The sequence below is a fragment of the Prionailurus viverrinus genome, chromosome D4 (genome assembly GCF_022837055.1).
Source record: "Prionailurus viverrinus isolate Anna chromosome D4, UM_Priviv_1.0, whole genome shotgun sequence".
Taxonomy (NCBI): Eukaryota; Metazoa; Chordata; class Mammalia; order Carnivora; family Felidae; genus Prionailurus; species Prionailurus viverrinus.
The window spans coordinates 87,864,364-88,008,542 of NC_062573.1; the positions used below are offsets into that span (position 1 = coordinate 87,864,364).

The 144,179-nt window shown below is 40.6% G+C and overlaps 1 protein-coding gene and 1 non-coding gene across 4 annotated transcripts; one reads left to right on the plus strand and one right to left on the minus strand.

The window, feature by feature from the left end:
• Positions 1-15,484: 15,484 nt before the first annotated feature.
• MFSD14B (major facilitator superfamily domain containing 14B) lies at positions 15,485-94,524 on the minus strand. Of its 3 annotated transcripts, XR_007146480.1 has the most exons (13): positions 94,092-94,522; positions 65,847-65,942; positions 52,177-52,239; positions 39,545-39,672; positions 37,871-37,985; positions 32,341-32,559; positions 30,662-30,775; positions 28,008-28,079; positions 26,546-26,658; positions 24,915-25,012; positions 22,783-22,925; positions 20,881-22,095; positions 15,485-15,497 (listed from the first exon to the last, which is right to left on the minus strand). XR_007146480.1 is itself a non-coding variant. In XM_047831131.1 (12 exons), the coding sequence occupies exons 1-12, from the start codon at positions 94,197-94,199 to the stop codon at positions 21,844-21,846; spliced, it is 1,521 nt and encodes a 506-aa protein (XP_047687087.1). In that variant the 5' UTR covers positions 94,200-94,522; the 3' UTR covers positions 20,350-21,843. The 3 variants fall into 3 exon arrangements, 2 of the variants coding, with proteins under 2 accessions (XP_047687087.1, XP_047687088.1); XM_047831131.1 differs by lacking the exon at positions 15,485-15,497 and having other exon boundaries at positions 20,350-22,095; XM_047831132.1 differs by lacking the exons at positions 15,485-15,497; positions 52,177-52,239 and having other exon boundaries at positions 20,350-22,095; positions 94,092-94,524.
• LOC125151046 (small nucleolar RNA SNORA64/SNORA10 family) lies at positions 56,245-56,373 on the plus strand. The gene has a single exon (XR_007146605.1). It is a non-coding gene; the product is annotated as a small nucleolar RNA SNORA64/SNORA10 family (small nucleolar RNA).
• Positions 94,525-144,179: the final 49,655 nt, after the last annotated feature.

Below are 144,179 nucleotides of genomic sequence, written 5' to 3' on the forward strand. Positions count from 1 at the left end.
AGTCATGAACTGTGAGATCATGACCTGAGCCAAAGTCAGAGTCTCAACCAACTGAGCCACCCATGTGCACCCCCAGATTTTCTGTTTCTTCCTGATTCATCTTGGTAGGTTGTATTTTTCTGAGGATTTTTCTGTTTTTGCGTGGTTGTTCAGTTTGTTGGCATACAGTTCATAGTAGCCTCTTATGATCCTTTGTACTTCCATGGTATCAGTTGTAATATCTTCTTTTTCATTTATAATTTTGTTGACTTGGGTCCTCTCTCTTTTCTGTGTCTAGTCTAGCTAAGGCTTTGTCAGTTTTATCTTTTCAAAGAACCAACTCTTAGAGTTTGGTTAATCTTTTCAATTTTTCTATTTCCTATTTCTGTTCTACTCTTTACTTCTTTCTGCTAAACTTAGGGCTTAAGTTATTCTTTTCTTTTTAGGTCTTTTGAATTACGTTAATTTTTTTTGAGATTTTTTTTCCCCCTTAATATATGCATCTATAGCTATAAATTTTCTATCTAGCAGTGCTTTGCTGCACCTTTTAAGTTTTTGTATGTGTGTTTATATTTTGTGTGTCTCAAGACATTTTTTGATTTCTTTTTTGATTTCTTCTTTAATCCATTGGTTGTTCAGGAGTGTGTTGAATCAAATATCCTTCAGCTTTGTTTGCCCTAGTAGTACTTCATAGAACTTTTGTGTTGATAAGTGGAATGACTAAATATAAAAAATGCAAATGGAAGCTGTTTTCATAATCGTCAACATCATCATCTCATTATATCCATCAAAATTAAACTGTCTTTGGGTCAGCTTACTGAGAGGCACTTCAGAAAATGCTGAGAAATAGTCAGGAGTGAGGCACAAAGATCACCAGGAGTTGTTTTTCTTAGCAGGGACCATGTCTTAGACATCTTGTGCCTGTATTGCCTATGGTAATGCCTAATACGCACTGAACCCTCAATAATGGAGAGTTAAATGATTAACTGAATGAGTTCCTTGGTATGGACCGAGTCTCTCTAGCATTATGGATAGTTTCTTGGGAGCCTATTTATTATGATAAAAGCTTAGCAGTCTGGGGGACATTTATGTTTTTAGCGCTACTCAGTTGGTCTTGCAACCTGTTGCCTCCATGGAACATGGTTATGAAAGTCTTTGTTTCCCTGGGATTGGGAAATTAACCCCCACCCAAAGTTATTTTTGGTGTGTGAACATCATCAGCCCCATCTTCTGCTCTAACTTTTGCTCTGCATCTTTAGGTACACTGGTAGGATGTGCAAGGATTACTCTTTTCTGGGGCAGTGTAGTGGACTGACTAGGAAGCTCCATCTTTCCCTGTTTGTCTTGTTCATTATGGGGGGAATATAGTTTCTTCTTTAAATTGCTGTAGTTGAATTCATTTCCCTCACAAAATTTTTAGGGCTTCTTAGTGCTATGCCAAAACTAAGGATCACAGCAACGTTCTTAGTGCCGACCTGCATTCAACTGACAGTTGAAATATATTCACTCACTCATTCATTCTTGAAGGAAATAGCATGAACATGTAATTGAAAGCAATTTCTTTTAAAAAAGATTATAATAAGTTAATGGTTGCAGTCAGTTGAAAACTTTGCTGCTAAGGATGTTTCTTTTTAACTAATAATGGAGAAAAACATATTCTGAACATATTCAGAAAAACAGGTTTTTTGATTCTTATATAATTGTAGGGCAATAGCCTTAAACAGGAGATTCACAAGCAGTTTGGGTATGTAATTATCTTTCCTAATATCACTTTTATATCCAGCAATTGGCCAGATTCAGAACTCCCCTAAGTGGACTTTTGGGAGCTCGCCATGCTGGTAGAAAAGATAAGGACAAGGAAGTTTCAAGTACTCTTTCATAACAGAAGAGGACAGTGCTTTCGTCTAGAATTACTATGGTTAGAAGAGGAAGTAGGTTAGTGTACTTTCATATGAGGTAGTATCACTTTTCTCTCTTACTCCTCTCTTTATGTGTTATATACATTTAATGTGAAATCATTACTGTCGTTAAACAGGAAAGAACAAAAAAACTCAGAAGTGTAGCTGTGACTTATACTGTCTTGATATTACTGCTCAAGAGTGTTTGGTAATAGGAATAAATTGTGAGATAGATTGCTGGGCGCAACATCAAGGAAGGTCAGGCAAACATAGAAAATAAAAAGAAAGGAAAGAAAAAAAACTTTCAAGCACAGCAAAGCTTGGGCACCTATGTGGCTCAGTCAGCTAAGCGTCCAACTCTTGGTTTTGGCCCAGGTCATGATCTCAGTTTTGTGAGTTCGAGCCCCGCTTTGGGCTCTGTGCTGGCAACTTGGAGCCTGCGTGGGATTCTCCCTCTTTGCCTGCCCCTCCGCCACTCTCCCTGTCTCTGTCTCTCTCAAACTTAAAAACAAACAAACTAAATAAATACAAGAAATCTAGAAAGTGAGACAGGGGAACCTAGTCCAGATGCTCACTCCATCTATCTTAATCACAGAACTGAAAATGAAAAAGGAAAAACGTAAAAAGAATAAAATCCAAACTCCATTGCCCAAGATTGCCATCTCCCTGGACAAGGGATAGAACGGAAACAGAAACTGTTTGAAGAGCCTGAACAGTGCTGTATATCTGAGAAGGGGCAGCACCAGGCACCTGCTCTGGGGAGCCTGGGACTCAGGGTGGGTTCTCCCCATGTGCAGCTGCCTGCTGGGGCTTCTGGCTCAGGAACACCAATGAGCTCTGTGCCTGGACCCACAGTGGGACCAGGGGGCTAAAGGCAGCAGACATATTGTCTCCACTAGACAGGGACACAGACAAAAATCAGAAAATACATGAGAAAATTCAATGGTAAATACAGCGGCCATGAATTCAGTCTAGATGGTATGAGGAAATATGTGGCAAGAGATAGAAGGCATATGTCTCATTAGAAAAGAACCAGAAGCCCAGAGTTCCAGTTGGCAGAGGATGGTGATCTATAGCTGTTTTGTTGGACATTCAGTCAGGTACAAAGAGCATCCAAGGCTGTCCCAGAACAGAAGCTCTACCCAGTGCTCCTCTGTGTTCCTTGCCCAAACTGTTTCTCTTTCCTGAGAAGGTCAGGGAAGGTGCCCAGACAACAATTTCTAGCTGCTCCTGGCTCTCAGACCAGTGCTTAGCCCATGAGTGAGTGCACTTCCAAGTCCTTCCCAGCAGCTAGCCCCTCCAGGGTAGATCCCAAGGGAGTAGAGTGGGTGCAGAGATCAAAATGTGAGATGTACTCTGAACTTAACAGAGTGAGATTGAAAACAGACTGCCCTTCATAGGATGAATTTTCAGATAGTTTAGTTTCTGCTTTGCAACTAAGAGAAGGAAAAAATTAACCAACTTCTGGCAGAACAGAGTGCATTTCCACAGCAAACCAGTCTTCTTCAGAATAGTACAGTCCTATGTTCAGAAAGGCAACTCTGAAGGTCAGAATGGTAGAGGCTGTTCTGGGGACTGGATGGTGATTTTCAATAGGACAGTCAGGAAAGGCATCAGGGGGACAGCGTGAGGATGCCCAGAGGCAGAAGCGACTTTAGGGGTCTGGGGGTGGCCGGTGTGCAGGGGGCAACAGAATTGGGGGAGGGTATGTGGAGTCTCTGGACCAGTGTGAGGGGGCCAGAGGTGTTGGGCAATTGAGGGACAAGATGTGACAGATTTTTATCATGATCACTCTGGTTACTGTGTGGAAAATATATTGAAAAGATGTGGAAGAACAGTTAGAAGTCATAAAGCAGCCTCAATGCTACAAAGATATATCGTAGAGCAATTGTAAAGAATTAGATCTACATGGACCACTTTTTTGCTTTTGCACCTTTGTCGGACATCATTTGGCCGTTCTTACGTGGGGCTGTTTCTGGGTTCTTTGCTCTGCTATGTGTCTGTCTCTCTTCCAACACCACATGGTCTTGATTACTGTAATTATAAAGTACTTATTAAAATCAGGTAGCACGATGCCCCCAACTTGTTCTTTTTCAAAATTATCATAGCTACTACTACACTCTTACCATACAAATTTTAGTATCTTCTTGTGTTATTCTACAAAGATCCTTCTGGGATCTTAAGAATTACATTAAATCTGTAGATCAGTTTGGGGGAATTGACATCTTTGCCATGCTGCCTCTCCATTTAAGTAGGTCTTGTTTGAGTTCCTTCATTAGTGTTTCGTAGTCTGCATACAGATCCTTCACATATTTTGTTAGATTTACTCCTAATTTTGGGGGGAGCTATTGTAAATGAATTTTTTTAAACAAGATTTTTTTTTGTGGCTGAGTAATATTTTGTCTGTGTGTGTGTGTGTGTGTGTGTGTATGTATGTATATATTGCATTACTTTGTCCGTTAATGCATTGCGAGACCCTTAGATTGTTCCTATATCTTGGAACTTGTAAATAATGCTGCAAAGAAAAGGAAGATGCATATCTTTTCAAGTTAGTTTTTGTTTTCTTCAATAAATACACAGAAGTGGAGTTGCTAGATTAACGTGGTAATTCCTGTCTTTTACTTAAGAAAACTACATCTGTTTTCCATAGTGGCCGCATCAATTTATATTTCCAACAGTGAACAAGTGTTCCCTTTTCTCTGCATTCTTGCTAATGTTATTTCTATATTTTAAAATTTATTTTGAGAGAGAGAGAGAGAAAGTGTGTGTGTGTGGGGGGGGGGGGGAGGCACAGAGAGAGGGAGAGAGAGAATCCTAAGCAGTGGGGCTCGATCTCACAAACTGTGAGATCATGACCAGGGTTGAAATCAAGAGTTGGACACTTAACCGATTGAGCCACCCAGGTGCCCCTATTTTTATTTTTTAATAGCCATTCTGACAGGTGTGAGGTGATAGCTCATTGTGCATTGCATTGCATAGCATAGCAAATGCATTGATTTGCATTTTCCTGATGATTAGTGACATTGAGAATCATGTACTGTTGCCCATCTATAAGACTTTGAAAAAATGTCTCTTCAGGTCTACCACCCTCCTCCCCCCCCCCTTTTTTTTAAATCAGACTTTGTGTTTGTTTTCTCTTGAGTTGTATAAGTTCATAATCTATTTTGGATATTAACCCATTATCAGATATATGATATGCAAAATTTCAAAATTTTTCTCCCATTCTGGTGGTTTGCATTTCCATTTTGTTAATGGTTTCCTTTGCTGGGCAGAAGCTTTTCAGTTAGATGTAGTTCCACTTGCTGACTTTTGCTTTTATTGCCTTTGCTTTTAGAGTGAGATCCAAAAATTTATTACCAAGACCGACATTGACATTACTGCTTTTAGGTTTGTTATGATTTCAAGTTCTACATTCAAGTCTTTAATCTATTTTGAGTTAATTTTTGTGAATGGTGTGATTCAGTTGTCCAGTTTCATTCTTCTGCATGTTGCTGTTCTTTTTTCCAGTAACGTTGATTTAACAATTCATCTTTCCCCCCAGTTGTATTTTCCTGGCTCCTCTGTCATAAATGAATTGGCTATATATGTGTGGGTTAATTTCTGGGCTCTGTTGTTTCTATATGTGTTCGTTTTTATGCCAACACCATACTGATTACTAAACTTTTACAATATTATTTGAAATAAGGGAGTGTGATACTCCAGATTTGTTGTTCTTTCTCAAGATTCCTTTGAATATTTGGGGTCTTTTGTGGTTCCATGAACATTTTAGGATTGCTTGTTTTATATCTATGAAAAAATACAGTTGGGAGTTTTAATAGGGATTGCATTGAATTTGAAGGTTGCTTTGGATAATATGCATATTTAACAGTATTAATTCTTCCAACCTATGAACATTGAATATCTTTCCATTTTTTGGGGGGTTCTCTTCAATTTATTTCATCTGTCATACAGTTTTAAGTATATAGGTCTTTCACCTCCTAAATTTATTTCTAGGTATTATATTCATTTTGGTGCAATTATAAATGGAATTGTTTTCTTAATTTCTTCAATAGTTCATATTTAGGGTGAAGGGAGGGAGAGAATCCTAAACAGGCTGCATGCTCAGTGCAGAGTCTGACATGGGGCTTGGTCCCACAAACCTGGGATCATGACCTGAGCCAAAATCAAGAGTTGGATGCTCGGGGCGCCTGGGTGGTTCAGTTGGTTAAGTGTCTGACTTGGGCTCAGGTCATGATCTCACAGTTTGTGGGTTTGAGCCCAGCATCAGGCTCTGTGCTGACAGCTCAGAGCCTAGAGCCTGCTTCCAATTCCGTGTCTCCCTCTGCCCCTCCCCCACTTGCAGTCTGCATCTCTCTCAAAAATAAACATTAAAAAAAAAAGCTGGATGCTCAAACAGCAGCCACCTAGACGCCCATGGAGTCTTTCATTTATTTTGTTTAGAGTCTTTATGGTTTTCTACATGTAATATTATGTCATCTGCAAACAGTGAGTTTTACTTCTTCCCTCCCAATTTGGATGCCTATTATTTCTTTTTCTTGCCTAATTGCTCTAAGACTTTCAATACAATGTTAAATAAAAGTGGTAAGAGTGGGCATTTTTATATTGTTCCTTATTTTAAAGAAAAGCTCCGACCTTTTCACTATTGAGTAGTGTGTTATTTGTGGGCTTGTCATGTTTTATTTTGCTGAGATTCATTTCCTCTATACCTACTTTTTGAAGCGTTGTTATCATAAAAGTTGAATTTTTCAAAATTTTTTTTCAAATGTTTTCAAATTCACAGAAATTTATCCTGTGAATAAAATTATTTAATTTTCTAATTGTTTATTGCTAGTATATAGAAATATACTTTTCTCCACTTAAATCCAAGTATCCATGAAACTTAAAAATTTTATTAAATTTTTATTTTAATCTAATATTGGTAACATATAGGGTTATATTTGTTTCAGGTGTACAATACAGTGATTCAGCTATTCTGTACTTATTCTGTAATAAGTGTGTTCTTTAATCCTTATCACCTATTTTACCCATCCTGCCTCTGGTAACTATCAGTTCTCTATAGTTATGAGTCTGTTTCTTGATTTATCTCTTTTTCTCCTTTGCTCATTTCTTAAATTCCACATGAGTGAAATCACATGGTATTTGTCTTTCTCTGAGTTACTCACTTCACTTAGCATTATACTATCTAGTTCCATCTATATTATGACAAATGGCAAGATATCATTCTTTTTTTGTGGCTGAATAATGCTCCACTGTATATATACACCACATGTTTAACCCTTAATCTATGGATGGACACTTGGACTGCTTCTATCATTTGGCTATTGTAAATAATGCTGCAGTAAACATAGGGGTACCTGTATTGTATCCCTTTGAATTAGTGTTTTTGTATCTCTTAGGCAAATACCCAGTAGTGCATTTATTGGATTGTATGATAATGCCATTTTTTTTAACTTTTTGAGGAAGTTCCATACTGTTTTCCACAGTGGCTGTACAAGTTTACATTCCCACAAACAGTGCACAAAGGTTCTTTTTTCTCTACATCCTTGCCAACACTGTGGTTTGTTGTGTTTTTGATTTTAGCTATTATGACAAGTGTGATGTGATATCTCATTTTGGTTGAGATTTGCATTTTTTTGATGGTAAATGATGTTGAGTGTCTTTTCATGTGTCTGTTGGCCACCTCTATGCCTTCTTTGGAGAGATGTCTATTCATGTCTTCTTGTTTTTTAATTGGATTGTTTTGGGTGTTGAGTTTTAGGAATCCTGTATATATTTTGGATGCTAATCCTTTATCAGGTATGTCATTTTATAGATACCATCTAACATTCATTAGGTTGCCTTTTAGTTTTGTAGATGGTTTCCTTGCTGTGCAGCTTTTTATTTTGATGTAGTCCCAATAGTTTATTTTTGCTTTTGTTTCCATTGCCTTAGCAGACATAACTAGAAAAATGTTGCTATGGTTGATGTAAGAGAAATTACTGTCTGAGCTCTCTTCTAGGATTTTTATGGTTTTTGGTCCCACATTCAAGTCCTTGATCCATTTTATTTTTGTGTGTGGTATAAGAATGTGGTCCAGTTATATTCTTTTACATGTAGCTGCCCAGTTTTCCCAACACCATTCGTTGAAGAGAGAGTTTTTTCCTCATTGTGTATTTTTCCTGCTTTGGTGAAGATTGGTTGACTTAAAGTGGTGGTTTTTTTTTTCTGGACTTTCTATTCTGTTCCATTGATCTATGTGTCTGTTTTTGTGCCAGTACCATACTGTTTTGATTACTGCAGCTTTGTATTATATCTTGAAATCTAGGATTGTGATACCTCCAGTTTTATTCTTTCTCAAGATTGCTTTGGCTATTTGTGGTCTTTTGTGCTTCCATGCAAATTTTAGGGTTGTTCTACTTTTGTGAAAAATACTGTTGGTATTTTGATTGGATTGAATTAAATCTGTAAATTGCTTTGGGTAGTACATTTCAACCTTGTTTGTTTTTCCAATTCGTGAGCATGTCTTTCCATTTCTTTGTGTCATCTTCAATTTCTTTCATCATTGTTTTATACTTTTCAGACTACAGATCTTTACCTTTTTGGTTAAGTTCATTCCTAGTTTGTTTCTTCTTTGGTACAATTTTAAATGGGATTATTTTAATGTCTTTTTCTCCTGCTTCATTGTTGGTGTATAGAAATGCAACAGATTTCTGTATGTTGATTTTGTATCTTGCAATCTTACTGAATCCATTGATTAATTTTAGTAGTTTTTTGGTGGGGTCTTTCAGGTTTCCTATATATAGTATCATGTTATTTGCAAATAGTGAACATTTTACTTCTTACCTATTTGGATAATAGATTTCATTTCTTTTTGTTGTCTGATTATTGTGGCTAAGACTTCAGTACTATATTGAATAAAAGAGGTGAGAGTGGACATCCTTGTATTGTTCCTGACCTTAGGGGAAAAGCTCTGTTTTTCTCCATTGTATATGATGTTTGCTGTGAGTTTTTCATGTAGGACCTTTATTATGTGGAGGTATGTTGGCTAATTTTTTTTTTTTTTATCACGAATGGACATTGTACTTTCTCAAATGTGTTTTGTATTTATTGTAATGATATGGTTTTTATCCTTTATTTTATTGATGTGATGTATCACATTGATTGATTTACAAATATTGAACTATCCTTGCATCCTGGGAATAAATCCCACATGATTGTGGTGAATTGAGTTTTTAAATGTATTGTTGGAATTGGTTTGCTAGTATTTGGTGAGGATTTTTACATAGTCATCAGAAATATTGACCTGTAGTTCTCTTTTTTTGCAGTGTATTTATCTGATTTTGGTACCAGGGTAATGCTGGCCTCCTAGAATAATTTTGGAAGTTTTCCTTCCTCTTTTATTTTTTGGAATAGTTCGAGAAGAATAGATGTTAACTCTTTTTTAAAGGCAGAATTTGCCTGTGAAGTAGTCTGTAAGGCCTTTTGTTTGTTGGGAATTTCTGATTACTGATTCAGTTTACTTGCTGGTAATTGGTCTGTTCAAATTTTCTATTTCTTCCTGCTTCAGTTTTGGTTAAGTTATATGTTTCTAGGAATTTATCCATTTCTTCTAGGTTGTCCAATTTGTTGGCACGCAATTTTTCATAATCATCTCTTAAAGTTGTTTATATGTTTGTGGTGTTAGTTGGTATTTCTCGTCTCTCATTTTTGATTTTGAGACCTTTCTCTTTTCCAGAAGTCTGGCTAGAGGTTTATCAATTTTAGCGATTTCCAGCTCCTGGTTTCCTTGATCTGTTCCACTGGTTTGTTTGTTTTTGTTTGTTTATTTTTAGTTTCTATATCTTTTTTTTTATTTTTTTATTTTTTATTTTTTTTATTTTTTAAAATTTTTTTTTTTCCAACGTTTTTATTTTATTTTTGGGACAGAGAGAGACAGAGCATGAACGGGGGAGGGGCAGAGAGAGAGGGAGACACAGAATTGGAAACAGGCTCCAGGCTCCGAGCCATCAGCCCAGAGCCTGACGCGGGGCTCGAACTCACGGACCGCAAGATCGTGACCTGGCTGAAGTCGGACGCTTAACCGACTGCGCCACCCAGGCGCCCCTATATCTTTTTTTTTAGAGTTTACTTACTTATTTTGAGAGAGAGTGGGAGTGGGAAGAGAGAGAAGTAGAAAGACAGAGAATACCAAGCAGACTCTGTACTGCCAATGGGGAACCCAACCTGGGGCTCAAACTCATGAAACATGAGGTCATGGCCTGAGCCAAAAGCAAGTCAGACACTTAACTGATTGAGCCGTCCAGGTGTCTTCCCACCCCCTTTTATTTATTTATTTATTTTTCAACGTTTTTTTTAAAATTTATTTTTGGGACAGAGAGAGACAGAGCATGAACGGGGGAGGGGCAGAGAGAGAGGGAGACAGAGTCGGAAGCAGGCTCCGGGCTCCGAGCCATCAGCCCAGAGCCCCACGCGGGGCTCGAACTCCCGGACCGCGAGATCATGACCTGGCTGAAGTCGGACGCTTAACCGACTGCGCCACCCAGGCGCCCCCTTCCCACCCCCTTTTAAAGGCTTTGCCTGTTCTTTTTCTAGATCCTTTAGGTTTAAAGTTAGGTTGTTTGAGATTTTTCTAAGTTCTTGAGGTAGGCCTGTATTGCTGTATACTTACTTCTTAGGACCGCTTTTGCTATATCACAAAGGTTTTGGACCATCGTGTTTTCATTTTCTTTTGTTTCCATGTTTATATTTTATTTTATTAATTTTTTTGATTTCCTGGTTGACCCATTCATTGTTTAGTAGCATGTTGTTTAACCTCCATGTATTTGCGGTCTTTCCAGGAACTTCTGGTTTCATAGAATTGTGGTCAGGAAAGGTGCATGGTATGACTTCAACCTTTTTGTATTTGTTGAAGCTTGCTTGTGACTAATATGTGATCTATTTTGTAGAATGTCCCATATGCACTTGAAAAGAATGTGTATTCTGCTGCTTTAGGATGGAATGTTCTGAATATATCTGTTAAGTCCATGCCATCTAGTGTGTCATTCACATCCATTGTTTCCTTGTTGATTTTTTGCTTAGATGATCTGTCCATTGATGTAAGTGGAATGTTAAAGTTCCCTACTTTTACTGTATTGCTATCAATTCTTTTATGTTTGTTATTAGCTACTTTATGTAGCTGCTTTTTGGGTGCTTCCATGTTGAGCTCACGAATGTTTACAATTGTATCTTCTTGTTGGATTGTCCCCTTATGATTAATGCTCTTCTTCTCTTTTTACAGTCTTTGTTTCAAGTCTAATTTGTCTGGGGTGCCTGGGTGGCTCAGTGGGTTAAGCGACCGACTTCGTCTCAGGTCATGATCTTGCAGTTTTTGAGTTTGAGCCCCGCGTTGGGCTCTGTGCTGACAACTCAGAGCCTGAAGCCTGCTTCAGATTCTGTGTCTCCCCCTTTCTCTTTACCCCTCCCCTGCTAACCCTCTGTGTGTGTCTCTCTCTCAATATTAAATAAATGTTTAAAAAAAAATGGAGTCACTTAACTTCTTGAGGCTTCCTGTAGAAAAAGGGATGAATTCCAATTCTTTAAAAAAAAAAACACAAAGTCTAATTTGTCTGATATAAGTATTCCTACTGCAGCTTTCTTTTGACATCCATTTGCATGATAAAGTTTTCTCCATCCCCTCATTTCCAATCTTCAGGTATGGTCTAAAATGAGTCTCTTGTCAAGTAGCATAGAGAATAGAGATGGGTCTTTTTTTTTTTTTTTAATCCATTCTGACACCCTATGTCTTAATTAGATCATTTACTCCATTTCCTTTCAAAGTAATTATTGATAGGTATGTATTTATTACCATTTTATTACCTGTTTGTCATTGTTTCTGGAGATTTTCTCTTCCTTTCTTGTCTCTGTCACTTTTGATCTCTCCTTTGCACTCAATCTCCTTTAATATTTCTTTCAGGGCTGGCTTAGTGGTCACAAACTCCTTCACTTTTTGTTTGATAAACTCTTTATCTCTCCTTCTAATCTGAATAACAGCCTTGCTGGATAGAGTATTATTGGCTGCATATTTTTCCCATTCAGCACCTGGTATATATCATGCCACTCCCTTCTGGCTTGACAGATTTCTTTTTGAGAAAGCTCTAGCTAGTCTTTTGGGTCTATGTTAAGGACTTCTTTTGTTACTTTTAAGATTTTTTTCTTTGTCACTGTATTTTGCAAGTTTAAGTACAAGATGTCTAGGTGTTGGCTGCTTTTGTTGATTTTGATGGGAGTTCTCTGTGCTTCCTGGATCTTCCCCAGATTAGGGAAGTTTTCAGCTATTATTTCCTCATAAATTTTGTCCCCCTTTGATCTCTCTTCTTCTGAGACTTGCAATATGTATTTTATTATGTTTGAGGAGTCACTGAGTTCCCTAAGTTTATTCTTGTGTTGCCTAATTCTTCTTTCTCTTTTTTCAGCTTCATTGCTTTCCATTACTTTGTCTTCTAGGTCATTAATTCATTCCTGTGCTCCATCCATTCCTGCTGCTCATTGCATCCAGTGTGTTTCTAATCCAATTTATTGCTTTCTTCATCTCCAGTTTTTTTTTGTCTTTTATCTCTGTGGTAAGGGTCTCACTGATGTCTTCTTTTCTCAGGCCTAGTGAGTATCCTTATGGTAGTGGGTACTTTTGGCTGCAGATTTTTCCCTTTTGCACTTTGAAACAATTATGCCACTCCTCCTGGCCTACAAAGTTTCTGATGAAAAATCCTGATAGTCTTGTGGGGTTTCCCTTGTATGTAACTCTTTTCTCTTGTTTATTTAAAAAAATTATCATTATTTTCTGTTGCTTTAATTACTATATAGACATCTTGGTGTGGACCTCATGTGGTTAATTTTGTTGGGGGATATCTGTTTTCTTCCTCTTCTTCCTTCTACCTCTTTCTTCTTCCTTTTTCTATCCTTGTAATGTGAATGTTACTATACTTGGTAGACTCACTGAGTTCCCTAAGTCTATTCTCAATTTGTATAACTTTTGTCTCTCACTTGCTCAGCTTTAATTACTTTCTATTAGTGTCTTCTGGGTCATTAATGTGGTCCCTGCTTTCTCTAGCCTGCCATTTATTCTATCAAGTGTGTTTTTAATTTCATTTATTGTCTTCTTTTTTATTTCTTTAAGGGTCTCACTGAAGTCTTCCACTCTTTTCTCAAGTCCAGTGAATATCTTCATCATCATTACTTTAAATTCTCTATCAGGCATATTACTTATCCCTGTTTTGCTTAGGTCTCTTGCTGTGGTTTGTCCTGTTCTTTGATTTGGGACATACTCCTCTGTCTCATTTTGTTCCCTTCTCTGTTTTTGTGTGTTAGGAAAGTCAGCTATGTGTCCTTGAAGTAATAGCCCTATAAAGAGGTCCTATAGTGCCTGGCAGTACAGTGTTCTGTGTTCCCGTGTTCGCTTCAGGAAATTTGGGTTGCATGTGCTCTGTTATGTGGTTGCTTTTTACTTCAGTTGTTTGCAGAGAGAAGCTCTGTTTGCCTATTGTGGGTAGTGTTTGGACCCAGCTGGGGTCTGGCACATTGTAACAAGGTATGTGCTGGTCTCCTTGTGTAATGAGACCTTCCACTGCTGGACCTGAGGCATATATTGCTAGAAAAGTGGTAGTAGGGTTTGTTCCAGTCTTCTCGAGGAAGGGACTCATAAGCACCTGGACTGAGGCAAATGTGACTGGAAAGGGTAGATCTGCTGTAGAGTGAGTGGCTGGGGCTTGGCGTAAGCAAGTTAGGTAGTGAGTGTGGGTGCTGCACTGCTTCCCACTGGTGGCCATGTGTTTATGGTGGGGAACAAGTGAAGGAAATAGCGCCTGCCAGCCCCTTTGTTCCTGGAGGGTCTCCTCGCCTCTCCTGGCCATTCTCTGAGATGAGTAAATCATTCTCCCTCATGTCTGCCCCCATGCTGTATCTCTGCTGGCTGTTGATGGTGCTTTGGCTTTAAGGGTGGGGATCGAGCTTCCTAATCACATCCAGGCTCTCCCATAGCCAAGCCTGCTGATTTTTAAAGTTCCTGACTTTAAGTCCAACTGTATGTAAGAACTCACAAAATTTGGCCCATCTCACTTTCAAAGCCAAATACCATAGGGTTCCCTGTGTAAGGATTGCTGGGGTGATGGTCTGTTTTTTGCCCTTTACACCACTGTGTAAGGCTCCCTCTGACCATAGATGGCTATAGTCTCTTTTCACCCCAAACCTACGTCTCTGCCCTTCCTACCTTATTCAGTGTGGTCTTCTCTACCTTTAGCTGTGGTGTTTGCTCTGCCAATCTTCAGATCATTTTCTGGGGTATTTATGCTGATATGTTATCTAGCTGTATCCCTGGGACAAGGTGAACTTTGGGTCCTCTGACTCCACCATCTTCCTGGCTTCCCCCGTCCATGAGACTTTTTATTGTCGTTGACATAAAAATTGTGTTTAAGGTGTACAACTTGATGTTCATGATATGTATCTTAATCTAACCATTATCTCATTGCTTTGAATTCTGTAAGCTTGCAAACTTTATTTTGTACAAAAATATATGATTGTGTACAATTTTAATCAGAAGAGTAATAATAATAAAAACCCAAACCTTAAAGGATGGAGTTCTGACAGGGCAGTCGCGAGAGACAGTATTTGGTGCTCTCAAGAGCCAGAATACAGGGGTTTTGGGCCCAAGGAAGTGGAGGGATTCCTACCATCACATCTACTAACTAACCCATCTGTGCAATTCTGAGAGCTGCTAATGGGAGGGATGTGGGTAACACTGCCACAAGGTGACACAGCTATGGTTCCACTGCACTGGAGGAAGCAGCTGTCCTTGGCCGCCTCAGGCAAATGGGTCACTGACATCAGTGGGCAAAAGGAGGGCTCTGCCTGGAACTCAGGAGATTCTCTGGCCCTTGAACAAAAAGGATTTGAATTGCACGGGTCCACTCTACATGGACTTCTTATGAAACAATACTGTAAATGTGTGTTCTCAAGATTTTCTTAACATTTTCTTTCCTCTAGCTTACTTTTTTGTAACAATGCAGTATAAGATACATGTAACATACAAAATATATGTCCATGTCAAGAAGCGCCTATTAGTAGTTCAGTTTTTGGTGAGTCAAGTTATGTGTAGCTTTAACTGCACAGGTGTTGGGCACCCTTGCCCCCCCCACATTGTTCAACTGTACTTCATGCCCAGTAGAAAAGTTAGGAGAAAACTATAGCTACCCAAAAAATGGCAGGACTGTGGAAGATCCAGATACTTTAGAAACGCAGATCTGTGTCACAGGGGAGTTTGTGGCAAGGACCAGAAGCTCACTGTCTCTTAGTTCTGCCCTGCCAAAAAGGATGCTGGAGGGACACTGCAAACTGAAGAAGAGGCGTGACTGACTCCTTCCTGTCTTCTCACTTCTTCATTCTGGTGATGCTTCTGCATGCTGGCAGTGCAGTTCTTTCTGAGAGTGACAGCCAAACCCAGTTTGCTGGCAGAACCAGGTACACTGTGTCAGCCCCCAGCCATCATCCCACAGAACTTACTTCCAAGGCTAGAAATTCCACCACCTGGCAGCCCCTCTTCAGATGTCTGAAACCCAATCACGTGGGGACCCCCTTTCCTAAGACTCTAGTTTAATAATTCAGATGTGTATTCTTCCCTTCTCAGCCCAGGGAAACTGCAGTTGTCACCCTCATGATCCTTTGGAACAGTAGTTGTTAAACTGTGGTCCCATGATCAGCAGTCATTTTCTCCTGGGAACTTGTTAGAAGCGCAGATATTCTCAAGCACCACATGGGTCTACTAAGTTAACTCTCATGGTGTGACAAGGGCTCTCTGCTTCACAAGCCCTCCAGCTGACCCTAATGCATGCAGAAGTTTGAAAACAACTGCCTTAGAGTTCTCTGCTCACTCTTTTAGTTGCCGATTTAATAATTCTTTCCATTAAATTGTTTGAATAACTGGTGTGGGACACCCTAATAGAGTGGCATTCTACCAAAATGTTTAAAGAACTATCAACACCAATCTTTCTTAAACCCTCTGAGAAAACAGAAGAGGGAACTTTTCCCAACTCATTCTACATGGCCAGAATTACCACATATATCACTACAAAAGACTAATATCCCTTAAGACAATAGATACAGAAATCCTAAAAACATCAAAAATAATTAGTGCACTGCATCCCATAGCATATTAAACTGATTATGCACCATGACCAAGTGGGATCTAGCTCAGTAATTAATGCAAGGGTGGATCAACATATGAAGATCAACCAGTGTGATCCATCACATTAAGAGAATGAAGAATAAAACAGTCATCTTGATGCAGAAAAAGTATTTGACAGAATATCCTTTCATAATTAAAAAAAGAAAACAAGACACCCAGCAAACTAGGAATAGAGGGGAACTTCCCACAACACGACAAAGGGAATCTATGAAAAACCTCCAACTAATATCATACTTAGGAAGTATGCCTGCTTCTGACACTGCTCTTCAACACTAAAAATTCTAGCCAGAAAATTAGGCAAAAAGCTAAAAGACATCTAAACTGGAAAGGAAGAAACAGATCTCTGGAGATGACATGATCTAATATACAAAAAACCCTAACGAATCCACAAAAAAAGAACTCTTAGCACTAATAAATTCAACAAAGTTGTGGGATACACAATCAACACACAAAAATTAGTTGTATTTCTATACACTGGCAGTGAACGATCTAAACATAAAATTAAACAAAAACATCCCTTGGTCATATGGGTAGAAAGACTTAAATATTGCTAAGATGGCAATACTACCCAAGGTGATCTACAGGTTCAATGCAATCCCTATCAAAATACCAGCTGCCTTTTTTCCCCCCACAGAAGTGGAAAAGCTCATTTTAAATTTTGTATGAAATCGCAGGAGTCACTGAATAGTCAACTTTAAATAATAAAGATGGAGGATTTACACTTTTTTATTTCAGAACTTACTGTTGTAAACCTAGCTATCAAAACCGTGTGGTACTTGTATAAGAACAGGCATAGAGACCAATGGGATAGAATTAGAAGTCCAGAAATATGTACTGGCACAAAAAGACACATAGATCAATGGAATAGAATAGAGAACCCAGGAATGGACCCACAAATGTATGGCCAACAAATCTTTGGCAAAGCAGAGAAGAGTGTATCCAATGGAAAAAAGTTTCTTTAGCAAACGGTGCTCGGAGAACTGGACAGCAACATGCAGAACAATGAAACTGGACCACTTTCTTACACCATACACAAACATAAACTCAAAATGGATGAAAGACCTAAATGTAAGACAGGAAACCATCAAAATCCTAGAGGAGAAAACAGACAGCAACCTCTTTGACCTCAGCTACAACAATTTCTTACTCAACACATCTCCAGAGGCAAGGGAAACAAAAGCAAAAATAAACTATTGGGGCCTCATCAAGATAAAAAGCTTCTGCAACAGCAAAGGAAACAATCAGCAAACTAAAAGGCAACTGACAGCATGGAGGAAGATATCTGCAAATGACATATTGGATAAAAGGTCAGTATCCAAAATCTATAAAGAACTTATCAAACTTAACACACAAAAAACAAATAATTCAGTGAAAAAAATGGGCAGAAGACATGAATAGACACTTTTCCGAAGAAGACACCAGATGGCCAAAAGACACACGAAAAGACGCTCAACACTGCTCATCATCAGGGAAATACAAATCAAAACCACACTAAGATACCACCTCACACCAGTCAGAATGGCTAAAATTAACAACTCAGACAACAACAGATGATGGTGAGGATGCAGAGAAAGAGGAACCCTTTTGCACTGCTGGTGGGAATGCAAACTGGTGCAGCCACTCTAGAAGGCGGTTCTTCAAAAAATTAAAAATAGAACTACCCTATGACCCAGCAAGGCACTACTAGGAATTCATCCAGAGGATACAGGAGTGCTGATCCAAAGGGGCACATGCACCCCAATGTTTACAGCAGCACTATCGACAATAGCCAAAGTATGAAAAGAGCCCAAATGTCCATTGACAGATGAATGGATAAAGAAAATGTGGTATATATCTAATGGAACCTTACTTGGCAATCAAAAAGAATGGAATCTTGCTGTTTGCAACAACATGGATGGAACTAGAGGGTATTATGCTAAGCAAAATTAGAGAAAGACAAATATCAGATGACTTCACTCATGTGTAATTTAAGTTACAAAACAGATGAACACAAGGGAAGCAAAAATAAAATAAAAACAGAAAGGGAGACAAACCATAAGAGAACAAGCACAGAACAAACTGAGGGTTATTCTCGTAAACACAGAGAACAAACTGCGGGTTGCTGGTGGGGTGTTGGATGGGAGGATGGGCTAAATGGGCGAGGGGCATTAAAGAGTACAGTTGTGATGATCACTGGGTGTTATATATAAGTGATGAATTACTAAATTCTATTCCTGAAATCATTACACTATATGTTAACTAATTTGGATTTAAATAAAACAAAGAAACCAAAAACAATAACAAAATGCTATTTTCTTGAAAAAATAAAAATTCCAGAAGTAGACCCCGCACATCATTGTCCATCAAATTTTTGACATGTGTGCTAACACCTTTCAGTGGGGAAAGAATCTCTTCAAACAAGTGGTACTTAGATCACTGAATATTCACATGAGAAAGAATGAGATTGAAATATCTCATATAACATATAAAAATTAACTCAAAATGGGTCAAAGACTAAAACTCTTAGAAAATAAGGGTAATTTTTCATAACCTTGTATTTGGTAACGAATTCTTTGATGGGACACCAAACATAATAAGCAACAAAAGAAAACACAGAGAGGCTGGATGTCATCAAAATTAAAACTTTTCAAAGTACACCATTAAGGGAAGACAACCCACAGAATGGGAGAAAACATTTGCCAGTCATTTACCTGATAAGAACCTAGTATCCAGAATATGTAAAGAACTCTTACAACTCAACAACAGAACATCCCAGTTCAAAAGGCCATGAACTTAGACATTTCTCCAGAGAAAATACACAAATGGCAAACAACTCATGAAAAGAGACTCAATATCATCAGTCATTAGGAAAACTGCAAGTGAAAACCACATTGAAGTACCATTTTAAACCAACCATAATTATCTATAAATGATGACAAAACAGAAAACAAGTGCTAGACAAGGATATGGAGAAATTCGCACCTTCTACATTACTGATGGGAACGTAACATGTGCAGCTGCTGTGAAAAAGACGGTGGTGGTTCCTCAAATAAACAGTTGCCATATAAACCAGCAATTCCAATCCCAGGTATATTCCAAAGAAGAATTGAAAGCATGTTTACCTAAAACCTGGATAAGATTGTTCATAGCAGCATTATTCATAATAACCTAAAAGTGGAAACCCAAATGTCCATTTACATTTGACTGATAAATGAATAAAGGGAATGTGGTATGTTCATATGATGGAATGTATTTCAGCCTTTAAAAAGGAATAAAATCTGACACATGGATGAACCTTGGAAACATGCTGTATGGAAAGAACTGGACACAAAATGTCACATATTGTAGGACTGTGTTTATAGTAAATGTCCAAAGTAGGCAAATCTCTATAAAGAGAAAGCAGATTACCAGTTGCCAGGTAATGGGGATAAGGAGAACTGGTAGTGATTGGTAAGGGATATGGTGTTTCTTTACTGGGAAGATGGAAACGTTCTAGAGACAGTGCTAACAGCTGTACAACCATGTGAATAAGTTAAAAACCACTGTACTGCACACTTTGGAATGGTTAAAATGGTGAATTTTATCTCAATTTTGACATTTGTTATGCTGGGTAAGAAACTACAATTTTGATAAGCAGTGGTAAAAATGTCATGGGGGCATTTAAAAATGTGGCAGAATTGTGGTACATAGAATTTACCATTTTAGCCATTTTAAATAGTTCCGAGGCATTGAGTACATTCACTTTTATGCAACATCTCCAGAACTTTTCTCATCCTGCAAAACTGAAACTCTACCCATTAACCAAGAAGCTCCTGCTTGCCCTTTCCTCTAATTCTGGCAACCCCCATTGCACTTTCTGTCTGAATTTGACTAGCTACTTCACAGAAGTGGATAATAGTCCTTTTGTGCCTGGCTTACTTCACTTAGCAGGTCTTGAGTATTCATCCATGTTGTGGCGTGTGTCAGAACTTCCTATCTTAGGCTGAGTATTTCATGGTATGTGTGTGCCACAGTACTTTCATCCATGCATCCAACACTGGACGTGCAGGCTGCTTCCACTGTTTGGCCATTGTGAATAATGCTAATAAAACAGGCATACAAATACGTTTGTGTCCCTGGGTTATTTTTTTAATAAAAAAAAAGTTCTGGTTTGTTTTTGAAGGGAGTCTGTTACAAATCACTTTTTTTGAAAATAAACCTATCTTTTGCATTAGCTTAAGGACTAGCAATTTAGTTGATAGCCACCGAAAAGAGAACCTGAAGATTGATGGTACTATTTGCTTTAAAGAAACACCAAAGACATAAAAGTATCCATTGCAAATTTATTATGCATTAGGAAGCTTAACTTAAAAACCAACAGCATAGTAAAAAGATATGTTATCTGTTCATAGCAGAACAGGTTTCAAAATATATTTTCTTTTAAATGTATTCAGTCAGTACACAATCCTTATAAAAAATGTATATATATTTTTCTGTCAACACCTTCATTACATTTATAAATACAAGATTTACACAGCACCCCATCAAAAAAAAATTTAAAACTCCTTACAAATATCTACATATATTTCATACCTATAAAACTTTCAGAGGAGTGCTCTGTTAAAGGTGGGTGGGCCCTAGTTAATGGTCCATTTACTGGTGCAGCAAAATACATATAAATCTGTAAATTTTTCTGTCCATAAAACATCTCGAAAAATTAGCAAGACACTTATTTCTGAAACTGAGCTTCCTAAACCACCATGTTTTAGAAAAAAATTTAATGTGCATATTCCCATGAGATTCAAAAGTCAGATAAACAGATGGAAATACTGACTGGAAACAAATGCACACTACAGAGCAGTTAAGGCAGGAGTGTGATGAATGAGAAAAACTCAGAAGACAAACACAGAAGATGCAGCAAGGAGCAGATGGTAATAATACGTTCTATGGTCTGAACTTGGATATAAACTCTACCGGTATCCAGTCACTAATTCTCATCCTCACTTAGTAATATTTATATTGTCAAAAACTTTCTTTGAAGCTTCCTTCAATTTCTGTGTTGCCACCAGACTACTTGATGTGTATTTTTCTTCTGTAAAATCACCTTGGATCTGACCCAAACACTAGCAATCTGAGTTGCCAGTTCTTCATAATTTAAATTTTTAAGAAAATTTTCCTTTATCTAGTAAAGGTTATCACTGATCAGTATTAAGAATGTCCAGAGGTTTACATGCTCAATTTCATTCTAGCCAAGAATAGGAAGTAGAAGGAAAAGGAGAGTAAGACTTGGGTTTTTGTTTCACCTTTGAACAAAGGCAAGAGATCCCTGAAACTGAGTGACTCTTGGAGTGGCCACTCACGAACACCTGTGGGCTAAGCGGGCAAGGATCAGAGAAACAGGAAGGAAGAAAAGAAGAAGGGACTTTTCACCTCAACTCTTGTCCACACCACCCTGTACCTTCCACGGAAAGGGAGATGGAAAGACTATCACTCCAGAATTACTCAAGGAAAGCCAGCCTTCCTACCACAGATACGAAATCTTTCTATTTAAGTTTTGAAGGGTGGACTCCAGATGACTTTGAGAGCTGCAATACTCTTTGCAGGAAAGTACTTCAAATCTTGTTCTAATGTACAAACAAAAAGAAGAAAAGAACCAGGAGGAGGAAGGAGGCAGAAGGGTGGAGGGAGTCACTTCTCAAACCTGGCCCTGAAGGATGCCGCTAGTATCTTCCCTCCAGCACCATGAAATCTCCTATGTGGTGTGGCTCCCCATGGCTCTTAGAGACGGCATCTGCAGAATCCTCCTTTCTGCCCAGTTTACAGCTCGGTGCACTGATTCCCAGACTCCTCGAAAGAAGAGAGCTCCCAGATGCTGCTGTCTTGCAGCAGTGGCTCAATGTCCTCATCACTGCCCCGCTCTGGCATGTTGGTCAGGCTGCCGCTGATGCTGTTGCTGTGTTTTTGAATTCCACTGCCTTTACTATATTCAGGGATGAATAAGGCAACCAGGAAAGACATAAGAACTATACATGCCCCAAATAAAAACGGCGGGCCGGGGATGACAGCTCCCTGATGGGCAAGGGAAACAAATGGAGACAAAGAATTAGGTTAGTCTTCAATCCAAAATTAGTCCTAGGTGACTCCCCAAAACCATCAAAAAGTAAATCCTTTTTTCATAAGCAAATGTTGCATTAAGTATCAAGGCAAAATCTAACAGAGCTTGGTGTCCGGAATATGACAGAGGGCAACCAGTCACTGCTCTTTGCACCGCTTCTCAACTGCTTACATGGCAGTTGTGGATCTCCAGTCCTACCCTATAACCTTAGGTCAGCACTCTGTTCATGAACATGAAGAGCAGTTCCATACAGAAAATAATACTGAACACTGGTTTGAAGGAAGGACTGAAGAAATATCAAATAAATAGGAAAAGCACTCTACTCAGTTTCTAGCAGGGATTTAGGTCATCTCACTTTTTATTTGGCCTGGCTGGGCTTCACGGAAGGAAGGCATTCTGACCAGAGTGCTTGAGTAGGTAAAAACGGACTCTGAACAAGATTAAGACAGAGCTTTTGAAGAATATATTAAATCACTGAAATGATCCTTCCCTAATCCCAGGAATGCACGGAACACAGCACTTACTACTACCAAATACAATAGTAACATTCTATAAACAAGAACGTTCTCCAAATTTAAGTTCAGAATTTGCTGGAATCGGACACAGAGGTTGTTATACAACTAGACTTATCACCAGTTTACCTGCAAGGCAGTATTATCAGAATTCAGTTCCGGTTCCAACTCAGTCAGTTCCACATGGAACATGTAGAATATGAAGCCATACAGTGCTGGCCCCAGGCCATTACACAGTCCTCTTATTCCAGTTATGATCCCCTGGGCAACTCCTGTATCAGAACAAAGAGAAGGGAGCCAGTCTTCTCAGAAAAGCATCTCAAAATTAGGGACTTACATAAAGTAGATAAGGGACTTTTAGCCTACTGTAGTTTCATTTGGTGCACAAATGTTTTCTTGGTTTTACTGTGTCCTTTTAATATGGTCTTACTCTCTGCCCTAAGATCTATAAGGAGAAATGACAGAGATGTTTGTGAAATCTCTTTTGGGGCTGAACCCCCTCCCCCCCCCCCCCCCCCCAGCCCTCCAATAACAGCTAGATCCTTCCTATAAATGGGGAATAATAAAATGAAAAACTTTTATATTCCTCATTTACAGGTAATTTCCACTTTTCTATGGAATGAAATTTTCCTTCTCTACTCATCTAATGGTGCTTTAAGAATCTCCCCTTTGTCTCCCAGAGCCCTGGTGTAAGTCCACAGCAGCCCCAATGCCGTGTACTCCCATGTTCCTCATGGTGACCTGTACTGAAAAATCCCAGAAGGACCAGCTTCTAGGTATCTCTGGCTTCTAACATGACAGATAAAATATTAGCCTGAAGCATATGAAATGGATGTTTCCATAAGTTAAAAATGTTCAAAACATTAGGTTCAACTTAATACAATGTGTTCTAATAATGTTGTATGCTGACATTTAGAGAAACATCTGTACTAAAACGTATGAGCATAACAGGAGCCAAAGAAAATCCACGTCATGAAAGACCAGATGGTGCCTGTCACACTTCAGGGCAGTGCCCATCCCCACAGGCAGCTCACATCTTCAGAAACAATTCCTCCCAAGGACACATGGACCAGTGAACTCCCATAGTCACTGTGACACACAGCATTTGTGGTGTTCAAGTGACACTTTAAATTTTTGTTTTTAATGTTTAATTTTTGAGAAAGAAACAAGACACAGAGTGTGAGCGAGGAAGGGGCAGAGAGAGACACACGGAATCCGCAGTGGGCTCCAGGCTCCGAGCTGTTAGCACAGAGCCTGACACAGGGTTCAAACTTGCAAACTGTGAGATTACGACCTGAGCCAAAGTCAGACGCTTAACCAACTGAGCCACCCAGGTGCCCCTCAAGTGACACCTTAAAACTGGTGAATAAGATGGTTAATTTCTGATGTGGAAAACTAGGTGCAATGAATAAACAATATTTTCCAGCCTAGTTTTTTATTAAAACTTTTTAAAAGGCTCTAACACATTAAAAAATTTTTCTTTCTAAAATTCACTATTTTCTGACTATATAGTAAGCCATTAAGAGAGAAGAAAAGGAACTGCCTGAGAGAGAAGCCAGAAGCACAAGAAGGATGAAGTAAGAGTCTAGATGCAGGGGTGCCTAGATGGCTCAGTCGGTTAAGCATCCAACTCTTGACTTCAGCTCAGGTCATAATCTCATGGTTTGTGGGTTTGAGCCTTGCGTTGGGCTCTGTGCTGACAGTGTGGAGTCTGCTTGGGATTCTCTCTCTGCCCCTCCCCTGCTCACACTTGTGTGCACTCTCTCTCAATAAATAAAAAAGAGTCTAGATGCAGAGTGCTATTCTCCACATGGTTGTCTTCATTTTGTTTCTCACTGTGCATTTAACTACACATATTTATCTTTTATCCTCTCAAAGAATCACTTCCTAAATTAAGCTAATGGCCTTTGATTCCAAACTAAAGAAATTTAAGTGATTACAGTGATTAAATAAAGAGCTCACTGCTTTGCTAACCAGTTCATCATTCATTATTTGACATACATCTGTTAAAAGGATTATATAGTCTAGGTAATTCTTACAGTAACACAAAAAAGGAGTCAAAACTGAAAAGAGAAAATGAACAGTTCTATTTCTAACTGCTTAGTCCAGATTTAAAGACTGTAAGATCAACGCAGGAAGTAAAACAGACAGGCATGGTTGCTGAGAAAGGACCACATGGCTGTCATGTGCTCCATGAGCCTCCCCTACTCCAGGTTTATCTTAGCTGAAAGAGGAAAACAGCGAGGGGACAGTGACCTCACCTTGCTGATCTGACTCTGCGTTCCGAGAGACAAGGGCACTGACTGCAGGAAATGTGATGCTGGACATGGCGGCCACGGTCCCTGCTGCCCACATCATCCTGCAATGACAAGACAGGCTGCAGTCAGGCGGCAGGCCAGCCCCAAGCAGCTTGCTGTTCAGAGTACAATCTGGCAAGATCACAAAGTGCTTTCTGTTTTCTCCTGTTGTATTTATTTTTCCCTCTTCAAAAATGTTTATTTTATTTTACCTCTTTGGAAATCTGTACTTCCTGCTTGTTTTCCCAGTACCAACTTTAGATGTAATAAGCTTAGTGAAGTTTCAAGGATTTCTTGTTTCTATAAACACATCTTCTTCACTGATTTTCCACTTTTCTCTCTGTACTTCTCACCTTTACACTGCCCTTAAATTGCTCAGTTTGCCACCCCACAAGGAAGTGTCATGTGCCACCAGTGGAAACAACAGAGACCTGATGTTCAGGATCACCATGAAAGGAACGTAAGTGCATGTCAGTATTTAGTAGGAGTGTGAGCAACACGCAGCCCTAATGGCCGAAAATCTGCCTGGCCAGACTTCCTTGGGGCTGAACTTGCACATCCTTATTGAAAAGAAAAAAAAACCCTGCAGTTCAACAAAATCCTTTAAACATAGCACGAGTCGGACTGAATCAGCTACTGAACCAAAGTTCACAAGACTGAAATCTTAAAGAAGAAGAATCAACCACTGAACCAATGACCACATTTCTAGTTCCTCTAAGTTATGTCATCCATTTACATGCGAAAAATGAGGATCAATTCTAGTATTTAAAATGGAGCTAGGGGGCGCCTGGGTGGCGCAGTCGGTTAAGCGTCCGACTTTAGCCAGGTCACGATCTCGCGGTCCGGGAGTTCGAGCCCCGCGTCGGGCTCTGGGCTGATGGCTCAGAGCCTGGAGCCTGTTTCCGATTCTGTGTCTCCCTCTCTCTCTGCCCCTCCCCCGTTCATGCTCTGTCTCTCTCTGTCCCAAAAATAAATAAACGTTGAAAAAAAAAATTTTAAAAATAAATAAATAAATAAAATGGAGCTAGAAACTTGGGTATTTGGTGACCAGGCACATATTTCTTTTTGTTCTTCAGGGCTTATTTTGACCTTCCTGTTTGTGGGATTCTAATATGCTAGCAGTAATAACTGCCTTAGGGCACACATGATTTTGGAGGGGATCCTAGTGTTCATCTAATTCAGATACTTTCTTACAAAGGTTACATCACTACCCAAAGTCATTCAGCTAATTACGGCAGTGAACCCTGTCACAACCATTTTTTCTTGTCTTCTTGTGTTGCTCTGGACTGTGTGATATCACTAAAAATTGACAAGTGTGTATAAAAAGTAGACCTAATTGGACGGGTTGGAAGAGGAGACACACACATTGGATTAAATAAAAACTTCACCGCTGAGGTAAAGGTAATCTGAACAAACAATCTTAGATTATCCAGATCCATCATTCCCTAAATTAGATCTAAAGACAGATTTTGAAATGTTGAATATACCAAACTCCCAAGTAACCCTTGCTTCCTTCACCTCACACTCACCAACTCAAGTTCCTGTCAAGGGTGCTTTTGTCTGTTAGTTTATGAGAATCCAAAGGAGAGGCTTACCAGGCCTGAGATCCAAAACCATACCAGGCTAACTGGAACATCTGGAAGCCCAAGCCAAGGAGGACGGTATTCTTATTCCCCAATGATCTCATCAAGATGGTAAGAAAGACTGTCTATAAACAAAGGAGATAATCTTGAGAAACCATGTGGCCACATAGATTTGATGCAGGCTCTGTGAGGGAAGCCCATTAATGACGGCCAGGGACCTCTACTGGCACATAGCCTGGTCTGAGACCTGTGGGGCTCAGGGCCTTCAGCCTCCTCCCACAAAGCCTGTTCATCTAATGCTTTGCTAGCATTACCCAAAAGGTAATCAAAGCTGTTTAATTATCATGATTGAGAAGGACATGGCTCAGACTCTTAACCACCAGTGAACAGCAACCCCCTGCTGAACATTTACAGAATATGTGGGATTTTGCTGGAGGTTAACAGTGTCACAAAGTTGGATTGATATAAATTGGATTTTAACAAATCTATACTCTGCTGCTAAAAAACAAAACAAAACAAAACCCCACAAAAGTAGCTCAGATAGTCTGTAAAGAGAATAAAAGAGGAGTCTGGGTAATCAGCTAACCAGTAACTATAAAAACAAACCAAAACCACAAGCAACTTGAAAGCTCAACATAATTTACATTCACTGATACAGTTCAGTAAGGAGAAATAAAAGGCTTTTGCCTTGATGCCTTCCTTTGAGCCCTGTCAATTCTAATGTGCAGGCAAAACAGTTCCATAGTCTTCTGGTTTCCCCCTGAGAGACTTCTCCCAGAAGAGGGCTCTGCTTGGCACTCTACTATATAAAGCAGCATGAAGCCATCTTAAGGAATTGGCTTCTAGGCAGTTCCATGTGGTATCTGAATTCACCCAGGCATGTCAGTGAGTTAAAGGTCACATGACTTGCCTTTTGTGGTCCTACATTTATAATACATAGGGAATGTTTAATGCTCTTTACTCATTATATATATTCTAATGCACTGATTTACCACATCTCTTCAGTCCTGGGGATTATAGCAGGGTTTGCAACAGTTACTGATTTTCATTTCTGTTTTCCACTTCCGCTAAATTTTCAACATTAAAATACTGAAACATTCTCCTGATTATTTTGCAGTATCTGGAGTTAGACTGTTGTTAGTGGTTATAAAGCAAATTTTTATCTGCTGAATTGACCCAGTAGAGTAACAAGTATCCTAACAAGTACTGAAAAGTTGTCTTAACTTCCTAAATCACAACCTCAACATTCTATTAAAAGTAGAATGGTTCTGTAGACTATCCATGTCTGTTTACTGGGTCTGATACTGTACCATAGATATACAAGATGTTACCATGGATGGGGAGGAGGAGGTACAGACTTATTGTGCAGGGGATCTCAACGAACATTTCTTTGCAGTTTCCTGTAAATCTAGTTATTTCAGAATTAAAATGTAAAAAAAGAAAAGAAAACAAAAACGGGTAAAATGTCACTTACCTGAGCCACAATAGACAGAATTCCTACCATAGCTATGAATGCCGCAATCTTAACAGATCCAAAACCTATGACCTGTGGAAATGAAAGAAAACACTTTTGTAATAGAGAGATACTATAAAAATAATCCCCATCTCCAACCCACTAAGAGACAAACATAATATCACCAAACACTAGAGAGAATATGAGGAAAATGGTTTGACTTTGGTGCTGCCAGCAGAGAATTTGCTCATTACCAAAGTTGGCGGCTCTCAACTTTGGCTGTACACTGAAATCATCAGGGCAACAGCGAAGGGGGGAGCAATGAAATGCTGTAACCCACTGGAGACCAATTAAATCAGACTCTCTGGGCCCAGCCACAGGCATGTTTAAAAAGCTTCCATGGTGATTCCAGGAGCAGCCAAAGTGAGCTGGCAAGGATTTCTAAGCCTCTTAACCTCAACTGAAGCTCTGAAAGGCCACTTTAAGTTTTAAATATCAAGTTTTAAAAAAGTTAAATATTTTTGCCCTCTATTGAAACCCTATAAAAATCGGGAAAAGGACTTAAAAACTATTATACATTCCATTCATTTAATAAATGATTGTCTTGCTTCCAGTCACACAACTAGCTGATAAAAGAGCTAGAATCTCAGGTTCCCAAATCAGGGCTGCTGACAAACAACAGCCTATCACTTGCCAATCAAATGCAATTAAAAAAAAATTGGAACCTGAAAATAGATTTACGGACTATTTCTCAGCCTATATTTGTAAACATAAACATATCTATACTTAAAACAGCTTTATTGAGATAAAGTTGAAATATCCTATAATTCACCCATTAGATATGTAATGAGTTTAGCACATTCACAGAGTTGGGCAACCACCAACACAACCGCAGATGATGTCCTCACTCCTCAAAGAAACATGGTACCACATTAGGAGTCCCACTGCCCTGGCCCATCCCTCCATCCAGCTAGTGATAATACTTCTGTCTCTGGGTCTATTTATTCTGAGCACCTCACATAAATGCAATCAAACAATCTATGGTTGCAGTTTCTTTCACTTGGCATGATGTTCCACAGTTCATCCCCACTGAAGACTTAGCGCTTCACTGCTTTTTCTTGCCAAATGTTAACATCCCGTTGTACGGATTTGCCACATTTGTTGATTCATTTCATGAGCTGATGAACATCTGGGTTGTTTCTACTTTTTGGCTATTATCAAAAATTTCTGTAAAAGTTTCTATGTAGATGTGTGTTGTAGGAATAGATTTGCTGGGAACCCTATGCTGAACACCTTGAGAAACTGCCTATCCCATTTCACATTCCCACCAGTCATGTCAGTTTCCATTTCTTCACACCCTTGTCTTTTGGTTACAGCCATCTTAGCAGGTATGAAGTGGTATCTCATTTTGATTTGCATTTCCTTGATGGCTAATGTTCAGTATCTTCTCATGTGCTTATTGGTCATTTGTGTATCTTCCTTGGGCAAGTATCAATTCAGTCTTTTTTGAATTTTTTTCAGTTGGGTGGTCTTTTCATTTTTGAGTTAAAAACTTATACTGGATATAAATTCCTTATCAGATGTACAAACACCAAATGCAGTTTGAACGTGTGTGTGTGTGTGTGTGTGTGTGAACTGCTCTTAAAAGTGAGCACAAATACAAAATAACGTAAAATGATTCTGATTTACCGTTAAGTGTTGGTGGTAGTGACATAAGCATATGTGTGGGAAAAAAGGGTAGAAAAGAAAATATCCACAGTTCCTTATTCTGAAGGAAGATGATTTTTCACTTCCTTAAGTTTTCCCATTTTTCCTACACTGAATGTACCTTTAATTTAATTACAAAAGCACATACGATTTTCTACATTAAATATGTTACCTCATTGGTCTTCCCTCTAAATCTCCAGCATCTGCTCACAAAAAATGAATAAAACTGAAATAGAACTGTTTACAGAAACAGTTTTACTTATATACCACCATATAAAATATTAGTCTCATACTCTCAGGAAAACTAAAAGAATGGCAAGTTTAACAAGTTTCAGTTAAAAATATCTCTCGACAGAGAGGAATTTATCTTAGGAGGAGACCGGCTCTGCCATATGGAATAAGCCATAGAAGGACTTCCAGTGAAATCAGTAAACTGGGGCAGGATTGCAATGGAAGGCAACATGCGTCTCCGCAATCCCAGAGAAACAACAACAGTTGGAAAGGGAACTTGGTTTTAAATTGCCTTAAGCTAACCGCCTTTTTGGGGGGAACAAGGTAAAGTATACATTTTTAAAGAGAAAAAAGGTTAAGGGAGAGATTATTTAGATGACTGTTTGCAAGCCCCTTCAAGTCCACAGCAGTGTTGAGCTATGGCCTTCTGAAGATGTCCCAGGTCGGTTCACATCAAATCAACTTGACCTCTCTCTGTGAAACTTAAATGATACATTCTGTTTATGCTAACTCTCAAGGAAATTTTTCTCACAGTCAACATTTTATAGTATTTGAAAATATCATTGTATTAAAGGTTCCCCTGATTGCTAATTATACGTCAGCACCTACACTTAAACTATAGCTAGAAGCAGGTCCACACATTTTTTCCGCTATACGGTTTTCCTCAAAATACCTTTAGACAAATCCTAATCTTTGATTTCTTCATGTTCTAAAGCTACTAGGCACCCATTACCCACCTGTCTGAGATAGAGAAAAAAACTTGAATACTGTCCAGCTTCAGGAAGGTATGAAAGAAACACGGTGATGCAAATTAGTAAGACAGTAGAATCTTTTCCAACTTTCTTCAGTGACTAGGAATAAGCAGAAAGAGAAACACATAAAAAGTAGGAGACACTGACTGAATCACTGATATTCTGGGATACTGGTTTCATTGTTTTGATCTATTAGGGTGAATTATAAAAGTTGAACAGATTAGAAAAACAAGTAAATATTAACTCTATGGCTGTAAGTCCTAATTTCATAATTTTATGTTTACAGTTTTACAGCTTAAAAAACAAAACAAAAAACAAACACTTGCTCATCTTTAACCATACCAGTTCACACACCCTGTGAATAGATCCTGAAAAAATACTGCTCCAGAACCTTTTAAGAAAATCTCGTCTCTCTCTTTCATTCATAATATAACCCCTTTATAAATACTTCAGGGTTTTTATTATATGTAAATTTACTATATCCTTTAAAATGTTAATATTCAATTGGCCTGTAACACTGGAAGCCAAATAAGTATGTTCTAGTCATGGGGTCAGTGACAAGATTCTCTGACCAGTAACAGCTTTTTCAATCTTCTTACTTTTTGAATCTTCCTTTTTTACACAGAATTGTTGAGAAGACCAAAAGGTGAGCTGAGGACGATAAAGTGCTTCTGTCTATGGAGACCTTGCTGCACACCAGACACTAGATGAGTTAACTTATATACTCACCAAAACTCCCACACTAGCCTGGAAAGAATACACGGTAGTAGTCGTGCTTCACAGATGAATTTCCGTGTGTAACCTGATCACCACATGACAAGAAAGTAGGAGGCCTGACTGGCTCCCAGGTCCCTACCTGGTTTCCTTCTCTAAGCACCGCTTTCTCCATGTCTGACATTAGGGCGCACACAAAATGACCGGGGGCTCTAGGTCATGGGGGCTTTTTAGAAAAGAATTTCTCATGAGTTATTTTTCTTATACACATTATTTCCTCACAAGTACAGAGTGATTAAAATCAGCAATCAAATCTCTGGGTATTTTTTTCCACATATATTTTTCTTCAAGAACAATGTTATGTCAGACAAGGGAGGGAGAAGGGGAGAGGTAAGATTCTTCGTCTCAGTACTTTTTCTAGTTGTTAATGGGATCCTTTCAAAAAAATTAAAAATGGTAAAAGCTTTTTAAAAGTAAAGAACCCATTCAGTCCACAAAATACAAGTCCAGAGCCTTGTACATTAACAACTGAGAAAATAGCTACTACAGTCAGGCCAAATCCATTCACCTTTTCTGAATTTAAGTGAATGGACACAACCACTTCAAATGGCCACCTTCATTTTGTTTAAAAAAAAAAAAAAAAAAAAAAGTGAAAACAACCATGCAATAAAAAAAAAACAAACAAAAAACTTCCTTCCCAAACCCTCATCAGGCATTAACTGAACATTTTTTCTTCTCTCTTCCCTCATGATACCACATGCGTGACTTAAACATAAACTCTATATAATCCTTGATTATATTATAGGATTATAATCTATAATCCTGTAGACAACTACAGTCCCTTATATGCATTTTTTTTTTTTCTATTTTTCCTGGAGAAAGAAAGGGATCAACAACTGATGGGATGCACGAAGCTGCAGAAATATTCAATATTTTCATGTTTTTATTACCGCAAAAGGGTCTGCTTGTTTCCAAGAAATCTTAGCTCCCCAGGAAAGCGGCCTCATTTTCTCTGGCAAAGATTCTGGAACAGCCAGTAAGATGAAGCAGATGTCCAGAACAGCCACCACTGTGGCCACCAGCACAACAAGGCTGTCTCCGTAACTGGCTGAAAGGTATGCTCCAATGGCCGGGCTGCTCACCAGACTTGCTGCAAAGGTGGCTGACACCTGTGGAAAAGCACACTCTCATCCACGGTCCTGGCCACTACCACAAACACACACAGAAGGCACACTCTCACTTAGTCCCATCTGCTGCAGGTGCACACCTAATTCTGGTTCTCATGTGGAGTCCCAAAGGGACGGACCATGACTGTCCTTCCCCGGCTTTAAACAAAACAAAAGGGATGTGTTGTACATACATTTTGACAATGGAAGAGTCATTTCATTTTAAGTACTTGTTCATAAACTATGAACTAACAAGATATCCTAGAAAGCTACAAGAATAAAAATTAATGGTATTAGAAACAAAAATTGAGAAAACCTTCCCCATAAATAAACACACACACTTTAGGGTGCGCCTGGGTGGCTCAGACTCTTGATTTTGGCTCAGGTCATGATTTCACTGCTTGTGAGGTTGGACTCCATGCTGACAGTGTAGAGCCTGCCTGGGATTCTCTCCCTCTCTCTCCGCCCCTTCCTTGCTCACGCACGCTTGCTCTCTCTCAAAGTAAATAAAAAGTAAAATTAAAAAAACCCACCAACATACACTTTAGTCTTCTTTAATTGGGCAATAGGGATTTGGGGAGAAAAGCATGACAAAAATTTCTACAGGGCTGATCACAAAACTTACAAATTACTCTGGGACTGTGTTGACTTCATATTCTAAAAACACTGACTGTTTGGAGTGCCTGGATGGCTCAGTCGGTTGACCGTCTGGCTTCGGCTCAAGTCATGATCTCAAGGTTTGTGAGTTCAAGCCCCGCGTCAGGCTCTGTGCTGACAGCTCGGAGCCCGGAGCCTGTTTCGGATTCTGTGTCTCCCTCTCTCTGCTCCTCCCCCACTCGTGTTCTGTCTCTCTGTCTTGATCTCTCTCTCTCAAAAATAAACATTAAAAAAATAAAATAAAATAAATAAAAACACTGACCATTTTATTATTTGGGGACCATTTCATTACCACAGAGAAGGAAAAAAACCCTGATATTCTTAGAGAAAAAGCTGTAAGAACATCAAAGCTTTTTATTTATTTTTTATTTATTTATTTTTTTTATTAAAAAAAAATTTTTTTTCAACGTTTATTTATTTTTGGGACAGAGAGAGAGAGAGAGAGAGAGCATGAACGGGGGAGGGGCAGAGAGAGAGGGAGACACAGAATCAGAAACAGGCTCCAGGCTCTGAGCCATCAGCCCAGAGCCCGATGCGGGGCTCGAACTCACGGGCCGCGAGATCGTGACCTGGCTGAAGTCGGACGCTTAACCGACTGCACCACCCAGGCGCCCCCATCAAAGCTTTTTAACTAGAGATCCCTGGGCTGTTGATTTGGGTTACTCCCAACCTGCATCCAATACCAGAGACCACAAAGCCAACTGTCACACTTGCAACCTGAATCCATGTGGAATCTCTGCACACAGCTTCCTTTACTTTGGAATGTAATCTGCATGTGCAGAAGCTTAAATGGGCAGTCTCCAAATTATAACCAGATTGAGTGCCAAAAATATAAATTGGTTATTTAAATTTCTACTAGATTTTAATAGAAACCACTGAAATCATTATCTATTATTAAAATTATGACTCCTGGTTAGCCAAAGACATTTTTCTTTCACCCAACACCCTTCCAAATAAATGTAAAAATACAATATATCTGAAATTAATATTACACTAAAGACACTATAAAAGCAAGTCCAATAAAAACTTTCTGGGGGAAAAAAGGAGGTGCACAGAATTCCAATTTGGGGAACAGGAATCTTGGTTCAGTGTTTATTTAATTACCTGCTATGTACCAGGTGACTAAGAAGACAGAGCTCCTGCCCTTCAGGTTTTTCCATATTATTTGAGAAGATCAAGGCAAACACATAACTACATTATAAACTACAATGACATGCAAATGGCTATGGCAGCACTGCTGTGGGGTTCTCAGGGGCTAACAACCTCTTATCTGCACAAAATGGGTCAGTAAAGTCATTTATTCGTAACTTTTTCATTATCTTAATCCTCTACCGCATTTTTGTACCTAAACCAAGAAGACACTCTACTCAATGTACAAATAAATAAACAGCAATAGAAAGGTTAAATAGCTGTCTTAAGTTCATATGATGAGCAAGAACTAGAAGTCATTTTCCAATCTCTAAAATTAATCTTTCCCACTAAAATAGAGAGTCAGATTTACATCTGCTAAATTTCAGCTGAAACTGCTTTTTATAATTCCATAGCATTCCAAGTCTAAAGAATCTAACGATAACTTGAGTTTAAAGAAGAAAACAAGAATTTATTTATTTGTCAAAATGACATTTATCTACCATCATAACCGTCTTCTAGCCACATGGACATTTTCTTTTCAAGTTTATTTTGAGAGAGAGTGAGTGAGCAGAGTAGAGGCAGAGAGAGAGGGAGGCAGAATCCCAAGCAATCCTGTGCTGTCAGTGCACACCCGAAAAGGGGCATGAACTCATGAACCATGAGATAGATCATGACCTGAGCCAAAATCAAGAGTTGGATGCTTAAATCAACTGAGCCACCCAGGCGTCCCAAATGGACATTTTCTAAAATAAGCATTGTTCAATAACTCAAGATTTGGTCATTGCGAACAATGGACTTAAATTATTATTATTCTCGAACAACGATTTAAATGATGGCATTCTACTAAGCTCCCCTCAAAATACTTTGGAAAGGACTCAGTAGCTACTTCGGATATAATGAAATTAATGCTCATTAATAAAATGGTGCATTCTAAATCATGGTAAACTTTTTTTTGGAGAGAGAGAGAGTACTCACGAGCAGGCAGGGGGCAGAGAGAGAGAGTCTCCAGGCCCAGTGCAGAGCCCAACACAGGGCTTAATCTCACAACTGTGAGATCATGACCTGAGCCCAGATCATGACCTGAGCCAAAATCAAGAGCTGGAGGCCAAAATCAAGCCCTGGAAATCAAGGGCACTGAGCCACCCACGTGCCTCTATGTTGAACTTTTAAATTCATCTTTCTCATCCATGTGCTGCCCCCTACACTGCTCTGAGAAAGAGGTGCTCTATTTTCTGGTATTTCTACAATTTAAATATTTGTAAACTGCCATAGAGAAAACCTGAAATTAGCAAAGGCAGAAATCTTTTTTTTGTTTACTTATTTTGGGGGGGGGGGCGGGGAGAGGGGAGAGAAAGAGAGAGAATGCAGAGGAGGAGCAGAGAGAGAGGGAAAGAGAGAATCCCAAGCAGGCCTACACTCTCAGCACAGAGCCCAACATGGGGCTTGATCCCATGAACTGTGAGATCAAGACCTGAGATGAAATCAGGAGCCATACATTCAACCAGCTGAGCTACCCAGGCACCCCTAACAAAGGCAGAAATTTTAATGACAATCTTTAAGCTTTCAAAACAGAGTTTAGGAAACAAGCTTAAGACTTATGAGTCTATGTATCTGAAGAGCTGAAAGCCTCCCAGTGGACTCAGATGGCAAAACAGGGTGGATGCTCTCAGACACAGAGAGGTAGGTCCACCTGTCCTTCTAACACAGCCCAATTCAGTTAGGGCCCTCAGTGCCCAGGATTCTATCCCACCACCAATTCCTCTACTGTTCTCCACCTATAATTTTTCCTCCCTAAATGGTACACTGAAATAGGTATTAGTGAGGTTTAGCTTCTTAAAATATGCAAAAAGTAAAACGTAAGAGAGTGCAAGTAGGGTAGGGGCGGGGAGGGGGGCGGGGACAGAGTATCTGAAGTGGGCACAGCGCTGTTAGGGCTTAAACTCACAAACTGAGAGATCATGACCTGAGCCAAAGTTGGTCACTCAACTGACTGACCCATGCAGGCGCCTCCAGGAAGTGAGATTTGAAAGGAAGAGCAAGACTGGGGAAAGGGGAGAGATAATGTGGGTTTCCGGCATTCAGTCCTCCTCCAACGTGTTCAACAGCTGGATCACTCCTCTTTTATCCACCTTTTCTCAATGTAAACATTTCCAACACAGGGAACTTGAGAGAACAAGTGGAGAATGCACCACCCCAACTACACCACTTTGCATGTGGACTGTTTTGAACTGTAGGCAATTAAGACCCAGCAGGCTCAGGGAAAGCTTTTTTGCCTTTCTTTTAATGCCTGAAAGAATTCAGACAGGGGCCTATATCAGGAAGAGAGCTATGCCAGAAATAACTTTTTATATCAGAAAGACTTATCTGCATGGCATGGCACACATTTACTTACCAAACATTTGTTCTTCCCATCTTCCTGTGAACTGTCTTCCTCCCCTCCAGAGCCCAAGACCCCTACCCTCTTTTCCTTAGCTCAGGATGGCATATAAGTCTCAACTGCGTCCAAGTCTCTCGTGTCTTTGGAGCTCTGTCCAAAATTAAGTGTTTCCCTCCTATTAATCTGTGTCAGTTTAATCATTAGGCCAAAGAACCTAGAAAAAGGGGTAATTATCCCCCTGCAACAACACACACATGCCTCAGCAAGTTCACACATTGGACACACGCCCACACATGCTCACATGACATCTTTTCCTCTGAGCCACATGAGTAGCCAAGACACTGAGCTAAAGGGCTTTAGCCTCCATCTTCTACAAGTCTTTCTTCCCTACGAAACTGCAATGCCATCATCACATTTCGGAAAATCAGAAATTATCTAACACTTACCAAGAAGAGATCTCCTGTAACTTTCATTAAGCACTCCACAATTACACAGTACCATATCCCAAGTAAGTGCCTGAGACATGCAAGCAGCAATAAATATAGTAACAGTGGATTAACATGGTTGAAGCACAACATCTCCCTAACTGTGAATTAGGTGCATGGGGACTTATCTCAGCACCAGTTCACTGTTTATGGTTCCTCAAGACATAAGCCAACAAGAAACAAATCAACTTTTTAAAATATTTTGCAGTCAACAACTCACATTCCTGACAAACTTCCAACCCTATACATTATTATACATTATTAGCAATTTCCATCTGGCTACTTTAAACTTCATCAATTTCCTAGGGGCGCCTGGGTGGCTCATTCGGTTAAGCATCTGACTTCAGCTCAGGTCATGATCTCACAGTCCATGAGTTCGAGCCCCGCGTCAGGCTCTGTGCTGACAGCTTAGAGCCTGGAGCCTGCTTTGGATTCTGTGTCTCCCTCCCTCTCTGCCCTTCCCCCACTCATGATCTGTCTCTCTGTCTCAAAAATAAATAAAAACATTAAAAAAATTTTTAAACTTCATAAATCTTTTTTAATTGCTGTAGATTTTATGTAAGTCAGTATTTACAATTTTTTTTAAATACTTAACACTTTAATACTTTAACACAATTTAATTATAAATACTTCTCTGGTTACAATACATAAACTATAATCTTACCCATCCATAAGCAGTACTTCGCTCATGTTCCTGAGTGACATCAGCTACATAAGCAAATATCACAGAGAATGTGACCGAGAAGACTCCAGACACAGAAATCATCGCAAAATACCACCTATAAAAAGATTATTTTAATTACCTGGAAGAGAGGTGGCAGTGTGCATACACTTTCATAACCAGAGCTAATGATATTATGTAAAGATTATAAACAAATAAAACCAAATATATGTATATGTATATTTAAAGATATAATAGACTACTAATAAACTGATAATCAGGATGGGGAAGAAGTAGAAACATACCAATTTTGTAACTGCTCAAAGGATGTCAGTACATGCAGGTGAAAAATGAAAGAATAAGGGGATTAAGTAAAGATATAATCTTAAAGGTAGCCAACAGAAGAGAAATAAAAACTTAAAATTTCCTAGCTTTAGCTAAGAAAAAGACACATACAGCATATGACTTTGAGAGAGCTACACAAAGGCAGAAATCATAACAAAAGTATTAATGTATTTAACACTAAAAAGTTCAATCATATGCACAGATGCTTTTAAATAAATATTGTTAAGATACCAACAAAGAAAATCTCACAGAACAAAAAGTAGGATTTATCCTAGGGCAAAGGATATTCCAAGATTAGAAAATACATTAATATAATTCATCATAGTGATAGATAATATTTTTCAACACAAAAGCTACCTTAATACTTAAATGATGAAACACTGTAACATTTCCTTTATATACATGAAAATGTTAGGTCCACAATTATCACTTTTATTTAACATTCTTCATTAGTCAATGTAAGTAGCAAAAGCAACAGCATGAAAACTGGAAGAGGCAAAATCATTTAAAGATCTAAAGAAAAATATTTTAAGGTATTGAGAGGACATTAAAAAAAAAGCCCTCATTTATCAGAAAAGCATGACTTGTTCTTGGACATAAAGACTCAATATCAAAAAGTATTTTATAAGATTCATCATCTGGTAGAAAATAAAATGATCCACCATGGGTACCCAACATATTTACAATGTAACAAATATTGGCAAACAATTATGAGATAATCAAATGACATTTACCCAAGCCAATAAATACTGCATTAAAACAACAACAACCCCTTCCATTCTAAGGTATGTTCTTTACACCTTATGAAGAACATCTCAGCATTTTGGCCAAATACCATCCTCTGGAACCAAGAAAAACAACTAAGGTACAGCTCAGGTACAAATTCCAACCCATCTTTGGTAACTGAAGAGACTTGGTTACATGTTAATACTCTCTATCATGAAAAATGAGATCAAATTCAAATTCCTATTATGAGTGAGAATAGGCTATTGGTCTAATAACTACAATGTACTCAAAAGTGACTCCTGTCTATTGATATAAACTGTGTTCATACAGTGCCCTAGAGCAGTGAGTTGACAAAAACACATTTGCAGTCACAAGGGTTGAGTACAGAGATGGTACACCCCCTCCCAGGACCCAATCCTTTAATTAACCTCATGGCAACATCTTTAAATGTCTTAAAGCCCAAACTGGCTTTCAGTATTATCAAAGAGATTAAATAAAAACACAGGTACCAACTGCTTTGAAACAGTTAAGAAATGCTCTGCAGATGTACTATTCACATGTGACCCCAAACAGATAGTCATGATGGTGGAAGGTCAAGCCACTCACCACGGGCTGATCCTCATCAGTGGAATTGGGAAGCAGGTGAAGAAGACGGTGCCCAGGAGAAAGGGTTTCCTCCCCCACACATCAGACAGAGCGCCTATGAGGGGGGCACTCAGAAAAGACAGCAGGCCCTGGAGAGGAAAACAGAAACAAAGGTCAAATGTACAATGTGATCCCCTAATTACTTGTAATTCTTATTTTCTAAATGCTCCAATTTATTTTTTTTTTGCCCCCAAACAGAGTAGTTTGAAGCATTAAATGCAAATTATCATTTAAAAACATTCTAGGGGCGCCTGGGTGGCTCAGTCAGTTAAGTGTCTGACTTTGGCTCAGGTCATGATCTCATGGTTTGTGGGTTCAAGCCCCACATCAGGCTCTCTGCTGTCAGCACGGCACCTGCTTCAGATCCTGTCTCCCTCTCTCTCTGCTCCTCCCTTGCTCACACTCTCAGAAATAAAATGAACTTAAAAAAACAAAAACCATTCTAACAAATTTCTAAACATGCTTTAGAAAAGGAAAAAAGGGGGAAGAGTTTGTTTTTTAGGAGAAACTGGAGAAGAGGGGATATGAAATATGTACACCTATTTTACATATTTTTACACCAAGCATATGGGAAGAGACCAAAACTTAACTCATTTTAATAAATATGTGTAGCTCTAAATCAACTGCTCCAATGAAGACATTTTCTCACTTGCTACCTGGTCCCTGACCCTGGTCCTCCAGACAATATGTGCTCCCGTTGATGAGCTGCAAACCTTGCTCTGATCCCTTCTTTAAAACCCTGCAGCGGTTCCCACTGTGCACAGTTTAGAAGTCAGCAGGTATGCAGGGGTGAAATGAACACCTGCACTTTGCTTTTATAGAAAATTGGGTGGGGAGAAAACAGATGAGACAAGAGTAGGAAAATGTTGGTAAGTAGTGACACTGGGTGAGTTCATAGGTGTTCATTTTATTGTCTGCTTTTGTGTACTGGAAATCGCTCAGCACAGCATACAAACAGGACACTCCAAGATCTGGCTCCTAACACACATCCTATGCTTTGGCTGTATGAAGCACCTCCTAGTTTTCCCAGCATACCGTCCTCCTTTGTGCCTGTGGGCCCTTAATGTGCCTGCATACACTTCCCACAGTTGGGCTGGGTAAACTGCCAGTCGTTCTTTACAACACCGTGGGGAGAAGCACCTCCTCCTCTTAACTTCTCTTAGCTCCTCAAGCAGAATTTATCACACTGGTTTTTGTGGAGTGCAAAACAAATTCCTCCTGCCTGGTACGTTTCTAGCTCTTCCACTGCAATTTTAACACTTGTTATTTATCTTTCTTCTCTTTCAGGACGGTTTCTTCACATCTCTGTACCCTTGGTGCTTATCACAAGGCCTCATAATAAGGGCTTTCAAAGATTTGAATTAAACTTTAAGAGGAAACCAAAGTCACACTGCTGGCAAGAAAAGGAACAGGATTCCAATCTATCAGCCCTAGGTAAACCTAGAACCCACTGGCTGGGAGACACGTGCACTGAAATAAAGGGGTCGGTGAGAGGAAGACTCAACGGAAGGCAGGCAGGGTGAGGAGAAAAGCTTTTTAGCTCCTCTGAAATAACATATTAATCCAAGCCCATGATCAAATCTTGTAATTCAACTTCTAAGTCACAATGGATTTCCATTTAGCCTGTCCTTGTGTCAAGACAGTAAACATCAAGAATTAAATGGTGTTCCTTTAAGAGCCAAGCAACTGCAGAAAGTGGGGCTTAAATTCAGGACTTGTGACTGCCAGTTTCATGAATTTTAGAAAAGAAAATCTTCAAAATTCTCTAAAAATATCAAGTACCTGCATATGTGGGTAGTATAGAACTGGTCAACAAGAGGCCCTTGGGGGGCTCAGATGGTTAAGCATCTGACTCTTGATCTCGGCTCAGGAATTCAAGCCCTGCATCAGGCTCTGGGCGGACAGTGTGGAGCCTGCTTGGGATTCTCTCTTTCCCTCTCTCTTTCTGCCCCTCTGCCCATTGGCGTGCTCTCTCTCAAAAATAAACAAACATTAAAAAAAAGGGGGGGGAATGCCTAGGTGGCCCAGTTGGTTAAGCATCCATCAGTCAGGTCATGAACTTATGGCTTGTGTGTTTCAGCCCCGCGTTGGGCTCTGTGCTGATGGCTCAGAGCCTAGAGCCTGCATGTAAAGAAACTTAAGAGGACAAGGCAGTGAAAATCCACTACTATCACAAAACTAGTAACAAAAACTCTTTAAAGAGCTCTGGGAAAGTTTCTGGACAGTTCTGATTCCAGACTTCACACAACGCTTTAAAATATGGAATGTATGCCATTTTTAAACAAAAGACAGGAGAAGGCCAAGTATTAAAGCTATATTTAAAATAATGCATAGCTAGGGCGCCTGGGTGGCTCAGTCGGTTAAGCTTCCGACTTCGGCTCAGGTCATGATCTCACAGTTTCTGAGTTCAAGCCCTGCATTGCGCTCTGTGCTGACAGCAGGGAGCCTGCTTCGGATTCTCTGTCTCCCCCTGTCTCTCTGCCCCTCCTCCACTCATGCTGTCTCTGTCTCAAAAATAAACAAACATTAAAAAATTTTTTGAATAAAATAATAATACATGGTTTTAACAGAAAAAATGTACTATCTTCGAGATTATGAATTTAAGTGGTAATTTAATCTATCCATTAAAAATATTATTCAAATCAAATTCTTAGTAACAATAATAGATACTGAAAATAACTTTATTAAGATGCTAAAATACAATCTCATACAGTTCACCCCTGAAGAACACAAGGATTGGGGCACCAACACCCACCATCTTATGCAGTCAAAACTCCTTATCTAACTTCTGACTCCCCCAAAAGTGAGCTACTAACAGCTGACTGTTAGCCAGAAGCTTTACTGAGAACATAAACAATTAACAATATTTTGTATGTTTTATGTATCATATACCATATTCTTACAATAAAGCTACAGAAAAGGTTAAGAAAACCTTAAGGAAGAGAAAATATATTTTACAGTACTGTACTGCATTTGTCAAAAACAAGAAAAGTACCTGCGTACAAGGGGACCCATGCAATTCAAACCCGGGTTGTTCAAGGGCCAACTTGTACTTGCCTCTTTGGAAAACCTGAATTTCCTAAAAATCAAAGACTTTCTCCTCTCCCAGGTACTTCTTCACTACAAGTCTGGCCTGAAATTCTGTTAGTGCACATTGTCAGAGCAGCAGATTGAGGACATTTGTACCCTGATGAATTGGGCAGGTACTTCTTCAGTACTAATGATGCAGGATACAATTTGCAAATGAGAACAAAATGTTTAAAACTTAACACCAGACAGACCTGAGAGGCAGACCTCAGAGCCCTCATCTCCATCAGAAATACAACTGATTCCCACCATTCACAGCAGTTATGTTCTGTAAGGTTGCCACAAACACTGAATTACAGAATAGGCAACGACTGCTCCTCGAGGAAACAGTGTCAGGTTCCTGCAAGCCTCTGGTCACCTATTGTCATTTACTGATCAACACACGACCGTGATTTACGTGTGTTTCTGTTTAAAGACACTTTATTTAATACACATTGTTGACTTATGAACAGTGAATTCTCAGTCAACAGCACTACAGCTCATGCCTGAATGAGGCTTATCTGGCAGCATTCTCTCTGTAAGGCACATCACAGACCTCTTGCACTTCAAGATAGTAGTCAGTACTTCAGTACTATACACAGGGACATTTTAAACAGCCAAATCACCAATAAAAGGCACAAAGATGCAAAATATGTGGCACTAAGTGGACCACAAGAAAGACAGATGTACGGTGATAAGACCTGAAACAAGTAGATGGAAGTTCGAACAAATGGCTGGGCACTCACACTTCTCCCCTCACCCCAGTGCATAAATGACCACAAAAGCCAGGGTCTGAGGGACCCGGGGAAATGGGGAGGGACTGCTAATGGAATTGGGGTTTCTCTTCAGGGTGATGAAAATGTTTTAAAATGGATTGTGGTGGGGTACCTGGGTGGCTAAGTCAGCTTAGCATCTAACTCTTGGTTTGTTGATCTGGGGGCCACAAACTCAGCGAGTAGGTGGACTGGAAATATGAGATCCAAAAATAATGAGGGTCAGCTGATGCCATGCTTATCATAACCCAACCAGGACTAGATATAACATGATGTGCAGGTGTCCAGGCACAGATGGTGAAATTCACCAACGGTTCAGCACAGACACATCAGTAAGTTAGCTTCCCAGTGGACACAGGTGTTTAAGGTGGCATAATTAACTGGCCAATAATTCTGACATGACTTTAGCCTCTAAAGTGACAAAACAGCAATTAGAGTTTATTGTTCAATTAAATACAATTATCCAATAAACATTTTGAAGTATACAAAGAATGACAAATATAACTCATTTGAAGCACCCATGCATAAATTTTACACTTAATATAGCCATCACAGAAGTTTTAAGTGTACGTTTTCCTGTTGGTAAATATTTGACTAAAACAGTTTGTGTGAATATTTTTAAAACTAAAGACGGCTTTTTGTTTTCCTTTACAGTATAATTAACCTCACGAATGCATTTGAGGGGGCACTGGCACCAATGAAGAATAAAATACAAAGTCTTTTAACTACTGCTAAAAACTTTTCCATGAAAAAGTTCACATTCTATGACAAATTTTCAGTATTCTTTAATAAGCAATGAGGAACTTGCGACATGTACTTGGTTACCCCAAAGTTAGGTTCATTTTGATCTTTCATACAGTAATTCACTAATAATGACTTTTATCTTGCATTTCTTAAAAGATGAAAGACAAAAATCCTACTTCAATAGAACTGTGTTATTTATATAATTGACAAGTATTTTCACATAAAGGGACCTGGGTGGCTCAGTCGGTTGAACATCCAACTCTTGATTTCGGCTCAGGTCATGATCTCATGGTTCGTGAGTTCGAGCCCCTTGTCAGGCTCTGGGCTGACAGTATGGATCCTGCTTGGGATTCTCTCCCTCCCTTCCTCCCTCTCTCAAAATAAACAAACTTAAAAGAATATTTTCACATAAAAACAATATTAAAACAAGGTCACCTTTCTGACCAAGGACCCACAGAGACCCTGCACAGTACAGAGCCTCCCTTCCCAGGGTACACGTCCATCAGTGCAAGAGGGCAAATGAGAAATGTGATATATAAAGTGATTTTAATTCAATTAAAGTCTGGAAGAGTGAATGTGCAAAGCAGGAGAAGGATCAAAGAACAGCTGATGCCAGAGACTTCAGGGAAAGAACAATATGGGCAGGAGGGCTAGGGTGTTTTGTCTTGTTCCGAGGTAAAGGGAGAGAAGTAGGGAATATTCAATAAAAGAAACAAACGCAGATTAAAGTGAAATAAATTGTTGTAAATAAAACATAAGTAAAAAGACTTTTCCTTAATTTTAGAAGTAGTAGGGCTACTGATTCTTCCAATTCTGATTCCAAGAAAGTTCAGTATAGGTTTTAAAGTAATAACAACAGTAACAGCTAGCATCCACATTTGCCAAACTCCTCCTGGTCTTTCACACGTCTTCCCCTGTGAGGTAGATGCTATTAGGGCCAACAACTGGCCTGAGGCTCATAGCGGCAGAGGCAGCATTCAGCTCAGTGTGCGGTGGCTCCAGGACCAAGTCCTAACCCTAAAGCCCACAGTTCAAACCAGTTATTAAAGTAATCTGTTAATATTTCCAGGTTCCCAACCTAAAGCTAAGAACTAGTCTTACCTACTTGTGAGTACTCTTACATGTTTTCTTCAATGGATAAATTAGCAGTCTGTCATAAAAAGTCTGCACTTAAAAATGGATGAGTCATCTCTCAAGTAGGTGGTTTAATAATTTTATTTATAGATAACAGAAAGGATAATCTTTATTCAAGTTCTTGTCCAAATTAAGCAAGAATTATTCTGCACACATGCACACATGTGTGCGTAGGAAAAGCTCTCTGTACTTACTAACACCAAAGAGCAGCTTGAAGAAACTTTAAAGATACCTATCTTGGTTTTCTGTTTTGTAATTCTTAAAAACATCAGCCAAAAGTTTCTGTATGTGCTTATGCTAAGCTATGACTTGATTCATTTAAATGGCAAGATGACAGTTGAGCAGCAGCTCTTGGAATACAGGAACTTGACATTTAATCCCCTGGAAGAGCATCACGGAAGAGGGTCTACACGCCTTCTCCTTCATCAGAGTTGATGGCCAAGTCTAGAGTGAGAAGCAGCCCATCTGTAGGTGGCCCCCTGTGGCCATGCCCTGAGCCGGCTTCTGTGACGTTAAAGCCAGACAAGATCATGACTGCCTGCTTTAAAGCCACCCTCTTCACAGTGATCACTCCAGGTGTAAACTCGGACATGTGGCCCGCTTAGTCTGGGACACTGCTAAAGATGTCTAATTTTGTAATAAATACAAAACATGCAAAAGAAAGAAGTTTCAAGAAATTTCAAGGCAGACACTGGGCCATCAGACCAATTGGTCTTAATGAAGAAAATTATTACAGTCACTCCACCTGCTCCTATTAACCAGCAGCCATAACTAGACTTCATCTGCCAAGTGAAACCAAGGCATCTCAGCTTAGTGTTGCATTTTTGACAAAGTGTAGCTAAAACAAATGTGACAGGTAGTTTTAAGAGTCACCTTGGCTAGGCTATGATACCATTATTTAATCAAGTGCTAGTGTGGGTGTTTCTGTGAAGATACTGCGTAGCTCTGATTAACACCTAAAACAGTGGCTCTAAAATAAAGGGTTCCCTTAATAATATGGCGGGGGAGGCTGCTCCAATCAGCTGACAGCCTTAAGAAATCTAAAGTTTCCAGAAGAAAGAGTTCTGCCTCAGGACTGTAGCATTAACTCCTTCCTGAGTTAAGTCAGCCCTACATTATTTCAGACTTGTCAGCCCCATAGTCATGTGAATCTATTTGTTAAAATAAGTCTCTTGGGGCACCTGGGTAGCTCAGTCAGTTGAGTGTCCAACTCTTGATTTTGGCTCAGATTATTATCTCACAGTTGTGGGATCGAGCCCTGTGTCGGGGTCTATGATGAGCGTGAAGCCTGCTTGGGACACACACACACACACACACACACACACACACATTCTCTTTCTCTCTCTCTCTCTCTCTCTCTCTCTCTCTCTCTCTCTCTGCCTCTGCCCCTCTGCCACTCTCTCTCTCTGAAAAAAAAATATTAAAAAACTAAAATCTTTATATATATAATCTCTTAATAATATTAGCAAAATGAAAATAGCAAAAACTAGTATTTACACTGTAACTTAAAATCTTAAGAAATAAAGTGTTTTATTTCCTTATAAAAACTTACCAAGAGTCATTTGAACAGTGCCTGCCTTCTTCCTAAGCCAAGTAACATGTGATATGCAGTATCTTCTATGCACTGGCAAACTGCCACACAACTCTTCTAAATTCAGATCAACTTTCAACATTCTATGCTTTGTGTTTTCAATGTCACGAAATACCATCTCTGTGAGTCCCTTTAATGTGAAGCATTTTGCGGACATCACCTCCACTGGGACACCTTCATCCTGTTCATCATACCATTCTTCTCATTTATGCCGACAAGTGTATCTTTGCTAAGTCCTTTTGGCTGTGTGCCCCTGTCAGCTTATTTCTTCTAGAATTCTGCAGAGGTTCTACCCAAATATTGCTTCTACCATTATCTGTAATTATTTCTTCACTGCCCTTCCATCCTTGTTGGCCAATTCCTTTTCACGGATCTGTTTCTGTAAACTGTCATGTGGGTTTATCACTGGAGACAAGAAGGCAACACAATCACACGCTTTGTTGTCTGTGCACGAACTCAGACCAGTCACTGACATTTTGAAATGCCATGAACAGACACTGATGATGATGTTCATCTGTTACTAGCGTCCTGTGGACTGAGGAGCCAGGAGCAGTTCCTACTGCAAGCAGTTACTCAAAGTTAATATACCATGGTAATGGGCTGGTATTTTTTAACTGAACTTTAGTAACTGGAATTTGTGCATACCAGGATGTGTAAAAAGAGGGGTGCCTAGATTTCATATAGTTTCTAATGTCATGGAGAAATTATTATATCATTAGCGACTGCTGATACAAGAACAAAGATAAATACTTATAGTCTCCATGTGAGCTGGATCTTGACTATTTGAAAATGCATAGAAAAAGACTGGAAAGAAATGCTAAGTCAATAATATTTATGAGCACCTATCATTTGCCAAGAACTGTTCTAATCTCTGGGGACAGGAGTAGACAAAAATTCATGCTTTCCAGAAGCTTCCAGTCTAAAAGAGGAAGGGTGAGAAGGACAAACAGTAACAAGATAAAGCAGAATATACAGCATGTCAGAGGTGAGATTATAATGTTTCTGGAGAAAAACAAAGCAGAGAAGGGAGACTGGAAGTGATGAGAACAGGTTACATTATTCAAGACAACAGACAGGAAAGGCTTCACTAAAAAATGACACCTGGGTGAAGAGTTAAAGGTTAGGGAGTGAGGCCAGTATCTGGGAGAAAGAATCAAGCAGAATAAACAGAACCTGCAGAGCACTCAAGCAAGCACAAGCTGAGGAAGCTATGGTCAGTGGGGGTGCAGAGAACAGAGGTGATGCCAGAGAAGAAAGTGGAGTGGGCATGGGACTGGTTAGCGATACCATAAGCTGGCTTATATTGTATCAGGACCTCTACTGAAACCAGGTAGTGTTTTCACTACAGATCTACTTTGAAGGTAGAACCACAGAATCTGTTGATGGAATAGATTTGGGAAGAGAAGGAGTCAAGATGACTCCAAGGATTTTGATACGAGCAAGAATGGCATAACCAGTAATTGAAATGAGGAAGGCTTGTGAGCAGGTCAGGCTTGAGGGGAAGACCAGGAACTTAGTTTGGCATGTTAACTTAAAAAAAATTTTTTTTTAATTTTTTTTTTCTAATTTTTGTGAGAGAGAGAGACAGTGTGAGCAGGGAAGGAGTAGAAAGAGAGAGAGACACACAGAATCTGAAGCAGGCTCCAGGCTTTGAGCTGTCAGCACAGACTGCGACATGGGGCTGGAACCCATGAACCGTGAGATCATGACCTGAGCCCAAGTCGGACGCTTAACCGACTGAGCCACTCAGGTGCCCCTCCTCTTGTATCCTTTACTGGTAGTCACCCCAAATATAAGCCTTCTCACCCATGCATCACGATTATAAACTTACAAAGTATAAATTAACTGTAGAAAATCTACAAAGAAAGAATATAAAGAAGAAAACTAAAAATTATCCATTCACATGCTTTCAAACTTCAGGCGACTCCTTTTTAATCAGGTTTTCCCCCTGCTTATACACATGTATTTTGGTAAAAACCAAAGCAAAACCACACTGTAGCTCTATACCCTTTCTGTCTCACACATTATATGGTAGTCTTCAGAAATGTGTTCTTTATGTGCTGCTATTACATCATATGCCTGTGCTGCAAAGTACTTATCCTTCTAATTTTAAGCCATTTTAATGGTTTCCATGTTTACTATTACAAACAGCCCTTTACCTGAATCTTTGAATAACTCTATTGATTAGAACAATTTTCTAGAAATGGAACAGCCTTTGTTAAAATTAGTGAATTGGGGCGCCTGGGTGGCGCCGTCGGTTAAGCGTCCGACTTCAGCCAGGTCACGATCTCGCGGTCCGTGAGTTCGAGCCCCGCGTCGGGCTCTGGGCTGATGGCTCGGAGCCTGGAGCCTGCTTCCGATTCTGTGTCTCCCTCTCTCTCTGCCCCTCCCCCGTTCATGCTCTGTCTCTCTCTGTCCCAAAAATAAATAAATGTTGAAAAAAAAAAAAATTAAAAAAAAAAAATTAGTGAATATTGTGAGGTTACTAAAACGCTGCCTTCTAGGAAAGCTATACCAACTTAACTCTCTCATCAGTCATGTACGGGGACCCCATTTACCACAAACTGAACTAGTTATTGTCAGTTTAAACTTTTCTACCAATGCTTATGTGAAAATATAATCTCATTCCATTTGGGATCCATTGCTTACTAGTGATAATCTTATTTTTACACTGACATCTTTTGTAAACTGGCAGCTTACATCCCTCCTTGCCCTTCTGGGATATCAGTAACTTTCCTATGGTTTTACCTAGAAGGCACTTCTATGTGGTCCTCCGTCTACTATACATGTTGCAAATAACGTTTTGTCATTTGTCTGTTCATTTTTATGATGGTGGTTTGACTTACCAAAGTTAAAATACTGATGTAAATGACTCAATCTTTTCCTTTATATATTTTTTCTAAGAAAAAGAAAATCTTTTCCCAAAAATAGTTAAGAAAATGGTCATCAAGATTTCCTTCTAATACTTTTTGTTTTTACATATTTCTCTTTGCAACATTTATTATTCAGCACTCAGAGGTATTGTGCTAACAGCTTATATACCAGCTCATTTAATCTGTATCATCACCCTGTTAGATCTTTTATCTTTCTCATTTCATGAATAATGAAACTGAGGTCAGAGAAGCTAAATCAAAGGTACTAAGTGCAGAACACAGACTTAAAGCTGAAGCAATCTGAAGCCACATTCCTTGCACTGTACTTACACACGCATTAAGCTATCCAATTTGAGCTACTTTGATGTAGGTGCTGTCACATCCATATCTCTGACACAATAACCAATCATTAAAGTTCCAGTAAAGCGCAATAAGGTCAAGTTCAATATTTATCTAAGTTGCATAAGTCCTTGTCTAAGCCCCTGAATCAATCCAAATACCTTTTATTTTACATATTTTTAGAATAACACTGTTAGTGTCTCTAGGTCAAAGTGCAGCATACTGCTTGGCTTCAGAGTATACATCCAGTTGATTTTACTCTGCAGAACCAGACTAAAACACATTTTAGTAGCTGGTCCACATGACAATAGATCATAGAGGAACTTCCCCAAGAATCTGCTGTAAGGATAAATTTATGTTGTATATTTATCAATGCTTTCTCTCATTTAATTTTTCTCTTGATCTATGCTAATCTAAAACTGGTGCTTAAAGGCCCACTTGCCAGGTTTCTTTCCTTTTTTTTTTTAAGATTTTTTTTAAAGTTTATTTATTACAGAGAGAGAGAGAGAGGGAGGGAAGGAGGGAGAGAGAAAGCGAGCACAAGCAGGGGAGGGGCAGAGAGAAAGGGAGAGAATCCCAAGCAGGCTCCACACTGTCAGTGGAGAGCCCAACATGGGGCTCAAGTTCACAAACTGTGAGATCATGACCTGTGCCGAAATCAACGGTCTAACTGAACCCCCCAGGTGCCACCACATGCCAGGTTCCTGATAACACTTCTCAATGAGGACTGAAAACTTCTTGCTTCAACCTTTAAGATGCCATTTTACTTATGTTATTATTGTAAGCATTCTCAAATTCTTTTTGAAAATAGGCAAAGAATAAACAGTATTTATTACAAATAATGCTGCTCAAAGATGTAAATTCAGCAAATTATTAGGGCATAATTTTAAGTGTGTTACTCAGTTCAAAGATCAGTACCATCTGACTGGGAAGGAATCAGACACTATACCTGTGTACTATACTGTGAAGTGGGACTAGAATATAACATTATACTTTAACCTCTTATTTATAAACTTTTCTGATAAATATCACATTAAAATTTAAATAATGAATTGAGGGTCGGGGCACCTGGGGGTTTTAGTCGGTTAAGCATCTGACTTCAGCTCAGATGATCTCACAGTTCATGGGTTCGAGCCCTGCGTTGGGCTCTGTGCTGACAGCTCAGAGCCTGGATCCTGCTTCAGATTCTGTGTCTCCCTCTCTCTGCCCCTCCCCCGCTCACGGTCTGTCTCTCAAAAATGAATAAAAATTTAAAAAAAATTTTTTTAAACAATGTATTAAGGGTGAAGTGGTTGAGAACTCAGTTGTGACTAGAACACCAGCCTTGACAAAAGACTATACAGCCAACTAAATGTTGATGCTGCCTTCTTCCTCAGTATCAGAATCTGTCTCAAAAGAAGACAAGAATATTTATCCATTTTATTCTGTTGACAGGCAGGGCAATTAAAAGCTCACAAAATTAAACTCTTTATAAAGTGCTTTTACAAGTAAACCATTCAATGCCTTATGGACTTGGATTGCATTTCACTTTGACATTGATAATCCAGTTAAAAGTTTAGCTTTAGTGTCACAGACTAAGAGTCTAGAGTTTTCTCTTGTCCAACAAGAGAGCAGATGCAGAATTGAATACGAGAGAGGCTAATGTCCAAACCGGAGTTTTGTCTCTGTACTGACTGAGTTCTCAAGATCTTACACATGTGGTGAATGAAGAAAATAATCAAGTAGTAATCACTAACTTGTGTAAAGGGTCTGGGGGGGCAAGTGGAGTTTGTGATCAAAGTACAATAGTACATTGACATCAGATGGAAAGTAATTGCCTGTAGGTGATAGAACAAATTACTTGTGATCCCATTACAATAGCTTGCTAGCTAACCTCAGGTGCCATGGGGGTGGCTTTCCGCCCTAAACTTTTTCCTAACCCATTTATGTGAGCAGAACCTATTCCCCACACTTCAGGTCTCCAGAACAAATAGTGATTATTTCCCTACATCCCATTTAAACTTCCAGAGTTAAACAAACTACTAAGGATTCCTGCCTTTGGTTCCTTGTGAACCACACAAAAACCATTCTTACCTTTACACCTTGAATGAGACCATTCATGAGGAATGTGTGTTGAGGAAATGTTTCATGTAGAACCTACAGAAAGCAAACATCAAGACAAATTCAAAAACAAATTAAAGGGAAAGGTTTTTGCCTCTGTTAATGTTAGGTTATGTAAAAAAGATGAACCCTGGAATAAAAACATTTGAAGTATCAGTGAAATATGGAAAATATCCTAAAAATATGAAAGTGTAATAAAGAATGAGGCAGAAATCTAAATAAGGCAAGAACTTACATCCCGGTGCTCAGGTGCTTTTCTTACAAAACCTTCTGTGGCAAACATAAATTGTTAACTGGCTACATCTTTCACCACCACCAATTTTAAGCATCACACACACACACACACACACACACACACACACACACAGCTGTTTTTCTGTACTTCTACCTAAAATTTCATTGATATAAGACTAAATTTACAGTATTCCTGGGAAGCTAAGAATAGTGAGGCACTTCTGGATGATTACAGCAGACGGGAAAAGGCTGACAACAAACCCTAAAACAGTTGAAGAACAATAATATGTGAAAGTAGAAAAAAAAGATCTTTGAAAAAGTATGTTTTCCAGAAATCAGGCCGGGGGATGGGGGGGGGGGGAGGAGGTTAGATCTGGAGGAGGAGGAAAAACATCCATAGTTGAACAGGTTACAAAATAAGCTCCTGGTATCTTGCTCTCAAAGCTACTGACCTCCATATCTGTGCCCAACATAAGAATCAAAAAGCATCGTTCTGACAGAAACCATCAAAACTCTACAGAAAACAGGCAACAACCTCTTTGACCTCAGCTGCAGCAATTTCTTGCTTGACGCATCTCCAAAGGCAAGGAAATTAAAAGCAAAAATGAACTACTGGGACTTCATCGAAGATAAAAAGTTCTGCACTGCAAAGGAAACAATCAACAAACTAAAAGGCAACCGACAGAATGGGAGAAGATTATTTGCAAATGACATATTGAATAAAGGGCTAGTATCCAAAATCTATAAAGAACTTACCAAACTCCACACCTGAAAAACAAATAATCCAGTGAAGAAATGAGTAGAAGACATGAATAGACACTTTTCCAAAGAAGACATACAGATGGTCAACAGACATATCAAACGATGCTCAACGTCACTCCTTATCAGGGAAATACAAATCAAAGCCACACTGAGATACCACCTCACACCGGTCAGAGTGGCTAAAATGAACAAATCAGGAGACTAGAGATGCTGGTGAGGAACCCTCTTGCACTGCTGGTGGGAGTGCTAACTGGTGCAGCTGCTCTGGAAAACAGTGTGGAGGTCCCTCAAAAAATTAAAAATAGAACTATCCTATGACCCAGCAAGAGCACTGCTAGGAATTTACCCAAGGGATACAGGAGTGCTGATACACATGGGCACATGTATCCTAATGTTTATAGCAGCACTTTCAACAATAGCCAAATTATGGAAAGAGCCTAAATGTCCATCAACTGATGAATGGATAAAGATGTGATTTATATATAGAATGGAATACTACTTGCAATGAGAAAGAATGAAAACATGCCATTTGCAGCAACATCGATGGAACTGGAGGGTATTATGTTAAGTGAAATAAGTCATACAGAGAAAGACAGATACCATATGTTTTCACTCGTATGTGGATCTTGAGAAACTTAACAGAAGACCATGGGGGAGGGGAAGGGGAAAAAATAGTTACAAACAGAGAGGGAGGGAGGCAGACCACAAGAGACTCTTAAATACAGAGAACAAACTGCGGGTTAATGAGGGGTGGGGAAGAAGGGAAAGTAGGTGATGGGCATTGAGGAAGGCACTTGTTGAGATGAAGACTGGGTGTTGTATGGAAGTGAATTTGACGATAAATTATATTAAAGAAACAAAGAAAGAAAATTAAAAAAAAAAAAGCATAGTTCACGGGTGCCTGGGGAGCTCAGTGGGTTAAGCCTCTGACTTTGGCTCAGGTCATGATCTCATGGTTCATGAGTTCTAGCCCCACACTGGGTTCTGTGCTAACATTGTGGAGCCTGCTTGGGATTCTCTCTCCCTTTCTCTGCCCCTTCCCTGCTTGCTCTCTCTCAAAATAAGTAAAATTTTTTAAAACGGGGAGGGCGCCTGGGTGGCTCAGTCAGTTAAGCATCTGCTCTTGGTTTCGGCTCAGGTCATGACCTCACAGTTGGTGAGTTTGAGCCCCACATCAGGCTCTGTGCTATCAGGGGGAGCCTGCTTGGGATCCTCTGCCCTCCATCTCCACCCCTCCCTTGCTCACTTGCTCTCAAATATAACATTTTAAAAAATAAAAATAAATTAAAAAAACACAGAAAACAAAGTTCTCTGGACTGAGACTTCTACACAGGGTACCTGCAGAACCGAATGGGTGAGATTAAACAAGACAGTGCCCAAGGCCTGTTAACGGCTGCCAGGAGTAGCAGAAAGCCTTAAAATCAAATAATAAACCACTTCATCACAATAGAGGGATCTCTGAACCACATTGTCAAAAATCAAGAGCTCCTATAAGCAATGCCTGCATTCAATTCTGAGGAATAGGGCTTTCCACCCGGGTTGGGTAACGATACTCCAGCTACCAGAGGAATCTAGGCCACAGTGGCAAACTGGCAAAGCGATGCCCTTTGTGATTTGTATTTGTGTTTTTCTTTTAAAAAAATTTTTTTTCCAACGTTTTTATTTTATTTTTGGGACAGAGAGAGACACAGCATGAACGGGGGAGGGGCAGAGAGAGAGGGAGACACAGAATCGGAAACAGGCTCCAGGCTCTGAGCCATCAGCCCAGAGCCTGACGCGGGGCTCGAACTCACGGACCGCGAGATCATGACCTGGCTGAAGTCGGACGCTTAACCGACTGCGCCACCCAGGTGCCCCGTGTATTTGTGTTTTTCAAAGTGATGTAGTTGTCAATGTGTAAATTTCAGGAAATTTCACCATACTCCCTATGATTTTTCTAGCATGTCACAGGAAACCGAAGATTTCAAAACATGGGGCTTGAATTGGCACATCACCGATTAGCTGAGTAAGCAGACAGTGGCCACTGCGGTTGATGGAGCCTATCTTCCAAATGTAATGTTTTTATCCCACTTGACGTTTACATTACCTGCCTAGCCCCAGATGACATTTGTTTCCACAATCTCTGATCTACCCCCTCATTTGCAAATATAAGCATATAAAACATTCAACAAAAATCTGAAAACCTCTGAAAGGCACAAAAAAGAACACAAATAGGAAAAGATAATCCACTTCACTGCTAAATAACCAAATTATGGTAGAAAACAGAAGAAAGTTTTAGAGTAAGTGCAAGTGTCCTCCAAGACATTCAAGAAAATGTTACATACATTAAAAACAATGTGCTGCACAGGGACCTATGCAGACTAAGCAAAACAAGAAAAATCTTGAAGAACTGATTACAGGAGAAAGCACAGAAATCCAGAAAAAGGAAGAGCATCAGAATGGATAAATATCAAGGTAAATATGGACTATATAAAATATTACAATGTACTACAGTGCTTAAAAAATACAGAATGTAGTTGCAAAACAGTAACGCAAAAAGTAGAAGAGAAACTCATCTCTCTTGAAAGGTGACAGAACAGGTAGACAAAGACACCAGTGAATACATAAAAGATATCAAACGTAATGAACACATTTAACATACTTACCATATAGAGAACACTATTCTAGGGAATACTTGTTCTTTTCAGGCCATATGGAAAACTTATAAGACTTAGCCATATACCAGGATACAAAACAAGCGTCAGCAAATTTAAAAGAACTAAAATAATTCATAATATGTTCTCTGATAATACAACAATCTAGAAAAGTCCCCAAATGTTTGGAAATTAAGACAATACACTTCCCACAATCCATGAGTCAAAGAAGTCACAAGAAGTATCAGAAAAAAGAAGAAACTAAATGGTAATAAAGATACAACACATTAAACTCATGAGTACAAGCACGTCAATGCTTAGAGACCAATTTAAAGTTTTAAATACATTAAAACTGAAAAGCAACAAAAGGCTGAAATCAATGTTCTAAGCTTCCATGTAAAGAACCTAGAAACCTCTCTCAGCTCTGCCCTATCATACTCAGTGTGTGGCTGGCGTATTTTCAGAGAGAGAGGAAGGCCCTCCTAATGCATGGTAGACGGGCCCCAAGTGGCCTCTCTTGGTTCCTAGGAGTGCAACAGTTTCTATCTGCACCTGGGGTGTTGTCAGCAGAATCCACCAACCTGTTCCTGTTGTTTTCCCCTTTCTAGCCACGGCTACTTTTGATGTCATTTCCAAGACCTACAGCTATCTCACCCTTGACCTTTGGAAAGAGACTGTATTCACCAAGTCTCCCTATCAGGAATTCACTGACCATCTTGTAAAGTCCCACACCAGAGTCTCTGTGCAGAGGACCCAGGCTCCAGCTGTGGCCACCACATAGTTTTGTACAAAAAAATAAAGTGAATTAAAACTTGTCAAAAAAATAAGTAAAATAAAATAAAATAATCTAGAAAAAGAACAGCAAATCCAACCCAAAGAAATAATGAAATAAGGTAATAAAAGAACAGAAATCAATGAAATGAAATCTAAACATTCAATAATGAAAATCAACAAAACCAAAAATAACTCCTTTGAAAAGATTAGAAATGATAATTCTTAAACTATTGGAACTACACCAAAATAAAAAGCTTTTGCACAGTGAAGGAAACCATAACTAATGACAAGATAATAAGGAATGTGAGAAGTAACTGCAAAAGACCTATCAGTAAGGGTATGTTAATACTCAAATTATTGAAAGAACTTACACAACTCAATACCAAAAAACAAAAAACAAAACAAAAAAACCCAAACCACAAATAATCCAATTAAAATGGGCAGAAAACCTGAAGAGACATTTTTTCCAGAGAAGACATAAAAATGGCCAATGGACACATGAACATCACTAATCACTGGGAAACGCAAATCAAAAGCACAATGAGATACCATCTCAGACCTGTAAGATGAATGGCTAGTATCAAAAAGCCAAGAAATAACAAGTGTTGGTAAGGATGTGGAGAAAAAGGAAACCTTCATGCACTGTTGGTGGGACTGTAAATTTGTGGAGCCACTATGGAAAAGAGTATGGAGGATCCTCAAAAATTAAAAATAGAATTACCATATGAACCAGTAATTCCACTCCTGGGTATTTACCTAAAGAAAACAAAAACACTAATTCAAAAAGATATATGCACCCCTATGTTGACTGAAGCATTATTTATAATAGCTAAGACATGGAAGCAATTTAAGTTTCCATTAATATACGAATGGATCAAGAAGATGTGGTATATATATACACAATGTAACATTACTTTGCCAGTTATAAAATAAAGAAGTCCCAGGGATGTACAATATAGGGAACTTAGCAAGACTATAACTTTGTATGGTGACAGATGGTAACTATCATGGTGGTGAGCATTTTGCAATGTATAGAATTGTCAAATCACAATGTTGTATACCTGAAACTAATATAATATTATACTGTATTTCAATTCAAAATAAAAATAAAAAAAGTCACACACACACGGGAATATTACTCAGCCATTAAAAAAAGGAAGGAGGGGTGCCTGGGTGGCTAAGTCGGTTGAGTGCCCAACTTCGGCTCAAGTGATGATCTTACAGCTCGGCTCAAGTGATGATCTTACAGCTCGTGAGGTCAAGACCCCCCGTTGGGCTCTATGCCGACAGATCAGAGCCTGGAGCCTGCTTCGAGTTCTGCGTCTCCCTCTCTCTCTGCCCCTCCCCCACTCACACTCTCTCTCTGTCAAATTCAACATTAAAAAAAAAAAAAAGAAAAAAAGGAAGGAAATTCTGTCATTTGAGACAACATCAATGGACCCTGAGGGCATTTTGCTAAGAGAAATAAGTGAAAGACAAATATCAATTGATCTCACTTTTATGTGGAAGCAAACAAAACAAACAAGTTTATAGATACAGAGAACAGACTGGTAGTTGCCAGAGGCAGGGGATGAAGGGTGAAATGGATGAAGCTTCCAGTTATAGAATAAATTTATATCAAAACTGAGTGGGATTTATGCAAGGGTAGCCTAATATTCAAAATCAATATAACTAACCACAATACCCAAATAAGGGGGAAAATCTAATTATTATCCGGTTATACGCAGAAAGTTCACTTGTTAAAATTTAACACCCATTCAGGGTAACAACTCTAAGCAAAATCAGAACAGAGGTGAACTTCCTTTCTCTGATAAAGACTATCTACAAAAACAAATCTGCAGCAAATATCACATTTAATGGTAAATTTTAGATCACTTTCCACCAAAGAGCATCTAGGAGATAAGGACGTCCACTACTGCGACTGCTTCTATTCAACACTGTACTGGATGTCACAGTAAGGCAATAAGAAAGAAAAAAAAAAAAAAAAGGGACTGGAAGGAGTTAACTGTCACTATTCACAAAATATGTGAATATGTATATAAAAATCTACAGATAAACACTTAGGATTAATGAGTGAATTTAGCAAAATCACTAGACACAAGGTGAAAACAAAAACAAATTGTTTTATATACCAACATAATAGAAAATTAAACCTTTAAAACTATACCATTTATTTATTGTTTTTAAATTTATTTTAATGTTATTTATTTTTGAGACAGAGACAGAGCACAAGCAGGGGAGGGGCAGAGAGAGAGGGAGACACAGAATCCGAAGCAGGCTCCAAGCTCTGAGCTGTCAGCACAGAGCCTGATGTGGGCTCAAACTGACGAGCTGTGAGATCATGACCTGAGCTGAAGTGGGACCCTCAACTGACTGAGCCAGCCAGGTGCCCCTAAAACTGTACCATTTATAAACACCATCAAATACCTAGGAATAAATCAGGTGAAAAATCTCTGCACTAAGAGAAAATATTACTCAAATTTTAAAGACTAGATATAAAGATGATATACCATGTAGAAGACTCAATATTATAAAGATCAGTTCTCCAATTAATCCAACCTCAATGTAATCAATCAAAATTCCCATCAAGTTACTGTGTGAATACTGAAGAGCTGATTATAAAATGTATATAGATATATAAAAGGCCTACAATAGCCAAGGCAATCTTGAGGAAGAAGAACCAAGCTATAGAAGTTACAAAAGATAGCAAGATATTGCTACAGAAATCAACACAGCCTGGTACTGACACAGGACAATAGAGTAAGATATATAAATAGAATATAAAACTCAGAAACAAATCCATATGTATTTGGTTGACTGGTTTATGACAAAGTTGACACAGTGGGGAGAGGGAGATTTTTTTCAATAAATGATGCTGGTTCAACTATGCATTATTCATATGGAATCAAAAGGAATCTATAAAAAGGACCCCTACAAAACACAGTGACTTATTTCTAGATGGATGGCAGATCTATGTGTGAAAAAGAAACCAATAAAACTTTGGGGAAGAAGGTTTCTTAAACAAGACTTTAAGAAAGCGCTAACCTTAAGGGGAAAAATTAATAATCTGAACTGCATAAACTAAAGCCTGGCTAGCTGCAGGGTAAATCAGTAAAATTACTGTGAAAAACTTTTGGCAGTACATATATACTGAAGTTGAATGAAACCCTGCAATTTTACTTTTAAGCATATATTACAAGAAATGTGTATACACAATCATCAAAAGACTTTTACAAGAAATATCACGACAGCAATATATGTAAGAGGCAAAGACTGGAAACCCAAATGTTCATCAACCGAACAGATTTCAGTGATCTGATAAAAGGATTCACAGGACTCAGGAGTGGTTATATTCACAGTGACAATTGCTCACTCCATTTATTTCTTCGCCTCTCAGTATTTGACACTATTGTTCACTATTTAACTGTTCTCTTTACTCAGCTGGATTTTCTTTTTACCTCTTCGTACTTTCTTCTTCTTCTTTTTTAAAGTTTATTTATTTATTTTGAGAGAGAGAGAGAGAGCGCACAAGGAGGGGAGGGGCAGAGAGGCAGAGAGGCAGAGAGAGAGAGAGAGAGAGAGAGAGAGAGAGAGAGGACATTTTAGCAAAAGGATGCAGCTCAGAACTGCAAACTCACTGTTTTTGCCTAAAGTTCAGTAATTGAATGAATCAATGCTTCTTGGTTTGTTGTATGTGTTTGAATTCCAGAGCACTGAAATGTCTGTTTGACTGTTCTGTCCAATTTTATTAGAAGATAATTTGCTGACCTCCTTATACCATCATGTCAAAAGTCTGACAGTAACTTTTGGAGGAATAAAAGATAAAACCTGAACACTGCTTCAGAGACCTGTGTGACATTATTAACATAAAAGTGTGTGATAAAAGTCCCCAAACAAAAGGACAGAGGAGGCAACAACAATACTTGAAGAAACAATGGCCAAAAAATTCCCAAGTTTGATTAAAAATATTAATTCACAGACCCTGTCAGCTAAATAAACCCCAAGTAAAAGTAACACAAAGAGATCCACACTTAGACACCTTAATGCACAAATTATTAAAAGACAAAGAGAAAAATCTCTAGGCAGAGAAAAGAAAAAAAAAATGAAAATGAATTCACCACATACAGTAGGGACTGATAAATTATTCTGTAAAGGGACACATAGTACATAGGAAATATTTCAGGGTACATGGTCTGTGTTGCAACTCTGCCATTGCAGCACCAAAGCAGCCACATTCAATGGGCACTACTGAGGTCCAACAAATTTTTATTTATGGATACTTCTACCTGAATTTCATATCAATTTCATATCTTCTTTCAACTGTTTCCAAATGTTTACACTTTACATTTAAAAATGTAAAAATTGGGGCACCTGGGTGGCTCCATCGATAAAACATCATCCAACTCTAGATTTCGGGTCAGGTCATCTTACAGTTGTGAGATGAGGCCCTATGTCGGGCTCTGCCCTGAGTCTGCTTAAGATTCTCCCTCTCCCCCGGGGCGCCTGGGTGGCTTAGTCGGTTGAGCGTCTGACTTCAGCTCAGGTCATGATCTCACGGTTCATGGGTTCAAGCTCCACGTCGGGCTCTGTGCTGACAGCTTGGAGCCTGGAGCCTGCTTCGGATTCTGTGTCTCCCTCTCTCTCTCTGCTCCTGCCCCACTCATGCTGTCTCTCTCTCTCTCTCTCTCTCAAAAATAAACATTAAAAAAAAAATTTAGATTCTCCCTCTCCTGTTCCCTGCTCATGCTCACTCTCGCTCTCAAAAAAAAAAAAAAAAAAAAAAAAAAAAAAAAAGAAGTAAAAACCATTCTTAGCACACAGATCACATAAAAACAGGCAGTAAGCCAGGTTAGGCCTGTAGGCCATACTTTACAGACCCTGACGGAAGGGAAAGAACAATACTTAGGAAGAGCTGACTTCCTATCAGATAAAATGGATGCCAGAAGGCAACGTAATGATATAAGTGCTAAAAAACCTATGAAAAAAATCAGCATGTTTTATGTATCAAATTTTAAGAAAGGAGACCTACCAACTGTTATACTTCCATGTCAACTCTTCTTATAATTGTACCAAAGTTGGAAATCAGCACTGCTTTTTTTTAAGCATTCAAAAGTTTACTGATATAAACAGACTATAACATACACCCAGAGCACACAGGAGAGAAATAAACGCCAAGCAAAAGTCAGTACATCTGCTTAGTTAAGTCTCATTATATCACAACACTCAGCTGTGCAAGAGAAAAGAGAGATTTAACACATTGTGATCATATAAACACTTTTACTGAATGCCACTTATCTCATTTTAATAATTATAAGGCGCAAAGAGGGAAAATTCTGGGTACTTGGTCAAAAAACCATTAGAAAACTATCAAAACTATAAGATGGACCTGAACCCCCAGATTCCAGGAAGCAGGACAGTCTCCATGTGACTAAAGCTAGAACTTGACTTCCTTTTACGTGGAGAGCAAAGCACCCGTGTACTATGCTCCAAATGCCCCAACAGCCCCATCCCATTTTATCCACCTCAGTTCCCAAAAGGAAATGATTAAGTGAAGGAAAAGAAGGGCTGGACTGAAGAGGAAATAAGGGGGAGACAAGACAGAATATATGGTTTGTTGAATAAATGAGCACATATTTTGACAGTAAGGACAGGAAACCGAATGTGGCAGCAAAGTGTTTAAAGGGCACTCTCTGATTATTAGATCACCATATGGAGAGGATGGTGTGGGGGAATACTGTATTCTTGAATCTCTAGCTTGCAAAAGAAAATCTGCAAATTCCAAGAATAGAATTTTCCACTCACAGGGACGAGTATTAAGTGTATCTTTACTGAAATAGTGCTCTATTTAAGTATGTCTGAAGATGTTTATGTTAGTTTAATCAGATAACTTTATTTGCAATAAAAAGAGATTAGGCCCTCTAAGAGGATGCACATTTTGAATAGAGGGTAGAGTGTAAGTCAGGGACGTAAAGAGTCATTTTTATGTACAAACTACTGCTACTAGAAGGCTAAGCCACTGTGTGAGGTCAGCTTCACAAATCTGCTTCAGTGTATTAGGGGCTGAGAACTTTCTGATGGTATTTAACAAACTACGGTTGTACTCTAGGACATGGCTACAAGTGACAGGCAACAAATCTCACGTAGAAAATGACTAAGAAAGAGTAAACTGTTCTCTACTACTTCAGAGAGAGGGCTCCTACTGGTGCTAAAATGCAAACAGTCAGATTGGACAAAATATTAGTATGTAGGTACTGTTCTGTATCTCCAAATCGTTCCCTCAGACGACTTCTGTTCTATATCTCCAAATCCTTCCCTCAGATGACTTCTCGCCCAACGGAAACAGGACAGAGTGCTGTCCACTAGTTACAGAATAGAACCAACCCTAGGGGTGCCTGGGTGGCTCAGTTGGTTAAGCGTCTGACTTCGGCTCAGGTCATGATATCACAGTCTGTGAGTTTGAGCCCCGCGTCAGGCTCTGTGCTGACAGCTCGGAGCCTGGAGCCTGCTTCGGATTCTGTGTCTCCCTCTCTCTCTCTGCCCCTCCCCTGCTCAAGCTCTGTCTCTCAAAAATGGATAAATGTTAAAAAAAAAACAACACTTTTTTTAGAATGGAACCCACACACGAACCATCATCCTAACAGTTACATCATGGTGGGTGACAGATGCAAGATGCCAAGAACTAGTTATCTGACAACAGTGAACCCAACATAAAGATGATAAACAAACTGCTGTGATGAAATAAACCCTAATTTTCTTCCTTCCTCATCAAACAACCTAACATTATCAGTTCTCTGTCCAACCAGAAAAGGCAGAAAGTGGAGGGAAGTGCCAGAGGAAAAAAAAATCTTTTCTCCCCCAAAAGGAAGAGGGAACCAGCCCCGCAACATCAGAACAAAAACAGATGTAGCAAACTATGGTGTAAAGGCTGGGGAAGACAGGACAGTAAAGGACATTTGGCCTTACTTGACTCCAAGAGCTCAGAAAAAGAGAATGAACCCATCTACTAACTCAGCAACACTTCTATGAAGTGTGTCAGAGTGACGCTAGCAACTCTCTATTCCACACACATGAATGTTTATTTTAACCAAATCTTTGCAAGCACCAAAACTGGCTCGAAACTGGAAAGAGGCGGTAAAGCAGCATTTTAGCTGGCTTCAAAGGCTGCATTCCAAGGTCTAACAAGGACAAAGAACCACCAGGAAAATTATCTGCATTGGGCAGTAAGAAGAAAAGCACATCAGTCTTTGGGATACCTTAAAATTAACTAACTAGGGGTGGCTGGGTGGCTCAGCTGGTTAAGCGTCTGACTTCAGCTCAGGTCATGATCTCACAGTTCATGAGTTTGAGCACCACATTAGGCTGTCTGCTGTCAGCATGTCAGCACAGAGCCCACTTCCTGTCTCCCTCTCTCTCTGCCCCTCCCCTGCTCATGATCTCTCTCTCTCTCTCTCTCTCTCTCTCTCTCTCTCTCTCAAATAAATAAACATTAAAAATAATAAATAAAATAAAATAAAATAAAATAAAATAAAATAATTAATTGAAATTAAAACAGATCTGACAATCTGTTGTAGAGCCAAAAAGGTTCCCAAGGATTTGAACTGTCTGGAAGGTGGTTTTAGAATTCCTAACAAGGCCTCAAAAGTATCCCAAATATTCTTCATTTCACTCTGAAGTCTTACTAGAGAATGATTATAGGATTAACTCTATATTGAGAAACCTGCTGAACCACTACAGATTTCTGGCTGCATCAGAAAAATACTTTTCAAAACTCTTAACAAAGAAGCTGAGGGGGACAGGCAGTCAGAGAGCTAGGACCAAAAATAACATAGTTCAGGGGCACCTGGGCGGCTCAGTCGGTTGAGCATCCAACTTCGGCTCAGGCCATGATCTCATGGCTCGTGGGTTCGAGCCTCATGTCAGGCTCTGTGCTGACAGCTCAGAGCCTGGGCCTGCTTCAGATTCTGTGTGTGTGTCTCTCTCTCTCTGCCCCTGCACACGTTCTGTCTTTCTCTGTCTCTCAAAAATAAACAAACATTGAAAAAAAAATTTTTTTTAATAACATTAATTCCTTAAAATGAGTGGCCTGGCATGTCTATATTCACACTAAAAACAGGTCTCAAAGAAACAATCCCTTGAGGACACACATGTGTGCCTACAATGCATATATTTATTATTCAAAGAAAACATCTACTAAGCACCGTGTCAAAGGCAGCCCAATGATGAACACAACAGGATCATGAAACTTAAAATGGGGGACCCCCACTAACTAATAACCATTACCTTCTGTAATAAAGCATTAGGAAGGAAAAGGCAGTGCAACAAGACAGAATAAAACAAGTTTAAAAACAGGCAATCTTTTAAGTCGACTGTTCCATCCAAGTAGTAATTTTAATTAATCAAATTTTATTTTAATGCACCAAAAGAATTAAAAATTTAAAAACCACACAGCAAAGTCCTACATAAGGCTAACAGCCACCCTCTAAAGTTAGCTATTTGCCAAACCTATTTTGGGAACAAAGTTTACCTGTATACAAAGGGATTCTTTGGTTGAGGCAAAATGTTAACTGGGAAGAGTTAACCACCAATGAGTTTTAAAGAACAATTTAAGACAAATGAAATTTAAGGCCAATTTTAAAATATCCTTTTTTCAATTTTAAAATGTATTTATTAGAATTATTAGCGATAAAGCACCTAAAATCTACATGCCACGTTTTCTTTAGCATCTCCCTTCCCTCTATCCACACTACACATCAAATATCCAGAAATTGAATGCAGCCTCTGCAAAGAAATGGCAATAGGTAAGCTAGCTACCCAAAATGAAAATCTGTACATTCTTACAATTATCACTTGTGTTACAAGGTACTCACCAATCTATTTACTATGTTCTTAGTCAAAGGCCATTACATCCAAAGTCAGTTATAAACTTTGACAAAGTTTTGTGATAAGTTCCTCTAGTGCAGCTTAATGATCTTCCTAAATGCAGACAGTTCACTCACAGCACTTCCAAGATTCTGGTTCAGTGGGAATGCCTTATTACTTAACAATATTTAATGAGTAGCCCAGGTGTTTTGTCGCAGGTAGTTCACAGTCTACACAGTGGAAACAACCCAGCAGAATAAGCAGTCTTAAATCATTGTCAAATCTACTCTCAAACACATAGCTAGACATACAACCCTGAGGATATGTGCTAAGAACCTCTCTTTTGCTTTCAAAAAAACCAACTTGTTCAGCAATACTTACAGTTAACATTGGAGTTGTCAACAAGCCCCACGCAAAGAATTCTAGGAAGATGACAATAGCAGCATGGTATACACTTGGTCGGCCAAAGCCCTGTAGCTAAAAAAGGAAGAAAGTTATTATGAAAACTAGTAAACATATGTAAGAAATCCATTACCCTAATAGTATCTAACACAAAAAAAGTGCTACACAAAATAAACTTAAAACCCACCTATATTGTGAAAGATAAAACTTCATTCTGCGGTATGCCTGATTCCTTCATCTTGCCTCATCACAGAAAATGCCAAGGTTGAAAAGTTTTTACTTGTCTCATCAATGCAAATAACTGAGTTCTGGCTGAGAACCAATTGGGCCTTTAAGAGACTGAGGTTCCAGGACCTGACAATTCTGTCTCGCACTAATTACGTGTTCCTCCGCAACGTGGCTGCTCTAACCTGAAGTTTCCCTAGCTATGTAATGACATGTGGGTATGTGGGTCTCTTACTCAAGAGCTTCCAGGGCAGCACAGATGATTTAAATGATGGCGGGCAGAGGAAGAACAATAAGGAAAACACAGTCCATACCACAGTGTCAAAATCCAGCTTTCGGTGTCTATTGCGTTTTAAGACTGTGCCTGTTTTCCTAATTTTCTGCAGTTTGTGACTTCTGCAGACAAAATCTAAATTCTCTTCAATTTAATGTTCTTTGGCTTTGTGACATCCTCACTAGATTAGGTGCCTTGCTACTGTTTGGTAGTAACTAGAAGTGATGCTTGCAAAAGACTATAAAATCCACACTTCCTATGTTTATATCTTTAATTCTTTAAAAGGTAAAAGTATATCCACATGGTTTAAATGCAATCTAATCATAAGGAAATGATCAGACAAATCCAGATCGTGGGACATTATACAAGACAATGTGGGACATTATATAAGACAACATTATATAAGACAAAATGTCCATGTCAATGGGCCACCTGGGTGGCTCAGTTGGTTAAGCATCCAACTCTTGATTTCAGCTCAAGTTGTGATCTCTGGGTTCATGAGACTGAGCCCACATTGGGCATTGCACTGATAGCACGGAGCCTGCTTGGGATTTTCTCTCCTCCCTCTTCTCTCTGCCCCTCCCCCACCGGCTCATGTGTGCATGCGTGTGCGTGCACTCTCTCTCAAAAGAAACTAAAAAAAAAAAAAAAAAAAGTCAATGTCATAAAAGACAAAAAATAAAGGCAGGGAGATTGATACACATTGAAGGAGGTAAGAGCTGCAACAACCAAATGTGGGATCCTGGACTGGATCCTGGATGAAAAGAGAACAAAAGAATAAAATGTGAATTTGGACTACATATTAGATAATAATATGGGTGGTTCTTGATGTCCACACCTTATTATCAAATGGCTTAGCTGAACAAACAAAAAAATGGTACATACATACTTCCTAAAGCAAATGTTACAAAATGTTAACTAAGTTTAGACGAAGGGAATAGAATTTCAATGTTTTTGGAGTTTTGGAAATTTTCAGAGCCAAGAACAATTGTTATTAAAAATTCAAACTTAGGGGCGCCTCAGTGGCTCAGCCTCACTCTTGATTTTGGCTCAGGTCATGATCTCATGGTTCATGGGATTGAGCCCCGCATCAGGCTCTGTGTTGTCAGCGCAGAGCCTGCTACGGATCCTGTCACCCTCTCTCTGCCCAACCCCCGCTCTTGTTCTCTCTCTCAAAAATAAACATTAAAAAAAAATTCACACTTGTAAATTTCTCAATTTTTTTCAATGTCCAAAAGTAAGTACTTTTAAATGTCATTAAATAAGACATTTGCAAAAACAGAAAACATTTTATAAAGTTTAAAAGAAAAAGTATTTCCTCCTCCCCCAAAACCAAAAGGCCTTGAACATAACCATCAAAAAGCACTATTTTGCAGCTGTCCTTTACAAACAGAAGAATGAATGGAAATGGAAGCAACTGTTCAGCCTCTACCTGTGGCTAAGCCTTCTGAGACTCTCTGTGACTGAGAGTCTCTGAGACTCTATTCCTGCTGCTGGAGACAGAAACCTTGCCATTACCCTTGGCTCTACTCACACTGTCCTCCATCTAATTCCACCACCTCTAGCACAGATTACAGAGTAGCTTTCCAACCCTGTTCCCTCACCCACTGCACAGCAGCCAGGGATCCATTCAAAGGTAAATCAGATCCTGGGAACTCCTCTGCTCCAGGGCCTTCAGTCCCCCATCCCACTGGTCCAACAAGGTCTCCCACCTTTCTATCCCCTTGTTATGCTCTTGTTTTCTAGAGTATTCCAACAAACGGTAGGATTCATTTTTATCTACCTCCCATGGAATGGTAATTTAAATGCTATGAAGGAAGTATCCCAAATAGCCCTCCTCTCACCCCACTACAGTAAGGAGTAAGCACTCCACAACATACATGAGAGGGAAGAAGGATTTCTTCTCTGATCTTTTAAACAGCAAAACCCGGGGTGCCTAGGTGGCTCAGTCAGTTAAGCCTCCACTTCGGCTCAGGTCATGATCTTGCAGTTGGTGAGTTTGAGCCCCACATTGGGCTCCTTGTTGACAGCTTGGAGCCTGCTTCGGATGCTGTGCCCCGCCCCGCCAAGTTCCCCCTTTCTGTCCCTCCCCCACTCGTGCTCTTTCTATCTCAAAAATAAACATTAAAAAAATAAAAATAAATAATAAACAGCAAAACCCAAAATGCAGAAAAAGTTTTGAAACAGATGACCCAGTTTCTTCAACAAGGAAATGGTATGGGCAAGAAAAAAAGAAAAAGGAGGGAGAACTATGTTAGTACATAGATTGAAAGAAATTTCAGAAATATTAACCAAAAGCAATATGTGGGGCTTTGGGTTTTGACTCAAACTAGCTGGAAAAAAGACAATTCTGAGACACTCATGGAAATTCGAAAACAGACTATTAGCTGACAATAAAGAATTATACTCTTTGTAATAATGGTATTGAAGTAAGGCATGTTTTTAAAAGATCTTTCTTTCTTAGAGATACATACTAATGTGTATGTTTGTGAAACGTGAGTATGTTTGGAAATTGTTTTAAAATTTATAGAAAAAATGTGGAACTGGTGGCAAAAAAAAATTTTAAAGAAGTAAATTAGACAGTATTTCCCAATAATTTCTAATTATTTGGGTGAAAATTCTGATAGTCACCACCCAACACTACAAAGCAATTGCTTCCAGTGGGTGAGTCTGTCAACAGATAGCCCAAACATTCCTTTTGAATCATTCATTTTAATCATTAAGCATCACACATACAAGAATCTCAAAAAACTCTGAAAACAGTGGAAACTGTTTCCTAAGAAACATAGGAAGGCAACCCTGTTTCTTGTTTGCAGTTTCTGTGGTTTGGTGATTTCACAAGCAATGGAGCTCTATTTGTGGAGACCACTGGGATAGAGATCCATGTGGCTGCAATGCTGACTAAACATAAAGACAGATATACACCTTAATCTGTGTGCTGTATCTTCAGGATATTATGCTATTTTAACAACTTGCAAAAAAACAGACAACCTACCTTTTTGTTTATATATTGTATGTTTAGATGTACCAATTAGAAATTGTTTAACAAACACCTCTTCTAAAATGCCAACACTTTCTTATTCTCACTTCTACATAAATTAATTGAACTATCATTCATCCCTTAGTCAATACCAGTGATACATCAGAGAAAGGGAGGGTAACAGGCAGGCCTTGGTATGGTGGGAACTAAGTGTGGGCAACTGGATATAAGAAGGTGACAAAAATAAATCTGCCTTCCTTCCAATTCTTCCTAAGCTCTTGGTGGTCAGTATGCTGATGAAAAACGTATCAGAAGTTTCTTCCTTAAATTGTATGAGCGAATCAGAAAGATTTTAACAAAACTTAACTGCCTGTATCCAGTTGAGCCCGATCTAGTGCAGTCTCCCTGGATCAGTTCAATGTCTACTCTCTCCACTGCCCTTTATACATCAGTATGGAACACGGACATGTTTAGATGACGAGCATATGGTGATGTCTTTATACACTGGTATTACCATCTTTCCCGCAAATGACTGCAATGGCCTCTTAACCCTATCTTGACTTCTCTTCCCTGCCTTTTCCAAATCTTTCTTGGTACCACACTTATGTCATCCTATTATACCTGTGGAAATAGGTATATACCTCAGCAAAAAGTGAGCTGCAAATTCCTCTCATCCCTGGACACATCATTTTTTGCAATGGACTGTGCTGCCTCTGCCATCAAAAGGTAGTCTATTTCTTCACTTCCCTGGGTCTGGGCTGGCTTAACGACTTGCTCTAACCAACAGATGTCAGGTGAAGTGACAACATGGACTTCTGAACCGAGGCCTCCAAGACCACATGGAATTGCCTTCTAGGCACAGGAGGATGAAAGTGTATGAAGCCCTGTCTACTGAGCCACCTAGACCAACTGGTGAACAGCATCACCACCTGGACGACATAGGAGAAAGGCAATCTTAGTTCACTTAAACCCATCAAGCCTGCAGGTGACTACGAAGTGGGAGTCACTCCAAGCAAATCCAGTGAAGAAGCCCAAGATGACCTAATCCAAAGAATTGTCATTAATGGTTGTGGTTTTAAAGCCACTAAATTTGGGGTTAGTTTCTTATGTAGTGATCATTAACTGATTCAGCACCCCCCTTGACCTCATGATTAAGTTTTAAACTCTTAAGACTTTCTTGGGATCCCTTTTGTAGCTATCCAATCTCATCCCTCAGTCCACCCATAACTGTGAAAATCAATAAACGGAAATCCCTCTAAAATTGAGCCAGTAAGCCCTTGCTCCAGGATGCAAACCTCAGTGGGTTCCTTTTTTACGGTAGTGATGATTTCCCTAGCATACGGAAGTTAGCCTATAAGTGAATAAAAGGCATGGTCCCCAGCATTCTGTTTAAAAGACCGGTCACAGGAACCAGTAAGCAATGAACATATATATTTTTTAACTTGAGGAATTAACATTGTATTGCTTGAGACTCAGTCCTGTTAATTAAGCCTACTGTAATTCTCTCCAAAAGAGAGGTAACTAGAGGTTTAAAGTCACTCTGGCTACAGAGAAGTTTGTAACTAGTCATCAAAACAAAACACTGCAAAACAAGTATTCCCTGGGATTTCATTCAAAATGGGACACAGAAACCACCGAATAAATCACTACATACATATCCCTAAAAGTTAGCAATGGCAATTAAATACAAAGAAACAAAATATCAAACTCATGAAAGCCAGTACCGAAAGAACTACATACTTGGACTTAGCATTTCTCTTCCACCTAATGTGGTCTTTTGGCATCTTTTTTTAATGGAACATACATACTTTTTTTTAAAGAAATTACAACTGTTAGTTACACTGACATATGAATGTTGTAAAACCTTACAATAAGGGAATATACATGTTCTATTCTCCATAGGTATTCACAATGTTAGAAATCTGTCATGTATTTATTTACATGTATATTCATGAGTATTCACAATGTTAGAAATCTGTCATGTATTTATTTACATGTATATTCATGAGTAAAAACACTCTTTTACATAACTGGTAACAGAATATACAGGTTACCTCTTTTACCTTTATTTCTCTCCATGTCACTGCATCCAAATCCTCATTCTTTGTAACAGCTACACAGTATTCTACTGCCTGAATGTACCCATCATTTTAACCATTCCACTACTGATGCTTATCTATGGAGTTTCCACTTTTTTTTTTTTAAGGCAGGGAGGGAGAGAGGGAGAGAGTTATCGTAAGGAGGCTCTGCACCCAGGTGCCCTGAGAGTTTCCACTTTTTTAATATTGTTGCAATTAATTATTTTTATTTTTAAATAATTTAAAACCTATCAAAAGGCTGCAAAACCAGTACAAAGTTCTGGTATACCCTTCACCCAACTTTTCCAAATGTTAATGTCTTCTATAACTATGGTACAATTATCCAAACCTAGAAGTTAACATTGCTATACTACTGTAGCTAATTTACATACGTTATTTGAATGTCACCCTTTTTCCCACTAACGTTTTATTTTTCCTGATTTAGGATCTAACCCTGGATTTCACACTGCAATTCGTTCTCATGTTTCCTTGTGCTCTTCCAATCTGAGATAGCGAGTAAGGCTTTTATTTTTTACTTTCGTATTCTTGACACTGTTGAGGACTACTGCTATCCTCTTTACGAGTTATTTTGTAGAATGTCCTTCAATTTGAATTTGTTTAATGCTCTCATTAGACTGATAATAAGCATTTTTAACTTTTTATTGGGCTATAGTTCACGTCCCATTAAAATCACTGTTTTCAACTGTACAATTCAGCATTTTTTTGTTATATTCACAAGGTTGTAAAATTATCACCACTATCTTATTCTGAAATTCGATAATTAGGTGATTTTTCATTACCCCAAAAAGAAACCCCATATCTATTAGCAGTCATTCCCCATTCTCTCCTCACCCCATTTCCTGGCAAGGACTAATACTTTTTGTCTCTACAGATTTGCCTGTTCTGGAATAAAAAATAAATGGAATTCATAAATGGAATCATAGAACATGTAGCCTATTGTGCCTTGCTTCCTCTATTTAGCATGTTTTCAGGAATCATCCATGTTCATCATTCAATTTTATGGCTGAATAATATTGCATTATATGGACATATTGCTACCTGTTTATTCATCAGTTAACAGACACTTAGGTCATTTCTAAGTTTGGCTATTATGAATAATGCTGCTAAAAATGTTGAGGTACAATTTTTTGTATGAACATGTTTCTTTTTTTTTTTTTTTTTAAATTTTTTTTTCAACATTTATTTATTTTGGGGACAGAGAGAGACAGAGCATGAACGGGGGAGGGGCAGAGAGAGGGAGACACAGAATCGGAAACAGGCTCCAGGCTCTGAGCCATCAGCCCAGAGCCTGATGCGGGGCTCGAACTCACGGACCGCGAGATCGTGACCTGGCTGAAGTCGGATGCTTAACCGACTGCGCCACCCAGGCGCCCCTGAACAGATGTTTCTAATTTCCTTCACTATATACCTAGGGATGAAACTGTTGAGACAATATCCTTTTATATATACAACAATGTAGCATTCCGGGATAAATTCCTATGAGTGGAACTGGAGGGCCAAAGTTACACACATTTTAATTTATAATCAGTAAGAACCAAGTGTAATTAAAAAGCTGTGGGTGAAAAGATTTCAATTTACTATTGCAGCTCATCAATTGATGTCTTCAACATATAAAATGTTTCTTAAAAAAAAATCAAGATGGGGCACTTGGGTGGCTCAGTCAGTAAAGTGTCCAACTTCGGCTCAGGTCATGATCTCACGGTTTGTGAGTTCGAGCGGCGCACTGGGCTCTGTGCTGACAGCTCAGAGCCTGGAGCGTGCTTCAGATTCTGTGTCTCCCCCTCTCTCTGCCCCTCCCATGCTCATGCTCTGTCTCTCTCTCTCAATAATAAATAAACGTTAAAAAAAAAAAAAAATCAAGACGAACAACCCAACAAAAAACAGGCAAGAGATATGAACAGCTCATAGAAATAATATCAAACAGCCCTTCAACAACTTCATTCATAGTAAGAAAAACGCAAAAATCAAGCTATACTCAGATGTAATTCTTATCAGAATCACACAATTTCAGAAATTTGAGAATATGATTTTACACTGCTAATGGGAATGAGAAATAGTACAATGTCGCAATATCTAGCCAAATTACTTACATATTCATCCTCTGAAGAAACAACTCCACAAAGACAATATGGCAAAAATATGAAGTGTCATGTGCACTAAGCTATGGAAGCACTATCATAACCAAAAAGCAAGGGGGTGGGGGGTGGTGGGAGACTGTTCATTCAGTACTGGCAAAACAGACTACTTTAAATCCACACACTAGAGTATCGTACTGTGGCAAAAATATCTCTACATACTACTTTGGAGCAATGCCTAGGATATGCTAAGTAAAACAAAATAAAACAAAAGTACAGAATAGTATGTAATTTATAGGCACTTTTTTTTTTTTTTTGCCAGAGAGGAACAAAGAATATGAATACCTATCACACACATTTATTTGCTTATATTAAACAAAACACAAGATGTTAAGAAAAATAAGCATTCATGCAGTTACATACAGGAAGGAGAAAAGGCAGTGAAAGCCACAGGATGAAGTTAGATTTCATACATTGTTTCATGTTTAACTTTGGAACCAGGTAATGCTTTAGCTAACTGTAAAACAAAAGTAAATCTGAATTGGGGCGCCTGGGTGGCGCAGTCGGTTAAGCGTTCGACTTCGGCCAGGTCACGATCTCGCGGTCCGTGAGTTCGAACCCCGTGTCGGGCTCTAGGCTGATGGCTCGGAGCCTGGAGCCTGTTTCCGATTCTGTGTCTCCCTCTCTCTCTGCCCCTCCCCCGTTCATGCTCTGTCTCTCTCTGTCCCAAAAATAAATAAAAAACGTTGAAAAAAAATTAAAAAAAAAAAAAAAAGTAAATCCGAATTAAATACGTCATCCTACCTATATATCAAGTTGTGGTTTGGTTACTTTAAAACACAGAATTTGAATGAGCACCTTTAGAAGTTATATTCTAAGAGTAAAAAGTAATCATGCTGGTAGTGATGAATTGTTTTTACCTTCTGAAACTTTCAAATGTAAACAGTGGAATACAGTGAATAAGTCACACTGCTACGGTCAATAGGAACCAGGATTATCACCATACAAGAAAGATACAAGTATCAAATCAGAGAAGCAAAAACCTGAAATTTGAAATTTGGTTTTAAGAAAACAACATACATTATGATACACATTACCTTAATGAAAAAGTTAGGGTTTTCTAGTTCTGGCCACTGAAGACAGAAAAAATGAGCAACCCAATAGGAATGACACTCCCTAGGCCCAGGATTGTGGTCTTCAACTATCAGTTCCCACGAAAAGAAAACAGGACTTGTTAGACAAACAGCTGACACCAGGTTTGTGGCAAAAAATATCACTGATTCTGGAATGTATCTTGCCAAAAGCAAAGATGTTACTAACGACTACAGTCATATCAAAAGGATTCAGGCACCAACCTGAAGGAACTCCCACTGGGCAAAGACTGAGTGAAAAGAGTAGTATCTATCATTGACTGAAGCAGATCACGTATGTTCAAATTTACAAGTCCATTCATCTTTGGAGGATGCCAGAAAACCAAGCCATCATTCTGAAAACTGGTAAATGAGGAGGGGGGAAAAAAAGGGAAGCATTCCTTCTGCTTTTTGTGTATCTTAGAATAACCAAATATTTGACTAGGAAAAGCTCTTCTTTTTTAAGAATTTTGATAACGGACAAAGGAATGATTAATTTAAAATCCTGCCACTTTCTAAGCCTCACTGAAATAGTCAACTAGATAACAAGCATTAATGCCTGTTAAAACAATTAGGTTAAAAGCTGATAAGGCATTTTATAAGAGAATGATTAAGCTGACAATACCTAAAACCTCATCATTACAACATCACAAAGAGAGTTGTTTGCTGCGTGATGTGTTACACAAGAAATAAACCACATATAAAGTATTCTTCCCAAAATGAAATAAAACAAACTGAAAGCTTGGATTCAATTTAGCTGATATGTAAGGACCAGTTTATAGAAAATGCAGGTGAAATAAGCTTGGCCTTGTGTGTTTTTAACTGTTAAGGTTAGGATGATGAATACAGGGGTAGTATTCATAACAAAATATAAGAAAATTAAAAAGCTTCAAAGAGGTTGTCAAAAAAACTTTTTAAAGAGTGACTTGTATCATTACCAGTGTTTGAGAATACCTGTCTCCCCATATCCTAAGACTACAAGTAATTTTTAAATATTTGCTAATTAGAGGGGCGCCTAGGTGGCTCAGTTGGTTGAACGTCTGACTTCAGCTCAGGTCATGATCTCACACTCCATGAGTTCAAGTCCCGCGTTGGGCTCTGTGCTGACAGCTCAAAGCCTGGAGCGTGCTTCAGATTCTGTGTCTCCCTTTCTCTCTGCCCCTCCCCTGCTCATGCTTTGTCTCTCTCTGTCTCAAAAATAAATAAAAACATTAAAAAATTTTTTTTTTAATATTTGCTAATTAGATATTTTAATGGTTATATCATTTTATTTTGTATTTCCCTGATTACAAGTGAAATACTACTTCTTCCCTATGGTTCTTAGAAAGTTGTATTTCTTTGTCTACAAATTGTTCATTTTGCATACTTTTCGTTAGAGAATGTAATTTTTCATATTGATGTATAGGACTTCTTTATAGAAAATACCAAAGATATTTATATTATATAACATTAAGTCATTCATTCTCCCTTACCTGCTGGCACCCATACCCTTAAAAACTAAAAGGCACAGACAATTCAACAGTAATAACTGGAGATTTCCATACCTACTTCTAACAAGGATAGAACAATTAGAAGATCAACAATGAAGTAAAAATTTTAGCAACACCACACTAACTAGACCTAACATTTATTGAGAACTCTACCCAACTAGAGCAGTACATTCTTCTCATGTGTACAGAGAAATACCATAAAACAAGTCTAAATAAACTCAAAAGACTGAAATCATACAAACTATGTTATCTTGACCACAATGTAATGACTCTAGAAATTAGTAACATAAAGAAATTTAGAAAATTGACAAATATGTAGATATTAACATACACCTAAAGAAACCATAGGTCAAATAAGAAATCATAAGTCACAAAACTTTCATATGAACAAAAATGAAAATATATCAAAGTTTGTCGAATGCAGATGAAGCAATGCTTAGAGGGAAGTTTATGGCTGTAAATGCCCGATTATTTAAAAAAATACATATATATATCTGAAATCAGTAACTTAACTTTTCACTGTAAGGAACTAGAAAAGCAAGAAAAAAGAAAAAATAAAGGGTTAGAGTGGAAATAAATGCAATACTGAGTAGAAGAGCAAAAAATGTCAAAAATCAATAAAAGTGAATTTATGAAACTATCAAAAAATTAACAAATCTTGGGGCATCTGGGCAGCTCAGTTGGTTAAGCTTCCAACTTTGGCTCAGGTCATGAACTCGCGGTTTCTGAGTTCCAGCCCGTGTTGGGCTCTATGCTGATAGCTCGGAGCCTGGAGCCTGCTTCGGATTCTGTGTCTCTGTCACTCTCTGTTCCTCCCCTACTCGTGCTCTGTTTCTGCCTCTCTCTCAAAAATAAATAAAGATTAAAAAAAACTTAAAAAGAAAATTAACAAATCTTTAGTGAAAAAGAGGTTATATTAGTGAAAGAGTACTACGGGCAACTATAAGCCAATGGACTGGATAAACTAGATGAAATGGACAAATTCCTAGAAATACACAATCTACCAAGACTAAGTCATGAAGAAATAGAACATCTGAACATATCCAGAACTAGTATTCAATAAGTGATCAAAAACCTTCTGCCAAAGAAAAGCCCTGGACCTCATGGCTTCATTGGTAAATTCTACCAAACATTTAAAGAAGAATTAACATCATTCACTCTGGAAGTCTTCTCAAAAATGAAGAGGAGGGAACACTTCCTAACAGTCTATGAATGAAGCATTTACCTGTACCAAAGAAAAAGACACTACAAGAAAAGGCAACTGCAGATTAATTTTCCTTATGCTTTTGATGCAAAAATCCTTAACAAAATACAGTAAAACCTTGGATTGCGAGTAACTTGCTCTGCAAGTGTTCCACAAGACAAGCTAACACTTCTAATAAATTTTTAACTTGATAAAGGAGTGATGTCTTGCAATAGAAGTATATGACACCGAACATCACATGATCACAACTGAGCCAATAGTTCTCCTGTGTGTGTGTGTGTGTGTGTGTGTGTGTGTGTGTGTGTGTGTGTTTCTCTCTCTCTCTGCAGGATTGTGGGGGAGTGTCTCCCATGCTCAGATGCTCATGCTCCATCTCAGGCCATGGTGTTTGGCAGAGATCAGTGATTTTTCAGAACGTTGGAAGGTGCCTAAACTGGCACTGGTGTATTTTTTTGCCACTTCAAAGCACCTATCGATAGTTCTTTGCTTTTCCATTACGAGAGTGAGCTTAGAAATGCTTTGCTTCATTCTAGGTCAGGCTGCCTGCAGATATAGACCCTTTCCTCTGCTGCCTTATTGCCAGTTACAATAAATACATGACAAGCGTTTATTAATACTGTACTGTCATCAACATCTGTGCGAGTGTATAAAATGGCCCTCATGCGGAAAAAGATTCCAATGAGCCGGTGGATAGCAGTGATTCCGTTAGTGATAATGAAAGTCGTTCTACACCATAACCCTCCTCTCTTGTCTCCCTCACACCAGCTACTAAGGTCTTCAAAGGTAAGTGCAGATGAATTTATTTTTCTTTATATTTTGTACTTTGTTATTCTGTATTATACTACAGCATTGTAACCATTTTTATATGAATATTTTTGGGTTGTGGAACGAATTATCTGCATTCCCATTATTTCTAATGGGGAAATTCGCTTTGATATACATGTGCTTTGAATTATAAGCATGTTTCTGGAACGAATTATGCTTACAAACCAAGGTTTTAGTGTAGTAGCAAACTAAATTCAGCAGCTTGTTAAAGGGGATCTAACACCATGGCCAAGTAAGATTTATTCCTGGAATATAAGAACAGTTCACAATGAAAATCAATCAGCAGGACACACCACTTTGGAAAGAAGGAGGTTGGGGGATACCCGATCATCTCCACTGATGCAGAAAAAGCACTTGACAAAATTAATAGCTTTTCATGATTAAAAAAAATCTTAAAAAGGATAGAAGGAAATTACCTCAATATAATAAATGGCACATATGAAAAATCTATACCTAACATCACAGTCAATAGTGAAAGGCTGAAAAAACTTTTCCTTTAAGATCAGGAACAAGAAAAAGATGCCTGCTTTTAACACTTTTATTTAACATAGTATTGGGAGTTCTAGCCAGAGTAATTACATAAGGAAAAAAAAATCCAAACTGGAAAAGAAAAAGTAAAATCATTTGTTTGCAGATGCCATCGTCTTACATATAGAAAACCCTAAAGGTTCCACAAAAACACTTTAGAGCTAATAAGTGAATCCAGCAAAATTGCAGGACAAAAAATTCAACGTGCAAAAATCAGTTGCATTTGTATACACTAGCAATGAAAATTACAAAAACTACTCTTTTGGGATGCCTGGGTGGCTCAGTGGGTTAAGCATCTGACTCTATTTCAGCTCAGGTCATGATCTCACAATTGTGATCATGACCTCACGGTGGTGAAACTGAGCCCCACACTGGGCTCTGCACTTGGCATGGAGCCTTCTTGAGATTCTTCCTCTTCCTCTGCCCTTCCCCTGCTTGCATATGCTCGCCTGCTCTCTTTCTCAAAAAACAAACCCAATTCTTTTTCCAACAGCATCAAAAAGAATAAGTTCTCAGGAAAAATGAACCAAGTAGGCAAAAAACTTTAACACTGAAAACTACAAAACACTGCAGATAAGAATTAAGAAGGCAAAAATAAATGGAAAGACCTTCTATGTTCAAGAATCAGGAAATTCAACATTGTCTAGATGTCGAAACTGCCCTAAATGATCTATGGATTAAGTGTCATTCCTACTTAAGTGCCATGACCTTTTTTGCAAAAATAAAAACTCCATTCTAAAATTTATATGGAGAAAGGTGGGTGGGGGATGGGCTAGATAAGTAATGGGTATTAGGAGGGCATTGTTATGATGACCCCTGGGTACTGTATGTAAGTGATGAATACTGGATTCTACTCCTGAAACCAATTTTGTACTTTGTTTTTAAGCTAGAATGTAAATAAAAACTTGAAAAAAAAATTCATATGGAATCTCAAGTGACCCTGACAAGTCAAAACAGTTTAAAAAACAAAAACAAAACAAAAACAAAAACAAAACTGGGGCACCTGGGTGGCTCAGCTGGTTAAGCGTCTGACTATTTCAGGTCAGGTCATGATCTCTCAGTTCGTAGGATTGAGCCCCATGTCAGGCTCTGCACTGGCAGCACAGAGCCTGCTTGGGATTCTCTCCCCGCCCTCTCTCTCTGCTGCTCCCCTGCTCGCTCACTCTCTCTCTCTAATAAACATTAAAAAAAAAAAAAAAACGCAAAACTGCAGTATTCACATTTCCTGCTTTCAAAGCACACTACACAGCTAATCAAAACAGTATGGCACTCAGGCACCCAAATGGCTCAGTTGAGCACCCAATTCTGTTTTCTTTTTTTTAATTTCGTTTATTTACGAGAGAGAGAGAGAGAGAGAGAGCGAGCGAGCAAACAAGCACAGGCAGGGAAGGGGCAGAGAGGGAGAAAGAGAATCAGAAGCAGGTTCCAGGCTCTAAGCTGTCAGCATGCAGGGGTGAACCCATGAACCACAAGATCATGACCTGAGTTGAAGTCAGATGCTCAACCAACTGAGCCACCCAGGCGCCCCAAGCACCCAACTCTTGATTTCAGCTTAGGTCATGATCCCAGGGTCGTGGGATCAAGCCCCACATCAGGTTCCATGCTTAAAATTCTCTTTCCCCCTTGGCTCCTTTCCCCACTCACACTCTCTCACTCTCTAAAATATGAATGAATAAATGTTAAAAAAAAAAAAAAACCAGGGCAGTACTAGCATAAAAACAAAGACCAATAGGATATAATAATAGAGTCCAGAAGTAAACACTTGTATAATGGCCAAATGATTTGCAACAAGAGTGCTAAGACCATTCAGTGGAAAAAGAATAGTCCCTTCGACACAGGGTCCTGGGAACACTGGATATTCACATGCAAAATAATGAAGCTGGACCTTTTACCTCACTTCATGTACAAAAAATTAATTCAAAATGAATCAAAACCCTAAACATAAAAGCTACCAACTATAAAACTCTTAGAAGATAACACAGAAGGAAAGCCTCATGACAATGGACCTGACAATGATTTTCTGAACATGACACCAAAAAAAAAAACAAAAAAACAGGCAACAAAAGAAAAAATAGATAATCTGACTTGATCAAAAAGAAAAACTTTTGCGCGTCAAAGGGCATTATCAACAGAGTGAAGAGGCAACCCACAGAATGCAAGAAAATATTTGCAAATCACCTATCTGGTAAGGAATTATTATATACACAGAAGCATGCACGCACATACGTATAAACTCCTAAAGTTCAAGTACCAAAAAAACAAACTGATTTAAAAATCTGCAAAGGACAAAAAATTACATGAAAAGATGCTCCATATCACTTATCATTAGGGAAATGCAAAGCTAAACAATACTGAGATATTATCTTGTGCTCAATAGGATGGCTACGATTAAAAAGAAAAAGAATTGGGGCGCCTGGGTGGCGCAGTCGGTTAAGCGTCCGACTTCAGCCAGGTCACGATCTTGCGGTCCGTGAGTTCGAGCCCCGCGTCGGGCTCTGGGCTGATGGCTCAGAGCCTGGAGCCTGTTTCCGATTCTGTGTCTCCCTCTCTCTCTGCCCATCCCCCGTTCATGCTCTGTCTCTCTCTGTCCCAAAAATAAATAAACGTTGGAAAAAAAAAAAAAAAAAAAAAAAAAAAAAAAAGAAAAAGAATTAAAAACCTGAAAATAACAAGTGTTGGCAAGGATGTAAACTTGTGCACTTTTGTGGCAATGTCAAATGGTATAGCCAATGTGAAAACACTATGGGAGTTCCTAAAAAAAATTAAAAATACAATTACCAAATATCCAGTAATTCACTTCTGGCTATATGCCCAAAAGAAATGAAAGCAGGGTCTCAAGGAGATATCTGTACACACGTTATTCACAATTCCAAATATTCACAATAGCCAAAAGGTGATGGATTATTATACAGGCCTGAAAAGGGAATTCTGACAACTGCTACAACACAGCTAAATGTTGACAGCATTATGCTAAGTGAAATAAGCGAGTCGTACAAGGACAAATACTGTATGATTCTGTTATACGAGATTTAGAGAGAAAGAAAGTACAATGGTGGTTGCCAGGGACTAGGTGGGGAGAGGGAAATGATGAGTTATTTTTTAATGGGTACAGAGTTCAGTTTCAATGATGAAAAGTTCTGGAGATGGACAATGGTACTGGTTGTCCAACAATGTTAATATACAAATGCCACTGAACTACACACTTAAAAATGACTAAAATGGTGAATTTTATGTTATGTGTATTTTACAATTAAAAAAAAAAAAAAAGGAACTCAAAATAGATCACAGACCTAAAAGTAAGGTCCCTTAGTTTCATCATGAGTTTGTATATATAGCACTAACCGCACCATCCATGCAAGAAAAACTTGGCACGCTGGACTCCATTAAAACTAAAAACTTGTGCTCTGTGAAAGACACTGCTGAAAGAATGAAAAGACAAGCCATAGAGTGGACGAAAGTATTTACAAACTCGTATCTGATCAGGGACTTGAATCAAGAACTCTTTCAATTCACCTATAAAATGACAAGTAACACAATTTAAAAACGGGCAAAGGACCTGTATAAACATTCCTCTGAAGAAAATAAAGAATTGGTCAATAAACACATGAAAAGATGTTCAACATCCTTAGCCACTAGGGAAATGCATATCAAAACCACAGTGACATACCACTTCAGACCCACTAGAATGGATGTAATAAAAAAATATTAACAAGTACTGGTGAGGATTTAAATAGGAACCCTCATACACAACTGTTGGGAATATAAAATGGTACCCCACTATGGAAAATAGTTTGGCATTTCCTCAAGATGTTAAACAGAGTTACCATATAACCTAGCAACTGTACTCTAATACCCAAGACAACTGAAAATATGTGTATACAGAAACCTGTAAACAAATGTTCACAGCAACATTATTCATAGTAACCAAATGTAGGAACAACCCAGATGTCTACCAAGTGATGAATGGATAATCAAAAAGTGGTATATCCATACAATGCAATATTAATCAGCTATAAAAAGGAATAAAGTATAAATTTATGCTACAACATGGATAACTTGGAAAACTTTATGCTCAATCAGAGAAGCCAGGCACCAAAGGCAACAACATATAGTATTACTCCATTTATGTGAAATGCCCAGAATAGACATTCCACTGGAACAGAGAGCAGATTAGTGGTCACCAGGGCCAGAAGGTAGGGGAAGATAAGAATGACTGCTAATGGGTACAGGATTTCATTCTGGGAGATGAAAATATTCTGACAGTGGTAATGGCTGCACAACCTTGTGAATATACTAAAAATACCTGGATCGTACACTTGAATACAGTGAATTTTATGTGAATATATCTCAATAAAAATGCAATGGTAAAAAAAAAAGAGAGACAAAGATGCAGAAAGAGGCTGACTCTGCCTCTTGGCTGTGTGTGCAGCCTGGAACCCTGACAAATACCTTGAGACCATGAGAGCCAGACAAGTCAATACACTGAAATCACCAAGTACCTGGGTCCTTGATTATGCTGCTTAAGTGCTAAATGAACCAATCCTGAAACTGTCTTTCCATCAGATTTCTTGCTAAACGAGTTAATAAATCTCCTAATTATAAAACGGGGCGGGGGGAAGGGCAGATCTTAACAGACACCTAACCAAAAATGATACAGAAATGGCAAATAAGTATACGAAAAGATGCTCAACATATGTCATTTAAAAATGCAAATTAAAACAATGCAATTGTTGGATGATAGATTTTAAATGCATATTACTACGTGAAAAGAAGAAAGTCTGGAAGGCTATATAGTGTATGATTCCATTTAGGTAAAACTGGAGAGGTAAACAGAAGAGTGGCTGCTAGGGGTGGAGGGGTAAGGTTAAACAGGTGAAGCACAGGCAGTGAAACTCATGTTTGTTTAATACTGTAATGGTAGACAACAGCACTATGTGTTTGTCAAAACCCACAGACTTTGAACCCTGGTACATGTTAATTTTTTAAAAAATGCTTAGGAGGTCAGAGAATCTCAGCATGGACTGCAGAGTGTGATAAAGGTAACTGTATTAGAAACGCATGAATCAACTTCACTGAAGAGGGTGGGGGCAACAGTTAGTGATCTAAGTAACATTAGGGATGAGTAGGGTCTATAAGACCAAAAGGCAAAAGGTACCACATTTAAGCACTGTATTAATTGATAAATGTGTTCCCACAAGGGTACAGATAACCATTCTGAAATCAGTGTACTGGAATTGAACAACTAAGTAAATGGATGGCAAATGGTAGGAGTTACTTTTTTCACTGCTGGAGCAGATTATCAACAAGGGAAAAAGCTAGAATGATCCCTGTGATAACAGATTAGAGTTGGAGATAGCACTATGAACTCATTTTAATTTTACATAGATACAGATGACCATATACAGAACTATTTATAGATAACATGTATACACAGGCTAATATACACATGTATATTTTCCTTGCTCTGTCACCTGAGAGAACCTAAAAGTAATGACATCCCAGCAGCCCAAGAGCAGTTAGTTCTGGTGCCCTGATCTTGGTTTCAAATACAATGTTCCAACAAAAGGAGCCAGAGCTCCTTAGAGAAATGGCTGATTCTAGGACTAAGGCAGGAAAAATGCAAGAGAAATCTGGCAAATCTTGTAGTACCAGAATATATTGCTAAAAACAAAAAACAAAACACCCCAATGAAATGCCAAAAACATAGGGATATGTCAAAGAGCTCCCAATGGCCAAAGCTGTGGCAATATGAGGCAACAAAACAAAACAGTACTGGATTATAGCTAATATAATAAAATATATATTTCATTATATATGAAATTATATATGAATTTATATAGCTAATAAAGTTATAAAATATATGTATTATAAAATACATATCTACAAATCTATACTAATAAGATGACATAGTAAACAAGTGGGGGAGAAAAGACAAATCTGTGCAGAGGAATTCCAAATGCAAGAAATTCCTTCAAGTTTTGCCTTCAAGGAAGTGAGGCAAAACTCCCATTTCTTAAATGTGGGCCGCATGTACTTTCTTCTGAAGAGTACAGCATAGAAAGAGGGGAAGAAGAGTATCTTTCTAGAGAAAGGTGACAAACACTACCTCAGACAAAATGTTAATGTCAACAGTGATGTGTATCCTTGATATGTTATGAAAATGGCACTTCACTTCTGTGGGCTTTCCTCCTCTAAACCCGTAATCCCACCCTAATCATGAGGAAACATCAGATGAATCCCACTTGAGGGACATTCCGCAAAATAACCAGGACTCATGAAAATTGTGAGAGTCATCAAAAACAAGGAAAGTTTGAGAAACTATCATAGCCCAGAAGAACTTACAGACACATGAAAACTAAATGTAATGAAATACTGAAACAGAAAAAGGCCATTTAGTAAAAACCAGGAAAATGTGAATAAGTATGGACTTTAGATGATCGTAAGGTATGGACATTGGTTCATCAGTTTTAACAAATATACCATACTAATATAAGATGCTAATAACAGAAGGAAATGGATGTGAGGTATATGAAACCTCTCTATACAACCTTTTTTCTGTAAGTCTAAACTATTCTAAAATAAAGTTTCAAAAAATTAATGGGCAAGAATACCAAAAACATCCTGAAGGTGGAAAGAATAGGGGAAATATTTGAGCAGGGGTTGGGAAACTACAGCCCACAGCCTAAATCGATCACCAGTTTTTGTAATATGTTTTACTGAAATTTAGCAATGTTCATTCATTTACATATGTCCAAGGCTGCTTTTGTGCTACACTGACAGCACTGAGTAGCTGCAACAGACTATATGGCAGAAAAGCCTAAAATATTTACCATCAGGTTCTTAACAGAAGAAGTTTGCTGACCCCAAAGTGAATAACTAGAACACAAAGGGGAGATCATAAGTATCAGTAACCCCATATAATATCTGAGAAGCTGCTGACATTCCTTGACCACCCTGAACAGAGGCAGGTGCTTCCCTACCAAATTCCTGTAGCTTCTTTTCCACATACGACTAGTCTCTCTCCTGTACTACACAACACCTCTCAAAGGCAAGGATCTCAATAGTGATTCTCTAAATGCACCCTGAACTCAGCAGATAACTGGCTTTTATGACGTTAGAAGTTGACTTCCTACACCACCAAGACATATTTGCTAACAAATTCCCAACTGTGTTCATGTTTCAGCAACCGTGTGCATAAACAGACTAGTCACCTCCTGAGACTGCAGCCTTGAGAATTCTTCAGGTCCAGAAGTTGAATCTTGACTAGCCAACCTGACCAGGATCATTCAATGACTAAAGACAGGAACGAACTACATGGACCAATTATGGCCAATGAGGTATGAGAGGAAATACGTGGAGGGTTTATGGACTTTCCTTCATTCTTCTAGGGACATATATCAAAACATTACTGTTTCCAGTTTGAGGGCACTGTTGTGTAAGCATGTGATACTTAGCATCATAGCCATCCTGAGACCACACGTGGTCAATCTTATGACCCCAAACTATCACCCTGGGAAGAGCAGAGCATATGAATGTAATGAGCCCACCATGTCTTTGGTGATATTAAACTACTAAAATAAGCACACAATCTCTGTACTACCTATCATGTGCAATAATAAACCACTTACCATCAAGTTATCATTACACCATGTGCAATGTTAACCTATTAAAAATGAAATATTTTGATCTTGATTTTTACGGATAAGCTGAGGAACTAAGAACTATAACTGTGAACTGTTGGCTCTATTGTACTTCTGAGCAGAAAAATTATTTTAAAATATATTTTAATTGAAAACTAGTACTCCATAGTACTTACCATAAGATTCAAAGTAATCTCTGCAGTAATGCTGAAGACATATATGAAAAGTATATTTCACTCTAGGCTCTGAGTATTTTAATAACTCAGAAGTTTACTACTTCTTGCCTATATCCTTTGTATTTATCTGGTTAGTAAAATGCTCCATCAAAAATAAATTCTTTATCAAAAATCTTTTTAAACATAAACACAAAGATGAAGTACATAAAAAGTTTTAAAACAAATAAATGATTACACCTAAAGGCTTTGCTTTTCTTCCTCCTAAAACTGAAATGCCAGTAGGAAAAACAATTTTACGGCTTCTTTAGATGAAATAACTTTTCCACAAAAATTATGAAAATTTTCTCAGCACTAAATTAAATAGTTGAATACATGCAATCACTATGGGGTTGGACAGACAAAGCATTGATTAAATATTTGTAAGATAACTGCTTTTAAGTCTTCAAACTCTGTAATTTACCAACCACCACCCAACTTAAAGCAAACCAAGATGCCAAGGACTACTTTTGTAAATATTCCTATCTCTATCAACCTTATCTAAGAATGAAAATATTCAAATCCAAGTGGTTAATTCACTCAGCATGTATATGCTGAGCTCTAGTATGTCTGCTAGATGTTGGGAACAGTGGTATCAATAGATACTATCCTGTACCCATTTAATGAAATATAAATTTTTAAATGGAAATGAACACTATAAAGAACAAGGACACAGCTCAGAGACAGTCATTACAAAAGATCTAAGCTGGGGCACCTGGGTGGCTCAGTCGGTTGAGCGCCTGACTTCAGCTCAGGTCATGATCTCACGGTTCATGGATTTGAGCTCCGTGTCAGGCTTTGTGCTGACAGCTCAGAGTCTGGAGCCTGCTTCAGATTCTGTGTCTTCCTCTCTCTCTCTCTCTCTGCCCCTCCCCTGCTCACACTCTGTCAATCTCTCTCTCAAAAAATAAATAAAACATTAAAAAAAAAAGATCTAAGCTATACCTAGGCAAAAATTATTCTACAATAGCAGGAGAAGCAGCAACAGACACCATGCCAAGACCTGATCAAAGCACATTACAGATGCTACCATTTTTTCTGCACTGTAGTCTTCAAGATAAAAACTATCATCATCCCCATTTTATAGATGACAAAATTCAGATGCAGAGAATTCATGTAACTTGCCCAAGTCATAGAGTTACTAAGTGCCTAAGCTGGTATTCCATCCAGAGAATCACATATCTCCAGAGTGTATGCTACTAACCACTGTACTGCTTACACTACCTTTCTTAGCCTACAGTTCTCATAAAACAGAATCAGCACATACATGACAGGTAGCCTGGACTGCAGCAACCTGAGTAAGAGGTGACAGGAGCCAAATGTAGGCAGTTCCTCAGGCAAAGTGCAGCCTTTTACTTACCCACCCACCTCTGTTCCCACACTAAGGAGTCTGGCTGGGCTAGTATGTGCCTGGACAAAAAAACCAATCTCCATCAACCCCCTCACTTGCTTTCTCAACATGACCTGAAAATATGAGACTAGCAAGAGCACCTGACTTTTATCAATCAGGTCATCTGCCTTCAATTGGAAAAAGATAAGGGTGAAAACTACTCCCATTGGTCCCAAACATGATCTCCAACTCACAGATCACAGTACACAGTAAACATCAGTGAGCGACTCCCAACATGGAAGCAGGAGAGAGAAAGAGGCTGTCATATACACAAACTGACTAGAATTGGGTTTCCATAAATAAACTGATACATCTATATCCTGCTGATTTTTGGCAGGAGTGCCAAATCCACTCAAAACAAAAGCACAGTTTCTTCAACAAATGGTGCTGAGACCACTGAATTTCCACATATAAAGAATGAATCTGAAACCCTACCTCACACCATATAGAGAACCCAAACCAGATAAATGATCTAAGCTAAAACCACAGAACTAGGAAGAAAACACAGAGGTAAATCTTGGATTTAATCATGGATTCTTAGACATGACTCCAAAGCAGCAACAGTAACAAGCAACAAAAGAAAAAAGTAGATATTGGGCTTTGTCAAAACCACAAACTTTTAAAATGAACCAAAACCCTAAGTGTATGACATAAAACTCTCACAAAACAACATAGGGGAAAAGCTTTGTAACATTGGATTTGACGAGATCTTGAATATGACACCAAAAGACAAAGGCAACAAAAGTAAAAACAGATAAATTGAATGTTACCAAAATTTAAAACTTCCACACATCAAAGGATACAATCAACAGAGTGAAAAGGCAACCTATGGAGAAGATATTTGTAATGCATGTATCTGAAAAGAAGGTAATATTCAGAATATATCAAGAACCTCTACAACTCAAAATAACAGTCCAATTTAAAATTGAGCAAAGGACTTCTGGTGGGAATTTAAAATGGTGCAACTACGATGGGAAACAGCATGGCAGTGCCTCAAAACTTAAAAATGGAATTACCCAATGATTTAATAATTCCACTTCTGGATAGATATACAAAAGATTTGAAAGCAGGGTCTTAAAGAAATATTTGTACAATCATGTTCACAGAAGCATTATTCACAATAGCCAAAAAAACAGAAGCAATGAGATACTCAACAGATAAATGGAGAAACAAAAATGTGGCATATACATAAAACAGAGTATTATTCCATCTTGAAGGAAATTCCAAGACATACCACACATGCCTTCAGCAATCCTGAAGACAACATGTTTTGACATGTGTCAACAACAACAACATTGAGGTCATTATGCTGAATGTCACAAAAATACAGTGTATGATTCCACTTATATGAGGTATCTAGAGTAGTCAGACTTATAGAAACTGAAAGCAGAAAGATGGTTATTAGGGAATGAGGGACAGGGTAAATGCTACTTAATGGATATAGAGGTTTCGTTTTACAAACTGAAAAGTTCTAGAGATTGGTTTCACAATAACGTAAACACATTTAACACTACTAAGCTGCACAATTAAAAATGGTTGAAATGGTCAATTTTATGATATACGTATTATATTGCAATGTTAGGAATTTCTTGAATCCGCTGTGTTTCTATATATTGGCAACAATTATGAATTTGAATTTTTAAGAATTTACATATTTAATATTTACACTATTGTACAACAGCATCAAAAAATTTGAAACGGGGTATACTCTGACAAATGATGTGAAAGGCCTATACACTGAAAACTCCAAAACACAGGTGGGAAATTTTAAAGATCTAAAATAAACGGAGGGATACCTCTTTCATGAATGAGAAGATTCAATGTTTTCAATTCTTCCTAACCTCATTTTCAGAATCAACACAATCCCAATGAAAATATAAGCAGGGTTTTTTTGTTTGTAAAAATTGAAAATCTGATTCCAGAATTCTAAAATGCAAAGGACACAGAATAGCCAAACAATTTTAAAAGAGAACAAGTGTGGAAGCCTAACAGTACTTGTTTCAAGTATTAATATATACCTCTAATAATACAGATTAAGCAGTATTGATCTACAGATAAAACAGAATACAGAACAGACTGACATATATGGATAACTGAATTTTGACTAAAGTGCAACTTTAGTGAATAAGAAAGTCTTTTCAACAAATGATGCAACAGTTATCCATACACAAAAAGAGAACTTCCATCCATACTTTGCACCATATTAAAAAATAATTCAAAATGGTCATAAAACTGTAAAATCTAAAAAGCTTCTAAAAACTGAAGGAAATCCTTGTGATGTTGAGTTAGGCAAGCATTTCTTAGATATAAACCAAAACCAATCCATAAAAGAACAAATTGATAAATTTCATCAAAATTAAACATTCTGCTCTTGTAAAAAATTTTTTAATGTTAATTTTTGAGAGAGAGAGAGAGAGAGAGAGAGAGAGCGCGCACAAGCAGGGGAGGGGCAGAGAGAGAGGGAGACACAGAATCCTAAGCAGGCTCCAGGCCCAAAGCTGTCAACACAGAGTGGGACTATGGGCTCAAACTCACAAACCGCGAAATCATGACCTGAGCCAAAGTCGGATGCTTAACTGACCGAGCCACCCAGGCGCCCCAAACACTCTGTTCTTCTAAAAGCACAGCTTAAAAGAAAATATTTGTGGGGCGCCTGGGTGGCTCACTTGATTGGGCATCTGACTTTGGCTCAGGTCATGATCTCATGGTCCGAGAGTTTGGGCCTCGCGTCGGGCTCTGTGCTGACAGCTCGGAGCCTGGAGCCTGCTTCAGATTCTGCGTCTCCCTCTCTCTGATCCTTCCCCGTTCATGCTCTTTCTCTGTCTCAAAAATAAATAAACATTAAAAAAAGAAGTTTTTTTAAAGAAAATATTTGCAAAGCATATATCTGATAAAGGACTTACATCCCAAATCTATAAAGTACTCTCAAAAATCAATTATAAGATAACCTAACAATAAAAATAGGCAAAAGACTCGAACAGACGCTTCACCAAGAGGATATAAAGATGACAAATAAGTTTATGGAAAGATGTTGAATATCATTAGCCAGAGGGACATGCAAATTAAAAACAAAATAAAACAATTAAAATACAGATCTACTACAAGGGCTAAAATTGACCAAGTGTTGAGGATGTAGATGAAGTGGAACTGTCATAGTGCTAGTGACAATGTAAAACTGTAAAATAACTTTAGAGAATGGTTCGGCAGTTTTCTTTAAAAGTTAAACAATACACCTACCATATGATTTAGCCACTGCACTCTAAGTATTTACTTAAAAGTATATCCCATACAAAGACTGGTAGACAAACGCTCACAGCAACTTTATTTGTACTGCCAAGCCTTAGTGATGAAGCAAATGTTCATCAACAGCTGAATGGATAAACAAATTGTGGTATGGTATGTCCATACAATGGAATACTACTCAGCAACAAAAAGGAATGCACTGATTTATACAACATGGATAAATCTCAACTCATGCTGAGTTAAAAAAAAAAAAAAAGCCAAACCAAAAAGAGCATATGCTAGAAAATTAACAGTAATATATAGTGACAGTAAGTAGATAAATGTTTGCCTGTGAAGTAGGTGGAGAGAAGATATAAAATGGGCACAAGGAAACTTCTGGGAGTGATGGATATATTCACTGTCTTGATTGTGGTAATGATTCCACAAGTGTATACACATGTCAAAATACAAACCTGTATAAACATATATAGTTGTTACTATGTCAATTATACTTCAATGAAGCTATTTTTAAAAGATAAACAAATACAAAACTATTGTATTAAAAAGTCAAGCAGGGGCATCTGGGTGGTTCAGTCTGTTAAGCATCAGACTCAATTTCGGCTCAGGTCATGATCTCACGGTCAGGCTCCAGGCCCAGCTGCAGAACGTAGCATGTGGAAATGATACTAGACAGAAAGTGTAAGCAGAAAGATGCATAATTTGTGGTACCAGCATACAACATGAACATTTAAGGGCATTCACTTGCTTTCCCAGCCACCACACATTCCAAAAGAGCACCAGTGTCTGAACTCTGCCACCTGCCCGTGCTAATCATCTCACTAAGTACAGTAAGTATCAAGAAAATTCACTGTCAGTATTCACTGCAGTTTATCAATACGGAGTCCATGCACCCTCAGAGACCAGGAAAGACTGGGTAGGAATCTATCTGTGCCCAAATTAGCAGGTTAGCATCAGGATCCCACAGGAGAAGGAACCAGGGAATAGAGTCTAGGTTTCCTTGAGTAAACTTCTTTGAGTAAACATCCTTCAAAAGTTCCAGCTCTAAGCATATACAATTATCAACTTTTTTTTTTTTTTAAGTTTATTTAGAGAGAGAGAGAGAGAGAGCAGGGGAGGGACACAGAGAGAGGGAGGGAGAATCCCAAGCAGGCTCTGCACTGTCAGCACGGAACCCCACACAGGGCTCAAACCCACGAACTGTGAGAGCATGACCTGAGCCAAAATCAAGAGTCGGATACTCAACCGACTGAGCCACCCAGGCGCCCCCAAATCATCAGGTTTAATTTTTAGTAAATGACTTGTCAGGAATCACGTATACATTCTGACCATTCATGCCGAAAATATTGAGAAACAGTAACAGCCAATATTTATTGAGAACTTACTAGGTACAACCTAGTAAGTAACCCTAGCAATCCTCTGAGGTAAATACTATTATTAATTCGGAGATGTTATGTAACTTGTGCAGGTAAGAAAAGGTGGGAACTGGGATTCCGAGCATGCTCGCTTCATCACTATGCTATAATGCTTCAACCTGCTGGGTTATTTATTTTTATCCAAAAAGCCAAGGAGAACCAATGAAAAAACTTAAGGACAGCAGTCATTATGACACTAGTCAACTAAGAACTGATGGTGAGGTTAGCAAGGGTCCCGAGAGAGAAGTCAAACTCTTAAGTCAAAAACGCTGGGGAACTGAACCAGAGGGATGCAGAGGAAGCCAACAACCTAAAATCTTTGCCTGGTAAAATCAGCCACACTTGGCGAAGTACTGGGTGTCCTTAAGTACAGCAACGGATGAGGGGAGCTGTTTCCCATGTTACTAGCTTGGTGGCTGATGAGTAATTAGGGTCTGTCCATTCAGACCCAGGAGGACCCGGCGGTTTGGCTCAGGTGAGGGGCGGGAATATGAGGTCTCCTTTTTAAATAATCAGAAACAAAACGAGAAAAACCAATTCTCTGGAATGTCCTCTCACCATGAAATAAACCTCCCTTTCCAGGCAGCTTGTCTTTGAAATGAGGAACCCTTAAGGCTTTTTCAAAAATGAGAACCCACTTGAGCAAGGAGGGCCCTTCAACACTACTACTAAGCTCTCCTCTCCTTTTATGGATGAGGCACCGAGTGGCAGGGCACACCGTTCTCACAGGACCAATACCAGAACCAGCTCTTCGGGCTCCATTCTACTTCCCCCTCCTCCCAATTCTGTTAATGGAGACTCGTATCACCAAATAATATTCATCTAGCGTCTCCTAAAAGCAAATATAGGTACGTAAGCTAAAAATCTGTAAAGTAAAATTTGTAAAAAAAAAAAAAAAAAAAAAAAGTCGACCGCATACATTTAACTTTCCTAAAATTTCTGGTTTTCTTTGGCAAAACGTTTCCTTGGTGTTACCCTGTAACGTTTCTGTATTTCCTGTCCTGAATAGAGCAGAAAAACCCAGGGTCTTTAAGGAAGACTGGAGCTCTGTGTTTTCTACTCCCCCATAACGAACCGGAGGCGCCTCTGAGCCAGCGGGCTCTGCCGAACCCGGGCCTATGAAATCAGCGCCCCGGCGGCCACCCGAACCCGGCGGAAACCCGGAGGGACAGCGGCCCGAGCGTTCCCGGCCGACAGGCCCCCACACGCCCGAGGAGGCCGAGCCAGGAACTGCACCACGGAAGTGGAACCGCCTGCCGCACGTCTGGAAGTTCCCGAAAGGACGAAACCACTTCTCCTCGGGACCCCGCGCACAGTGCTTCCCGAGACAACAAACCACCTGAAGGTTTGTCCGGCGAGGCGCAGGAGTGGCCCCGTAAAGGACGGGCTGCCCGAGAGCGGGGGCCCACACGGCCTGTCCACGTACCCCCCCCCCCCCAATCCCCGGGCTCCGCACCCCGGCCCCGCCCAGGCTCCCTGGGCCGCACCCGCGCTCACCGAGAGGCCGCCGGCGGCCTGCGCGCCCGGGCGCTTCTCTGGCATGGCTCCCGCCGCGGGCTCCGACGCCGCCGCGTCCTCCGGCTCCGGCGGCGGCTCCGCGCTCATGCCGCGGCCATGCCCGCGCCGGCTCGGGGTGCTCCGGGACGACGACGACGACGCCGCGGACGCGGCGGCGGGGCCCGCGCCCTCATGGGCTCCGTGGCCCGCGGCGGCCTGCGGGTCGGGTGGCGGCGCCAGCGGCGACGCCGAGGGCTGTAAGGGCGGCTGAGGCCGGAGCCACCAAGGAGGCGAGGCCGGGAGCGCAACTGCAGGGGCCGCCGGTCGCACCCGCCGCAACGACCGCGACTCTCGCAGCGGCCAGCGGCGTCAGGGGCGGCCCCGGACGGTCACAAGGCCCCGCCCCGCCCCGCGCCCCAGCTCCCGCCTGGAGCTGGGCGCCCGCGCCGGAGGCCTCCGGCAGCGCCCCGCCCACCTCAGGCCCCACCTCCACGCCCCCGAGGCCGCCGGGGCGTGCTCACGCGGCCGCCCGCCGGAAGTATGTCATCTCCCGCCGCCTCGCGGCCGTGCTGTTTCCTGAAACACTGTCCAGTCTGGGGAAGTGACTTAGATGAACGACTGTTTTGTAATTTCGGCGCTTGTGGAACGGCTCCTGGTGTCCTCTTCAGGCACAGAAATGGACACAGCCTGACGCGGAAGGACACCCCTCTCCAGGCCGGAGTCCAGAACTGGGAAAGCGCTATATGTACTGTGACCAGGCAGTCCGTTCCTCTGCGAAATCCGAACAAGCTGAGGGAGAGCCCAGTCAGGCTGTGGGGTGCGGGGAAAGGACAGTGTTAGGAAACGTGAGGGCCCCCGGTCCAGTCTCGGGCCACTGATGGCTCCAGCACGGCGGGTTTGCACGGGTTACTCAGCAGCACAGAACTTAGCGTATGCAATATCTAGGGAAAGTGAACACGAATCCGGGCTTCATAAATGCTAATATCGTCATCACTGGCCCTCAGAGACCTTGTGAGCTGCGCAATTTGGAGAACTCATACACGATACACTCAGAGTATTTTCTCCTGCTTAGATAGTTCAGCATTCATTCAGTGCCTCCTTGAGAGGAGACGAGTACCGTGAAACCCTGAAGGCCTCGTGTCTTCCTCCTCATCAGACCCAGACGGACTTAACCGAGAACGAAGTAAGTGCCACCAGTCCACTACTGATTTACAGCTTGTGTTATTACCGTGAGAATTAATAAAAGGAAACCGGAAGGGGGAGCTCTCATGACCTATCCCTTGGGTCACCTGTAGACCCAACAAGAAGAGACCCAATTGCAAATCCGCGGTGCTTTAGCTACTAGTTATTGTCCCAGCGGGAGGAAGAAAGGTTCTTCTCTCCCAAGCTCCAGTGAAAAGCCATTATACTTCAAACTCCTCGTTTACTCAAACGAACTTTTTGTTTGTAATAGCTTTCCCAACTTTCTCTGCAAGAGAACATTCCTCTCCTTTGTTCTTGGGGCTTGCCTATGGTTTTGCCAGTAGCTTGCTTCCTTGCCCTGAATTGCAATTCGTTGATATTTCTGAATAAACCCATCTTTGCTGATAAAGTAACTGGCAGTTTTATTTTTAAAGTTTATTTTTTTTTAATTTTTTTTTCAACGTTTATTTATTTTTGGGACAGAGAGAGACAGAGCATGAACGGGGGAGGGGCAGAGAGAGAGGGAGACACAGAATCGGAAACAGGCTCCAGGCTCTGAGCCGTCAGCCCAGAGCCCGACGCGGGGCTCGAACTCACGGACCGCGAGATCGTGACCTGGCTGAAGTCGGACGCTTAACCGACTGCGCCACCCAGGCGCCCCATACTTTTATAATCAGAAGAAGAAAACTGACCAATTTCCCAATATAAAAAATATGAATTATGCACTTTTTTATTACTTTCCTATAGCTACATAGCAAATTACTACAAATGTAGCAACTTAAGTGAGCACCAATGAATTATCTCAGTGTCTGTGGGTCAAAAATCTGGCAGACTTTAACTGGCTTTGCTGAGGGTCTCACAAGGATAAAATCAAGATGCCATCTGACCACATACTCATATGGAAGCTGAACTACATAAGGATCTGCTTCCAAGCTCTCTCAAGTTATTGCTAGAATTCATTTCCTTGTGGTCCTGTGACTATGGGTCCCATGTTCTTGCTGGCTATTAGCTCCTGCTCTCATCACGTAGAAGCTGCTCTCAGATACTTGCTAAGTGGTCCTATCCACGACAGTTTGCTCCTTCACACTTCTCTGATACTTCATCTTTTAAGGAGCTCACTTGAGTAGGTCAGGGCCATCCAGGACAGCCTTGCTTTTGATTAACTCAAAGTCAACTGATTATTAGTAGCCTAATCACAGAAGTGATATCTTATTAGATTCACTGGTCCTGCCTGGACTCAAGTGGGGGGGTTTGCACACCAGAATACAGGAATCTTGAGGACCATTTTAGAATTCTGCTTACCATACACTTCTTTAGAAAAAGGAACTTCTCTCATTTGTCTTTGTAGTCCCATGGCCTGGCTTGGTGCCCAGAACAGAGGAAATGCTCTATAAATGCTTGTAGAAGAAATTAAACCAGGATAATACTGTTTCAAACAGGGTGTATTTAGGAAAGAAGGCCCCCTAGTATGGATTGGAAGTCTTTCCTACTTAATTTTACTGGACTCATACAGTATATTGTATGTTGCTAATCATGTTTTGGAAGGCAGAAATGTTCATAGGGGGCTCCTGGGTGGCTCAGTCAGTTCAGCATCAGACTCTTAATTTCAGCTCAGGTTATGATCTCACTGTTGTGAGATCGAGCCCCATGAGCATGGAGTATCCTTGGGATTCTCTCTCTCTCTCTCTCTCTCTCTCTCTCTCTCTCTCTCTGCTCCTCCCTTGCTCATGCTCTCTCTCTCTCTCTCACATAAAAAAAACTTAAAAAAGAAACGTTCATAGGTACAAGCAGAATGGGTAACAATCCAAGGAATTATATACAAGGGTGAGGATGCAGTCTCTTGTTCTTACCTGGTATGTCTATGCCAACATTTAGAACTTCAGCTGGAATTTTTAGTTGAGGTGCATGTGGATCAGATATTTAATATTTAAAAAAACCTGTGGTCTTTAATTCACAAATTTTAAGAAATAGATTAAAGGAAATGGTGACAGTAGTAGCTGAAAGACTGACTTGAGCTGGAATCTCTTCACCTCTTATTGCTTGTGCAGCCTTAAGAAAGTTATTTAACCTCCCTAATCCTCATTCTCCCCATAAACAAATTTGGGGTATTAATACCTACCTTGCTGGGATTGTCGTGATGATTAATTTCAAAAACCACAGTGTTGCGACCGGCGCAATAAACACCGAGATCAGGGTCCTGAGGGTAGGGGAATGTAAGAAAAAAAAGAGAAGAGAAGCCAGTTTGGGAACAGGAGGGTCCCCTGGGCTGATGGCCCAAGTGACGGCTTTATTGTTGCTGTACACAATCTTTTATATCAAGACTCTTATGGGTCAGGTCATTCTAAGAATAAACAGATTTCACATGATCGCTGCCAGCCAAAACATTTAGTTCTGTATACCTTGTGAACTTTCTGAACGGGTCACAAGACCTTGTTGATAGATTGCTAGCAAAACACAGTTCCCATGTTTGTTTCTATTTGATCCGGGGTAGAAAAAGGGGGGTAACAGTACTGCCAACACCCACAGACCACAGGCTTCAGGAATTAGGTTTCTCAGCCTTGACAAGGCTTTCGTATGCCTTTGCAAGTGGGGGAATGGGAGGGGGAACCACCGGGTTGGCTGAGTCAACAGGGAGCCGTTGCTCGACCTGGCACTGGGGTCTGGCCTCCCACACCACAGTATGTAATTATACATAGAGATAATTGAGATGATTTGTTGAGATGATTAATGTAAAGCTCTCAATTATTTTCTGTTTCTTTCTGGATATTCTCTCGATGCCTGTGGGAAGAGTTAAGTAACATTTGAAAATAATCACTCACACACACTTAAAGCCTTTACTTTGTTGCTTCTTTTAATGTGCTGTTGATGCTTTCTCACTTGTTGAAACAGTATTGGGTTATCACAACAAGAGCACTCCGTAATCCCCAATCTCCTATTTCCGCCATACTCCCACCGACCTCCCCCTGGTGTCCATCAGCATGTTCTCTGTAGTCTGTTTCTTGGGGATTAACAAGTGTACTTGTGATGAACACCAGGTGATGTATGGGAGTGTTGAGTCACTATAAAGTAACCTGAAACTACTATTACACCATATGTTAACTAACTGGGATTTAAATAAAAACAATTAAACTCTCATATTTTAAAGGAATAAAAGAAATAGTAGGTTTTGCTATTTGTTGCATTACTTACGAGTAGGCCACATTTGCTCACATGCTTAAATCTAAGCTAAGACAAGAGGAACTTTTTTTTTCAGTAGACTTTGTCTAATGGCACATATACAAGTCCCAAGGTTCTATAAAATTGTCCCATTCTTCAAACCTGTGGTCCTCAACCTGGGGTAATTCTGCTTCCCAGGGAGTATTTGGCAATTTCTGGAAACTTTTTTATTGTCATTTTATTGGCTCCTGGAGAGAAGCAGTTGGTAAGAGGCCAGGGATGCTAATAAACATCCTACAATGCATAGGATAGTCCCTCACAGCAAAGAAGTATGAGGTCCAAAATGTCAGTGGTGCTAAGGTTGAGAAACTCTATTTTACATAAAGGAATTTGTACAATGTAATGTAGTCGGTATATTATTTTGGAAAGAAAATACATGCATGATCTCCTAAATCATGGTGGTTTCCACAGTGGAATACCATATAGCAATGGCAAGAATGAATGAATTATAACTTCCTCAATAGCATTTTGAACCTCACAAGATGATGTTGAACAAAAGAAGCCAGACATAAAAGAATATAGACAATATGATTCCTTTTACATAACTCAAAAATACAAAAAAAAATTAATTTGTTTTTCAAAGTCAGGGTAATCAGTATTGTAGAGGTTTCTATATGGCTGATCATGTTCTCTTTCTGGATCTGGATGCTGGGTACACAGATGTGCACATTTAGTGAAAATTAATCAATTTTATATTCATGATTTGCCTACTTTTCTGGATGAATACTTAATTTAAACAAATAGTTTTCTAAACAAAAAGCCAAATATATGCACGATGCCATGCTATTTGATTATAATGATTATATCATTTATGAGCTAAAGTATCACTTCCTGTTACCTGGGTCCCCAAACCAGAAAATTTTGTAGGCCATTTTCTTAAGCTGCACTCACAGTAGAGCAATGGAGGTTTTTAAAGTTTATTTTTTATTTACCATAGCATCCACTGAAATTTGCTATTACATTGATAGGATATATAGAACACGGTGTGATTCCACTAAGACTAATCTTAAAATAAGTACAAGATAAGGACGCCATTATAATGTTGGTAGGAATGCTGACAACACTGCCTGCATCTTTGGCCCTGCCTCTTGTTTTTGTTGGTGTAGTGATATGTATGCCAGGCCCTCTGGAGATTAATATATGGCCTGACCAGAAGGCAGGAAGGCTTGTTCTGATTGTCCCTAAATTTCTTTAGATAATTAGTAGAAATAAAATAGTTTCTTTCTCTCCTTCCCCTCTGGCACGCAGATGGCAACACTTTAGATAACCATTAGAAAGAGATAACCTTGTTTATTCCCCTTCCCTCCCCTCTAGTACACATATGGCACCACTTTAACTAGGTCCGCAAAATCTGTGGATTAAGGTCTGGACTTGGCAGAGAATAGCTGCACAACACCTGGATTGTCATCTGCCTGATTCCCAGCCACCCCAAAATTGTTGTCACTACATTACCCTGAATAAAACTGTGTAAATGGTATGGAGTAGCTCGCTTCATTTTTTCGTCTTAAAAGTCTGGAAGATATTTTACTGTTCCTCCTTCACCTTCTAACAATTGCTGATGATCAATATTACCATGTCAGAGCAAAATATACTAATACAGTTCTTTTACCTAAGAGGAGGGATACAAGAGTTTATTCAGTTTGACTGTATATTTTTGTTGGGTTTTTCTCCATTTAAATGAATTAATCATGCTGTCTTAAAGCTGAATTTTAAGATTGAGGTAAGCTTAATACCGCATTACACTAAAATCAAAGATTTAAAATCAAAGATTTTTTTAAGTAACCCTGCTGTGGACAAGGAGTGCAGGAGAACCTCAGCATTCTTTGCCACTGAGGACTGCACCCGTCCTTGCTGTGCCGTGTTCACCTGCAGCCTTGGCTGCCAAGGACCTCTGCAGTGTTGACTGATGATAATCTCAGCTGACAGAGTTGCTAGGAGTCCACACCTCTGCACTCTCCCAGAGCCGGAGTTGCCAAATCCCACCTAGCTAGCACCCTCAAAACCAGCTGTAGGTGAAAGTCTTTGCCCAGTAAAGTTTTTCTGTAAAGTCTGGAAGAGGGGACTTAATTCAAATGCAGTTGTCAATATAAGGCTATCAGAAACACACACACACACACACACACACACACACACACACACACAAAGGAAATCAAGGAAAAAAGAAACAACCAATGAAAGAGAATAATTTTTCAGTTAGAGTCCCCAGTGGAAATCTATGGATTTCCTGACAAAGAATTCAAAATATTGTTTTAAAGAAGTTCCGTGAGCACACACAAAAAAACACAGACAACTCAACAAAATCAGGCAAACAATATGAGTAAAATGAGTTCCACAAAGAGATAGAACTTATAAAAGTGAACTAAGATAGAAATTCTGATGCTGAAGAATACATTTGAATGAAATGAAAAACACAGTAGCTTCACCAGCAGACTTTAGAAGAAAGAGTCTTCAAACTCAGATCATTTAAAAGTATCCAATCAGAGTGGGAAAATGAAAAACAGCGAAGAAAATCTGCAATATTAATGGGGAAGCATCAACAAAATCAATGTATGAATAATGGCATAGCGATATATCCTAGAAGAAATAATGGCTGAAAATTTCCCAAATCTTGGGAGAGAAATAGATATCCAGATTAAGGAGGCTGAAAAGTTTCCAAACAGGATAAATACAAAGAAGAAAACACAGGGGTGACTTTGGCTCAGGTCATGATCTCGAGGTCTGTGAATTCAAGCCCCGCATTGGGCTCTGTGCTGACAGCTCAGAGCCTGGAGCCTGCTTTGGTTCTGTGTCTCCCTCTCTCTCTGTCCCTTCCCCGCTCATTCTCTGTCTCTCTATCTCTGTCAAAAATAAATAAACATTAAAAAAAATAAAAAACAAGAAAACACAGAGATACATTAGAACCAAACTTTCAAAAATCAGTGACAAAAATAGTATTTTGAAAGCAGGAAGAGAAGAGCCAGTTATCACAAATAAAGGAACTTTTTAAATATTATCAGTGGATTTCTCAGCACAAACCTTGCAAGCTGGGAGAGTGGGAAGATATATTCAAAGTACTAAAAGAAAAAACTGCCAGTCAAGAATAACTATATCCAGCAAAATTTTCCTTTGAAAATGAAGGAGTGATAAAGACATTCCTAGACAAGCAAAAACTGAGGAAGTTTAACACCACTAGACCTGTCTTACAAGAAATGCTTAAAGGAGTCTTCAAATTAAAGCAAAAACATGTTCAGGGTGCCTGGGTAGTTCAGTCGGTTGAGCAAATCTGACTTTTGATTTTGGCTCAGGTTGTGATCCCAGGGTCATGCAATTGAACCCTGTGTCAAGCTCTGTGCTGAGCATGGAGCATGCTTAAGATTCTCTCTCTCTCTCCCTAGCCCCTCTCCCCCACTTACAATTGCTATCTATCTCTCTCAAAAAAGAAAGAAAGAAATGAAAACATGCTCAACAGCAGCATGAAAGCTTAATTCTCACTGGTAAAGGTTAATATACAACAAATGGTTGCACTGTAATGGTTGTTTATAAATTACTTTTAACTCTGACTTAATGGTTAAGAGAAAAATTTGTTCATGGATACACAATATAAAATGAAGTAAACTGAGTACAAGAACACAATGTATGTGGGGGAGGATAAAAGTGTACAGTTTTTGTTATGCAACTGAAATTTAAAACAGGGTTATAACTACAGACTATTCTATGCAAGCCTCAAATTAACTACAAAGAAAAAACCTATAATAAATACACAAAAGATAAAGATAAAGGAATGAAAGAAAATCACTAAAATATAAATCAGTAACAAAGGAAGACAGCAAGAGTGGAAGAGAGAGGCAAAAGAACTGCAAAACAAGACAAAATGGCAATAGTAAGTCCTCATTTATCAATAATTACTTTAAATATATTCGAATTAGCATCACCAGTCAAGAGGCATAGAGTGATTGAATGGTTAAAAAAGCATGATGCAGTAGTATGTTGTCTACAAGACACTCTTTTAGATTTGGGCTGAAAGTGAAAGGATGGGAAAAGATATTCTATGTAAATGGCAACCGACAGAAAGTAGGGGTGGTTATAAATTATATCCTATAAAATAGACTTTAAATCAAAACCTGCCTTTAAAGACAAGGTCATGATATAATGATGAAATGGTCAATTCAGTAGTAAGATATAACAATTATAACTATGTACACACTCAACATCTGAGCACCCAAATATATAAAAACAAATTTTGTATACCTGAAAGGAGAAATAGGCAGCCATAAAATAATAGGGGAGAGGCGCCTGGGTGCCTCAGTTGGTTAAGTGTCCGACTTTGGCTCAGGTCATGAACTTACAATTCATGAGTTCATGGAGCCCCTGTCAAGCTCTGTGCTGATGGCTCAGAACCTGGAGCTTGCTTTGGATTCTTTGTCTCCCTCTCTCTCTTCCCCTTCCCTGTTCGCACTCTGTCTCTGTCTCTGTCTCTGTCTCTGCCTCTGTCTCTGTCTCTCTCTCTCTCTGTCTGTCTCTCTCAAAAGTGGGAATTAAATACCCCACTTACAATAATGGATAGAATATCCAGACAGAAAATCAATAAAGAAAGAGATGACTTGAGCAACATTATGTCTAAATGGATCTAACAGAACCCAGCCACCCAGCAGCCCAAGAATACACATTTTCAGACACACAGAACGAATATTCTTCAGGTTAGATCACAAGTTAGATCATAAAACAAATCTTAACAAATTTGAGAATATCAAAATCATTCCAATTATCTTTTCTGACCACAATGGAATGAAACTAGGAACCAAAAAATATCAAGACAATGGGAAATTTTTACAAATACATGGAAACTAAACACCATGTTCTTGAAACCACTGGGTCAAGGAGGAAATCAAGAAAGAATTTTAAAAGTATCTCAAGACAAATGAAGATTAAAATACATTATACCAAAACTTATGGAGAAAAGCTAAAGTAGCACTAAGAGGGATGTTTATAGCAATAAACACCTCCATTAAAAAAAGAACAAAACCTCAAATAAACAATCTAACTTACACCTTAAGAAACTAGAAAAAGAACAAACTAAGCATAAAGTTAGGAAGGAAATGATAAATATTAGGGCAGAAAAAAATAGAAAAAAATCAACGACTAAGTCAATTAACAAAAGATTAACAAAATTAATAATTTTTTAAGCTAGACGAGAAAAAGTGGAGGCTAAAATAATAAATTTAGAAATGAAAGATGATGCAATATAGTGATAGCTTATAAATAAAAAGAATATTCAACAAAACTGAAAGGCAACTGATGGAATGGAAGAAGATATTTGCAAATGACATATTTGATAAAGAGTTAGTATCAAAAATTTATAGAGAGCTTACCAAAGTCAACCCCCCCCCAAATAATCCAGTGAAGAAATGGGCAGGATAGACACTTTTCCAAAGAAGACATCGAGGACAAACAGACATATGAAAAGATGCTTAACATCACTCATCATCAGGGAAATATAAATCAAAACCACAATGAGATACCACCTCACACCAGTCAGAATGGCTAAAATTAATAACTCAGGCAACAACAGATGTTGGTGAGGATGTGGAGAAAGGGAAACCCTATTGCACTGTTGGTGAGAATGCAAACTGGCCTAGCCGCCCTGGAAAACAGTATGGAGGTTCCTCAAAAAATTAAAAATAAAATTACCCTATGACCCAGCAGTTGCACTACTAGGAAGTTATCCAAAGGATAAAAAAAAAAAAATGCTGATTCAAAGGAGCAATGCATTTCAATGTTAATAGCAGCACTATCAACAATAGCCAAATTATGAAAAGAGCCCAAATGTCCATCAACTGATGAATGGATTAAGAAGATGTGGTATATGGGGGTGCCTGGGTGGCTCAGTCAGTTAAAAGTCCGACTTTGGCTTAGGTCGTGATCTCTTGCAGTTCATGAGTTCATGAGCCCATGTCGGGCTCTGTGCTGACAGCTCAGAACCTGGAGCCTGCTTCAGATTCTGTGTTTTCTTCTCTCTCTGCTCCTTCCCTTCTCACACTGTCTCTCTCTCAAAAATAAACATTAAAAAATTTTTAAAAAGATGTGGTATATATATACAATGGAATACTACTCAGTGCTAAAAAATATAAAATCTTGCAATTTGCAACAATGTGGATGAAATTGGAGGGTATGATGCTAAGTGAAATAAGTCAGTCAGAGAAAGACAGGTGTCATATGATTTCATTCATATGTGGAATTTGAGAAACTTAACAGATGCTCATAGGGGAGGGGAAGGAAAAATAAGATGAAAACAGAGGGAGGCAAACCACAAGAGACTCTTAAAGACGGAAAACAAACTGAGGGTTGATGGGGGTGGGGGTGGGGTAAATGGGCGATGGGCATTAAGGAGGACACTTGTTGGGATGAGCACTGGGTGTTATATGTAAGTGATGGACCACTGGGTTCTACTCCTGAAGCCAAGGCTACACTGTATGTTAACTAGCTTGAGAATTAAAAAAAAAAAAAAAAAAAACAAGTTGCCAATAGATATGACACAAAACTACAAAAAAAATCTCAAGAAAAAAAATCTTAACAGACTGTTATAAAAAATTATATGCCACCAAAATTGGTAAGCTAGAAGAAATAGATAGCTTCATAGAAACATATAACCTACCAAAGCTGAATCAGAAGTAGGAAGTCTGAGCAGATCAATAGTAAAAGAGGTTGAATCAGTAATCAAAAGTCTTCCAACAACAAAAAAAATCAGGACAAGGTGGCTTCATAGGTGAATTCTACCAAACATTTGAAGAATAACTAATACCAATCTTCCTTAAACTGTTTAAAAAAATGAAATAGGGAATACTTCAAATCTCATTTTATGAGAACCACACCACCTGAATACCAAACCAGACCAAGGCACCACAAGAAAACTACAGGCCAATATTTCTGATGAACACAGATGCAAATATCCTTAATAAAAATTAGCAAGCCAAATTCAAGAGCACATTAAAAGGACCATACACATGACCAGTGGAATTTATCCCTGGGACACAAGGGTGGTTCAATGTACGCAATAAACACAATATACCACATAAACAAAATGAAAGAAAAAAAAACCCTAATAATCTAAACAGATACAGAGAAAACATTTGACAAAACGCAATATTGTTCATCATTAAGACTTAACAAAATAGGCATAGAAGGAACCTAACAACACAATAAGGTCATATATGAAAAGCCCTCATCTAACATCATAACAAATGGGGAAAAAATGAAAACTTCCCACCTAAGATCTGGCACAAGGTAGGGATGCCCACCTAGCCACTCTCTTTAATAATAGAAGTCCTGGCCAGAGAAACTCAACAGGAAAAAGAAATAAAAGACATCTAAATGACAGACGAAGTTATCTTTGTTTGCAGATAACAGTTTAGCCTTTGCAGAAACATTAGTGAACTTGAAAACAGCAATGGAAGCTATGCAAAATGAAACAGAATGAAAATAAAAACTGGAAAAGAAGTGGAGTGCCTCAGTGTGTGGCAGATTCACACACTAGCTTAATATAGAATTTGAGTCCCCAGAGGAGAATGGGGAGGGGCATAGAAAGTATTTGAAGAAATCATGGCCAAAACTTTATGAATTTGATGAAATCTATAAACCCACAGACCCAAGAGGCTCCATAATCCCTAAGGACAAGAAACATGAGGAAAACTACATCAAAGCACATCATAACCAAATTGCTTAAAACTAGTTAAAAACAGAAAATCTTAAAAGAAGCCCCCCAAAAGAGACACATCACATACAGAAGAGCAAATATAAGAATGAGACATATTTTTCTCAGTAACAATGCAAGCTAGAGACAGTGGAGCAGCATTTTTAGAGAATGAAAGAAGAAAAACAGCCTCAACCTAGAATTCTATCATTATTTTGTTCAGATTGTTCTATCTTTGGCCATTGGGGGCTCTTTCAGGTTTTCTCCTATGTCCTTTACAGAAATTACTTTTCTTTTTTTTAAAAGAACTTTGTTATTTTCTGACTCTACAAGATGCTTCAGATTCATCTTGTACTTTCTCAGACCATCCCTAGAATCAGCTGTTTCCGATTCCTTTTATTAGAGACTGGTACTTAGAAAACAAATTTGGGGGCACCTGGGTGGCTCAGTCGGTTGAGCATCTGACTCTTGATTTTGGCTCACGTCATGATCTCACATCAGTAAGATCAAGCCTCATGTTGGGCTCTGAGCTGACAGCACAGAGCCTGCTTGGGATTCTCTCTCTCCCCCTCTCTCTGCCCCTCCCCTTTCTCAAAATAAATAGACTTAAACAATTAAAAAAAAAAAAACCCAAGATTTGCGTGGTGAGTGTGCTTGTCGCTACTGAGGCATCAATGCATCTAGGCCCTCTCATGTATACACATATCTGTTTTTATATCTGTCTGTTGTTTGAAAGGTTTCACCTTATTCATTCCCCTCTTATTTATGGAGAACTATCCTTACTCAATCTTCTCAATTCCTTGCATCACAGAGCTATTCGATATAGTAAATTTGGTTTAAAGTCAAATGTAATTTACCTTTTGAAAAAAGTATGTTAGGCTGCCATGCATACACAAATGGTTCAGAACCAGATTGAACAGGCAAACGTTTCATAAGAAAGGATGGAATTTTGAATGAGCCAGGTAGATGAAGAGTTCATTCTGTAATGTGTGTGAACTATGCAAAAGGTGAGGAACTTCAGGACTTTCCTGCTTGCCCTACTTCTCTCACATATTGACATGCTGAATATGTGTGGCTGCCACTTGATACAATCTCTATGCCTAAAGTGGGAATTATTGCTGATGTAGGTCAGCTCCTCCTCCCCGCCACTCCCTCATAATCAATTATCAAATGTTACTTTATAGCCTTTCTAATATCCTACCTCTCTTTCTCTACCCACACATGCAAGCAACCATCATGTCCTATTTATTCTATATCTCAAGTCATTCTCCACCTGCTTACTCACACTGCCTTAATTCATACCTTCTTATCTCTTGGTAATTTAGTGTCTTTATCTTTGGGTTTACTTCCATCTGTGCATGCGCTCTTCAAACAAAATTCTGGCTCCAACAGGAAAAGATGTTCACTGCATCTCCTGCAAGAAATTAACTATCCCTGCAGCTCAGCTAATGAGAAACTCATCACCCTGAATTCTTGCTATTCTTCAATAAACTTTCATTCAAAACAACACCTCCCAACCAACCTACCCCATATTCTCCATGAAACCACATTTCTCTGCTTTGTTTATTGGACTCGCCTTTTGTTTTACTATAGCTTGCATGTTACGATTACAATTCTCTGCTATTCCTAAATAAACCCATTTTGCTAGTAAAGTAACTGACATTTTTACTTTTAGGCTAACATAACAATAAAATTTAAAGTTCCTGGTCTCTTTCTCTGTGGCTTCTGCCTTTTACCTTGTGCACACTACTTATTTATTGTACTCATTATAATTATTTGTAATTTCTATATTTCTTTGTATATATTCTTTGTATATATATTCTTTCTATATTTCTCACCTTTTTGAGAAAAATACTTTCTATTATCTATTGACAAATAGTTGAATTGAAATAAACTCAACTCACCCAAATAAACTGGACTAGAAGTATTTTGAGGACAAATCTGTGTCTTATTCACAATTGTATACCAGTGTCAACATACAGAAAGAATAAAAGCACATTTACTGAGAGTTAACTGAATGTCAGGCCTGTACTAACCGTTTAATACACAGTCAGTGCATCAGGACAAACCTGCAGGCATTGTCTGCATTTAAAATGCAGGAAAGGGGCGCCTGGGTGGCTAGTTAGTTAAGCAGCTAAGTCTTGCTTGGTCTTAAGCAGCTCAGGTCATGGTCCTGCGTTTTGTAGGTTTGAGCCCCACATCAGCTCTGTGCTGATAGCATGGAGCCTGCTTGGGATTCTCTCTCTCCTTCTATCTCTGTCCTTCCCCAGCTTGTGCACACACACTCTCTCTCTAAACAAACAAACAAACATTTATTAAAAAAAATAAAAATAAAATTCAGGAAAACAGAAGTAGAGAGATTAGTTATGGCACTCAAGGCCACACCATCAGTAAGTGGTGGTACCAGGATTCAAACATGTAGAATGACTCCAGAGTTCGTGACCACAATTTAATATTATCTTACAAATTGGATATGTCAAATTGAATAAGTAATGAGCAAAACAGCTCCATGTAATTAATATAGTTTCAATAGGCTTTGGGAAGATTGTGGCCCAGATGACCCACCTTGACCTGGAGTGAAAGAGGAACATTCATCTCATCTGGGAGCTGTCGGGCAACAAGAAAGCTGAACCTCCACCATTGGCCTTGCATCCAGGGCTCAAAGGGCATGAGAACATCACAGTGAAAAGTATCACCACCAGAGAGAAGCCTCAGAATACAGTGGGAAGGCTAGCCTGGAATGCCAGTGTGGGCAGGTGCATCTGGTGGTAAGGTGCTCAGAGCTGTGAGATCATGGCATTTGTGTTCATGTGGTAGCACTGTGCTGCTAACAGGCTGGGAAACCTTGGGATACTCCGTTTTCACTACAATTCTTTAAGAAATTATGAAAGTATTCCACAGTTCTCTTAGTAAATCAAACTTATTAATTCTTATTTTAAATCTTTTGCAAAAAAAAAAAAAGAAGAAAGAAAATGCTGAATAAAGTTGTCTCTCATTTCCTGTTAGAACATTTTTGCTGTTGAATTTATGAAGTCCTTGCCCTCATACATTGACTTAGCTGCTTGAAACTGGATTACAACACCATTGTGAAACTCAAACAATGCTCCAATTGTTTTCCAATTCTCAACAGTTCAGCCACTAAAAACAGTGTCACTTTGACCAAGTTACTTCATATCCGTGAGACACAGTGTTCTCATCTATTAAATAAGGGTGATCTGTAATCTACTATTCTTTCATAATCTCAAAGACAATGATGGGGAGCATGACACCTTAAATGTTCAAAGTGGATTATTATAGTATCTTTGCCTTTAAGACATTACTTATCAGGTTATAATTTATTTGCTGTTAGTGAGCCTTTGGTCAGAGTGTAATCCCAAGTTCAGCTTTGTTTCCATAAAAATACAACTATATACATCTGAAACTAATATAACACTGTATGTTAATTTTACTGGAAATAAATAAACAACTAACATGATCTGAATTAAAACCAATGGCCAATTGTACACTACGTAGAAACCTAAGGTTTCTTATAATCCAACTTGAAAGCCATTGGCCCTATTAAAACCCATAAAATGGAGAAGATAAAACTCAGAATAAAATACAATCTAAATTGCCAAAACAGATAGATATATAATCCATTGATTAATGAATACACTTCAACCAAATAGATGTGTTGAATGATTATAGATAATAAAATATCAAATGACCAGAGAAATCTAACCCTAACCCTGATAGCATTTTATCTAATTTTCAAAGAGTGATGTAGTTTCATTGACAATGCAATCCATATAAGAAATAGAACAACCAAAAGGTATTGCCTCCCTCCTCCTCCATCCAAAAATTCTCAGTAATGGAATTTCAGAGTAAGTTGTTTGAAATAGTATGTGGAGAATAAAATTCTTCATACAAATGTTTTCATAGGAGTATAAAGCTTTTCAAGACCTAGCAATCCAGTAGTAGAGACATTAACGAAAATTCATTGTGATACTTGTTGTCATTGTATAACAGAAATAAGGTAACCATGCAGACTATATATAGTCCCATTTAATTGCCAAATATGAGCACAACCTATTAATTCAATGTCTGGCTTTCTTGTAGAAACCAAATTTTGTTTATTAAATAGCATCTCATGATATCAGTGTAACAGGAAGAGGAGAGTGATGCTCAAACCCATCTCCTGCTTCAGAGTCTCTAATTAGCTGACCAACTGGCCTCATTTGCATGGGACTGAGGGTTTCCCAAGATATGGGACATTCAGTGTTAAAACCAGGACAGCCCTGGGAGGACAGAGATGGTTGGTCTTTTACACACCTGTAGTTATTTTAAAATGTTTGGAAGATTCATGCATCTTACTCTGGGGACTTTTCTGCTTGCATGTAAGGCTCTCCCAGGCAGTTCCAGTGCTGCATGGTAGAGAGGGCTGAGGAATCGGTCATGCCTCTGGGGCATCCACCTGCTCATTGGGACCATAACTCCAGGTTATCTTGCTTCATGAAAGCTGGCAGAGGCTGCTGGGCAGTTGAGACAGGGCTCTCCTGGGTGACTTTTGTCTTTGATACTCTTTGTCTTCCCTGTTGACACCCTTGGCTTCTACTCCCAGCGGGCCCCATCGTGTATTTCCTGTGACTCATGCCCACAGATACTCCCCTATAGGGACTACTTGCTCTCAGCATGCGATTAACTAGTTGACAATGATGCTGACTACTGAAGTCCAAGGGGTGTTGTGGTTTATATTGATCACCCCAGACTGCCTTCAGTGGGAATCCTGTTAGGACTCAGCAGGATCCTATTTGGCCAGAATCGTCTCTAACCCCTGATGCTTCCTCTCACTTTTCTATCCACTGACCTACTTGGCTATAAATTCCCATTTTTCTTTGTTGTGTTATGAGTTGAACCCTTTCTCTCTCCCCAACTACAAAATCCCATTGTAGTGTTCCCCTTAAAGTTTCCTTACTATCTTTACCAAGAGTCATAAGTAATTTTTTCATTAATAACACAAACATATTCACACATGTTCAGTTTTATGCATGTACAAAACATGTATCACTATACATTCATTCTTATCATGGTCGTTTTTAAAAATTTTACAGTCTTGCTTTTTTCTCAACTCACTTGCCTTCCGCATGCTTACAGAAACCAGTGTGAACAAATTGGTACGTTAGTTTTTTCTCTTCCTCCGTGTTTTGATTCCCTATTGTGAGCAGGGCGTTGTTCTTTTTTTTTTTTTTTTTTTTTTTTTTTTGAGACAGAAAGATGGGAGCGGAGAATACAAGTGTGAGCAGGGGAGGGACAGAAAGAAAGAGGGGGAGAGAGAATCTCAAGTAGGCTCCACACTCATCACAGAACCCAGCATGGAGCTTGATATCAAGACTGTGAGATCATGACCTGAGCTGAAATCAAGAGTCAGATACTTAACTGACTGAGCCACCTAGGTGCCCAAGCTGGGCATTGTTCTAATCACAAGCCAGAGTCCCATAGCAGCTTATATTCTTCTGAAAAGAGAGGGAATAAACATTTAAAGAAATGAATAAGATCATGTCAGGTACTATAAATTACCATGGAAAAGATAAGAATTTGTGAAAGTGTTTTTATTTGGTGTTTGAGATGGCCCCTCTGAAAAGCAGACACTTTAATTAAGACCTGAATGACAATGAGGAAGCAGTTATGAGGTGATCTGAAAGGTGAGTGTTCAAAACAGAAGGCCCTGTGTAAGGCTCAGAAAGGGGATAAGTTTGGGGTGGCTGAGAGAGGGACAAAGGACAGTGTGGCTAGAGCACTATAAGTGAGAGAAGCAGAGAGGAAGATGAAGCCAAGAGGTGTGGCCTCTATGGGGCCATGTCAACTTCTCTCCAGATGTGGTAGAGTCCATCAGAGGTGTCAAGAATAACACAGTCACTGATTTGCCTTGTGCAATGATCTCTTCCATTCTAGTGTAGCACATAGGATGTATGGGCCAGAGTGGAGACAGGAGACTGTCAGGAGGCTGTGGTCAGGGCCTAGGTGAGAAGTGACAGTGGGGATGGTGAGTGGCTGAATTCTAAAGTGTTTCAGAAGGAAAACTAAAAACTGAAGTGATGGATGGACTGTGAGGACAAGTCAGATCAAAGCAGACAACGTGAGCAGAGTATGTGGATGTGCACTAGATGAGGCTGCTGGGATCCTCTGGTGTGACAAAGGGGAGCAGGACAGGAGGGACAGTGTGGAGGTCAGAGCTTGCTGTAAGGAAGCAAGTGCCACGTCATATGATGCCCTAGTGAAGTTGTTATGCCTTAGAGAATGAACACTGGGCAGGCAACATGGCCCCAACCCATTCTTGTGAGTGTCCACATACCTTAGTATGCAAAGATCATGACTTTCATCTTTCTCCTATGTGCAAAATAGGGCTAATCATGTGGGGTCTTGGTGAGCACTTAGCACCTACAGAGTGCATTCTATCACATTTCGGCCTTTGCGGTGTGTGGCCAGTAAGGCATTTAGAAGTCCATTCCCACAGCTGCTACTTTTCCAATATTAAAAGTGAAACTTGGTGGAGTATACAAGATCCAGAAGGGGACCCAGGAAACTCTTTAGGCTGTATTTTTCTGATTCCTTTAAATTTTTTGTGAAGGCATTTTTTACAAATAAGTGACAAGCTAGTATCTGAAAATAGAAGGATGAAAACCAAAACAAAACAACTTGAATGAGTTGTAATGAAGGAATTGCAATGATGCTCCCCACTCTGGGTTTAGTGAGGGTTGGGGTCTTTCAGCTTTCTTTTTACTGTATTCTAGTGACGTGAACTTGCAGGTTCAATGAGGTCTCCTAGTTTGCAGCTGGGATCAAGCTTCTCTATGGCTCAGTCATTCAGATACATATTATCTTTTTTTGTCACCTACTATGTGCCTGATAATGGTCTTGGCATTAGGAAGTCTGCTGTGAACAAAGCCAACATACTGTCAACATACAGCCATGGTCCATTGGTTTTCCAAGCTGTGCTCTGATGTCATCATCAACAACCCTGGAAAACCAGAAAGTTCATGTGCTTGGTGCTAGGGCAGGCTGCCACCAGCCAGAACCAACCACAGTTTCTACCAAGCCCCAGGCTCCCCAGGAAACTACTAGTGTGATACTTTTCATATGATCTCCCCTGCAGCTTTTGGGATTTCAAAGGCAAGGGTCGTGAGCCAGATTTTGAGATGCTGGTCTGACCTTTGTGTAAATTCCTCTCCCTGAATGTTGTGGTAGAATGGCTGCCCAGATAGAGATTTGTCACTCTTCTCAGAGTTGGCAGGTGCTGTGCCTGGAGGCACGCCCTGTGTTCTGGGCCATGAGCCTTTCCAGAATTCCACTGTACAGGCCAACATCTGCTGTGTGTGTGTGTGTGTGTGTGTGTGTGTGTGTGTGTGCTTCTCAGTATAGACCAGGTGTCCCCAAGTTCTCCAGATTTCCATTTAACAAGAGGTTATCAGCCCAGCTGAGTGAATGCTGGGAGTCTAGACTTTTATTGGGCTTCTGAGTGAGTGCTTGCCCCACAGGTTTTCCTGAAGGCTATGATCTCAACTTTTGTTCCATTTTCTGCATATCACCTCTTCTCCAGGCCAAAGCTGTTTGCAGTTCTTGATCTTGGTTTTCCAAGCAGCTTGGTTTTCCAAGATAAGATATTGGTTGCAACAATTAAGAAAGCATTAGTATAGACTTGGGAAATAACACTAGGTACTTATGATAAGAAAAGCACAAAATAAAGCCTGAGTTTCAGATAAGGATGACAATGGTCAATGCCTGCTCAGTAATGAAGGCTGGCTGGCTGAGGGACCTCTTCTCAGCTCCTAGCCTACACACCTACACTATGCCAAAGGTCTTTTTCTATTTTCATTTATTTTTTTTAAATTTTTTTTCAACGTTTATTTATTTTTGGGACAGAGAGAGACAGAGCATGAATGGGGGAGGGGCAGAGAGAGAGGGAGACACAGAATCGGAAACAGGCTCCAGGCTCTGAGCCATCAGCCCAGAGCCTGACGCGGGGCTCGAACTCCCGGACGGCGAGATCGTGACCTGGCTGAAGTCGGACGCTTAACCGACTGTGCCACCCAGGCGCCCCTCATTTATTTTTTAAAAAAGGTTTATTTAATTTTGAGAGAGAGAGAGAGAGAACACAAACAGGGGAGGGGCAGAGAGAGAGAGGGAGACGGGATATGAAGAGGGTGCTGGGCTGACAGCAGTGAGCTGGATATGGGGCTCAACTCAGGAATCACAAGGTCACGACCTGAGCCAAAGTTGAACACTCAACCAACTGAGCCAACCAGGCACCCTTTCTTTTTTTTTCTTGATCTGCACACTTGTCTCCAGGCCTTTGCTAACCATAAAGGAGGACTTCCTGCACTTTTTTTTAAAGTTGAGGTGCAATTTATGTAACACAAAATTATCCATTAAAATTTTTTTAATGTTTATTTTTGAGAGAGAGAGAGAGAAACAGAGTGGGAGTAGGGGAGGGACAGAGAGAGAGGGAGACACAGAATCTGAAACAGGCTCCAGGCTCTGAGCTGCCAGCACAGAGCCCAACGCGGGGCTCAAACCTGTGAACCGTGATCATGACCTGAGCCAAAGTCAGATGTTTAACTGACTGAGCCACCCAGGCACCCCAAAATTAACTATTTTAAAGTATGTAGTACATTCACAAGGTTGTGCAACCATCACCTTCACCTAGTTCCACATCATTTTTATTCCACCAACGGAGACTGGGCCCCCAGCAAGCAATCACTCCCAGCAATCACTCCCCAGTGACTCCTCACCCCCCGCCTCCCGCCAGCCGCTGATGATCAGCATTCTTTTTTCCATTTCTATGAAACTGACTACTTTAGGAATCTCACAAGGTGGAATTATGTAGTATTGTACGTGTGTGTGTATGAATGGCTTATTTCACTTAGTACAAATGTCGTCACGTTTTATTCATGCTGTAACATACCACAGAATTTTCTTCGTCTTTAAAAACTAAATAACATTTTATTGTATTTATATGCCACCTTTGTTTATTTGTGCATCATGTGATGGGTGTTTGGGCTCTTTCTACCTTTTGAATGCCATTAATAGTGCTGCCATGAACATTTCTGTACAAGGTTTTCTTGAACTCCATGTTCAGTTCTTTTGGGTATATATCCAGAGGGGCAAGTGCTGGTTTGTAATTCTATGTTTAGCTTTTGGAGAAACCTCCAAGCTGTTTCCCACACTGGTACACTGTTTTACATTTCTACAGAAATGTAAGAGGGTTCCAGTTTCTCCACATTCTCTCCAATACTTATTTTCTTTTTCTTATTTTTGTTACAGTTATGTGAAAATAAATAAAGAAAGCCTCAGTTATGAATGGCTTGGGAGGGTGGCTTGGTTGGTTAAGCATCTGATTTTGGCTCAGAGGGTCATGATCTCATGGTTCACAAGTTTGAGCCCTGCATTGAGCTCTGCGCTGACAGCGTGGAGCCCACTTTGGATATCTGTTCCCCCTTCTCTCTGCCCCTCCCTTGCTTGTGCTCTCTCTTTCTCTCTCTCTCTCTCTCACTCTGTCAAAAATAAATAAACGTTAAAAAGAAGAAGAGGAAAACAATAGCTTAAAAAAAAAAGAACGGAGTTGGGAAGTCCTGCACGGGGGCTAACATGTACGCCCCACTTGCTGCAGCCTGCACAATCAGCAGGAAGAAGGAAGATAATTTTTATTTCAATAAGGAAGGACACAGGTAGGAATTTTAAGAAAAGGAAGGATCTCTCTTTGCTCCAGCAACAACACATTAACCACTGCTTGCAGATGAGAAATCACCACAACCTCAGAGTCTTGTTCTTCTCAGATATAGTTTTGTTCAAAACAGCCTTTCCCAGTTTCCTCTTAAAACCTCATAAAAGGGATGCCTGAGTGGCTCAGTCTGGTTATGTATCCAACTCTTGATATAAGCTCAGGTCATGATCTCGAGGTCGTGAGATCAAGTCCCAAATCCGTCTTTTCGCTAACAGTGTGGAGGATGCTTGGGATTATCTCTGTCTCTCTCACTGCTTCCCCCCTCCTCCCTCAAAAACAAAAAACTACAAAACAAAACAAAAAGAATCATGAAAATTGACCTTCACTTTGTTCTCCCAACTTGGCTATGGTTTGTCCTGAATTGCAATTCTTCTGCTATCCCTGAATAAACTCATTTTGCTAGTATGGTAATTGGCTTTTTTTTAAAGTTTATTTATGTATTTTGAGAGAGAGGGAAGGGTGGAGAGAGAGAGGGAGACAGAGAATCCCAAGCAGGGTCCGGCTGTCAGCACAGATCCCAATGTGGGGCTCAAACCCACAGACTGTGATTTATTCTGAGAGTGGGTGGAAATACAGTTGAATAATCCATAAATGTTAGTTAGATGGTAAGCTTCCAACTCTGGATAATGAGCCTGGCCACTGGGGAAACACAGCTAACTGCAAATATAGTCTAGACTATGTCAAATTATCCTCTGTTACAGTCTTTGTCACCTGAGATAGTGGTGAACTTTCAGAGCTGGGACCTGGCAAACCTGCTGAGTCAGAGCCCCAGGACGTCGGCACGTGCTCCAACTTTGCATTGCCTAACTCTTTTCCTGATGCTGCAATCAGTCCCAGATGTAATGTAATTTCAGAATATATATGTATATTCATATGCATATGCATTATCTAATGCCATATCTTCACATAAACTGCTTATTGACTTCATGTTTTCTGAGGAAGTAAAGCTTTCTGAGTTACAGACTGTAAGTGGGTTCTAAGCAAAACAGTTTTGCTCATGTAACATTGCAGTTATGACCTACATTGTGTTATGGAAACATCTTTTCTTTTTTTTTAGTTTTATTTATTTTTGAGAGAGAGAGAGACAGAGTATGAGTTGGGGAGGGGCAGAGAGAGAGGGAGACACAGAATCCGAAGCAGGTTCCAGGCTCTGAGCTATCAGCACAGAGCCTGACATGGGGCTTCAACTCATGAACTTTGAGATCATGACCTGAGATGAAATCCAGAGTTGCATACTTAATCAACTGAGCCACTCAGGCACCCCTACAATGCCACTTTTAAAAGGTCATTAAACTGGGGTGCCTGGGTGGCTCAGTTGGCTGAGCATCTGACTTTGGCTTAGGTCATGATCTCACAATTTGTGAGTTCGAGCCCCCATCAGGCTCTGTGCTGACAGCTCAGAGCCTGGAGCCTGCTTTGGATTCTGTGTCTTCTTCTCTCTCTCTCTCCTCTGCCCGCTCACTCTCTGTCTCTCCCTCAAAAATAAATAAACATTAAAAAAATAAAAGGTAATTAAACTAAAGTTAAGTAGACAATAAAATAAGCAGAAATTGCTTTAAAAACAGAAGGAAAGCCCCAAATACCACCTTCTATAGAGAACCCATGGTTCAGCTTTGTTCAGAGCAAAGAAAAAAAGAAACTTTTGATCAGGCTGGAAGAAACTCAGTAGTACGTTTGGAATGTGTACTCAAACTACGCACGCAAGGAGGCCAATACTCTGGGAAAACAACTGATTTGCTGCCGCATTGGTCTACTGTTTGTCTAGTATTAACCATTATGAACAGAGCAGTGCAACTAGTATACGGAGCACTCCTTACAGTGTTACAGTGTCAGGCATAACATTTCACTTCTTTTCACACAACTGCTTCTCAGTGTACCTGGGCTTCCTCTTCTTGAGGAAAATCATTTTTGTTTTTTGTTCTGTTTTCAAATTTTTATTTAAATTCTAGTTAGTTAACATACAGTGCACTATTGGTTTCAGGTGTGGAATTCCGTGGTTCATCTCTATATATAACACCTAGCCCCCATCACAAGTACCCTCCACAGTACCCATCACCCATCTAGCCCATCCCTCACCCATCTCCCTCCATCAACCCTCAGTTTGTTCTCTGGGAAACTTGGAAAGGAAAGGAGAGTGAGTGTTAGGGGTTTATAGTGGAAAGGGGTCCAGGGTAAGTGTTCCTTCAGGAATCCAGGATAGGGTCTGACCAAAAGTGAATGATAGGTGAATAATAGGAGTTATTTCATAAATCATGGAAGGTAGGGGGTATTAATGCCAGTGTCTGCAGAAGTTTGTTAAAAGCTAATGTCTTGGAATATGTTTGGGATCTGGTTATTTTTAGATGTTATCAGGTATTTGGGCGCCTAGGACAAAACTCAGAGAATGATTAACTTTCTTGTTTCTCCCTTGGGGTAGAAACATAGCTTCTTTGGTTTACTCAGATGAAGGTGAAATATAGAGAATGTGCGAATGGGGCTTTGCAGAGAAACGGCAGAGATGGAGACTTTCTTCCATTTCTGTGTCTCAGTTATATTGATAGGAGGTATCTAGAATAGCAAAAATCATGGAGACAAAAAGTAGAATGGTGGTTGCCAGGCCCTAGTGGGGAGAGGGAGGTGGGAAGTTGTTGAATGGGTATAGATTTTTCAGTTTTACAAGATGAAAAAGTTCTGGAGGTTGGTTGCAGAACAATACTGTTAAAAAGGAAACCACAGGCCCAAGGTGGAGACACTTGCACCCAGGATGAGAAACTAAGACTTAATTGTAGTTTTAAGGAATTGAATTTTAAGCCAATCAATCTGGGATTTGCTGGTCACAATCAGTGAGGTGCTTTGTACCATGGGCCCTTACCAGCCCCCAAAGAAGTTGAGGTCATCTGCCTAATAGGAACTCCTTGCTTCCCCCTAAGGGAAGGTGGCTTGAAGCAATTCTTTCTTTTCTTGTGCTAATAACTTCTTGCTGCACCTTCCATCCTCTAAAAACTTTCCATTTTGTATAACTCCTGGGAGTATCTTTCTGTTTGCTAGAAGAGATGTTGCCCAACTTATGTATTGCTTAATAAAGCCAATCAAATCTTCAAACTTACTCAGTTGAATTGGTTTTTTTTTTTTAAATGCTTATTTTTGACACAGAGAAACAGAGCACGAGTCGGGGAAGGACAGGGAGAGAGGAGGGGGGAGGCATAGAATCCAAAGCAGGCTCCAGGCTCTGAGTTGTCAGCACAGAGCCCAAGGTGGGGCTCCAATCCATGAGCCAAAGTCGGACACTGAATCGACTGATCACCCCGGTGCTGCAGTTGAATTGTTTTTTTTAACATAGTAAATCTTAAATTTGAACAGTGCTTATTTTTTTATCTGGGGAAGGGATAAGGTAGGATGGATAGCTGTAAACAGAATGGCTAGTGTTGTAAATATATTAAATAAACACAGCGGACTGAATCTTACAGGCCTTACATTGAGGAAGATAGACCATGCTATATTCATCTGCTTCCCAGTGCTCAGTCCAGTGCCTGCCATGGAATAAGCAGTCAACACATTTTTGATGAAGGAATGGAGATACTGTTTTACATTTGCAGCCTAAAATGTAAAAGAAGCTTTGTAATATTAAAGCTAGAAACAGTTTTGCAAAAAAATTGTGTACTCAAATGTGTACTCAATGTGTAAAACTTGGGCTCCATCATGACCTGAGCTGAAATCATGACCTGAGCTGAAATCAAGGGATGCACGTTAAAATGACCGAGCCCCCAGGCTCCCCTGCATATTCTAATTCTAATCTCTGATCCCCTGTGAACCTATTTCTATCACTTGTTCTTTCTGCTTGTTCTTGTTAATGTTACCTGGTCTCCTCTTGTGTCAGTATAAATTTGAATATTGTAGACAATGCATTGAAAATTCCTTCTAGAAATAATATGAGGCCCACAGGTCCTCCTGAGTCTCCTCCTGACTAGCAATCCAAATCACCTAATTACATTATCAGAAACTTCAAACTCCTAAGGCCCCAGATGTCTCAGCACCAGCTACAGTCTGCTTGCATTATCTTTGTTTTTTTTTTTTTTTTTTTACACCTTTACCTGTAATTTAGTGTTGCTCCCAGGGTTCCAATCCAAATGCAGGAGACCACCACGGGTGCCCCTGGGAGCTGGCACCCCATGTTCTCCTTCCCACCTCCCCCAGGATGTCACAAGCACTGCTAATTCATTCAGCCCCGACCTGGGCAAAAATGCCCGAATCCTGGCCTACGTCCCTACAAGTATGGCTTTTCTTGAATCTGTCTCCTAATTGCTCCCTTCTTGGCTGGCTCTCTGATGCCTTCAGACCTTTAAAAATAATTGGGAGCCTGGGATCCTGAGGGTGTGGAGGAACATCAGGTGTCTTCTTCCCGGGGCTTCGGGTCTGAGAAAGAGGAGGCAGTGCCCAGCGGAGCGAGCAAGCAGCAGACAGCACGTGCCTCACAGCCCAGATGGTCGGGCACCATCTCTCAGATGTCCTGCCTCCCAGGGGCTTGCGGCAGCTGCAGGGACCATCCCTGCCACTGGGGGCCCGCAGCTCAGGCTCAGGGCCCCGGGCGTCTCAGCGCTCACTGCTGGCCGAATTTAACAAGAGAAGCCCCTCTTGTTCCAAAGGGTCCCACCCCTCTAATGACAATACCAATTACTGTGGAATTGATGGTTAGAGGGGAAAACCAGGTGTCCATGTGGGCACTCTCCACATGTGGCAGTCAGTTTTGTTGGAGACATGACCCACTGCAGGTTCTAGGTATCAGGGAAAAACAGGGTTAGGGTTAGGGTTAGGGTTTAGGGCTAGGGGTTAGGGTTAGGGTTAGGGCTAGGGTAAGGGGTAGGTCATGCTTGCACCCCCACTCTAAGCCGGAGGGTGTTCACACGTGGACACTGCCCCCCATTCGGTGAGGTAGGGCATTCAGGCAATAGCCCTACCCTCTCTGTGTGGGAGATTTTTCACACCATCGTCCTGCCCCCTCTAGTTGATAGGGCTTCCCGTACCGGCCTGCCTCCCCTGCATGCAGGAGGGGGTTCTTGCATGCGATTTGCCACCCCCTTTGAATATGAAGGTGTCCACCATGCGCTGGGCCTCCCCTCAGTGAGGGAGTAGTGATGCCACTATTAAATCTAATGTTTCACAAATGGCTCTTTTCACTTCCACAGCTGAAGAAGCAGGCATTTCTTAAGGTAAGGGTTATGGTTAGGATTAACGTTAGGGGTCAGGGTAATTCTTAAGTCATGGTCGCACACCCACTTGGTCCTGGAGGGCTTCACGCAGGTGCTCCATCTGTGCCCCTTGATCAGCGATGTAATGGTGATTTTCCTTTTAAGTCAGATGCTTTCTGGGAGCCTGGGTGGCTCATTGGGTTAAGAGTCCCACTTCGGCTCAGGTCATGGTCTCTCAGTTTGTGGTTTTGAGCCCTGGGTCGGCCTCTATGCTGATGGCTCTGAATGTGGAGCCTGCTTCAGATACTGTCTCTCTCTCTCTCTCTCTGTCTCTGCCCCTTCCCAATTTGTGTTCTGTCTCTCCCTCTCTCTCTCTCTGTCTTTCTTTCTCTCCCAAAAAATGTACCTAAAAGCATTTTCAATCAGACATTTCCTGGATGGGTCTTTTCACTTTCATTCCTGAAGAAGCAGACATCTGTCTTGTCCATTGTTCTTTTGTTATCTCGGTATAGGTGACGACATATACCACATTTCCCCAGCCAGCATTGGGGTCGTGCAGCGTTTCTTCTACTGTCCAGACATCTCTCAAGTACTGTGACACTGCATTTCTCTAGTGCATCCTACATGCTCCAGGAAACTGGACTGTAACTGTGGACAGCAGCACTGTCCCATTGTCTTCTGGTGGTATTTCAGTAGGCTCTTCATTCACATCTTCGGTTACCTGAGTGTGTTCTGTCATCTTCTTTTATTTTTTTTCTGCTAGGCCACTGCTAGGACACCCAACAGGGAACCCGAAGCAGCAAGGGATCCAGGAGCAGCCCAGCTACTGCTTGGCTCTCACAAAATGGTCGCCTTGGAACTCTTTATGGAAAAGGAGAAAACACCACCACCACCACCACCGTTTCCTAACCCTGCACTGAATGTGAAGACAACAACCACCCACCCCCAAAGGAAACTCTGCCAGGATACATGTATAGTACCTACAGCATTGATCAAGTATTTTGGATCAATAAGTGAGGTTGTACTGTTGACTGGTAAGTATAAATCTAAATCCCTCAGAGGGGATTTTATTCTCTGAGGTCACCCCAACCTAAATTTTTGGTCCATGGGGAGATCTGTTGTTCCTATTGGTTGTATTGATGTAGTCTCTTTGGGCCAGTGAATTAAAGCTCCATAGGGTCTTATCCTATTCCTGTCTCCTCACGGGAAGGTCCATTTCACCAATTGGAAGAGACAGTAAAACTCTCGTGTGGCTGTTCATATGAGTCACTATTTAGGGAACAAGTGATTATGCTACCTTTGCATGGTCAGGATACCACAGCCTTTTCACGAGTGTCCTTGGGTAGGCAGGGCCTCCAATACTAGAAATGTTAGAGGTGATGTGATTGGTAAACAGGTGGGGTTTGTGTTCCCTGAGTTCCTTTTCTTTTCATCTTTCCTGATTGCCTTACTGTGTTGGGTTAACAATTGGTTTGATGTTGATTTTACAGTTAGGTTATTTTTATCTTAGTGTTAACTATCCGTGGTTATGCGCTCTGATAGAAACTTATGCAAGGACAGATATTTCTTGTTGCACATACTAGCATTATTGCTTCTATTGTGAAATTCACCCAGTCTTAAGTTAGGAGCTGGTTGTCTATTTTTGGTATTTAGATCTTAAAATCATATACCAATGCCTGAGCCCTAGTACAAATGCTCATCGCCACATCCCTAACAGCTGCCTACAGTACGCGAATCATATTTTTTGGCCTTCTAGGACAGGCTCCATACACCTACATCGGTGATGGGGAGGTGTGATGCTTGCACCCCTCATCCGCGATGGAGGATTATTATGGTTGCACCCCTTCTGTGCCCTTTCACCAGCCATGTAGATATATCAAGCCTGCGCCTCTTCATGGGCCATGTAGGGGTGAACCGACAACACCCCTTTAGGGGCCAAGTAGGCGTGAACCATCTGCACCCCCACATCGGCATCCTGTACCCTTTCATTGGCATTGTGGGGGTGTGCCGCCAGCACCCCTTCATGGCCACTATAGTATTTGTACTGTCTGTGGTTTCAGGGATCCACCTGGGGTCTCCAGACATATCCTCATGGATAATGGGGGGCTTCTGTAGTCGTGTTCCTCTGTATCACATCTCCCCACATGACCCTCATCTCCAGATAAATCTCATGGGATCAGGAACCACTTTTCCTTGCACTTTCTTCTTTGTGGAAACATCTTGCCTTTGCTTAGCATGGCCACTTTGCCCTCTCCGCCGTCTCCTGGAGGTTCCCTTACCCTTGCAGTGCTCTTCACTCACTGCTTCTGGGTGTGCGGTCTGTCTCCTGTCGCAGTCCTGCACAAGTGGTAGTTTGCACTGCGAGTGGCCGCAGGAAACCGCCTGGAACTGGCACTCTGGGACTGGACTGCTCCTCTCTCTGGTGCACATACAAGTAGCTTCCTTGTTGGCAGAAGTGGATGCTGGTCATTGGTGGCAAGAGGTGATTTCACATTTGTTCACATTACCACTAGTGCTGGTGCGGAGTGATGGAGGACAGCATGCTGGAGGATCGTGGGTGGAGTCATCACTGTGGCCATGGGGGGCAGTTACAGAGCCTGTCTGGGGTCAGTTTTGGGTGCCTGGGGTATACGCAGGAAATAGGATACAAAGCAAGGGTGAAACATCAGAAAATGTATGGCCTCATGAGGTGAGTATCTTGTGTTTTGTTGCCAAGAGAAGCAGCTCCCCGTCGTCTGAGGAAAATAGTCTTACCCCACCCCAAGAACCCCTAGAGAAAAGGTTTCAATGGTTTCACCTAAGACAATACTGTGGTGACAGAGAGCAGTGATCTGCAGGCTCCACATCTATCATCCGTGTTTACTTCCTGGAAAATAACGGGATGCCAGTGTACTCCAAACGGAGGTATGGGATCAGGTTATGCAGGATCAGGTGCCCATGCAAGGGAGTGGCAGGGTATTACCACTTCGCACTGGTAGGAGACTAGGGAACAAGTATGGGAGTGGATTCAAAGAGTATTAAACCAAAAGGGTGACATAGGATTGGCCGGACATGGATACACAGTTCCTCCCACAGGAAATGTAATTTAATGTGTTGCCTTGAGAAGTGGGAACGGTCATAATAATGACTCAATGGCTGCCTGCAGTCAACTAGGTTGTAATATCAGAGCATCCCTGACTTTCTCAGGGAAGGAAGACTCCAAAGTCCGAGGGAGATGGGAAGGGGGACCTGTTCTGCACACACCTGCTCTTTTACCACAAACTTGGTGGCCTATGAGAACAAAATTGTGTTTTCTCACAGTTCTGGGAAAATTCACTTCATTAAGACTAAGTTGTCAGCAGGGCTATACTCCCTCTGGAGACCCCAGGGCTCCAGGGGACAGTGGATCTCTTCCCTCTGGTAGCTCCCAGTGCCCAGTGGCCACCAACCTCTCTTGGCTTGTGTCCACATCACCCCAGTCTGTCTCCCTGGACACAGTGCTCCTCGTGTGTCAAGTCTCTCTAAGGATGCTCGTGATTCTATCTAGGGCTCACTCAGACAAGCCAGGACTCAAGATCCTTAACTAGGTCCCATCGATGGGAGTTAGATTCCAGGTATTAGGACTTGATTTCTTTGAGGGCTATTGTCCAGCCTAGTACAACGTGTCCTTCCATAGGGAGATAGCCAAACCATGTTAGCCCCGTGAGGTGGGTTGCTCACCGGTGAGCAGTGCCAGGGCACGCACTGCTGATAGACACTGCAGCAGGACCAAATCTCTGGAGAATTATGCCCAGAGGGGAAAAAGCGAATCTTAAGAAGGTCATGTGCTTTTCGATTCCTCTTGTATAATATTCTTGAGGTGACAAAATCATAGAAATGGAGAGCAGATGAGGGATTGCCAGGCATCACGGAGGTGATGGGGGCAGGAAGAAGGTGGGAATGTCTGCTGTAAGAGGACAACATGGGAATCCCTGTGGAGGGCTCAATGCTCTGTTTCTCATGTGCATCACTTTCTATATCCTGGCCATGATCCCTTTCTACAGGCAGAGAGAACATAGGGCATCTTCACCGTGTTTCCCAATCACACACAGTCCCAGCAACCTCACAGCCACCCACCTTGCTACATCTGTCCCCATGGCTCTGGCTGGTGCCCCATTGCCACAGTTGAGCCATGTTCTTAAGGGAGGAAGCCATCTTGCTAACACGGCCCTTGCACGGCTTCACTCTCTCCTGCACACCGGGGGTTTCCTCGGGACCCGGTCATCCTGTGCACCTGCAGCTGTTTCTTCTGGCCCATGGGGAGCAATCACTTCCCATCCACCACCACCTGTTTTGTCTTCCTACGTCCTAGCATTGCACGTGCTGGCGCCTGCAGACCTCTCTGTCAGCTGAGTCTGAGAGGGCTTCCTCTCCCACTTGTTCTAGTTTTCATCTCATTAATGAACGACACATCGCTGAAGCTCACGGTGACGTCTCAACTTCCAGTTTGCAGACTACGTGGCACCATTTTACAGACACACGTAATTACTTTAAAAATTCCTTCCTTCCTCCTCCCCCCACCCGGGCTGCTGCTCACCAGTGTCTGTGTTGATCTGTCCTCATCTTCTTCCCACCTCCCATCAACTTTCCTCCTGTCCTTACTCTGGGGTGATCTCAGCCAGCCTCAGGCTTCTATCTACCAGCAGTTGGGGCCTGCAAGGCTTTATGCCCTGCCCCCAGCTCTTCATGTCTCCAGACGTCTGACTCCAATTGTGCACCACACAGGTGCTACCCTCCCCAGCCTCTGCTATCTCCCTGAAGGCATCTCCTCTCCCCCTCCCCTTGTTTACTGGGCTGTGGCCACACCCGCCCCCTCCCTGCTCTCTGAACATGTCAGGCACACACTCCTGCTTTAGGTCTTTGCACTCACTTTGCCTCTCTCTGTCTGGAATGTTCTCCCACATGCCCACATGACATACTCCCTCATTTCTGTCATATCTTTGCTCTGACGTCACCTGCTCAGTGGGGTCTCTGCTAGCTCTTTATCTAAAACGGAAAACTGCTCCTTCTCCGACCCGAACACCCGATCTGCCTTCCCGGCATTCTTTTTCTTCCCGGCCCTTGGCATCATCTGTTTTTCTTACTTGCTTGCTGTCTGTCGCCTGCTGCAGTCCCTGCCAGAATGTTGTCTCCATGGGGTCCAAAGACCAAACTAGCTTTGTTTAGGGCTGTTTCCTTAAGGCCCTAGGACAGTGCCTAACCCCTACAAAGGCTCAAACACCATTCGCTGAATAAATGTTGGGATTTCGTATTAGTTTCCTGGGTCCGCCATCACAAAGTACCACACACTGGGTGGCTTAGGCAACAGAAATTGATTTATTTATTTTCTCACACTTTAGATCAGGGTGTGGGCAGGGTGGGTCTCCTCTCTCCATGGCTGGTGGATGACGTCCTTCCCAGTGTCTTCACGTGGTCTTCCTTCTGTGTGTGTAGATGCCCACTCTCTTCTTATAGGACACGTTATCAGATTAGGGTCCCTCCCCCCAAATGAGCTCATTCACCTTGGCTTTACCTTTCAAGATCTGGTATCCAAATACAGTCACATGGGTAGTTAGTACTTCAACGTATAGATTTTGGAGGCAAATCCATTCCATAACAGGTTTCTATCTGTAGTACCTACTCACTACTCACATGCGTTTTTTTTTCCATATTCCCTTGCCCCCATTATTTGCTCACACAGTGCTAATCCCAGTTTTCCCTTAGCCCAAGTTATAACTCTATTTATTTATTTGTATAGGCTTGCACTTTCCCTGTACCACTATACTCCAAGTTCCTGGCTGGCACTGGAGTTACATCCTTAGCATGTACACCATAACCTCCAGGTGAGGTAAGTATGATTACTCTCATTTTGAAAAAATCTACAATCTGAGGCTCAAAAGAGAGTAGGTCATGTTCCTGAGATCACAGTACTAGTAAGTGCTGTTCTTTGGATAACTTTGTTCTCATGGGCTCCAAAGCCCAGTTTCTTTCATCTACCACACTGTCCCCAAGATGAATGGGGAAAAGTCATACTTCAGCCTGATATATTATAAGCAATGGTACCTGTAAAGCTGGTTTTACATTTCAGGAAATGGGATTAAGTTTAGAATCTGAGTAATTATACCCACAGGTTGAAGTTGAATCTCATATCCTTTTTTTTTTTTTTACTGCTGCAATTTCTGTTATCCTTAATGATTATCTAAATGTATTCTTCCCTTGGGGTGCCTGGGTGGCTCAGTCGGTTGAGCGTCCGACTTCGGCTCAGGTCATGATCTCGCGGTCCGTGGGTTCAAGCCCTGCATCGGGCTCTGTGCTGACAGCTCAGAGCCTGGAGCCCGTTTCAGATTCTGTGTGTCTCCCTCTTTCTCTGACCCTCCCCTGTTCATGCTCTCTCTCTGTCTCATAAATAAATGTTAAAAAAATTAAAAAAAAATAAATGTATTCTTCCCTTGACAGAATTTAGCCACTAAGAATACTAAGAGAGTTTTTTCCTTTTTAGGAGGTCAGAATTATACAATGAATTCATAATGTCAAGGCAATAACTGTTATTTTATCCTAAAATATAAAGGAAAAGGTGACTGCCTTTGTTGTAAGAGTTTACCATGTGTTCTTGGTAACATGCCTGAGCTCTATTGGTGAAAAACCGTCGTAGACTTTGAAAGTCAGTTATTTATAGTTAGGAGACTATCGTTCTTTCTTTGGGTGCAGCTGATTGTTTAAAATAGAACTTAGGATTTTTCTCCATAGATTTTATATTTTAGAGTGAGCTTTGCTTTAAAAAGTGTGTTATATTTGCATGCATGCAAGTTGTGTAATCATTGAATTGACAGGAAAGCAGCTGTTAATAGTTGTCATTTGGACATGTAGATGGAAATAGTATAGGTCATGGTGTGACTCCTCACACCTGTTGAGCTCTGGTTTCATTTGGCATTTCCAAACCGTTGCCCTGAGCTTATGGATGTTGATCAAGTGGTCATGTAATGGTTGTTTTCAATTGGTATCAGGGGAGTAGAGATGGCTGTTAAGTTGTGTGTAAGGAAGCTGTTGGTTCTCTGCTTCTATGTGTAGCTCCTAAAAATAGAAGACTAGAGCATCTTATTGAAATAAATTTTGTTCAAAGTAAATGCACCTTGTGAATGAGTAAAGGCTTAGATAATAATCAATGCATTTGGAGTCTGATATTAATTTGCAAATTTAATACAGGTGTAGGGGCATCTGGGTCATTCAGTTGGTTAAGCGTCTGACTTCGGCTTAGGTCATGATCTCACTGCTCATGATTTCGAGCCCCATGTCGGGCTCTGTGCTGACAGGTGGGAGCCTGGAGCCTGCTTCAAATTCTGTGTCTCCCTCTCTCTGCCCCCCCCCCCCCACACTTGCTCTCACTCTCTCTCTCTCTCAAATATAAACTAAAACATAGAAAAAAGGCCTAGAATAAATCTGTAGACAGTAACATACTTACAATGACTGTTAATTAAAACAAAGAAATAGCCTGAATCTCCAAGCATAAATAACTGTTCTTTCCATAGGAACCCATCATATATCAGGTTGACCATTAAGCTGAGTGAAAGCATTAATCTTTTAATAACTTGGAAGAGCTAAGCATACTATCTTAGCTAGTAAGGTTTGGTATATATTGTTGTAGACCTATTTTTTTTATTGATCAAAGAATTAATTTGAGGTCTCTTTTATTTGCTTTTTTAAAAAAATTATTTACTTATTTTTCTTCTTTTTGTAAATTATATTTTTTATTTTTAAAAATTTACATCCAAATTAGCATATAATGAAACCATGATTTCAGGAGTAGATTCCTTAGTTCCCCTTACTCATTTAGCCCATCCCCCCCCCCACAACCCCTCCAGTAATCCTCAGTTCTCCATATTTATGAGTCCCTTCTGTTTTGTCCCCATCCCTGTTTTTATATTATTTTTGTTTCCCTTCCCTTACGTTCATCTGTTTTGTCTCTTAAAGTCCTCATGAGTGAAGTCATATGATTTTTGTCTTTCTCTGACTAATTTCACTTAGCATAATACTCTTCCATCCACGTAGTTGCAAATGGCAAGATTTAATTCTTTTTGATTGCTGAGTAATACTCCATTGTACACAAATACCACCTCTTCTTTATCCATTCATTCATCGATGGACATTTGGGCTCTTTCCATACTTTGGCTATTGTTGATAGTGCTGCTATAAACATAGGGGTGCATGTGTCCCTTTGAAACAGCACACCTGTATCCCATGGATAAATGCCTAGTAGTGCAATTGCTGGGTCGTAGGGTAGTTCTATTTTTAGTTTTTTGAGGAACCTCCATACTGTTTTCCAGAGTGACTGCACCAGCTTGCATTCCCAACAACAATGCAAGAGAGATCCTCTTTCTCCACATCCTCGCCAACATCTGTTGTTGCCAGAGTTGTTTATGTGAGCCATTCTGACAGGTGTAAGGTCGTATCTCTTTGTGGTTTTAATTTGTATTTCCCTGATGATGAGTGATGAGCATTTTTTCACGTGTTGGTTGGCCATCTGGATGTCTTCCTTGGAGAAGTGTCTATTCACATCTTTCACCCATTTCTTCACTGGATTCTTTGTTTTTTGGGTGTTGAGTTTGATAAGTTCTTTATAGATTTTGGATACTAACCCTTTATCTGATATGTCACTTGCAAATATCTTCTCTCATTTTGTTGGTTGCCTTTTAGTTTTGCTGATTGTTTCCTTCGCTATGCAGAAGCTTTTTATTTTGATGAGGTCCCAGTTGTTCGTTTCTGCTTTTGTTTCCCTTGCCTCCAGAGACGTGTGGAGTAAGAAGTTGCTGCGGCCAAGATCAAAGAGGTTTTTGCCTGCTTTCTCCTCGAGGATTTTGATGGCTTCCTGTCTTACGCTGAGGTCTTTTATCAATTTTGAGTTTATTTTTGTGTATGGTGTAAGAAAGTGGTCCAGGTTCATTCTCCTGCATGTCGCTGTCCAGTTTTCCCAGCACCACTTGCTAAAGAGACTGTCTTTATTCCATTGGATAGTCCTTCCTGCTTTGTCAAAGATTAGTTGGCCATACGTTTGTGGGTCCATTTCTGGCTTCTCTATTCTGTTCCATTGATCTGAGTGTCTGTTCTTGTGCCAGTACCATACTGTCTTCATGATTACAGCTTTGTAATACAGCTTGAAGTCTGGGCTTGTGATGCCTCCCGCTTTGGTTTTCTTTTTCAAGATTGCTTTGGCTATTCGGGGTCTTCTCTGGTTCCATTCAAATTGTGGTATGGCTTGTTGTGGCTCTGTGAAGAATGCTGGCATTATTTTGATAGGTATTGCATTGAATATGTAGATTGCTTTGGGTAGTATCGACATTTTAACGATATTTGTTCTTCCTATCCAGGAACATGGAATCTTTTTCTTTTTGTGTGTGTCATCTTCAATGTCTTTCATAAGCTTTCTATAGTTTTCAGCATATAGATTTTTCATCTCTTTGGTTAGATTTATTCCTAGGTATTTTATGTTTTTTTGTGCAACTGTAAATGGGATCGATTCCTTGATTTCTCTTTCTGTTGCTTCATTGTTGGTGTATAGGAATGCAACCGATTCCTGTGCATTGATTTTATATCCTGCCACTTTGCTGAATTAATGGATCAGTTCTAGCAGTTTTTTGGTGGAATCTTTTGGGTTTTCCATATAGAGTATCGTGTCATCTGCGAAGAGCGAATGTTTGACCTCCTCCTGGCCAATTTGGATGCCTTTTATTTCTTTGTGTTGTCTGACTGCAGAGGCTAAGACTTCCAATACTATGTTGAACAATGGTGGTGAGAGTGGGCATCCTTGTCTTGTTCCTGACAAGGAACAAGGGGGAAAGCTCTCAATTTTTCCCCATTGAGGATGATATTAGCGTTGGGTCATTCATATATGGCTTTTATGATATCTAGGTATGATCCTTCCATCTGTACTTACTTGAGGGTTTTATCAAGAAAGGATGCTGTGTTTTGACAAATGCTTTCTCTGCATCTCTTGAGAGGATCATATGATTCTTGTCCTTTCTTTTGTTGATGTGATGAATCACATTGATTGTTTTGTGGATATTGAACAAGCCCTGCATCCCAGGTATAAATCCCACTTGATTGTGTTGACTAATTTTTTAAATGTGTTGTTGGATCCGTTTGGCTAATATCTTGTGGAACATTTTTGTGTCCATATTCATCAGGGAAATTGGTGTTTAGTTCTCCTTTTTAGTGGGGTCTTTGGTTTTGGAATCAAGGTAAATCTGGCTTCATAGAAAGAGTTTGGAAGTTTTCCTTCCATTTCTATGTTTTGGAAGAGCTTCAAGAGAGTAGCTATTAACTCTTCCTGAAATGTTTTGTAGAATTCCCCTGGAAAGCTATCTGGCCCTGGGCTCTTGTTTGGAGATAAAAAAATTTTTTTTTTCCTCAATGTTTATTTATTTTTGACACACACAGAGAGAGAGACAGAGCATGAGCAGGGGAGGGGCAGAGAGAGAGAGAGACAGAATCCGAAGCAGACTCTAGGCTCTGAGCTGTCAGCACAGAGCCCAATGCGGGGCTCGAACTGATCGCGAAATCATGACCTGAGCCAAAGTCAGACGCTCAACCGACTGAGCCACCCAGGAGCCCCATGGTTTTGGAGATTTTTGATTAGTAATTCGATTTCTTTACTGGTTATGGGTCTGTTCAAATTTTCTATTTCTTTTTTTTTCAGTTTTGATAGTTTATATATTTCTAGGAATTTGTCCATTTCTTTTAGATTTCCCATTTATTGGGGGTATAATTGTTCGTAACATTCTCTTATTATTGGTTTTATTTCTGCTGTGTTGGTTGTGATCTCTCCTCTTTCATTCTTGATTTTATTCATTTGGGTCTTTTCCTTTCTCTTTTTGATTTAAGTGGCTAGTGGCTTATCAATTTTGTTAATTCTTTCAGACAACCAGCTTCTGGTTTCATCGATCTGTTCTGTTTTTTTCTTCTTTAGCATTGACTTCAACAGCATTGATTTTTGCTCTAAACTTTATCATTTCTTGTCTTCTGATGGTTTTGGGTTTTATTTGCTGTTCTTTTTCCAGCTCTTTAAGGTGTAAGTTTAGGTTGTGTATCTGAGACCTTTATTCCTTCTGTAGGAAGGCCTGGATTGCTATATACTTCCCTCTTATGACTACCTTTGCTGCTTCACAGAGGTTTTGGGCTGTAGTGTTATCATTTTCATTGGCTTCCATGTATTTTTTAATTTCCTCTTTAACTTCTTGGTTAGCTCATTCATTCTTTAGTAGGATTTTCTTTAGTCTCCAAGTATTTGTTTTCTTTCCAAATTTTTTCTCATGGTTGATTTTGAGTTTCATAGCATTGTGGTCTGAAAATATGCATGGTATGATCTTGATCTTTTTGTACTTGAGGGCTGATTTGTGTCCCCAGTATGTGATCTATTCTCCAGAACGTTCCATGTGCACTGGAAAACAATATATATTCTGCTGCTTTGGGATAAAATGTTTTGAATATATATGTTAAGTCCATCTGGTCCAGTGTGTCATTCAAAACCATTGTTTCTTTGTTGACTTTCTGTTTAGATGATCTGTCCATTGCTATTGTTATGGAACCAGGCTGGAATGATGGCAGAAAAACCAAGTGGCACTTGGAGATCTTGGTGGGTTGGAGATTTATTTTACACTGACAGGCTGAGAGGAGACTGTTTCTCCAAAAGTGTTAGCCTGGAATGCAAGTGTGTGTGTGGGTAATTTATAGCCGACAGCTTCCATATCTGCCGGGGTTTTCACGCGCATGGCAAACAAAGGAAGAAGAACCCGGAGGAGGGGTCTCTAAGCTGGAGACCAGAGTTTGTTTTAGCCCCATCGGCCATCTTTGGCATACTTTACTTTTTCAACATTCCCCCTTTTTGATGCCTTAAAAAAAAACTTTAGTAGGCATCACCTTTCAGTTTTATAGGTTGATACTCTCGGAGGGCTAAGATACTTGCAGTAGTTTGGCAAGCAACAGTGTTTTCAGCAAAATGTACCACAGCATTCAGTATACAAGGACTGATGGATACAAGTAAAAGTATGGAGAGGAGGGGACCCACCAGGGCAGGAAGCCAGGATGCCCAATCTCTGAGATCTCATCCTTTCCATTGATTGATACTTTTCTGTTGTCTACCTTGAATTATTTCCTTGAGTTCCTTAACCTTAGTTGTAACTATTCCCGACTGGTTTACAAAATACCAACATTCCTCCCCCAGAAATATTCAAGTCTCTCCTTTTTCTGAAGTGAGGAGGTTGAGAGCTTGCCTGTTTTGGAGGGTCACTGCCGCCAGAGAGTTCATTTGGTTTTGTAAGGTTACCAGAGAATCTGCCACCCGTTCCGTGTCTTCATTTATCTCTTGAGATAGTCTATGGTATAGTCCAACAGATGAACCTATGCCTCCTATTCTGGTTCCTATTCCTATCACAATTCCTGCTCCTATCAGAATGGGTAGCAGGACAGCCTGTTTAGCCCGGGACTTGGGGCTAAAGGCTGTTAAGAGCTGATCTTCAGTGTATACGGATATCTCTGGGGTTAGGAAGATGGAATAACATATTTGAGTCCAGTTGGCCTCTAAGCATCGGTAGGCTGAATTAGAACACAGATAGAACACTCCAGGGGTTGAACACAGGGTTGCATTCCTCTTTAAAGTTACATTTCTTCTACATAGAGAGGTACAATTCATACCTTCAGGGACTGTGCAGATTAGATTGTAGGCATTTGTGAGATGGATCCCAGTGGCCAGGGGTCCAGTTAAGACACAGGTGTTGGTTTTGAGATTTTCAGGAGCTTTTCAGGACAAAGGTATGGGAGTGGCTAAGTAAACCCTCTGACTGAGGGGCTAGCACATCCAGCAGGTTTGGGTGTGATTATCTATTTTATGGAGGACTTGTAGAGTAGTGTTGGCCCAATGCTGGAGTGGGGAATTGGTAAGCATCTGACTGAGGGCTGAAAGTTTCAAACCTTGCTAGGCTGCCGGGGGAGTGGTCGCCCTTATGGCTTGTATTATCCTATCCTGGGTATCCTTTATAACTTTTTGAAGGAACCTGTCTTGCATCCCTCCTCCATCTGAGATCCCCCATTGAGTAAGGTAAGTGTAGCAAACATGCTTCCCTCTCTGGAGGCCCTTGTTATGACATGGGTTCCTGACATTTTGGGTTATCTCTATGGTCCAATACTTAGCCCTTGGGGCACCGGGTAACTGACAGAGAGTGGGTGTTTTTCTCTTGTAGCAATCTTTGTGGAGGTAGGTGAAGGCCCTGAACACTCTTGATCCCCTTATTATCATATAGCAATCCTGGGGGCAAAGTGGGTAAGTGGCAGTTTCAGGGTGAGAGAGGTTATCATAATACACTGGCAATACTTAATAATCCTCCCATCCAAAGGAGGTATGTGAGACCCAGCATGCATCTTTTGTCCCATGTCCAGCTTGTTGGTGTAGTCTCTATCAGCCCAACAATAAGAAGATCAGGGCTATGGCATCAGTAAGGGGCAAGGGCTGGCAGAGTTTCATCCAAACCCCTGGGCTAGGTTCATGCATTGATTCCTCAGACTTCTGCCATGCGCAGGCCAGCCAGCTTCTGGGGTGTGGCTGGAACAGGGCTGGAGGTCTCAGGGGCCAGTTTCCCTTTGGAGGGTCAGTTTAAGTGGGTTGACTGGATCTGGATCACTTCACCAGGTTGTGGGTTCTTCTGAGTTGGCCTTATTAACTCTGGAGTGATGGACCCATGGGATGATACCTGAAACTTTAAGGGTTGCTGGAGTTGTTAGAATAGCAGTATGTGGCCCAGTCCACCATGGTCTAAGAGGTTCCCTCTTCCAATCTTTGACCCACACAGAGTCTCCTGGCTTAAAGGGGTGAACAGGGGTCCCTAAGGAAATTGGGGCCCTCTCTATGGTGTATCTCTGTAACTTATTTAGGACTGCCCCAAGGTCTAGAGCTGTTCTCTTCTTCCTTTGTCTCCAATCTGGTGTAGGTCTCCTGGGAGTTTTCCTAAACATGGTGGGGGGGGGTCACCCATATAATAACTCAAAAGGGGAGAATCCCAGTGCCCCAGGCATGCATCAGCATGCAGGAGGGCCAGCAGTAGTAAATCTGGCCATGGGAGATTAGTCTCTTGGTGGAAACTTAGCCAGGGTTTCCTTGAGGGTGTGATTCATCCGCTCTACTTTTCCTGAGCTCTGGGATCAGTAAGCAGTGTGCAGTTTCCAGGTAATGTTGAGGGACTTTGTCAGAGTTTGTATAATGTCTGCCACAAATGCAGGTCCATTATCACTGTGTATGGTTAAGGGTAGACCAAACCAAGGCACAATCTCCCATAGAAGGGCTTTGGCCACCTTGCGACTTCATTCCTTTCTGGTCGGGAATGCATTGACCCATCCCGAATATGTGCAGATTATTACAAGAAGGTACCTGAACCCTTTATTTGGTTGTATGAGTCTTCAAAAGGGGTGGCCCCCACCCTTTGCGTGCCAGGTGGGGGCCATGGGGCAGACAAAGCATTATTTTTGGCACACGTTGCACATTGTTCACTGACAGCTCAGCATAATGCCAGCAGCTGGCTGATATAGTAGTTCTTTTTGAGGAGGGCTTCCAGTGCAGTTTTCCCTAGGTGCATGAGTTGGTGATATTCCTTCACTAGGTATTTTCCCATAGATGGCGGGACAAAGATGTGCCCATTTGGCATGACCCCCCCCTCTTTGCTTAGTGTGCTCCCTTCTGTCAAGGCCCAACTTCTTTCTTCATTTGTGTACAGGGATGGGGAGGCTTCCCTCTGGAGCGCAAGAGTCATAGTGTAGGTAGAAGCTTCACCTGGGTCATCACAGATCACAGGCAGCCGCTCTGGCTGTTTTGTCAGCCAGGCGATTTCCTTGAGTTATGGGGTCATCTCCTTTCTGATGTCCCGTACAGTGTAGGATAGCTACCTTGTCTAGCAGCCATACAGCCTCAAGAAGCTTTAGTATTTCTTCCTTGTTTTTGATAGTTTTCCCTGCAGCAGTAAGGAGGCCTCTTTCTTTATAGGTGGCCTGTGTACATGCACAGTAGTGAAGGCATACCAGGAATCAGTGTAGATGTTAACTCGTTTACATTTGCTAAGGATGAGGGCTTGGGTTAAGGCGTACAGTTCAGCCCATTGTGCCAACTATCCTTCTGTCAAGGCCTTGGCTTCCAGAACTTCAGTGGTTGTGGTTACCGCATATCCTGCTCTTCGGCTGCCCTCTTGTAAATAGCTGCTCCCATCACTGAACAGGGTGATCTCCAGGCTTGTTATAGCCTGGTCTTGGAGGTCTGGGTGGCTGGCATAGACTTCATCCACTACTTTGGAACAGTCATGGTCAGGTTCTCCCTCCTCCGTGGGAAGGAAGGTGGCTGGGTTTAGTGTTCTTACTGTTTCGAGAATGACCCTTGGGTTTTCATAGAGAAGGCCTTGGTATTGTGTCAGTTGAGAATTGGAGAGGAAAAGATATCCTTGGGTGTTCATGAGGGACATGACCACATGTGGGACCTTAACATTAAGCATTTGTCCCAGTGTGAGTTTGTCTGCCTCCTTGTTGAGCAGGACTGTGGCTGCCAGTGCTCTGAGGCACGGTGGCCATCCAGCAGCCACAGGGTCAAGTTTTTTTGACAGGTAGGCCACTGACCATTGCCAAGGCCTCATGGTCTGAGTGAGCACTCCAAGGGCTATTTTGTCCTTTTCATGTATGAAGAGATTAAAGGGCCTCTATGTCAGGCAAACCCAGGGCTGGGGCTCGTCCCAGAGCCAACTTTATTTCTGTGAAAGTGGCCCTTGCCTCCTGAGTCCATGCGAGGGGCTCCCGGTCTGGCCCTCCCAACAGGTCACAGAGGGGCCTCACTATGGCTGAGAATCCAGGAATCCAAATGCAACAGAACCCTGTGGCCCCTAAAATTCACGCAAGCCTCATTTTGTTTGGGGCAGTGACTGTGTGGTGATAACTTTCTTCCTTTCCAGTCCTAGTTCTCTTTTTCCTTTTGTGAGGAGGAAGCCTAAGTATCGGACCTGCTGCTGACAAATCTGTGCCTTCTTCCAAGAGGCTTGGTACCCCAAGTAGGACAGGAGCTTCAGGAGGGCCTTGGTACCTTTCATACAGTCTTCTTGGGTGTTGCTGGCATGGAGGAGGTCATCTACATATTGAAGGAGAACACACCCTGTGGTTTCCCTTGGGAAGTCAGCAAGGTCTGTAGCTAGTGCTTCCCCCGAAAGAGTGGGTGAGTTCTTGAAACCTTGGAGAAGTTGTGTCCAGATCAGCTGCCTCTGGGGCCCTGTAACGGGCTCAGTCTATTCAAAGGCAAACAATGGTTGACTTTGAGGAGCCAGGTGGAGGCAGAAGAAAGCATCCTTTAGGTTGAGCCATGTATACCATTTGGCTGACCCCAGAATGTGTCTGGGGAGAGTATATGGGTTCAGAACCACTGGGTGTAAGGAAACAGTCACTTTGCTAATGGACCTCAAATCCTGTACTGGTCAGTATCCTCCTCCTGGCTTCTTGACTGGCAAGAGTGGGGTATTCCAAGCCAATTGGCACTCAATTAGAATACCTGCTTCTCTGAGCTTGGTCAGGTGCTCTTGTATACCCATTCTAGCCTCGAGTGGAAGAGAGTACTGCCTTTGTCTCTGAGGTTGGGCTCCAGGAATCAGGTCAACAACGGTGGGGCCCCGACTGCAAGCTAGTCCAGGTGGGTTATCTTCAGCCCATACAGAGGGGAATGTAAGCCTGAATTCTGAGGGGCTACAGGGTAGGGCCTGAGCACAGAATAGTCTCCATTCTTCTTCCCTTGGCAGGGTAATCACCAAGACCAGGGTTTCCTTCTGCCTTGGGTTTAATTGGAGGCTACTATGTCCAGTGGGTTCAAAAGTTATCTGGGCCCCAAGTTTGGAGAGCAGATCCTGGCCCAGGAGAGGAATCTCACAGTCAGGTAAGTAGAGGAACTCATGCTGGACCTTGTGACTCCCAACTTCACATTGTCAAGCTCTACAAAGGGCTTCTGCATCGCCCGTGTCCCAGTAGCCCCAAGTATGGTTGCTGTCTTTTGGCTGAAGGGCACCACCTAGGAAATAACAACCGAGTGTTCAGCCCCAGTGTCAACCATGAAAGTTACTGTTCGGCCCCCTACCTTCATTTTCACAGAGGGCTCATGGAGGCCAAGAGAGAAAGAGTCTGGTCCCCCTCAGTCCAATTCTATCTTCGCCAGACCAACAAAGTTCTCATCTTGAGGTTCCTCCTGAAATTGGCTGGGTTTTGAGGGCCCCTTTCGATTCGGACATTTATTCTTCCAAAGTCCTTTTTCTTTGCAGTATGCACATCGGTCCTTGCTAAGGGGGCTGTGGGCTTCCTCCTTTTTGGTGGTTGGGGTCTTACCATCTTTGCAGTGTCTGTTTCCTTTAGTGCTGCTGCAAGAAGGGTGGCCTTCTTTTTTAGTCTTCTCTCCACTTCTCTTTCAGCTGTGACTTCTCTGTGTATGAAAACTGTACTGGCAACCTCTATCAGCTGAGTGATATTCATCCTGGCAAAGCCCTCCAGCTTCTGGAGTTTTCTTCTGATATCTGGGGCGGCCTGTGCCACAAAAGAGATATTTACAATTTGTTGACTTTCAAATTTTTTTTTTCAACGTTTATTTATTTTTGGGACAGAGAGAGACAGAGCATGAACGGGGGAGGGGCAGAGAGAGAGGGAGACACAGAATCGGAAACAGGCTCCAGGCTCCGAGCCATCAGCCCAGAGCCCGACGCGGGGCTCGAACTCCCGGACCGCGAGATCGTGACCTGGCTGAAGTCGGACGCTTAACCGACTGCGCCACCCAGGCGCCCCTACAATTTGTTGACTTTCTGGTGCCTCGGGGTCAAACGGGGCGTATACATGGTATGTTTCACATAATTTTTCATAGTAGTCTCCGGGAAACTCCCCAGGCTGTTGTGTGGCTGGCCATATTTTAGTCATGTTTATGGGCTTTTTGGCTCCAGCTTGGATTCCCTGAAGGAGGGCTTCCTGGTATCATCAGATGTGGGCTTGTCCTTCTTCTGTGGTAAAATCCCATGTTGGGCATTCTTCAGGTGTGGCACCTTGAGCCCAGACAGCAGGGTTATTAATCCCCGGAGATGCGTGATCTTCTAGGTACTGTTGTGTTTCTCTCATTATTTATTTTTTTCCTTCTGTATTAAACAGAGTACAGAGTAACTGTTGACAATCTTCCCAAGTTGGTTGGTGGGTCTGGAAGAGGGACTCCATCAAGTCAACCATTGCTTGTGGCTTTTCAGAGTATGATGGAGTGTTGTGTTTCCAATTGAGGGGGTTGGTTGTAGAGAAAGGTTGATAATATATCGTGGAATGGCTGGGCTGGACTGTTACATCCTCATTCTGTCTTTCAGGTTCTCTCATCTCCCTTACAGACATTTTGAGAGCGTTAGGTCTGGGTCTGGGGCACAATCTGGCTGCTGGCCCTTGTGGGGGAATATTCTCTGGGTCCAAGAGGGCTGGGGAGATGGGCGTGGGAAACGGATAACTCTGGCAGTGGCCAAGGATAGACAGATGGGGGAGGAGTTTCAATCTCAGGGGCAGTGGGGAGGGAGCTTGACGAGTCATAAGGAGGTGGGAAGATGATATCTTCCCTCGCATCTCCTTTAAATATTAGAGGAGCGGTGGGTCACTTCTTTGGCTCCCTGGGTGAGTCTCCGGATAAAGTGGCTAAAACCTTTGCCTGGCTCTGTTTCCTAACGATGAATCGCACCCAAGTTGGGGGGTTTTGGGCAATTTCAAGCCAGGAATCGATGTATGGAAATTGATCAGGGTGGCCTGGGTTCCCTGTGACTATTAGCCAAACCTGCTGCACTATTTGAGCATCTAATGTCCCTTCTGAGGGCCATCCTACATTGAATATGGGCCATTCTAGTTCACAAAAGGTCCTTAACTTCCCGGGTGCCATTTTCACCCCTTAATTGCCTGAAAATCCCTTTAAAATTTTTTTTGAGCATGACCTCTAAAATCGTAGGCTTACTCTGTTTTGATCCCATTATTGATTTCTTTCTTGTGTTCGGTGTTGCAAAGACAGACAAAGGAAGGGTATCCCCTCGGATGAGATGACCAATCAGATACTCCTCTGGTCGCATTCCTGAGGGAAACTTTAGGTAAGGCTTGGCCGTAGCAGACTCAGCTTTGTGATTTGCGATTGGAATCTGATCTGATACTGCCCTAGACCTTATATGCTCACCACAACACAGGAGAGCCCATTCAGACTTCATAGACTTTTGGGGATCCTAAGGGTGCCTGTCCGTGGAGCCACAAACTCGAACTCGACTGGCAAGCCTGGTCAAGTCGCACATTCTCTCTCTCTCTCTCTCTCTCTCTCTCTCTCTCTCTCACACACACACACACACACACACACACACACACACACACACACGAGTCAGAGTCTATTACATTCCTTCCTGCAAAATTCTCTACCTGTGAGACCTGTTAAGGCCTCCAAGGATTGATCGGGTCCCCCCCTTCCACCCTTTTGGGTGGGCCTGACTTCTTTGGGGCCCTGGCCTTACTGGTTCCAATGTCAGGTCCAGGTCCTCACCTACCAGGTCTCTTTGAGTCCAGTGGGAACAACAGAGCAGGGCTGGCCCAAAGCGACCAAGTAGGAGACTGCCACAATTCAGGCAGGTACGCCTTCTCCTTTGTGATCCCTCGCTCCGTCACCACCTTGCCATTCTTCCAAACTGGTGGCAACACTGGGCCAGCACAGTTGGGTTTCCTGGTCAGGGAACCAGATATATTAAGGAACCAGGCTGGAATGCCAGCGGAAAAACCAAGTGGCACTTGGAGATCTTGATGGATCAGAGATTTATTTAAAACCAGCGGGCTCAGAGGAGACCATTTCTCCAAAGATCTGAGTGCCAAATGCAAGTGGGGAGGGCAATTTATAGTTGTCAGCTTGCATATCTGTGGGGGTTTTCCCACGCGCAGAAAACAAAGGAAGAAGAACCCAGAGGATGGGGTCTCTAAGCTAGAGACCAAAGCTTGTTTTAGTCCCATCAGCCATCTTTGGCACAGTATTTTATTTATTTTTCCAACAAATGAACTGGCACCAAATGCTGTCCCTCCTTAATTCTTCCCAAGTCCCATCGGAGAAGACTCCAGGGCCAGATTCTCCCTCCTGGTTCCAAGGGCCCTGGGTGACTCCTTCTGCCTGTTCAACAACTAGGACTCAAAGGTCATGGGGGACACTCCTGTGGCCCCAGGTGTCCATCTCTGCCTGTCTTTCCCATGCCCTGCTGGAGGGTAAAGTGAGGGCCAGAGCTAGTGAGGTGGCTGGGAAAGGGTAAAAGGACCGAAGGCAGCCTAGGGGGGTGATTCCACTTGTTTGCAAGACCGTGTCTCACTGCTCCATTCACGATCCCATGAATCTGCTGCCTCTTAATGTTGGAGAAGTGGATAAAGTACACCAAAGATGGCTGATTGGACTAAAACGAACTCTGGTCTCTAGCTTAGAGACCCCTCCTCGGGTTCTTCTTCCTTTGTTTGCTTTGTGCATGAAACCCCCCACAGATATGGAGGCTCTCGGCTATAAATTACTCTTCCCACTTGCATTCTGGGCTAAGACCTTTGGAGAAACAGTCTCCTCTGAGCCCGCTGGTGTAAAATAAATCTTCAATCCACCGAGATCTCCGAGTACCACTTGGTTTTTCCGCCAGCGTTCCAGCCTGGTTCCGTCACAGTTCCAGAAGGAGAATACGAACCTTATTCTCAAATACTTTTGGATGAGATCAATAATGCATCTTTGCAAATTCCAGGCTGCAGGCTCTGGGGGCAGCCCAATTCAGCAAATTCATACATACAACCAGTACACACACAGACACGAAATACAGATACACACAGATACTCCCACAGGGACACATGTACCTGAGAGATGCATATAATAGTCACAGACACAGAGATTTGCACAGCAGATATATGCTTATTCAAAGACATAGACACAGATACACATGCATACAGATAAACACAAGAGGAAAATGATGAGGGAACATAAGACAAGCTTCCAGGCCTCAAAACCCCACTCCCACCCCCAGGTGGGATATGTGTGATATCCCTTGGTTACTCCCAGCTGCCCAAGAACAAAGCAAAAGAAAAAAAAAATGGTTAACTGATAGAGATTATAGTCCTTCAGGGCCTGTCTCCACCTATTTACAAACAACAGTAAATCATTTGAAAAAGGCAATCTTATCAATAGACTAATCTCCAGAAACCTATGGACTTGGTTTCCTAGAGCCCCAACATCATCCCTCCGTAGGGATGTAGGAAACTAAGGCAGAAGGAAATGGCAGATAGAACTAAATTTCCTTATAACCTGCAGCCTATTGACAGATACTTGAGGCCAGCAGAGTGAAATATTTCTCCAGGAACTCCCTATGTCTTAATGTTAATGCTTTGCTAGAGGGCAAACAACCCTAGTTTGACAATAGCTAGGTCGCCAGTATCCTGGGAGTCTTCTTTAGCATATGAAAGTCTCATTGGAAACTTCCTTTGGACTTGACCTCCCCCCAGCTCCATAGTATATAACTAGTCTATCCTCATGGTGCCTGGGCAGCTCTTCAGCCAGGGCCACTGGTCCTGTCCCCGTGCTTTAATAAAATCACGTTTTTGCACCAAAAACTACTTCAAAAATTCTCTCCCCACGAATCCCACTGACACCCCAAAATCTCATCAGAAAACATGAAAACAACCAAATAACAGGAAATTTATGTCCACAGTCAATACACCCACAGACACAGAACTCCGACTCACAGGTGCATGATGCAGATTGCGCGCGTGCGCACGCGCGCGCGCGCGCGCGCGCACACACACACACACACACACACACACTTCAGGACAACTCTGGCACTCCAGTGGAGGTCACTGCAAGAAGAAGGTGTGCACATACCCTGGCATGACCTGTCCTATCTAAGTTGTCATGGAAGGAGTTGTTTTCCTGGTTCCAACCCTGTGCTGGGTATGTGCCCCATGTCAGTGCCTTATGGAAGGTTGTGCCCAGGCCTGGATTCCAGAGAGTGGCCAGGGTAGGGTGGCCACAGGGACGGGGGCACAGGGTAGAGACAGGGTACACTTAGAGTGGGGGTGTTGCATGAGGCCAGGTCAAGTGAGGGAGACAGGCGAGCCTTTCCAGAGTCCTTGGGTGTGTCAAAGTGGGCTGCACCCTCTCCCACAACAATAATAGCACTAATGGCATCATCAGGACTAGTATATGATAGCATTATCATCATCACAGAGATGAATGACCGTCAGCCTGAGGTGCATGAGCTGGGCTGTGACCTTGCTGTCTGGTTTGGCCTCAGCTTTTGTACAGACTGACCTGGAGCAAAGCTGGACTATGGGGCCGAGCATCTTTGTGGCCCCTGCTCCCTCTGGAGTCCCCAGGCCCCAGCTTCCCACTCTCCCAACATCCCCTCCCAGACCCAAGTCAGCAGTGAGCCTTTTCTCAGCCTGGGTCCAGCCTTCCTCTTGAGGGCTCTGAGCCTGGTTCCCCATTTGTGCAAGGGGTTAGAGATGTTACTGCAGCTGGGTCCTGAGTGATGATGTCTGCAAAGGCAAAGGCTTGGCACAGGCCTGAAACTGGAGGGAACTGTGGTTTTCACCTTTGTTGCCTTTAACAGCTGTGCAACTTTTAACGCACCAGACTGGGAAGACACATGCCCCAGGGAGGTGATGATGCTGATATCCACTAGTAGTCAGCACGTGGCTTCCTCTTGTCCTCAGCACAGTTCTGGACACAGGCATGGACACTCCCATTTTACTGAAGGAAACCAGCCCAGGCTCATACAGCTGGTAAGCAACACACTGGATCTCAAACTCTAGGCTCCTGGCCCTGCTACCAGGAGCAATGAAAAGCTCCCCAGATGGGAGGCTGACATTGGCTTTGGGGACAATTCCTCACCTCCATGAATGATCTCACTTGTTCAAGGCCACCCAGACTCTGTTCACTGCCTCTTCTTTCCCTGGTCCCTGCTCCAGTTATAATCAGGGTGACCCTGGCCATCCTTCTTGGAATTCCGTAGGCCCCCTTATAGACAGGGCCTTTCTCCCATTCACTTTTGGGCCAGTCGAAC

Excerpts from the sequence above, each read along its gene's own strand:
- MFSD14B (XM_047831131.1), bottom strand. The coding sequence starts at position 94,199 with ATGAGCGCGGAGCCGCCGCCGGAGCCGGAGGACGCGGCGGCGTCGGAG. Across the intron at positions 32,560-37,870 it reads GAAGTACTGCTTATGGATGG|GTGTCAGCCACCTTTGCAGC; the intron begins GTAAGATTATAG and ends GCTTTTCCACAG. Across the intron at positions 22,096-22,782 it reads CTGATAATACTGCCTTGCAG|GGAGCTGTCATCCCCGGCCC; the intron begins GTAAACTGGTGA and ends CTTGCCCATCAG.